The following is a 109,129-nucleotide window of genomic DNA, read 5'->3' as shown; positions in this document are numbered from 1 at the left end:
CTGATCCACCTCAGATTTGTAAAATGTTTTTCTGTTTATCAAGTGTCATAAAATCTGTCTTTATGATTCGTTATGAGCCATGTTCAAGCCACGAATGTAGTTTTTTTTGTATCAAATATGTAATAAACGTGATATTAAACCCAGCATTATGCATTATTATGTATTTCATCAAGGAATAGTCATATAATAAAAAAAATATTTAAAGTGTGCAGTGTCTCTTTAAAATAAATAATGTGACATCTATCTTGATGATTATCGATATCGACTGATCATTTTGGACCATATTGTCCCGCACTTCCCCAACATTAAGCATGACTGTGTAATCCTGTTTTATTTCAACAGGAAACGGCTTAACACTGATGCTCACACACTTCCTGAGTGTGAGCGTCTCACTTCCTGAGAGTAAACCCAGTGAACGACACCACTCTACAAACACATACAGTGTTTGTAGAGTGGTGTCGTTCACTGGGTTTACTCTCAGCACTTTTAATGACACTATGGGGACATTGATGTTAGACCTAAAGTCAGAGCGACTAGGAGAGAACACACAGAATCTAACTGAAGTCTGGTGGGGACTTTCATTTTAATCATTCTACAGTTTATTAGTTGCCATTGGGTCATTCTGTGTCAAATCATTACACTTAAGTTTCGCACCCTTACAGATATTAATGAAAATTGTCATCCTGTTTTGACGAGAAACCAATGAAACCTAAATTTTACATTTCTCTGTGTTGTTAACAGCAGGCAAATTCAAAATACTATTGAACTACATTGGTGATGGCTCCCATGCCACTGGAGAGTGTGTTCAAAGAAATACAACATCTTATGAGTCATGATATATTTGAGCTAAATGTTAATTCAATTTATTGCAAAAACTATGTTTGAAGGTTGAGGTGGTTTGTTAGCCCATATCTCACTGAGACAAGCAACCCATTGTTCCATGTGTTTTTTTATGTAACCAAATCAGAGACTGTGACAGTGTGGTCCAGAAGTGTGAGGATTTGACACAAAATGGCTCCACTGGCATCTAAGAAATGGTGTGCATCTATTTCCACCACAGTAGAATCATCATCAGCTATTTATGTTTTCCTTTTCCCTACTTACATCAATTGAATATTACTTGACAACTCATTTATATCAACTGTCTCCTCAGCACAATACATCCACAGATTTATTTGACAGTAACTGGGGCAGACTCAAGCACACACACACCCACAGACCGACAGTGCATTTAATCAAAGTTAAAAACTCAGAGTTTATTTCCGTTGAGGCTCTGCAGCAGCACTGGAGACAGTCAGACACGGGTTTTGCAGGCCTTCCTGTGTGAGTTCACACCTCAAAGATCCAAGTAACCACTATCTCTAAGACACATGCACAATTTATAGTCAATGAGCATCTCTCTATAATCTGGCTCAGTTTTCTTGGACATTTGCTGCAGAATAAAGAAGCTCAATTTATCACTGTGGAATGAGTGGACAGGGAAAAACATGGTGAGGAACGTCATTGCAGTCGTTCACCACCTGAGGGCTCACAATCACAACATATCCAATGGGCAGAATCCGACACGCATGGGATGTAGATTTTTTTATGTTGAGAAAATACATTATATTATAGTAAAGAGCATATAAACATAATGTGTCTTCCATGCGTGCTTTTCTGTACATGCAAACATATATGCATGAATGTGTGTTTCCCATTACCAACGGGAAACTGCACTGCACTGCTTTGGCACATTCCTCACAGATTAACCATAACAAATGTCTCTCATTGAATCGAATGTGTTGCCTATCGTTTCTAATTAGTTTTGAGCACAGTGATTTCTGATTTCACTGCCAAACACATCTCTGCAGATTGAACACCACTCCCTCATATCCTGTGATACAGTTCCTCTTGTTGACTCAAAGCCTCTACTGTGTCAGGGTCTGGATTTAGTCATGTTTCAAAAAGAATGTGAAGGGGATCATATAATGAAAAAATGATGAGACTCGTCTAACAAACACAGTGCAGCATTAAGAGAGCGTGCATACATATAAAAACATTTATTTCAAATGCACTCATTATGACAAACCCCTTCAGATGTACTATCTTGTTTCCGGGGGGGTCCTAACATCTACCACAATCAATATATTCCTAAATAGAAATACAGTTATCAAAACAGCAACAGAAAAGGATAACATTAATCAATGATTACAGTCAAAAAGTATGATCTCATAAACAGTTGAGTGTGAGTGGATCACCACATACAACCAGGTATAATTGTCAGGCATTATCATAAGATATACTGCATATATTTATGTACATGAAGACATATACATACAGCTTCATTGATCTTCCATCTCTAAATGAGAGGACATGGCATGCTTCAACATATCAAGTGAGGAAATGGACCTAATATAAGCAAAGAGCCTCATTTGATCATTTGAAAGGAACACAATGCTGTTGTGAATAAGAAGGATAATTGAAGTGACTACATTTGAATATCAGTTACAACCAGTGACATTTAGAGATGGACAACTAAGTGCATTATACATTGCACAGTGATGAGTGGGAAGAGGACATCCCAGTATAAATCTGCCAATTTACCCTTTTATTAAATAAAAAAATAATCACTAGTAATAAAAAAATAACCAGTTCATCGTGAGACGAAATCACTTTTCATATAAGGTGGAAGAACACTGACGTTTCCCTCGACACGGTGGTTATATAACTGTTTCGCTGCACGAGACGTTCTTGATACGATCCCCAGATGCCGCCAAATCACATCATGTCCACACCACACAGTGGCCGACATGATTCAGTATGATATCACACAGTTCACTCATGAGGAAGTCAACGACACGTCTCTTGTTACGTTGATTATATCTGAAACTAAAACTATTGGGTCTTTATCAATATGAGATCATTAGTGTAGGTGGTGTTTTTTTTTTTCATTTTCAGAGGGATTAAATGTATTCGAGGTTATCGTGTTTAATATATTGTGGCAAATCTGGTATGTGACACCGGCTGACATTTTAATTATTGATGTTAAATATACGGCAGCCATCTTCACATCTGCTCCTGTCCTCAGCTCAAACACATGCTCAGCTGCACTGAGGTTTCTGACTGACTTTTAACATTTTGACCAATGAGCTATAGCATGTAAACACCAGAAGTAATCATTACAGAGCTAATAAGGCCACACATAATGTCAGGTAAACCCATTCAAAGGCCTGTCAGCTGAGTGTGAGACTAACGTACACATTTGGGGATTAAGATGTCAAATAAATCAAATTAACCTTTGAAGAATTAACCTGTGCGGTCTTACAACACCGAGCAGAAGCAAACACACGTGTAAAGGTGAATCATCTTGTTTTACCTGCTCATCTTCATTTCCGGTTGCATCGATGCTGCATTTACAACACACGTAAATACGTAATTTAGCGCATTACAACGCTTTGGTGTGCCAAAATTGCATCTGCATCACCCTTATATTTTATGTTATTGTTTCAATACGCTTACAAACATGCAACATAGGTGTAATAGCTGTTTTTGTGTCCAAGAACGACATGTATCCTGGATGATGGGAGTGGATTAGGTGAGCGTGAAGCTCGTGTTTCCCGCCGCCAGTGAACGCAGCACGGAGCACACAGCTAGCACCACGAGCTAGCAGCTGCCCGTGAGGAGCGGGGAGGGCGGAGCTGCGGGAGCCGCGTTCAGCCATGTTAGTTTTCTGTGCCGTCCACAAACGATGAGACAGAGGAGCCATGGCCTTGTCATTGAGCGGAGACGATGAGGAATATGATTCAGAGTCCGAGCAGGTCAGAGCTCCTACATTTCATACCGTCACCCCTCTGCGCTGCCTGTCCTGTGTTCGCGATGTGCCGTGTGGCTGAAAGCTCCGTGTGGGAGCTGAATGGCGTGTTTTCTCCTTCCCTGGCTTCAGGTTATCGTGCGGTTCTCAGCCCGCTGCCCCTTCCTGTGTTGTGGTCGCGTGGAGGGAAGGAGGAGAACGCTGTTTTATAAACGTTAGCCCGGTTCCAGAGAGGAGCCGCTGGCTGGACATTTAACACAGATAACACGGGGTTAGATGGAGCTAGGCATCAGAGCTGATAGCGCTCAAAACACGCCGCGTCCTCTCCTCCTCCCCGGGCACCATCTGTCATGCTTCACCGCTACTGACCCATTTCTGTTGTGACCACCTCTGAGCACACTGAGCACCTCCATGCCCTGAACTTCACAGACTCCTGTCCGTGCCCGGAGCCTCACTGACCTCCTGCTAGCTGCACGGCTAACACACCTACATGCTAGCTAAAGCTGTGATTTGCTCCCGTCCTTCCACGTCTCTTCCTGGGGAAAGCATTTTTTTGGCGATCAGTGTCCTCACACTTGTTAAAGTTGCCCCACCACTCTGTGTCTTTAAGAAGGCTTTAGGCTACATGTTGTGGGAGCAGGGGCCGAGGAGGGGGATGGGGAGCTGGAACAATGAAGTGGCTCTACTTTCTGTTGGGTTCCCGAACTGGGTCCCAGTGACCCCGGCAAAAAGTCTGATTTGGTTTAGTTTCAACAGTTTCTGGTCCACATGTTTTTCACGTTTTTTTGTCCACATGTTGCTGTTGATTCTGTCCAGAGGTCCCACTCCTATAGGACTAACTTATATAAAATCAGATCCATCTGTATTGGGGTCCACGGCATGTTTAGTTTCGAAAATACCTTTTATGGGATATTGCAAAAGCCTCCACTGGTCACTTGGCCTGTACTATTCAGGAGAAACATGAGAAGTGTTGACATGAGAGCCAGCTCCTTGTGCTTACACAATGTTTATACCCACACCACCCATTAACGGTTCCTCATCACAGACACAGGGTTGTTTTGACCTCTTCCGTTGTGACACATTGTTGGAGAGACACTTTTTTTAAAATTTGTGTCAAGGACCCCACTGTACATGAGCAGCAGATGATGTGAGCCTTGTGACTCCCCCCCCCACCACCACCACCACTGAAATCCACGCTGAAGCCTGGGTCAGAAGACTGTGCTCAGAATATAGGCCATGTTTTTGTTCTCAGGCCTCAGAAACCAATCCCAAATTCCTGACATAGTACTGCAGAGAGTTACAGTAAAGACGGGTCAGGTGATAGTTGCTTTGGGGATCATGCTCTGCACAGTGGGCCGGGCTGGTTCCATTTGTTTGTAGCCTCATTTACTATCAGCTCCTCATAAAGTAGCCAGGTTGAGGTCAGAGATTGTTCAGGGAGTGGAAGGAGCATGCACTTAGTTCATCAGACACTGTGTTCAGAAGCGCTGCAAACCTGATCTCCGGTTTTTCTGTTAAGAAAGCAGTTGTAAGACAACGGGGAAATCATGAGGCAGCTGGACTTAAAAAGCAGTTTCTGAAGTTGACAGTCACAGAAGCAGCAGCAGCAGCAGTTCTTTCTGTGATGTCACCCGTGTCACTTCCATATTTCCATGGTAGTCAGATGGTTTTATGGAAATCTGCCTTTGTGTTTTGATTAAATGCTAAATCAGCATCAGCCGGCCAAGACCAGCATATTGTTTTTGAGAAAAATATTCAGTTGTAAACAAACTCCACAATCTAAAGTTATAGTTTTCCTTTAACCTCTCTTTCCAAAACCCTCCCGAGGTGCTAAGAAGAACAGTTTGTTGGGTAAACATGAAAGAACATGTTCTGACTAAATCAGGGAAACATTAATGACCTGCTGAGAAGGCAGTTTTTTCCCCCCACATAACATTTAAGAGCAGGTTCTCATCTCTTTGCAGGACATATCATCATTAGGCTTGATGGAATGTCTTGTTCTCTCTTCCCAGTGTTTTACCTGTTCAACCTGCCGGTAGCTCTCTAGCATTGCTATGCACAAATTCAATCAACATGCTCTTGAAGGGTATTTTTAATACTCATGTATCATACATTTGAACAGTGATAGTTGCTCATATAGCCACTTAATGAGTAGTGTGTGGGTTGTGTGTAGATACTACGAGTAGTTTATATTAATAGATGACACTTTCTTGCACTCATCTATTCAAACAGTTGCCACCAGCAAGGCAAATGTGTTGCCAAGGTAACCTCTCCTGCTAGAACAAGAACCCATGTAATGGTCTATGATTTGTCTTGTTTTCAATGTGCTGCACAATCCTACCATGGCAACAGGAAAGAGACTAAAAATAAATGTGAGAAAATCACAAATTTGAATTTGGGGTCATTGATTCAAAAAGCTAAATGCTGTGTGTGTATGTGTGCATGTGTGTGTGTGGGGGTGTTGCTGCGTCTTCTCCCTTGCACATTTTTAAGAGTTTAATCATCATGTTACCTTCTCTTTCATTTACTCCCATGAGTCACACATACAGTACATGGGCGTGATTCTCACAAATGTCAGAGCTCAGGAAGCGGCAGCCGAGGGGCAGGTTTACATCGGATAAATTCCTCCATCGTTTCATTCTTTGCTGTTTTAGATGCTAATATTTACAGCTTAACTAATTTGTTAATCGATTACCTGATCAACTAAAAATTATTTTCCAATCATATTTATTTTTATTTTGATAATTAATTAGAACTTGTTTGTTATAGGTAACAATTTTTTGTTATTTGCTGATTTATATCTTTATAAACTGAGAATTTCTGTCTTTGAATGAATGTGTTAATTGAGAATGTAATAATATTAATCAAAAATCTAAATGATTGTTTGAGCCTGACAGATATTTCCACCTTAATCTTTGTTGGACTGGCTAATATGACCCAAAACAATTTCTGCTTCAGTAGCTCAATATATATAAGCTGACTTAGCATGTTGCATTATCTTGCTCAAAGATCCTTGTCACAATGGATGAGACAGCACAAATTTGTGTTCCCCCCCCCGAGAGGAAGTCTCTGAACTTTCTCATCTTAATCTCACTTTCAGTCTCTCTATTTGTCTTCCAGCAGCGGGCAGCCAACCGGCCAAAGCCCAAGATGGGGACGACGTCAGCCGTTAAGCTGCCGTCCAACCGCAGCTCGTCCGGCGCCAGACGCAGGAGGACGCGCTGCCGAAAGTGCGAGGCATGTCTGCGGACCGAGTGTGGAGAGTGTCACTTCTGCAAAGACATGAAGAAGTTCGGAGGGCCGGGGCGCATGAAGCAGTCCTGCATTATGAGACAATGCATTGCGGTGAGTCAGTAGTAGGAGAATGGTAGATATTAATATTAATATTTATAGTGTTTAAGCATTCACCTGATTTTTCCATAAAAAGGTCTGAGGACAGTTTCAGGAATTGTAAACACGCTCCCGGTGTAAATATAAAGTAATTCGCTGCATAACAATTTTAATAATAATACAATTTAGATAATTACACACTAGTGAAATCATCACAAGGATTATTTTATATTCCATATCTGCCAATAGATCCCTTTCACCTAAAGCCTACAAACTGAACCTTTTTTAATGTATTTATTCCTATTATTTTTGTCTGTTCTTAATTCATGCAGCCCGTCCTGCCTCACACGGCGGTGTGTGTAGTGTGTAAAGAGGCCGGCAAGGAGGACACACTGGAGGAAGAGGAGGACAAGTTCAACTTTATGTTGATGGAGTGCTCCATCTGCAACGAGATCGTCCACCCTAACTGCCTCAAGGTATGGAGGGTCAGGCTGGGAACAATGGAAAAGCTCCACCTCAGTCAAGTCATTCACATAGCGACTCATCTGTTATAAAGCAGTGGGCCAGTATTGCCAGGTCATAGAAACGTAATGTGAGTGACTCAGAGGATAGGACTGTAGTCACTGAAGGTAAATGGAAATAGTTTGGTTTACACAACTCTGAACACTCATCAGTTGTATGTGACTCAGTGGTTTTTATGGTTCAGGTATGACAATATCATGTTTGAGGACTTTGAGAACATTCACGTAATGAGATAAGTTGAGCTCATTACCTTTTTAAAAGGGCGTGTGAATGTATCTCTTTACTAAAACATTGCTTGAGATAAAGGCAAAACAAAATGTAAAGCAGCACACACCCTGTTTATAGCTGTTATATAAAAAACACAACAGGTTGTTGCTAGTATCGGCTTGGTCAAACCAGTTTTTCAAACATGAACTGTCTAGTTGTTTTGCAGCAACAACTTAGATATTATATAATTCAGACACTACAGCCGTCTAGATTTCCATATTCAAGACCCTAAAGTAGGAGTCTACTTCCCTTTTCTATTGAATGCGTGAAGCAGGAGTCTGTGTTTTGACTAAGGCTGAGGTTAAACTAAGCTGACCTGCCTAACAGGCACCACATCACAGTGTTCGCTTTCACTTCCCTCCAACAGTTTGTGTTAAACTGTACACAGGAATCCTTTTTAAAACTCGTTGTTCTTGTTGAAAATCTGGCTTGTTTCCTTGTTGATTTGTCAGGTGAGCGACGCGTCGGGGGTGGTGAACGATGAACTCCCCAACTGCTGGGAATGTCCCAAATGCAACCACGCTGGGAAAAGTGGAAAAGTGAGTGCAAAATGTGTATGAGTCAGAGTGTTAATATTAAGTAACAGTGTGTTCAGGAAGTATTTTCAGTCACAAGACAATTACTTATACAGATTGGATTTGGTAATTCATACAGTTTAAAAGAGTTGTTTTGTTATTCTGAGTATGTGTGTTTTTAGTTTGCCACTTCCTGTTTATACTTTTCTAGTTTGTGAAAGTATTTCACATGTGACTGTGTTTGACACGGAAGCAGGAAACCACTTTTGGTTTCAGCGATTACTGTATTAAACCTCAGAATTGTAGCACAGCTTATCTTGTCGCCCTAGGCTAAAGGTATAAAGTTGTCTCGCAATTTTGTCCCCTTTGGTATTGAAGCAAAAAAGGGGCCCAGGCTTCAAGTACGCCTCCAACCTCCCCGGCTCTCTGCTGAGGGAACAGAAGCCTGTGAAGGAGGAGGGAGACGTGTCCTCTGGAGCCAAGAGGAGAACAGACAGAGAGGAGACGCCCAGGTACAGACCCGAGGAGTCTCTACACCGACAGCCGCCACTACTCTCTCCCAGCAGCCTGCCCAGGCCCAGGCCTGAGGACAAACTGAGGAAGAAGAGGAAGCTGTTTGATGATGATGATGAGGACGATCTCAGTGTGAGGAAAAAGGTTTGCATTATTCACAGCGTGACTGATTTATATTTTTCTGTCTTTTTTTGTAAACACAGTAAATGTGTTTGTGGGTAATTCCACTTGTACCAAAGTAATCATGCTATTTTTGTTCAACAGGAAAAGTCAGATGACCCTTATTTTTCCAAACTTCTGCACCATATCAAAACAGAAGAGGAGGACGAAGACGCATATGAGGAAGAAGACGAAGAAGGAAGGGACCCTCAATTCCGGATTGGTGTAGAGAGGAAACGGCGATTAGGAGAAGCTGAAGAAGAAGGGGCTGACAGGGACTCAAAGAATGAACTTTTGAATCCCTGCATTAAAACGCCTGTTGGAGACAGTGACCAGTCTCACAGCAGCTCTCCGCAGGCAGGCCCCAGCAGTGAGGGTGGAAGTGAGACCCAGGAAAAAGGTCCGCGTCCTAAAGCTCGCCGCAAGCGGCGTTTGCCTAACAGGGAGCTGAGCCGAGAACTGAGCAAAGCACTGAATCAGGAAATCCAGAAGACGGAGGACTGCCTGGCGAACGAGAACCGCCAACCCCTGAAGGTGGAGCCAGAGACGGAAAACGAGGAGCCCAAGAGGTTGTTCCGCAACGGTAATGAACTTGGGGATCAGAGGCCACACCTCAAGACCAAAGAGATGAACGGGACCCCGTGGGAGCTGCGGCACTTCTACCCGAGTCAGATCACTCCACTAGGTTTCAACCGGAGCACGCCGACCAACCGCCCGGTGCCGCCACGCTCCCCACCCAAGTGTGTCCAAATGGAGCGGCACGTCATTCGCCCCCCTCCGATCAGTCCGCCTCCCGACAGACTGCCTCTTAAAGACAGTAAAATGCACATCATACAGCGTGAGATCTGGATGAAGATCTTTCGCTACCTCACACACCAGGAGCTGTGTGTCTGCATGAGAGTCTGCAAGACATGGAACAGATGGTAAATTCATATTAACATTTTTATACTCTACATTTCAAAGAAGATTTCAGAAAGAAAAAAATTGCTGCACAGAATGCAATAATGTTTTACTTTTGTTAAGCATGAGGGAGCAATGGTAGCTTATTGATTTGGGTTCTGTGCTTTGAGAGAGTAACACAAAGACCTAACATGCAACACAAACCTGTGTGTCTGATGTTTAGGTGTTGTGATAAGAGACTGTGGACAAAGATCGATCTGAACCGCTGCACCTCCATCACTCCACTCATGCTGAGTGGGGTTATCCGCCGACAGCCAGTTTACCTGGACCTCAGCTGGACAAATATTTCCAAGAAACAATTAAGCTGGCTGATCAATCGATTGCCAGGTACACAACTTTGAGTGATTCCTGATCTATTAACAAGAAAAAAATTATCTTGTTTGTTTCACTTGTTTTGTATCTGTACTTCAAAGCGCTGCTGTGTCTTTCAGGTCTGCGAGTGTTAAAGTTGTCTGGGTGCTCTTGGGCTGCTGTGTCTGCGCTCTGCACCTCCAGCTGCCCTCTGCTGCGCACCCTGGATGTCCAGTGGGTGGAGGGACTTAAAGATGCACAGATGAGGGACCTCCTCTCACCCCCCACAGACAACAGACCAGGTAAACTCAGAGGGCCAACAAAGCACAAGTGCAACTTTACTGTATGAGTGCACCACATTCCCTGTTTTGTGACTTATTTTAATAGAATTGTTCAACAATGCAACTTTAAATTAGCCACTCCTTTGATAATGTAATGGTTAGAATCCTTATATAGCAATAAAATAGTTTATGAGAGAGTGGCTCGACTTAATCGTAGTGGTTTACTTTGGTCTCCAAAGACTTTAAAAAGGACGTTTACTGCAGAACATATTGTGAGGGACTTCTTGCACATATCCTTGTAGTTTATCCTGAACCTGTTGACCAAAACTGATGTGTGATATTTTTCTGTGACTGACTGACAGGTCAACTGGATAACCGCTGCAAGTTGCGGAATGTTGAGACCCTGCGGCTGGCGGGGCTGGACATCACAGACACATCTTTACGTCTCGTCAGTCGGCAGATGCCTTTGCTGTCCAGGCTGGACCTGAGTTACTGCAACCACATCAACGACCAGTCAGTCAACCTACTGACAGCAGCAGGGACCACGACCAGAGACTCTCTAACAGAAATCAACCTGTCTGGTGAGAAACGGGAGCTTAGGAATACACAGGCACGATTACAGGAGCTGCTGGGTTGTAAATAACATACAGATCTGACACAGTATGAAGCCAGAAGCTTTTGCTGGGCGGTTTTTTAGGGAATCCAGATTTATCTTGTTCTGCTTTTCCCAGTGTTCAGTTTGTGGGAGGTACATCCCCAGTAAACACCGAGTCAGCAACAGATTATGAAACCACTGACCTGTGTTAAGGCTTTTACTTTGGAGCAAATAGGTAACTTAATCCTCAACTTAAAAGGTATATAGAATTAATCAAATGAACCCATCTTTTATCTCATATTTACATCTGGACTATTTCTACCATGACATGTAAACTATCTTCCAAAAGACATGTAAAAGAATGCTGTTCCAGAGATTGTACTTCAATTGCAGCCTAAGGTTACAAATTAATAGTTTACTACCTGGGATACTAACTAACTAACTAACTACCTTTGGCAGGAGCAACAGAAAACAGGCTGTGCCCTCGCTGTTGAACACAGTGTTCGTGTGGCAACTGCAGAGGGAGTGTTGTTGTATGAAAGAAATTGAAAGTAGAGAAGGTAAATCACAGCTGATTTTAACCCCATAATAACCTGAATGCTGTGAGGTGCACTTCATTGCTCAAAGCATTTACATTCTGACACTCCTAGAATCAAAAAAACACCAATTAATTGAGCTTACACCAGAAAAAAGAGTGAATATTTGAAAGGCACTCATTAGAGTGTGTACCACTGTCAACGCCCAACCGTCCCCTTCAATTTAATTAAGCTGCAACAAATTGCAAACACTTATTGGTTTCACGCCACTAAAAATCCTGGATCTGCCCCAAAAATTTAACGGGTTCTGTCTTGGTCTGTGTCCCATCATTTCACAGAATTTTGTGGAAAATCACAGTGTAGTTTTGTCTTAATCCTGCTGACAAACAAATCAACAGATGGGGTTGAAAACATAACCTAGTTGCTGGACATTTTGAAATAATAAATCACTTGTGTCTCACATTGGTGTTTTTTAGGCTCAAAACTTTAATTTTTTTAAATGCTGACACATTTCAAATTAGGAGGCATCAAAGATTATTTATTTAAATAATGTACATTCTCTTTGAGATGTTGTACCTTTCTCCTCAAGAAAAAGACGAGAATAACTTGCACATCCCTTTTTAAGTATGAGGCTTGTGACTGACTCTTGTTTTCTTCGTTTTCTTTTCAGTTTGTAACCGCGTCACAGACCATTCCCTTAACTTTTTCAAGCGGTGTGGAAGCATCTGTCAGATAGACCTTCGCTTTTGCAAGCAGGTGACCAAGATGGCCTGCGAAAGGTTCATGGCAGAGATGTCTGTGAGCGTGCCGTTCAGACTGAAAGAGGAGAAACTGCTGCAGAAGACAAGCTAGTTCCCAACGGAAAAACAATGATCAAAAAACTGTCTTTGCACTTAATGGAACAATTTTGTTTTCTGGACCGATCCCTATGATAAGTCTCTGGCTCAGTTTGACGGTCAACTAAAAGAGACACATTTGTGGACAGAGACCTGAGATGGACTCATTAGAAGGTGATATACATTCACTGGATGGACAAACGGCATGCATGTATTTGTGTTCAGATTGTACTTTTTATAAAGACGTTGCTTGTAATTGACGGTTGGGTTGTTTATTTTTAATCTTAAAATATTTGGAAACCCAGTATTTTTATACGAGCATCATTTCATGAGTTTACAGTGTCTCAGGAGCTAAATATCACAGAGAGACTGTGAGACGTGAACTGAAACATGTCCCCTTCCTCCGTTTGCCTTCAAACGACGGTGTCTCCTTTGTGCCAAAATCTGTATTTGACATCAGTGTAATTTATCAGAATCAGAGAGAAAAAACATGTACAGTAATAAATATCTGACTAAATTGTCATTAAAAAACATCCCAAATATTTAGAATGTATATCAAGAATAAGAGAACAAACTTCATTTTCCTGTTACACCCTCATGTCTTCAGTTTCCTAAATACTTCTATGAACTGTTAAGTGTTGGTGTTGGATGGGTTTTTCATCAACATTTCAACATTAATTTATTGTTTCTTTTTTTTTATTACAGTTTGTATTTATTCATTAATTTAGTCGTTTGACACAGAGGTCTCACTGAGCGGGGTCAAATAATGCTTGCAAATAATTTATGGGGTTGGGGGTGGGTGGGTTTGAGTCTGTTGCAGCACACACTTGGTGGGTTTAACACCCAGAATTTGACAGTCACAGTAAACAAGTGACTCACCTCACACTGACTTTCAGTAATGCGGTCAACCCCACATATCTGGTTCTCTATATAAGTATCTAAATAAGACCATTGCAAATAACTCATTTGCAAACATTTTAAAGGTGAAATAAACCTCCATACAGTAGGTGTTTTGTGTATTTTGGGTGTCGTGCTGTAATCTTATCACCTCAAGTGAATGTGATGTTTATATTTGTAAATCCAAAAACTGAAGTGCTAAAAATGCATTAAAAGTATCTCATTTGTATCAACATTGAGTCTCCAGTTTGATATTTATATATTCTGATGAAATTTAGAGATGTCTGTGAACTTCTGATGCATGTTTAGCAATGGTTCCCTAATTTTTTGACTTATCACCTCCGCCAAGGGGGTTGTATTACCAAGAAACTCGGTGGAAGGATGTGGTGTGGGTGAGGTAAGAACCCCTAAGAATGTTTTATATCAGTCAATGTATTAATCAGGGAGCAGTTTACTGTATTTTTTAACATTGCAAGTAATGGCATTCAACATTTTTGTTGATTTCTCAGAATAATCCAGGGATCTTGATGAAAAAAAATCTGTAAAGTTTAGGGTATATTTGTGAGTGTGTGAAATGTGTAGATTTAAATCAAAATCAGGATCTAGTGAATTTAAACGTGGTTACATAAGGGGACTATTAAGGCCTTGGAGGAGGTAATAACTATTGATTGCCAGTTTAATTTAAAATGTAAAATGCACCACACAGTTAATGTGAGGTTTTTTAATAGTTTTGTCTCAAACCTCAAATGACATGGTTTAAATGTCACAAGCTAAAACCAGAAAATGTGGGTGGGGGGTTCCCCCTTAAAAACAAATTCCTCTGTTGCCCAAAAATATTTTGTTTGATGTCAATTATCACACGATCCAAGGTAATGCAGGGACACTGTATGTTATGCATGAATACAAAAACGGAATTTTTATTTAAATCTTTAATTACCAAAATAAAAAGTTTGACATTCCCAAATACAAAGACAAACCTTGCACACATATACCCTCACTAAACTAAAAGTGCAACCTGCTCCTCTTCATGATTGTAGGGGGACATCTTTACTGTAATAGCAGCAACGTTGAATTTGTGTGGGTACAGTAGAGAGACGGATACGGCTAAAATGAGCAGGGGAATGTAAAACCAGGAAATAGAGCTCTGCAGCTGGAGAAGATGGTGGAATATAACATAACCAGCGTCGAAGGGGTTTGGGTTCTTGTCATGCTCTGGTTCAAGAGGGACAGAGAGTTCAAGCAAACCTATGCAGATTAAACATAACTCTGTAATAATAAACTAACCCAATCCCACAATCTCCGATTACTCAATTTGAAATCAAATGGAAAAAAATATAGATATATATACACATCTCATATGAGTCAATATATGCAAATGTACATTAGCATTATTTCTATATACTTTCTATACCACAGGTGTCCGTTAACTCGCGCTATATCTTTGAATAGTTAGTTCAATATATTACTCCTACATGAGAGAGAATCAACTGAAAAGCATTAAGACACTTCATTCCACTCCCGACAAAACACGGCGACAAAAAGAACATTCAGTTTCACATCCACAGTTCAGCTGGAAAACGGTAAACGATGAAGGGATGAGTTAGCACCGGTTGTTGTGTCCTGTCTCCATGTAAGTGCAGAGACAGGACAGAGGTGACGGCAGAGGAGGTTAACTACTGTATTGCTGTAATGTATGTAGTGTAATGTAATGTAATGTAATGTAATGTAGTGTAATGTAGTTTGCATGATCATTTCAACATGTCATGCATCACAATAACATATTTTTAAAAGCAAATCAGTGAAGATAATAAAAGAAATGTAATGTCAAGTTCATCATAAGTCTTCATCATCAGCAGTCATCGGAATCCTCACCTGCTCATTTGTGGGCTGGGAAAGAGTTTAACTTGAAAAGCAAACACAAGCTCAATGATTTCTACTTCTCTTTTCACACTGACTTGAATAAAAACACGCGCTACCTCAGCCTCTGCTCCTGGTTTGCAGTTTGTGAGCAGTGGTGCATCAACACACACACAGAGAGTGAACAAAGTGCTTTCTGTTCAAACAACCAACAGTCACACACTGGCCCACACAGTCGACGAGGGAAAAGACAATGGGTGAGCGTTGGGTGTGACCCATTATTTGGCAACTAACTCTCCTGTGCTCAGGTTCAGTGTGTGTCTGTCCTCAGTGTTACTAAGATATGTATTCCCTTGCAGCAGTTGTAAAAGAGAAGTGCTCTAAAGAACACTCAGAGTTGAGGGCCAGCTACAGTTCATAGGCTGATCTGAGGGTGATGAGTTGTGTTAAAACGAGGCTGCATGTTGCCGAGTGCCTCACATTCTTTGTGTTGAAAAATTGTAAGAAAAGCAAAACTGACACTTAGGAATGAGCACAGATTATAGATATGTTTACTTGAGGAATGAGTCACAAGAGGGTATGAGCCTAACGCTCTGCCCACTGGTGAAAGCAAGAGTCAAATTCTTAATAAAAAACACATTTCTCTTAATGTGCAAATAATGTCAATACAAACATGAGACATCCACAAAAATGAGTCTTTTGGGGATTCAAAGGTTGTGAGCTGCATGGCTGAGTTAAGGTACAGTCTCAGTCGGAGCTGCAACTCTGAAGCACGTGCTGCGGCGCTGCAGTGCATTAGGACTTGAAGACGTGCACGGGCCCTCACAACGTACTGCCTGCAGATCGGGCACTCGCTCATCCTCTTGCCGCACTTGGTGCAGGTGACCATGTGACCGCACTCCAGAAGAACACAGTCGATTGATGCGTCCATGCAGATCCTGCAGAGGTTGTCGTCCTGGGTCGTCAGTGGACCCTTCACGCCGTCTACAAGGGACAGAGAGCGGTCACAGCAAATGTTGAGAAACTGCTTTGAACACAGTGAAGAATAACCGTGACATTTCATGCACTGTGGAGGCAAATCCACTCATTTTATCCAGCGTGCCTTATCTTGGGCAGGTCACGCTCACAATCACCTGAAAAATGTCAACGTCTGCTGTGGTTATGTGTCAAGATGTTTCTATGACAACCACACAGCCTTTATCGCTGGAGACGTGCTGGTAAGAGAGTGAATGTACACGGCTAACATACTGCAGCTCTCAGTATAATTAGCTCCACACGTTGAACACGTGACCTTATGAGAGCGACCCCATGGTGGATCAATGTTCCCTGGAGCATGGCTTAGCTAAAACGTTTAAATTAAAGTTCTTAGTGGGATAAGTGAAAATTCATTTTCAATAAAATCAGCCTTCACAGGAAATGCCATTCCACAGGGAGGGAGGGGCACATGTAGGGATTTAAAAAGAAAGGTGGGGGGGGGGAAGCGAATGAGAACAGGTTCACAACGAGCACAGATGTGATGCAGATGTGACACTGCTCACACAATGGAGAGGCGGACCACGAGATGGTTAAGTGTGACCATGGCAACGGTGGCAAGGAATCCATAAGCCTTACCTCCGATGGCACCGTTGCAGATGGGAGGGGGGAAGGCCACCACTTTAATGTGGGAGGAGTAAAGCAAGCGAGAGACATTTCATCATCATTCTGGGCGAATAAACTCATTGAAATGATTCTGCTTGTGTCTTCGTGTGTTCAGTGTAGGTAAGTCAAATTATTCTTTTTTTTTTTATTATTATTATTAACTAGGGGCGTAACAGAACACAAAAATCACAGTTTGGTATGTACCTCAGTGTTTTGAGGTCACTGTTCGGTATGTTTTTGGTAGAGCGAAAACCAGTGTTCTCACTAAAGAGTGGGGCCACTTATAGGCTGCTATACAAACACCTATGCCATTTGTTATTAGAGTGTGTATACGCTACCCGGTTGAGCTGGGTTCAGAGAAAATGTTTGAAATGATAGTAAGGTTTTGAACTTTCGTTACAAATACATGTACCGTTACACCCCTACCTAATACCTACAGGATATAATATCATCAGAAGTAAGGTAATAGGTTTCTGAGGTTAAAAATCTAGGACATTTCAAACAGATGGGTGACAGCTTACCTGTGGTTACAGTACTGCTGTCTTTTTCCACTGCAAGGGACACAAATCAGTCAATCACCAGGTGCACAGGAAGTACATGGTAGGGGTAAATATTTATATCAATCTGTTTTCTACTTGGCTTCATACATACTATAATAGATAATGCCATGCTTTTTCATAGCTATCAACTAATACATAAGAAATCAGTGTCAACTCTATACACAGTATTTATTCACGGTTCATAGTACCCACATGATTTCCTGTTCTTCTCCGTCTCTCTGTACAGTCTGCTGACGCGCTCCACCAGCTCCCACTTCTCACAGCACCCTGAATAGTTGACAAAGTTCCTGGCCAGGATCTCCTTCAGCTGCCTGACGGACAGGCCCTCTATGTCCCTCAAGCTGGAAATGTCCGAGAGCGACGCTCTGGCCCGACGCCGCGTCTGAGGACTCACCTAAAGCACCAGAAAACCAATAATACACTATTAAAAGATTCAGGATTTTAACCTGAACATTTTAGATTGTTTATTCTATTAATGCTTTTATGTAAAAAAAAAAAAACACCTTTTAATTTAAGTTTGAAAATTTGAAAAAGTATTTTGAGTTCCGCAATCTGCAGACACTGCAGTTTTTGCTGCAGGGGAGAAAGTGGTTACAGATCCAGCCAAAAGGTTCTTAGCCTTAGCATCTCATTCTCAGCCCTTACATTGGTTTTCTTGCACATTAACATTCAGCAACAGAAATGAAATGTGTCTGTCCCATATAAATGATTTCAAAATCATCAATAAAAATATGATCACCTCAGGGGTGTGTTCACTGGGATCCACGTTGAGGAGAGACACAGACGTTGCGTCACCTATATCCTGCGACACAACAACAGCAACAACAACCATTAGAATGTACTACATACAAGGAGCAAGCCAGTTAGCTAAGGATTAGGATTAGACACTCTTCAGCCATTGATACCTGAGGAGGAACAATGCCTCCTCCCTTCCATTCATAGAAAAGCTTACTGCTCCCTAAGCAGGCCAAGTACAAGTATTTATAGTGGATCCTGGCTGCTTGGAGACGAGCTCCCCTTTCATTGCCAGTTGCAGAACTTCTTGTTCTCTCTTTTACCTTTTGCCTCTCTGCTTTCTAGCATCCAACTCAGTTTCCAATTAGTTGGTTAACGAAACGTAATTGTCTATAGTGAAGTTAAGTGCTTCCTTATTATTCATTTATAGCAGCTCAACAAACAGTGCATTATGCCATCAATTCAAGGACTCTTAAGATCTGCAGAATTAACCTAATGAACTGTGGACTCTTGTTAATGTAACTGTTATGCCTACAGGCCAAACAAATCTTAACTTTCTCAGCAGAAAATTACAAATATTTGGTCGATTTGTGGTGTAGGTTATGAGTTGGTCCTGACCTGATTGGTATCAGAGCTATCACTCCTGCTGAGCGGTTCCTCCTGAGAGGTGACAAAAGCGGACAGCTCAGAGGCAGATTGTGTGGTAGAAGGGGTATACAGGGAACGTGAGTGCAAGCTGCCCGTGTCAGGGTCCTCCTCCTCCTCAATGCCTTGATGACAGAGCACCAAGTCCACCAAGTCATCCTTTTCCCTGCAGGTATCGATGGGGATGTTGCGGAGCAGCAAGTACTGCCGCAGGTCTTTTACTCGTAGACGCATGAGCCGAGGGCGCTGAAAGGCTGTGGCTTTCAGCAAATGGCATGTGGCACAAATGCGCAGATTCTCCTGAAGCACGGAGCACAGCGAGCAGAAGCTCCTCTTGCAGTCGCAGCAAATATACTAGGAAAAAAACAGAGAGAGGAACCAAGATGATGTAAATGAGGAGATTTTTGAATTTTCTACGACGCATTACGGCCAAAAATCCCTGTCATCATCAGGATACATCAAACATTAACAAATGTATCTGCCCTTCATTTGTATATGTTTTTTATTTTATTTTCACTAACCTGTGACATTATAGAATAAATAAGAAAACAGTCTTGTTGATTGACTGGAATATCTATGCCAGTAGACCTTTCCTGCATTTTTGAGTCACTCACATCTGCTCTACCTCTCCAGGCACAGAAACAGGAGGCAGCTCATTTCTTTTACGTGACAAACATCAAATAGTAATAAATGCAAGACATGGGATTAGACTGGCACGATGATGGAGTGCAGCATAAGGTTCAGACAGAATGAGACCTCTGAGCCACTGGATCATCAGTGAAGATGATATTACAGAACCAGTATGTTGTCCATCTGTCTCTAGAATGGCACAGTGATTACAACAACAACGTGTCGCCTCTGGGTGTGAATTAAAATAACAGCTAAATTAATTTTAGCTCCACAGAGCCTCAGTTTCAACTGAACTGCTTTACAATTTAAAATATTCAGGGATATATTCAAAAAGAGAGTGATTTATCACAGACTAACTTCAGCCCTAGTTTTAGGTCCACTGGCCAGGCAGCATTACAAATGTAGACATGCATAAAAACATGCACTTAATCTACTCTGCAAAAATTTGATTGCTCAGTTTCCAACAGCCAAAACACAGTAAGTAATTCATACTCCTAAGTATTTATTTAATATCTTCATCTGCTTCCACACATGCAGCTTTTTCAATCTCATTAAGTCAGCAGATCAATTCATTTCTACTGGCACAGATCATCCAAGCACCTACCTTCCTCCTGAAGACCGAGAAGGCCTGGCCACAGGCCTTGCATACAGGATTGGGACTCCCTGAGCTGGTGGGCGGGTATGTGGAGTATCCCGCACTGGGTGCAAATCTGAAGGGTCCAGCACCGGCCCCGAACCCCGGCTGCTGGCCTCGGACGGCCCCTGTACCCATGACTTCATTCAGCAGACCACAGCATGAAGCCCACAAGGACGAGGCCCCTGCCTGACAAGTCACAGAACACCTTGACTTGAGTATTTGCTATGTTCACATGAATCTTGGTGATGCTTTAGATACTGAAAGGACACGGACAACAACATGTTAACAAATGGTGACCACAGAAACAAGCCCAGCTCTTTGAATAGAAACACCATAAGAGTGTTCATTATAGATGAGGTGACAGACACTAGCAGTTTAACAAACAGAAACTAGGTGCAGGCAGGAGGACGAGGCTTCTCCAGCTGCCACAACACTACCACACTAAGCGCGATGCATCGTTAGAGTGTGTATCGAAACTGTCGAACGTTTACGTTGCAAAACAGCATAAAATAACAACTGAGCAAAATCTTCAAGAATAAAAATTCAACTAAATTCATGCTTAACATCAGTGTCAGGTGGAAGCTGGCTGACAGCTGTCAGAGGGGCTGTTTTGACCATTAGCAGACGGCAGCTCCCGACACAGCGACGAGATGCTTGGCGATGCATAGCTAACGTTAGCTGCTAGCTACATGCTAAGCAGAGCTCAAAGAGGAGCGGAGGTTACGTAAAGAGGACAGACGCACCTTCATTGCAGCTCCGGCGTGTCTGTGGCTGTGGAGGAACCGACTGGCGGGTTAAACATCGCAGATGGGAGCGTCACTTCTTTATCTGAACTGACTGGACGAGTCTCGGTTTCACGGTGAGAACTGAGATCAGAGTCCGAGCTCAGCGACTGGCTTCTTCTTCTACTGCTCCCTGATGCTGACAGAGTCTGGACGCTGCTGTGCTGCGCTGTGTTGCTGCCTCCCAGAGGTCACATGAAGAACTGAGGTAATGGCTATTAAATATTTGAATCATTTGAATCAATAATAACATTTAAAAAAACATTTTGCTGTCAGTATTAGCACAATGAGATCAGATTATCTCATTGTCATTATCTCATAAAAATAAATAAATAAATAAATAAGTGACTTTACATATAATAAATGCGTAAATAAATGTAGAAATATACGAAAGCCTATATCACCACCAAACGGTTTTGTTATGTATTTATTATGAATGTATGTATTATTTTGGCATTTACTCATTTAAATATTATCAAGTTATTTATTTGTTTCTTTATTATTTTTTAATTATGGCATTGAATTAAGATAAGATATTCATTTAGTTGTCCCACTATAGCCGAATTTATCGCGTTACAGCAGCCGAAAGGATAGTAAAAGTGATAAATAAGTAGAAATTAAAAAAATATAAAATATATAGAGTTTGACAGAATTGCACAGTTAGATGAAGTTAAACACAGTATATCAACATTAAATCTATTTCTTGTTTGTACCGCTGGTTGTTAAGAATGTGGTTATCAAACAAAAAAAAAAGTGATACAATGTACAGTCAATAAGTTATTAACATTATAACGCACTTCCGGTACGATTTTCTCCCTCTCTGCGAGCGCGCCAACAACAACAACCGTCTCCACGTGATGACGTTGACTGACGCGTCATCACGGTGTTTTGACTTTCAGCGCGTTTCTTGTCCAGGTAGTTTGAAGATGGAGACCGACCCCAGTGTCAGCTCCATGATCCTGTTTGAGGACGAGTCGGTGGATGTCCGCTACGTGAACGGATCCCAGTTACAGGTGTCCCCGTGCGGCGGTGAGTTCCTGCTGGTGAAAGCCTCCGACCCCTCCCTGCATCCTCTGCAGCCCAGAGAGAGGGTCCGCCAGAGGACGAGGTTCACCATCAGCTCCTACAAGGTACATGTCAGGACCAGGCTATTCTCTGCATTACAACAGCTGACCTCCGTGTATTCAACGTGCTGCCGTCACTTTGCAGGAGTTGATGACAGCTGCTCTGGCGTTTAGGAATAAATATGCAAGTCGACCATACCTGCCACAGGAACTCGTCCCTGCTGAACACAAGACGGTACCATACACCACTTCCTATCCCACTGTTGGTCCCTCAAATCGCTGCTGTCTGAATCATGTTGCCATCTGAATGTTCTACCCGCAGTCTTTCAGTATTGACTCGGATGTGATGTGGCCTGAGTTCTCCTCCTGTGAAGCTGAGCTCGGGCCTGGAGGTGAAACCATCATCCGGTCTGAGGAGGGACGAGCTACGCTGATGCTGTCGCCCTCAGGAGAAGAATTCTCCATCGAGTTCCAGTGCAGACTCAGCCAGTTTCAGAATCATCAGCAGAGTGCGGAGAGTTTCAGCAGGGAAGCGGATCGCAGGGCGAGCCGGCAGCAGCATGTAAGAGATCTGATCTGTCAGACCACTAAAGACCAAAGAGGTTGATCTGAGAAGAGGAAGCAGAGGGGATGAGTCAGTCAGATCAGTTGTTCTCTGATTGTCAGCCCTTCTCAGACAAAGGTCATGCTTCTTAAACACATTCTCCTGCTTACGTCTCATCTTTGATGAACTATTTCCTTTCTCGTCTCTTCTCTTCCCAGCCAGGGACGATGTACCAATCCACCACAGTGGTCCAGCATCACTCGTGCTTTGCTTATGCCCCCATGTGGCGCTACCCTCTCTCCTTAGCTCTCCACCACTGGACGACGCGTGTCTCCCAACCTAAAGAAGTCGCAGCGGTTGGATCCGGTTATTCTGCCCAAGCAGACAGGAAAATAAACATGTCTGACATATCTAGTGAAGAGAGAAGGTCTTGTCTACCTCAGGCACTGGGTCTCACATGTCTGTCCCCTCACAGACACAGGTTTGCTGATTAAGATGCATGTTGTGCATTATTTATTGATGCTCAGTGACTGATTTGGGCTTCTGGCCTCATGTATTTAAGGTGGAAGAGTAAAGATGAGGACCTTCCAGCAGAGCTGATGAAAGTGATGTGGTGTCAAGGAGTCACCTACAGGTAGATGTGCAGGATTTCATGATCCTTAGAGAGCTATATTAATTTGTTTATCTCTGAAAGAGCACCACCACTCCAAATGTAACATAACAAAAAGCATATGCCTTTGCAGTATGGTCTCTGGAATGACATTGCAGCTGTGATCAGAAATGCTTCATCTCTTACTGCTTTTAAATCCCTTCTTTAAATAAATATATTTTGTATTTATTTATTTACTTATTTATTTATTATAATTCTTTATTTCATTGTTTTCCTCTTGTGAAGTACTTTGTTGTATAATACAAACAATTATGAACTATTATGAATTAGATGCTATAATAATGAAATATTATAATTATAAGACAGTAGTTTACTTTGAACAAAAGAAGCATTGAAATGAGTGTATGTGATAGGAGATATGCAAAATATGTTTTTCATTCAGCTTTACTTGATTTTGTAAAGGCAACAACAAGCGGTGCATTTTATCACACTTAGGTGTTTAAAGTGTTATTTTTGTTCTACCTTAACTTTTCTCATTTACGAATCCCGTGTATAGCTACACAGTGACTGTGTGTGCACCTGTCTCTTGTGCAGGATACTGAGTGGAGCTGTCGCAGTCATGGAGGTTTCTCCAGGAGATGGATCAGTGGTCCGTTCTAACGGTGTCCTCAACACTTATTTTACCCATCACCGCCCTGAGCTCCAGTCAGGGCGGGTAAGTCTTTCATCATGCAGCTTTCATACAGTCTGATCCACTGTATTAAAAATGGCCCGTTGTTGATATGGAAGCTAAACACAAAGCCAATAGAGTTTCTTTAATTTTTCCATAAATGCACAAGGAAAACTTATTTGTTTGTGTCTATTTCGCAGGTGAAAGAGATATCATACCATCTGAATAACCTTCCACCAGATGTAGTTGGACAGGCCTACTCCATATGCTCTATTGTGAATCGTGCAAGCAGGTGAGGAACCGTATATAAAGGTCAGATCAATGTCATCGCTTTATTTTATTTAAGTCTCCGACCATCACGTCATTGTTTTAAAGGATCCTCACCTGCTATGACCAGGCCAAACAATCGCTGACGCTCCCTGCAACACTCAGCTGCTTGCAAGGGACCATAGAGGTAGTTGTTCATATCTACAGTATTTCCACAGTATTCCAGCTTCTAAAATATATTTAATATGGTATTTTGTTTGCAGGGCAGACATTTTTCTAAACCTGCAGTGCTTGAAGGAAATCTTGCACCTGTGGAGCATCAAATGATTGTTACAGAGAGACAAGAAAACCTGTGAGTTTTATTTTTCTGGTCGCTCGTTTGGTATTTGTTGGATTGTGAGTTGGATACTTTGTTATGTGTCTAATGTGATCTGTTCCATGTCCTTCAGGTCAGATATTGTAGCTGCAGAAGTGGAGAAGATACAACGGTTCAACTGTATCCTTCAGCACTCAGACGACGGCACAAAGAGCGATTCACACAATAGCAATTTATTTTGTTGCTGTGAGATTTTACATATTACCCATGTTTATGTTGGCAATACCTTTGTTATGCACTTTAACACCCTGTGTTCAGTTCTTCTGGAGAATAGCCACCTGCAAAGAGGTGAGAAAGCATGTGTGGAGCAGAAATGTCCTTCTGCAGAGGAGGGGACTCATGAACCAGTGAGTGAGAGCTCCATTGCTGAAGCTCTTCAGAGGACATCCAAGGCCATACAGGAGATTGATGCTCTCGTGTCTGCAACAACACTGACTTGACGGAGTGAGGGAAAAGTAGCAGAAACCCCTGCGTCTGGGCTTCACTGGGAAGATGTAACGCAGTTTAACCGTTATGTACCAACACTTGCATAAAATCACTAATAACATAAAAAATGACATATGCATCTCTGTTTTTTTTTTCATGGTTTTGATAAGTTGGACCAATAAAATGTTGTTGCCACAGATGTAATGCTCATTGAATACCAAGCCAGTCCCAGCTGACATTCGGGGGGAGGTGGGGGGTCCACTCTGAAAAGGTCACCAGCGTATCACAGGGTCAACATACAGAGACAAACAACCATTCGTTCTCATATTCAATGTAGAGTCTCCAAATGAGGTTTTCTATTCCAGATGTGATAAAAGTTTAATGTGTTAATGGTCTTTATAGCTTTTTTAGACATGGGACATTAAACATTTTTTATAATATCCATCTGTCTAATCTTGATTTACATTTAGAATTTTGCTCCAAATGTTCAGAGTTTCCCTGAACTCAGCATCTTTTGAAATAAGAAATTCAAAATACTTGACTGTAGTATAATGTGGGTACCATATGCTGCCACAAGATGGCAGTCATGAATAGCTCATTAAAGAAATTGCATTTTCTCAAGTTCGGATGAAAACAAGATGCTTTTAAAAAATATATGTGTAATTACATTAGCTTTAAGTCAAATTTTTTAAAGTCAAAGCTGTATTATCTATTTGGTTTGTTATGACACTCAATGGCTCACTGTCCTGCGTCTACTCACAAGAGTGATGGTGGAATTGGGCAGCCTTGTGTTATACCCCTGTTCATTTAAAACCTAAAGGAACACTTGACAAAGAGTGAGCTGTTAGTGTCATGATAAAAGCATCTGATCACATTCCTTAAATTCTCTGCAGAACCAGTTCAGATGACATGGGGCCTCGTGGGCGAGATCTGTCATCTTTGTGGCAGTTACTGTTCCTGAGGACTGGTGACGTCATGGGTGACGTCCGTGCTCTGGCATTGAAAATGATTATATATCCACGCTCTTCTTTAAATACATAAATTAGGATTTACACATTTGTATCTATCTATCTATCTATATATCTATATATCTATGTCTGTCTTTACATAGTGAGTGAATTGTGAGTTGATTATAAACTCCAACAGAGAGTGCTACTGCAACCAATCATGTTTGTGTCCCAAAGTTGTATCATGGTTAGTTGCTTCACAGCAAGAAGGTTGTTGGTCTTTCTGTGTTCTATCAGATACAAATAAAAACATTGCTCACTTCAGACTAAACATTGTGTTGCAGCTGTTGCATGGATGTTGGCAGTTGAACAAAAAGTATCTCATTATGTTGCTGAGGGGAAAGTGCAGATTTTTTTTAGTCACCTGTCAGAATGTTTGGTAAACACTTGAAAATGAAAATGTTGTGATGTCACATGAGGATATTGTTTTTGTATGAGTGTGTTAATAGTTTTTTATACGGTCTATGGTTAATCTCTCGGTTTAAATCTTTCTGTTAAATCTGCAAAATCCAATAAAAAGTGGTGAGTGGACAAATGTTGTTGTTGGAAGATAATTTGGTTGGAGAAAAATTCACCTGATCAAACTAGTAAATTGATCGAGCAATACCTTGTTCATGGTTTGTTCATTGTTGATGCATATATTTACTTTTTAAATTAAGTTGGGTTTTCGTTCAACAATAAATTCATGAATGTGTGTAGTGAAGTTTATTTCAAGCTCCATTATTGTATATTACATTTTATATTTTGACAGTAACAAATTGGATAAAGACGCTATTTTCTTTGTGCAATTGATTTTATTATTAGAATTATTTCACATTCATGAGAAGAAATTGACGAACTCTAAACCAATATTCAACATTTTTTATCAAGAACTCGGCCCTGCAATGGACTGGCGACTTGTCCAGGGTGCACCCCACCTCTCGTCCATTGTCCGCTGGTATTAGGTTCATCACCCCATCACCCTCAAAAGGCTAAGCTGGATAGAGGGATGGAGGGAGGGATGGATGGATGGTGGAATGGACAGAGGATGGATGGAGGGATGGAGGGAGGGATGGATATCAAGAACTACATCAACATAGTATCAAGTAAAGAGGACTTAAGAATAAGGAGGCACTTAAAACCAACTATGTGATTGGCGAATACTTACGGACAGATGATGTATGATTCAGATAGTTCAGATTTTTACTGACTTTTGTTTATATTTTACTTTATCTTATTTGATCTCATTTTATTTGTTTACCTCTTGTCATTGTCATGATTTCTCCAGTAGGGTTGGAGATGTACCCCGGGCACAGACAGTTTTTTGTGTGTACATCTTGTGCTTGTATAAACTATAAAGTTATCAATCAATCATCTCCCCATCGACCATCCTGCAGTCGCCGGGTCAGATGCCGATAAGATCAGATGGTGATGGAGGACGATCCAGCTGATCTCAGATCAGATGGTGATGGAGGAGGAACCAGCTGATCTCAGATCAGATGGCGATGGAGGAGGATCCAGCTGATCTCAGGTCTGCTGCGGTGACGCGAAGTCCCCGAACTCTCCCCCGTTGTTCGTCTATTTTCTCGCGAGAAGCCGCGAAGTTTCCGGTGTTGTGTATGTTCCTGGAAACATGGCGGCCAGCTTCCGCGGCCGTCCTATCCGGAGTCTTCGGATGCGAGGTAAGCGTGAAAAGCTCGATTGAGCGGCATGTGTGATGTCGGCATATTGCGAAAGTAGATGTTCCCGGGCATGTGATGAGCCGGGCGGGATCCCTGACCATGTGGCCGCTGTGTGTTTCTGACAGGTCGGAATGACAGCGGGGAGGAGAACGTACCGCTGGATCTGACCAGAGGTAAGCATCATCACCCTGAGAGCGATTATTGTTCAAGATGGATGAGGCGCGTTTCTGCGAACTGTGGCGCCGGGGAGGGAAAACCTTGTCCCTCGGGGCTCATGTCCCGTCAGTGATGCTATTCACTCCCCACTCTCGGTTTACTTTTGCCAGCTATACCATAATAACAGGCGGCTGCGAGCTAACTAACTAGCAGGGTTAGCATTAGCTAGCTGCCACAGCTAAGCAGCCATGGCGACGGTGTGTTGTTTTGGTTCGTGCAAGTGGACAAAACGGGCTCGTGTCAGGCCGAACAGGCACAAGTGCTGCAGAAATGCTGAGGGCAGAGCTAGCTGCAGGATCGAGTGTGTTTCTGGGCTGTTCGCTGAGCAGCTGGAGAGACAACACAGGCTGCGGCAGGGTGTTTTTTTCTGATACATCTGCTCAGTTATTCTCCTGCAGCAGCAGCAGCAGCAGCACTGTGCACCACCCCTCAATCCCTGTGTCAGCGACCCACACTGGCGTTACTACTACACTGCAAACCAGCGTTAATCAGCATCTGGAATGTCAGATGAATAAACAGTCACAGTGTCTCAGTCTAATCGACATGGGGGACCTCGATGTTTAATTCCAGGTCAGGGTAAGTAGATCATGAAATTGTGGGGTTTTGTGCAATCCTAATACTAAAGTGTGTCTGCACCGAAGACTTTCAAGGTCATCAAACTTGAAATTTCCGATGTTAAGACCATGACACATGTTTTTTTGTCCTATCTATCCCAAAGGACGACTATTGCACATGCAGACCATTGCTGCATTAGTCTCTGGAGCTCCGGCTATGTCTGATAACAGTTAGGCAATATTATATTCTACCACAAGTTTTGCAGACAATGCTCATCAGTGTTTGTTTGATTCCATCAAATCTATCACAGATGTAGTGTTTGTTTTTCATATGGACAAAATAAGAAGTGCACAAAATAACATTTGTATATTTTGTACTAATTTAGGTATAAATTCAGCTTTTTTTTACGTGTATTTTAATGTGTCTGCTGTATCTGAATCTGCCTCAGCACTTGGCTAACATTGTTACTCAGGAGAAAATATTGTATACAATTTGTTAAGCTGGTGTATTGTTGGTTTCTGCAGCATTTATGTTTTTGCTTAAATATAGCATCTGGAGTTTCTCTCCTTTTGTTTTTACACAGTTGCTGAAAGGAACTGAAAATGAAAAAAAAAACACACTTCCCTGCTCAAGTCTTGCTTTCACAGTCTGGACCTTGTTTTGACTGTACACACTCATTTAGTTTGACCAGCTAAACCAACTTCCTTCCTGCAACATATCAAATACAGTTCATTGTCTGTTATTGTGGCAATATGGAGTAATATAACATTTGTCTTAGTTACATTGTGTTTCCTTTTTGTTCTCCTGCAGAGCCATCAGAAAACTTCCGTGAAATCCTCCAAAATGTGGCCAAATCACATGGAGTCAGTAACATGCGAAAACTGGGCCACCTGAACAACTTCATAAAGGTAACTGTCACATTATGATGTTTTTACCCCAGGGTTTTATTTATTACCTTAGACAGTGCTGACAACACGGATAATTATTGAAGCTGCACTTACAAACATCAAACCTTTCAAGACGTGTGACTCACTCTTTGTAAAGATTGACTTCCCATCCGCTGTCATGTCCCCACTGACCTCTCCTTGATCTTCTCCTCTTGGGTGTTGCTGCCAGTAGGCCTTGCCGTGTCTTGTCATTGTGATGCTGACAGTGACTGTAAAAGGAGCTCTAGGGATGGTGAAGCACTCCTGACTTAATGTGCATCAAGAGCTGCACCCTGACTTTGAAACTTGAGATGTTTAATGTCTGGTTATTATTTTTATGAACCTGGCTGAGACACTGTCAAACTTTATTATATTTTCTATTGTTGATGGTAAAAGTGAAGGTCTTCCAGTATAAACGAATGTCGTGCTTCTAAATCTCTTATAGGTCAATGGGACCAACTAAATTGAGTTAAACTGAAACACAAAACAAGTGATCGTGGATCGCTAAGAGATTTGTTGGGGCTTTGTGTGTCCCACTTATCAGTAGTTGGTGGCCAGGATGCACAGATTTATTGTTTGCAAAAAAAGAAGAAGGAATAAGAGATTTAGTTGATTTTCTATTCGTTTAGCGTTTTGCTGCAGATAAAGGTTCAGATGGAATGGTGTTTTTCGATTTGAGTCTTTTTCTTTGTGTGGACAAGGCCTCAGTGATGTACTAGTGACCTCTGCAGGGTGTTTTTCTGCTTTTCATCTAACACATATTAGAATAGTCTTGAGCCCTCTTGTAATTGTGTACAGGAATAACATTGTGTACAAAATTACTTGCAACGCTGAAAGCTAAGTTTGAGAGAAAATGTTGTTTTCGTTCACCGCCTTGTTGTTGAGAAAATGTCCAATTCACCAACCTTGGGCACCAGATGTGTAAACGTTTGCTGATTTGCGCTGAGCCGCCCGCTGTCGTAAACCACCTCTGACTTTGTGTCATGGACATGTTTTGTCCAACTGTTGGTGGCCGTGCAGCCAGTTTGTGCTGGCCTTCAGAAACCTGTGCAGCTGGCAGTGCATTCGACTGGAGGCTAAGTGTGAGGCTGAGTTGTGCGTCTGTAATCCGTGCACCTAACTCCCTTGTTTACAACTGACAGGAGGGTAATAGTCATGACGTGTGTGTATACGTCTGTTCGAGCACCATGCCCCTGATTCCTTATATGGGTTCCAGGACAGCGAGGGTGACCTAATTCCCCCCCCCCCCCCCCCCCCCCCCCCCCCCCCCCCGAGAGTGTCCCCTCGCCCCATCTCCTCTCCCCCCCTCCTCCTGCCTACTTGGACTCTGACATCACAGCTGGTTTAAAACAACCCCTTACTCCCCTATGCCCCTGTTCACCCATCCTGTTCCATTTCTCCCCTTGCTCTGTGGTTTGTAATGAAGGAGAGAAAAGAGGATTACTTTCAGCTTCAAGGCACGATTCACACATAATGACCCGTTTGGTTTACTCATCGGCTCCTCTGCTGATGCTGCGTCACTATAGGTATATGTAACCTGGACTACTGTGACCACTGCCTGGGTGCCTCATGGTGCTCAAAAGGTGGCGGCTCCTCCCATTGCTAAGGGTGGGGGCGATTCAATGATTTTCATAAGCCCGTGGTATGATTTCTTTTTTATGAGGATCCCTTACTCATTGCTTTGTGTGTATGATGACCTTTCTAAACTGTGCTTTTGTTAGCATTGGCCTCCCAGATAATAGTTTTTCAATATGAACTGCTCTATTTATTATGTTCATTATGGACATAGTATTTTGTGTACATATAATTTGAATGTTTTATACACCAGCAGTGTTTTGGCCCTGGTTAATTATTGAGGAACTGTGGTGAAGGAGCTGGAGTCGGCCTGGTAGGGTACACAAAACAGAACCAAATAGTCGGGTTGACAGCAGAAGTATACAAAGTAGTTTTCAGACGTGAACGCAGGTGACTTTTTTTGGTCTGGACTTTCTCCGGAGTTTGCCTTTCACACATGAGCAACGCAGCAGGAGGTTCTTCGCTCAGACGCGTTCACAACAGCACAGAATTCTCCGGAGTGTTCGTGTGAGGGATGGCGCAGCTTGCACAGGCAGGATGAAATTGACTAATTCCGCTGTGGAGATCACATGTTTTTGTTTACAACACATCGTCACCAGCGTCGACCCTCATCACCAAAATATCTCTTGACATCTTTGTCTGTGTCCTCTACGTGTATGTTGCGTATGCTTTTTTAAATCCTGAGATATTTGTATCTGTCGCGCCCACAGAGGTTTTACTAAGGGGCTTACTAGAAAGTCTAGAGCCTCTCGCATTGAGATCAGTGCATGTCTGAATGCAGCTCAAAATAATCATTCAACCTGTATCTTACTTTCTGTTCTCACCCTCTATTTTTATTCATCAAACATATACAAGCGCATGTACTCATAAACAACAAATGCTGGTGACAAAAGCCTGCGCCAACTACACGACCTGTGAATGTGTTGTCCCAATGCTTCTGTGATTGTAACTACCACCAGTGAAACCATAAGATTATCCATTCACAATTGTGTGCGTTTGGTTTTTCTTTGACTCAAACATTGTTTAGCGGTGAGTGTCTCAGGTGAAGGATTGAGACCCTGAACTATCATCTGAATATCATGATGTTCCATAGTGCCACATTAATGCCTGTGCTAGGATTGCTTTTATCCATAAAGTCATGTTAATGCAGTCCGTTTATAGACCCAAAAAATGATGTCTTGTTCTGTCTCTGTGTTACAGCTGCTATGCAGCATTGGTTACCGTGAGGAAAACTTTGGGTTTACACACGAAGAAATCATTGTTTGGTAAGTTTGTCAGTGACAGTTTATCAGTAGTTGTATGTTTTTTCAACATGTGCTCTTTTTCCAGGTCATTAGCTTGTTATTTATGCAGCCAAGTAAAACCCTTAGTTAGCAAGGCCCGGTGATTAATATACATTTGAGCCTTTTTAATTTGAAAAGGCATCTTAAATCCATCATGCATTTGAAATATTTCAGGAAATAAATCAAGTTTGTAAAGTATCATAATTCTGTTGCCATGTCCATTTTCAAATTTTCTTGATTTTTCACCCATAGTCTGCGACTAGCCCTACTGAATGAGGCCAAGGAAGTGCGTGCAGCAGGGTTGCGGGCGCTCCGCTACCTCATTAGAGACACCGCCGTGCTGCAGAAGGTCCTCAGACTACAGGTGGACTATTTAATAGCCAGGTGAGATTCTGCTTTGACCAGTCAAATGGAAACAACTGGGCACATCTCATGTTGTGGGTTCATAACACATATTTTTGAAATTTGCATGGTCCTTTTGAAGTGCTATGCTTGAGTCGTACTTATATGGTTGACAGGTTTATTTTTCTCTCACTAGCTGGCTGTGGTGAAATGAGAAGGACATGATTAATGGTGCCTCTGTGTTCTTGTTTCAGATGCATTGACATCCAGCAGAGCAATGAGGGCGAGAGAACTCAGGCTCTGAGACTCGTCCGCAAGGTAAGATATATAGAACACAGCATGATTATTTTTTATTTCCATTCCTCTGCAGCCATTCATTTGTATATTCAGCGTCACTCACTAGGAGTTAGCCCTCTGCGCTCAACATCAGCTTCAGTGCCAGCACACAGTGCCACCAGAAAGATCCTTGGGTTAGCAGCAGTGTCAGAGTGTGGACACTTTGTACGAGTCTGCAGGCGAAGTTATTTATAGCTCTTTCTGTAGTTTACTGTAAACCTTCCTCACACACACACACATAGAGTCAGGCTCTGGTTTCAGTAGAGGAATTCTTTGCCATACAGGTAGTAATATTACCCCTGTGTTCATTACATATAGCCTGGCCTCTAATTGAATCTATTTCCCCATCACTTCATACGTTGATACTTCATAAAAACATTGCAGTAATTTTATGCCTCTATTTGTCCAGCCTTGTAGATGACTCATGTTTCTCTCCTCTCCCTCTTCCTGTAGATTATCACTGTCAATGCAATGTTGTTCCCCACGTCTATCACAAACTCTCTAATTGCTATCGGCACGGATGGACTCCAGGAGAGAGACCGCATGGTCCGCGCGGCCATCGCCATCGTATGTGAGCTTGGTGAGTGCCTGGCCTCAGAAAGTCGCTCTGTTCATGGACAGAAATAAACCTTGTGAAATACCTCATTTGTGAGAAAGAAGAAAACAAAGCGTCTAATATTTCTTTGTTGCTGACTAATTCCACGCGCAGCCCTGAAGAACCCAGAGGTGGTGGCCAAACGAGGTGGCCTCAGCACCATCCTGAAGAGTGTGATCGATTGTCAGTTGAGTCGCATCAACGAAGCACTGATCACCACCATTCTCCATCTTCTCAACCACCCGCGTACCCGCCAGTACGTACGGGTGGACGTCGAGCTGGAGGTATGCACTGATATGAATTCAGAGTACGCTGCTGTTCATAAATGAGCCAGTGTGCTGCAGGATTAACAGCTTCAGGTTGTACGTCTCTTTCCCATGGAGCTTAGAGTAATCAATTACAAGGTTTCTCTAAAGCCTCATTGTCTGTAAACGGGCACCTGGGACAGAAGCGTCTCCTCATTGCAGTCATTATAGCCACCGGGATGTCATATGAGATCTATAGCTAGGTCATTATTACTGCAAGATGTTTGGTGGGTTAATTACACTTAATAGGTCTGTTATGTTTTGTACTCATCCATCTTTTGTGTATGTGTGTCTGTCCTCCAGCAAATCCTCGCCCCTTTCACAGATTTTCACTACCGGCACAACGCAGACACGGCTGAAGGGCAACTCAAGTGAGTGTGTGTGTTGCAGTGGGTATGAAGAGTGTTACTGTTACATCAGAGACAATACAGATAGTGTTTCCCTCTGTTTAGAGTTTGCTGTGTTCCTACATTGGTAACACCATGCGTCGAGAAAGTTGAGGGCGTGTATAGTGTTTTTATGATATGACCCTTGTTATCAGGGCTTCTTGACTCCACAGTGACATGCCCCCAGGATGTGAAGCAACCATCCTTTAAGTCACTCTGGAAGATTTGCCTTTGCATAAAAAGATCTTTTATCGATTCTTTTTTTTCTCCACGTCTTTCAAGTTTTACATTGAGGGTACAGTTCGAACCTTGGTGAAAGGTTTTTCAGTGCTCTGTGCAAAGAGAGATCATAATGATGTTGTACGGTGGAACATGGTGCCTTGTTTATTAATGTGCGTGTTTTCATGTTCTCAGGGAGGACAGAGAGGCCCGTTTCTTGTCGAGTAGGATGGCCATAGTGGCAGCCTTTCGCTCCTGGTCTGGTAAGGGCTAAGACATAGTTACGTGAATTGTTTTATATGACATGTGTTTTCATTTTAAGGGTATCACGAGTTACATGTGTCTCTTTCTGTCACTCAGGGATTATCAACCTATGCAAGGCTGGAAATTCTGGTATCCAGTCTTTAATTGGCTTACTTTGCATACCAAATATGGAAGTTAGGGTGAGTATTGACACAGCTACATTCCAAATATTTACAGAAAATGTCTGAACGAACAAGGAAGTTAGCAGTTTTAAATGTTGATAGCGCTTGTGTTCCTTCCCTAGCAACCAACACCTCACTGACGTGCAAATCCCCTGTCTGTAGAATGTATGCCCATTAGGCCTTCGTTTTACTGTAGCTGTAGTAAGATGAAGAACCAAAGCAGCTCTCATTAGTTTTGGTTCCAGTCAGGGTATTGACAGAGTTATCTGAGTCATATATCTTATCTGATTAAGATATGTCAGATAAGATATATGACTAAAGCTGAGTCAGTAGCTTCCATAAAATTTTTATTGAACCTAATTTCCTCTAAGTCTTTATGGGTCCTCGTGCTTCAATTTCCGTCACAGGGTTTGCGCTTTTATATTTTTTTATTTTTGAAAGTGTTTTATTTGTGAAAGACTTATTAACAACATTTATGTATCTGATTGCTTCATTTGTCCCGCAGAAAGGCTTGTTGGAGGTGTTATATGAGATATTCAGGCTCCCTGTGCCCATTGTAACTCAAGACTTTACAGAAGGTCTTCTAAGTGTTGGTGAGGAAAATAATTTTTTGTAACTTGAGAATTCATTTTTATATCCACAGTGTCTTGGTATGTTCTAATTTGGTTGTTTTGCAGCCACATAGCCAAACTGTAATTTGTTTGGCTATGTGACCCTGTATAGTCATGGCAAAAAGCTTTCTAGTTTTAGACCCCTAATAGTTACGTTCACATTATACTTTAAGTTAATCTCTGCTCTTATTTACTTCAGACCCTGCCAGGTTCCAGGACACCTGGAGACTGTCTGATGGGTTTGTTGCTGCTGAGGCCAAAGTCGTCCTGCCCCATCGGGCCCGCTCCAGGTGAGAGAGAAGAACATGGAGTCAACCCTGGGTTGTGTGTCCACACGTCCTGTAAACCTATGTCCCTTCCGTTCTCGTGTACCTGATATCTCAGGAACCTCTTGAATTTCTTCATATTTAGCAGAAACGTTCACTTAGATTTATGGACGTCCTGATAAGATTTTCATGGTCATGGACACAAAACACATTTTTGGCCATAATTCAAGAATTAATCTGCTAATAAATTTCATAGAATAAAATGAAGAAGTGATGACATTTTATATCCCCCAAAAAAATCAAAGCTCAACATCATGTTCTGCCAACACATTTTTCTGCTCATTAGATCGAGACCATATTTCCTGTAACTAAATTTTAGTTTCTTCTTTGCTTCATCAGGCCTGATCTGATGGACAACTACCTAGGATTTGTTCTGTCTGCCTTCATCTCCAGTGGGCTGTTAGAGGTGAGTTAAGGAGAATCATAAACCATGGTTTCTCTGATTGGATTGTGTTACGATTTTACACCGCATGTTTGATTTACCGTTCTACACAGCAGCATTGTAGTGTGCATGTTTCTTTTGGAGCCGTAACCGTCATTCTTTCCCTATCTTTGGCTCTGCAGGGTATTGTTGAAGTTGTGACCAGTAGCGATGACCAGCTCGCTATCAGAGCTACCATCCTGTTGGGAGAACTTCTACACATGGTAATTAAGAAAGTGGGGAAATAACACACGGCATAATTAGGAAAACTGTAATAGAACATTATTTTTCCCACTGCGTTCTCACAAACTGCAAAAGTCCTAAATGTTTCCGCTTCTGTGTCACTGCAAAATACACAGAGATATGTTTCATTTGAACAGCTGCCCGCTACGACTGAGTTTCTGTGATTCTAATTCAAAATGCATCTCGGCTTTTTCTTCCACCCGCTTCTCTCATGTTTAGGCAAACACCATCCTTCCTCATTCCCACAGTCACCACCTGCACTGCCTTCCCACCCTTATCAACATGGCAGCCTCCTTTGACATCCCCCAGGAGAAACGACTGTGAGGACACACTGTCACACCCACACGTCTGCTTTTCCTCACACAAAAAAAAAAGATTTTCAGTGCAAGCACATTTTCTCACTATTCTAACTGTGAATTCAATACACTTCCACAAATCAATTATAAATAACATAATCCCAAATACTAGGGAAGCTGAATTAAATCACTATTATTAATTGTGTATTTTCCAGTCGAGCGAGTGCAGCTGTCAACAATCTGAAGCGTTTCCATGAGAAGAAGAAGAAAGGTTTGAAACCACACAGTCTGTACCTGGACCACATCATTCGCAAGTCGGTGTCGTCAAATAGCCGCAGAGAGTCCCACTCGCGTGTCCACAGGGATATCTACGTTATTAAGGTAAAAACAAACACACTTCTCACATTCTACATTTAATATTTAGCCGTCCTCTGTGTAACATCAACATATATAGTTTGTTTAAAGGAGTATTTTTTTGTATATATGCTTATTTGCCATCCTACTCTTAGCAGATATCAATTTCATCTCTTTGTGTTCACTACAAACATTTGGGTTGTGTTTAGTTTAGCTTCGCACAAACACTGAAGAAGGGTAAACGGGTACATTCGTTTTCTTCACAAATGAAAAAGAAACTAGGTTGTGTCTCACTTTGTATAATGTCATACTCACACTTGCAATTTTGAGTGCTGAAGTTTCTTTTTACAGAAAAGTACGACAACATATATACTTTGCACAATATGTCCCAGGATGATACTTTCAAAGCAGTCAAAAAGTAAAACCCTCAATGGTCCCCATCCGAGTTATGTTGTAGAAGGGGAGGGACAACAAATGTATTTTCAGATTTGCTGCCAAGGAAGGAAAACACGGTGTCAATTTTAAACTCCATGTCACGTGGCAAAGGGGCCACTTGCAAGAAAGTATAACATTCATTTTTAAGTCAAGTCGTCAAAGCAGCTGGTATTTTGGCGGCAGTGATGGTCGTGTGTTGTAATCATCATTTTCGGTGAATGGACAACAACTGTGTTTTGATTTGGGGACAACACTAGCCTGTCAGAATTCACACACTGAGCCGGTGTCTGATTTGAGACAGCATTGGTTTCACCTGCAAAATGGTTGAATTTCCAAGTTGTAATATATATTTTGTAATCCAAGAATGACCTGGATGATGTTTGGGGGTAAAATTGTGTAAAATTTGTCAGCAAATTGCTTCAATTTGTAAATTAAAATAAATGCTACCACTTTAATCCTTTCCATTTTTTTAATGAGGTACAGCAGATTTTAAGTTATTATGAAACGTCTTTAACAAATTTAGGTTTCTTTATTGAATAAATTAATTTGTTTTTCACAAGGCAAAGAATTGCAATATAATTAGTAAAACCAATTCAACCGGTATATGTTCCTATTTATCATAATTGTAAAATCAATGTTTCAGGACACAGAAGAAGCACTTATGATGAACCTGAGAGACAGTCACATTCTCAACCACAAGCACAACCTGGAGTGGAACTGGCTGCTTATCGCCACCATCCTGAAGGTCAGGCTGTTCTCATGAAGCACCACAGACTCAATTGTGAACTTTTTTTTTCCTGTCTTATATTAAAATGTTTGTTTTACTCTCCCAGTGGCCAAATGTAAACCTCAGGAACAACAAAGATGAACACATGCACAAGTGAGACCCCTTCATATCCTCAAATACCCCATTGCAACATGGTCAATATTTTGACGTGCTTATTTGACAAATTGTATTCAATTTTTTTGACGTGATGCAGGTTTGTGCGGAGGCTGCTTTACTTTTATAAGCCCAGTAGCAAATTGTATGCAGGACTGGCACTGGATCACGTGAAGGCCAGACAACTCACTGTGGTTGGTTGTCAGTTTATTGAGTTCCTCATGGACTCAGATGAGGTGAGAGAAATGTGCACAAAGTCACAAAGCTTATATTCCTGTTTTACCTTTGGTCATTTTCTAATTTGCCACTTCTCTCTGTCCTCTCTTCTCCCCTCTTCTTCGTCTTGTCACCAGGATGGCCAGGGTTACCTGGAGGAGCTGGTGAAGGACATGGTGTCGTGGCTCTCCTCGTCCTCAGGAATGAAGCCTGAGCGCTGTCTGCAGAGTAACGGCCTGCTCACCACACTCAGCCAACACTATTTCCTCTTCCTGGGGACGCTCTCTGCACACCCACAGGGAGTCAAACTGCTGGAGAAGTGTGGCCTGTTTCAGTGGTGAGTAAACAGAAAAACCTGTTCCAGGCCCAGAGAGTTCAAATAATCTCAAACACATTTGTTCTTTTTATGAACCAACCACAACGACACATTAGATTGAGGTCCTGCTAACAACTTGTCCGATTTGTGCTTGCAGCCTGCTGAATCTCTGCTCTGTGAAGAACCAGGACGCTGTGCTCAAACTTGCTGTAACCACACTGGACTACAGCAGAGACGGTCTGGCTAGAGTGATCCTCTCCAAGATCCTCACTGCTGCTACTGATGTGAGACAGCCACAGGAACACGACTCACCCAAACATAAAAATACCTTCTGAAACGTGCAATTTCCTTGTACTCATCTGTGTCCAAATAACTGAAGTTAGTTGGAGCTACGTTTTGCAACTGCAGATTATGCAGAAAAAATAAAGATTGAATTACTTTATTGTCATTTTGTAAGTGCTACAAAATTGCAATTGAAAATTAGAATGGCACGAAGTAGAGCACATACCACCAAGGAAAAACAGACCTTAATATTTGACAAAAATGCCTTACTACTTAATGTGAAAGAATGTGGCAGAAGAAAGCTTCCCAATCAACAGGATCTAAGCTAAGTTTACTGGGTTCTTCCCTGGCCCACTCCATTGCCAAGTTTGATGCAAACCAGTTCAGAGTTTTTTATGCAATTCTGTTGACAAACAAACAAACCACCAGACAGACGCATAAAACATAATCTCCCTGGCGACAATAACAATGCCCCTTCCTCTTCCCACAATGCCTCTGGTCTCACCGAGCAGACGTGTAGGCTGTATGCCACCAAACACCTCCGTGTGCTGCTGCGTGCGGGCGTGGAGTTCTTCAGTAGCTGGGGCATGGAGCTACTGGTCACGCAGCTTCATGACCACAGCAAAGCCGTGTCCATGGAGGCCCTGGACATCCTGGACGAGGCGTGTGAGGACAAGGTGACGTGAATCACTCACTGACTACAGTCAAAACAGTAGCGCTGTTAACTCTGCTGTGCAGCTCACATGTGAGAGAGAGCGTTAGAAACTGAATGACTGTAAAGCAGAGCATTGAAGCAACACTGTGTAACGTTACTGAGCAACAGCGCCCTCTGGAGCTACTAGTGTTTAATCGGGTGGGCTCCATGTCTGAGTGATGAAGTGGTTTTCATGTAGAAAAGATCAAAGCGGCTCCACTCTCTCTATTCCAAGTCATTGATCCACCAAACTAACTTGTATAGTTGTGCTTTAAGTTAACACAGAAACAAAGATTTAACTCGAATAAGTATAATTGATATTGTAAGAGGCAGAGAAAATATAGATTTACATGGATTTGAGCTGTGGCTGTTTTTCTCCTCTGTTTACATGGTTCTGTAGTGTGTTTATGCTTCCTGCTGTCTGACTTGTTGTATTGTGCTGCTTCACAGGCCAACCTCCATGCGTTAATCCAGCTAAAACCAGCTCTGTCCCACCTGGGAGATAAAGGCCTCCTGCTGCTCCTCAGGTGAGTTTTATACAGCTTGTATCCCTCTCCCCCCCCCCAGTTCACATAAAATGCCGCTCACTTCCCACTGAGGTTTGGGTTAGGATGGAAGCGTTGGTCGTAGCTTCATCTAACCCTAAATTGATTTGTTTAATCATCCAACTGCTTTTACGTCTCCTCTTTAAATACCCTGTGTATCTTGTGTCTGTTTAGGTTCCTGTCCATTCCTAAAGGTTTCTCCTACCTCAATGAGAGGGGTTATGTGAGCAAACAGCTGGATAAGTGGCAGAAGGTATTAACAGCATATCCATTTAATAATCGTTTTTTAAATTCATGTGCTTCTAAATCATGATAAGACCACAAGCTACCAGAAGACTCTGTTTAACTCTGTGACCTACATGTCATATGGATTGCAGGAATACAACCTTAAGTACGTGGACCTGATAGAGGAGCAGCTCAACGAAGCACTAACAACGTACCGCAAACCTGTTGATGGAGACAACTACGTCAGACGCAGCAACCAAAGGTGAGAAGCTTGACTCTTAAATACTGTCGGTATAATCTGACAAACCACCGGGTGCTCTGCAAACTGTATTTTTCTAATTTTTCGGGTTGTCTCCAGGTTACAAAGACCAAATGTCTATCTTCCTGTGCACTTGTACGGACAGCTGGTCCATGATAAGACAGGCTGTCATCTTTTGGAGGCTCAGGTAACAACTTTTTATCGGTTCAGCATCACACTGCTTCCATTTTTCATTTTCAATTTCCTATATTAGTTTTTCTGGGGAGCAAGTGGTCTGTCCAGATCCAGCTTGTCTTTGTTCTTACCATCTGTCGTTTGCAGAGTGTGGTTCCTGACCTCAGCTACACAGTTCGCTCCCCGATGCTGGACACCTGGGAGGGCATTAAACAGCTGAAGGCTGCTCTGTGGGCACTGGTGAGGAACACATTCACTGTCAACGTAATATTGATAGTTACAAAGAGATGGCTCTGATGGTGTGTGTTGTTTTCCGTGCAGGGCAACATTGGCTCTTCAAACTGGGGTCTGAATCTCCTGCAGGAGGAGAATGTCATTCCTGACATCCTCGCATTGGCTCAGCACTGTGAGGTGCTCTCAGTACGAGGGTAAGCTGATCCTATTTTTGTTTTTTACCACTTTTCACTATAAAATACCCCGATTTTATTATTTAAAGTCAATCATTTTGAACAGACACTTTTAACAATTAGCAGGACGCTTGTGTTTTTTGCTGAATTATAAATGCAAATCATTTCACAGTTAACCGTAAAGATCTTTCCAACAAAACAAACCAAAGTGGTAAATACAGCACACCATCGTATTTTCACTAACAGTCCTCTCCTGTCCACAGCACCTGTGTTTATGTTCTGGGCGTCATATCCAAGACCCGGCAGGGCTGTGATGTGCTGAAGCAGTACGGCTGGGACGCGGTCAGACACAGTCGCAGGACGTTGTGGCCTGTCACTCCGGACGAGGTCGACACACACTTAACCTCTGAACTTTCCTCAGTGCCAAGCACGCTCAGTCTGAACTCTGAATCCACCAGCTCGCGCCACAATAGCGAGAGCGAGTCTCAGCCAAGTATGTAGGATTTTGAGAACATTTTGAGAGAAAGTCTTATTCATTTGGTACATAATGCTCCACCACCATAGTAATCTGGTATTTTTGATGGCAGTTACACCAGACATTAGCCTTTTTCTCCTCCCGCTGTGGTCTTGATCAACTCTTTGTGCTTTCAGACATGTACATACTGGAGGATGACAAGTGTGATGTTCTGGACCAGTCAGATGAGCCCTTCCATCTTCACCCCAAACCCATCAAGGACCGCAGCCCCTTCACAATCCTGGCCTCCACACGCTTTGTTCGCACCCGTTTCCTCAACTCCCTGTCCCTTCCCAGCAAGAAGCTGCGCTCCACCAGTGACCCCAAGACCCCGTCAGGCTCTCGCACCCCTACTGAACTCAAGACAGGCAGTATGAGGCGTAACAGGACAGTGACCGAACCCTCAGTGTACAGCCCAAACCAGGGGGATGTCTTCACCCCCGTGTTTAATGGCAGAGGAATGCCAAAGAGTCCCACAGTGAGTCTGGAGACGTCCTTCGTTGGTACCAGGGGCGGCTCTGAGGAGCACCTTGTGGATGGAAGGCTGGCAAGGGGAGGAGGCTCAGGCCTTGGACTAAGTGGTCTAGGAGGGCAAGGGGCTGTGGAGCACCCCAGCCGAGAGCGGGAGCAGAGCAGCCGAGAGCGTCTGGCAGGAGGGGATGGTGGCTCTTCCTCTAGTGGAGGCAACGTAGTAGGGGGCGGAGGAGGTGGCGGCGGAGGTACTCAGTTTAAAAGCCGCAGTCAGAGCTTTAACACGGACACCACAACCAGCGGCATCAGCTCCATGAGCTCCAGCCCCTCTAGGGAGACCGTTGGAAACCCTGAGCATCCCGAACCTGAACCAGACTCTTCTGACTGTGTGAGCCTCAACACAGTGGTGTCTGCCAAGACTGTCAAAACACTCTCCTCCCTCACACCCCAGGCTCAGACCAACCATATTTCAATGTCGAAGTCATCCACTGTCTCTCTGGTACCGCCCGGCTCCTCGCACACACTCCCTCGCCGAGCTCAATCTCTCAAGTCTCCTTCAGTCGCCACCATCAAGAGTCTGGCTGACTGTAGCTTCATGTACACCAGCCCAAGAGACGCGCTGGGTTACGCTACATTAAAGAGGCTGCAGCAGCAGAGGATACACCCATCTTTGTCTCACAGTGAAGCCTTGGCTTCGCCTGCCAAAGACGTACTGTTCACCGACACCATCACTATGAAGACGGGCAGCCTGGACTCCAGATTAACACCTCGCAGGTAACTCATAGTGACAGGGACTGAATGACAGAAAACTAACACTGCTGCAACATTCATTTTGTTTACATGAATATATTTTCTTCCTTTTATTTTTAACAATATGTTTGTTTTTGCAACATGAAATATGTGTTCTCATGTCCCAGTAGCAACTCAACTAGCCTCCTCCATTTAGCTTAAGCAGCGCTGTGCCTGAGGTAGAGTTTTGATTTGTGTCCGCCTTAGCAATGACAGATGTGATAATGTGTTTTTTGTGCACCTTCTGCTATGTCTGTCAGATTATCAGACAGAAGGCTCACCTGTCCAGAACCCAGCGTCTTAAATCCGTACCGCAGGCTGTCCAGAACAATCACACCGTGGTGGGTGGAGCGACCCAATGTCCTCCTGAGTAGACAAATAGCTTCTAGCACCGATCCAGACAATTATGTCCCCGTTGCTTTTAGTTTAGTTGCAACTACGTCTCCTTGGCTGCAGTTGTTTTACAGTTGATTTGACTCCCGTAGCCCTGTAGTGTGACTAAGCCCCGTGTAGATTGGTCAGTTGCTGGTTGTTCCTGCCTCTTGGAGCTGTGAGTCTTCTTAGAAGTAAACAGCGCACAGGTAGAGATACGTACCACAATATAGATTTAATAGTAAAGGTACCAGCTTTTCACTCCAACTGTATATTAAACTCTCTTCACATTCACTGTCAGCTATTTTACACATAAGTTGTTTTATTATAACATAAAAATATAGGTGATGGATCGTCAGTGTTCCAGTGTCTACATTGTTATTATATTATTGTGTCTTGAACATTATCTGTCCTGCCTTTGAGAGGCTTACAAGACCTCATTATTTAGAAAAAGAACAATAAAGAAAAAAAAAACTAGGAACCAGAGTGCAGCATCAATAACTAATAAATAAATCCTGAACCTTTTTCCAAGATTCAGCAATTCATACAAATTAGAAGCTTGAACCAATGAATGTTTGGTCAAACGATTAATCTATTGTCAATAGTGCCAATTAATTTTCTTTTGACTGCCGTGCAAAAAACATACATACTTTAATGTATATTGGTGTCATCCAGTCTTTGGATTAGGCAGTTATATAGATTGTAAGCCATACTGACACATTATTCTTTGACCCTTCATATGCATTGTAGTCTCTTACTGGATATGTTTCTTTTTGGACAAGCTATGGACAAGTGGTTATTGGGTACTTCAGTGTATTTTAAAGTTTTTCTATGCCTGAAGACTGTATCACACTTGGATGTCCTGTGCTGTGAGTTTATCTGTAGCTGCCGCCCTGATAACATGCTGGCATTAGAGCCTGTTGAGATCCCAACGTCCCTCTCACTGTCTGCTCACCGAGTCTGTCTCTGTGCTTTTATCCAACATTTTTTTCACTTACTCCCCATGTTCCTTTTCTGTCCCAGTCTCTCCCCCCGGATCCTCTCACGTACCTCTCCTCTTGCCCTCCCTAGGTTTCTGAAAGCGCTGAGCTTTGCCTCTCTGGATAAAGAGGAGCTGCTCAGTCCCATCAACCAAAGCACCTTGCACCGCTGCTCTTCAGTGCGCTCTATGGTCTCTGGCATCACCTATGGGTGCAACGATGACTACATTGGCCTCGCACTGCCCATGGACATCAATGATATGTTCCACATCAGGGACTTAGCTTACTTTCAGCAGAGGATCAGCCCACCGTCCGAAGAGCGAAAACGCTTCCTCTTTGGCGATGGAGATGGTAAATATAACTTCTTGTATAATCAAATGACAAAGATATATGATTTTGAATCAGACTGGTGGATTGTGTTTCTTTGTGCTCACCATGGTTCTTCCCTCTGCAGGTGACCGCCCGGCTATCCCACTACTAAAGCAGCAGTTCAGTATCTCTGAGCTGATAGTGTGTCGAGGTGACACCCAGAACCACACGGTGGGCTTAGACGAGACGGGACTGCAGGATCACTCCGAAGAGAACTGCCTGTACTGTGTGGGAGCCATTGTTCTCGGATACCCGACACAGCCACAGTTCAACAGCACACAGCCATGCACAGGTGAGGCCCCCCCCACACACACACACACACACACACACACACACACACACACACACACACACACACACACACACACACACACACACACACACACACACACACACACTCAGTCAGTCATGGACATACTTTAAAGTCAGTACAGAAAATAAAAAATGCTCTATTTTTTTTCTCTCTGACAGACTATGTTGACTTTCCGTCATGGGGAGGCAAGAGCGGCCATCGTCTGGAGGTGATGCCTCAGTCCAAGTTCTCTGGGGTGTCAGGCTGCAGCGATGCTGCTGTGTCACAAGGCTCCATCTGTAGCACGCCCACTCCTGCTGACGTTGTCCTCGGTAAGAATCACCACAACATGCAGGATATCATCTGAAATACCAAAACAACCCTTAAACTAAGTACTGTATTGTTACTTTATCATTTTAATAAACTGTATTACGTTGCATTTATCACCATATTAAATTCAGCCTCACTTTTACTACCACATGATTAAAATGTGTGAATGAAGTATGATCTGGAACGACTTGAACTTCTGAGTCAGATCCATCTTTCAGTCCCATTCTTTAATACTTTGTTTGTTTAACCTTTATTTGACTAGGAAAGCTTCTATTCTATTAGTCCAGGTTAAAGTAGACAATGAGAGACAACACCAAAAGACAGATGACCCAAAAATGAGCAAGTGTGACCCTGTGTGGCTAAAATACAACCAGAGCTTTGTATTTGATTGAAGTATTAAAGAAGTAGCTCAGAGCATCTGTTGCTGTCTGTTCTCGATGGTAAATTAAATACAAATATAATGTAGGAAAGGGAATAGAGAGGGTGTGGAAGCACAAAGCAGCCCAGATGGAATAAGGGAAATATTTTTAAAGCAGTGGCACAGCTTTACATTTATTGTATTTTTTATTTATTGGTGTGTATTGAGTATTTATTTATGTGTCTCTCAGGCGGAAAGGGGATATCAGAGGACGGCCCCGCCTCCCGTGTCTTGCTGAGGAAGGAGGTTCTCCGCCTCATCATCAACCTCAGCTCCTCTGTAGGAACCAAAGGCCACGAAACAGGACTACTGACGTAAAGCCCTTTTACTTACTTAAAATTTTTTAGATGCATGTTTATTTGCAGAACAAAAGAAGTCGTTTTTAAAGATGTGTTAAATCCCCTCTGTTTCTTTAGGATAAAGGAGAAGTTTCCGTATGCGTTTGACGACATCTGCCTGTACTCCGAGGTGTCTCACCTCTTGGCCCACTGCATGTTTCGCTTGACCTCAAGACGTTTCATACAGGAGCTCTTCCAGGATGTGCAATTCATGCCAGTGAGAAAATAAACCAACCCCCCATCCCATTCTGAATCTCTACGTGTATCCCATATATTCCAACATTTCTCCTCTTTTCCAGATGTACGAGGAAGCCGAGGCAATCCTGACGAAGCTACCAAAACCTGTCGAAGAGGACGATAACCCTCCTGCAGAATCCTGATCACACTTCCCTTTCGTGTTCCTTGCACAGCCCCGGTCCTGCCACCCTACAAACATGGAACGAATGCGAGATTGAGAGAAATTAAGTTATGGCTCCAAGGATGGGGAAACGTTTGGCGTGTTTCTGTTGCTCAAAACAGAGTTCCATAGCCAAGGACATCAAGGAAGTGGTCACCACTCACCTTTCTTCTAGCTAAATCAAGCTGGGAAACGGACATCAGTATCTGTAAACTAGGTTTAACCTGACATGCCTAATGCTGTCTCAGACTTTATTTTCTTCTTTTAACAGGAACAAGGGGGAGCAGTTTAACCAAATACTGTTTTCACATGGGTTGGCAATCTTGGGCAACATTCAATAATACATCAACATAATGCTTAAGGACAAGCTGGATCATTAAGACTCACATTGTGTTCAAAACAAAAGGAAAAAAAGAAAATGAAATAATTCTACCAACATTTTATCTCTTTCCAGAGGTGGTGTTTTTCTGTAATGAAATGAATAAGGCATGTTGTTGTGTCTAACCAGTGATTCCTCGGACCTGCGTTCTTTTCTCCTTAACGAAACAAAACACTACAGAGGAATCCTGTTGTTTTTAAAAACGTATCCGGAGCCTTCCTGGCTCATATCCCACCCTGACCTGTGATCTGTTCTAGCCAGGTATGCTCTTTTGCTTCTCTCACCTCATCGCTTCCTACAACCCTGTAGCCTCTCATCAGCACAGGCCGCTAATTCCTTTTCTATTTCTTGTATCTCAGACAATCAAACATCACTAGTATCATATTTTCTTAAGCTCTATATATGCCACCCTTACTCGGTACATGAGAATAGCATGTAATTTAATGCTAGTTTATGCCATCCTTTACGTCTGTAGGACCTTTAATGTATTTTCTTCAGCCATTGCATTATAAGTGAGCTTCTCAGGAGGCCGTTGGTCTTGTGCTCCGTCGTACAAGTTATCTGTAGAATGATTGATTACAGATTTAGTACCAAACTCTGCTCAGAGACGTTTGCAGAACCTGCATAAGCCCAGCAGCTCTACCCCGACTATGCCTTCTTACCTCTGTGCTTCACCTCCACTGCATGTGCAACAAGCATGGCAAAGTTGTAACGTCACCGTAACGCGTTTCTTGCTTAACTTTATAAATAGGTTGCCATCACATGCTGCCATCACATTGTAGGAATATAACGACCCCCTGAATCTGTTTCCACAACGCAATATCACTGTCTGTCATTGGCTAAGATGGGGGAGGGGGTGTGTGTGCTGACTAAATGATTTTTAAAAGGTTTCCAGGGAAACGGGGATCTCTGTTTCCATTGGCTTGTTTTTGCTATAATGCTGCTACAAAAATGGACTCGTAGAGAGATGATTCATAGATCAGCTGAGTGATGTCAGATCCGATCTATTTATTATATGTCTGTACCATAGAGTGAGCTCAACCAGAGAAGAAAAAAAGTTATTTATATTTTTTCCTCAAGACTGTATTATAATTTAAAAAGATTTTTTTTTTCTTTTTTTTTTTTGTTGCCTGAATCGTGGTTTCCCTTGTATAATGTGTACAGTATGTTTTGGGGGCATTGATGACCTAAAGAAACATACAATCCTATCAAAGGGATGCATTGTTAATAAAACTAAATTTGAAATACCCAACATGTTTGACATATTTCTTTTTTCTCATTCTTTCATTTGTAACTTTTCTCCTCTTCTTTGTTGGGGATGTCATGAGCCCCTTTTGTCTGGAACTGCAGAAATATTATGATTCAGCAGAAACATGTTTGGATTGGGTGAAGATGTTTAGAGGTTTTTAGAATGGAATTACTTCTGCAATAGGATCATTGACTCACAGTAAGAAGATTCTTTCAGAGTGGAGTTTGAATGTTCTCCCTGTTTCTCTGTGGGTTTTCTCCGAATACTCTGGCTTCATCCCACAGTCCAAACAAATGCAGATTGGGGTTAGGTTGATGGGAAACTCTTAATGAGAATGCCAGTCCTGTGATGACCTTGGCTCCAGCTCGGATACAGTAAAAAGCACAAAGCTCTGTCAGCTCATAGATTTAATCTTAGTATTTACTACTCACAATGTTCTGTGCTACATTTGTTCCATGCTCATCTATGGGACGCCTAAGGAAATTGTTTTATATTTCTCATTAAAACAAACCTGGTGCAACTAAGAAAAACGTTTTCAGCTTGAGAGCAAATTGCTCACATGTAGCTAGAAAATGAACTGTTTTTTGGGTGATCAGTTAAATTAGTGATAAGTGAAACCATTTAATTTCCACTTCCTGAGACTCACAATGATATGGAATTCTTTCTTTGATTAGTTTTTATTATTGCATTAGAAAAAGTAAAGTTTTGATCCCAAACTAGTTCTTTAATATTTGTATACTTAAAGGAAAAATGTGTATATTTCCTAATGTAATAAAATACAACATTTTAAAGAGTATTAAGAGTCCTCACAGACAATCTATGAGACGGGTATTTCCTATCTGTAATTTATAAGCAGTGATTATGGAAAACATGTTTTTAATAAGGATATTTACTTAACCAATAAAAATATTCAACATTTTCTCACTGATTGCACATTTTACAGCAATAGCAACATACTGCAATTGAATAAACTATCATATGAAATGCTGGGGTGTAAGTGAATCACTCGAAACAGTACTAATGTGTAGTCTTCAAATACAAAATAATTACTCAATAAAAAAATAAAAAATTACTCATTCAAGAACATTAGTCGACCTCCTGTCCTGTCGCACATTTCCACAACTGAAAAACAAATCCTGCCCAACTGCAGTGCCTGTAAAGAGAGACTCAGTTTCTCTTTCGATGAGACAGGAGGGTCCATGCTTATTGCAGCAGTCCGATCTTGCATTGCTCAGAAATATTGCACAACTGTATGTTGTTGACAGTCCCCTGGTCCATTTCTGATTGAGGTACATAGTTAAGTTAATGACTTATTTTACTATCTCTGTCCATTCCTGTGTCTATCCTTTTGCAGCTTGTTATGGAGGTATTTACTCATCAGGGCTGATAGAAACTGTTTTTGTTGCCAGCGCTCAGAAACGGTCACTTCTCTCCTCTTTTTCTATAATGGTTGAAGGTCCGCTTGCAGCTGTGACAGCATTTGAGTCTGGCTCCGGTTTTATCTCAATGTCTTCATAGCTCAGGTTATCATAGACATGTCTCATGTGGCTCCCCGTCTCCAGCTCCTGGCTGACCTTTGCTTTCTCCTGTTGCAGCTGCAGCAGCACTGCCTTGTTCACATCAGGACCTGAGAACAGAAAACAGACAGATTTTAGTCCTCGCTCCCAGTTTAATTGATTTTCTCAGGTGCATAGAAGAAAAGTGCTGAAAATAAAGTGCATACCAAAGTAGCTAAGCAGCACAGGGAGGAAGATGAGTCCATGAGCCAGCCCCAGAAGTGTGATGATCAGGTTTAACCGGAAGAAGAAGATCTGGATGAGCTGTGCTTTGGCAAACGCCAGCACAAGGATGCCCGGCAGGTTGGTCATAGCAACACCAGCAACTACCTTCAGGGTACAAAATATCCATGTTTAACTCAAACAGCAGCAGCTGACCATGGATGCTCATACAATTAACTGTGTGTGGCACTAAAAGTGAACCTTTATTAGCTCTGCCAAGGAGGTTATGCTTTCCCCCAGGTCTGATTGTTTGTTTATTAGTTAGTTTATTTATTAGCAAGATTACGCAAAAATCCCCAGAGCGATTGCCTCCAAACGTGGCGGAGGGATGATGCTTAGGCCTTGGAAGAACCCATCTCATGTGGAGATTAGGGGGCAGATTCAGTAATTTTTTTAATATGTTTTATGACAAATAAATCACTTCCGTTATCGGGCCGTTACCATTTTCTAACTATAAGAAATAATATTGTTTAGCCTTGGAAAAAGTATATCTGTGCTCTTCTAGTTTCCTTGACATTTGTGCTTTAAATTAGTGAGTGATTCTGCCTTATACTGTCGTTCACTTACCGCACTGCCCATATTGGCTGTAGCCTCCATTGCTCTTTCCACATGTGAGGGCTTGGTGCTGAGCGCAAAGGATCTTGTCATATGTGACACAAACTCCACAGAGATGCCCACCGCCTGCAACAACACGAAGAATGTATATGTAAATCTGTATGTACATTCAGAACTTAACTTCCTGGAAACAATGTTTCTGTTAATGTTTTCATGTCATAATTGTATTTTTATAAAAAGGAATTATCACTGAAAGGTTTGACTACAATTTTACACGTACAGTTTTAAAAAAAATAATAAAAGAAATCACAATGAAACTGTAATGGTGAGGATATAGATTCTAAATACATTTATATATGTACGCGCACAATGGAGGATTCAATATAAGCTCAAACTACAGATGACACTACAACTGTCTTCACAGGCTGAGCAGCACTCCTCATGACAAGTAGAATGAGCTTTGTAAAGTGGATGGAGTGCCCCTTTAAGCCCCAGCACAGACATGTTCTTACCGTGACCAGATTGATAAGGGCCACTGCGTTGTAGTCGATGCTCCACAGTGTCATGACGCCCACAGTGTCCACGACGATCATGATTATGGTGGCCAGGTTGAGCAGGCCGGAGCGCAGGTCCAGGCCCAGAAGCAGGCAGCACACCACGAAGGTCGGCAGCAGACACAGCGAGATGTTGAAGAGTCCCTCTGGCACGATAGTCAGGTACTGCTCGTAAAACACATTCGTTACCCTTGAAGACAGAGAGAAGCGAAACAATGGTCAGAAAATACAGACTGCTTGGATTTAAAGCTGTATAAAATAATGATAAGGAAGTGTCTGTCCACAGTGTTGTAGATAGAAGGTGTTATATAGGAGTTTGGGAACTGAAAGTACATACGTGTAGGGAAATACTTCAAAGTCAGGTGAGGTGCCATTGACTTTCCTCATGCCCATGGTGATATTGTAGGCCAGCTCTCTGGACTTCAGCAGCGCAGCAGTGAACTCCTGAGAGTTTGTTAAAGGTGTGTGGTAAGCCATGAACCGAGAGGCTGGGAACACAGCAGGAAAAGAAAAGGATCACTCATTATTTGGATTTCTATTTACAGCGTAACATCTTTGACTGCTTGGCGATGACTTACCTATAATTTCTCCGCTCGCATCTCTCACCACGGCCTTGTCGTAGGCCCCAAGACCACTATGAAAAGTTAAAAAAAATAAGCGGTGAGAATGTTGTTTCCATGTTGTGATGTTTTTGTGTACATGTGTGCAACTATGATACGCACCCTTTGGGGCACTGCAGGTCAGGCCTGTTACCCAGGAAGTCAGGGAGGAAACGGTTGAATTTTTCTACACTTGGCCTGAGGACGCCATTCAGAGGAATAGGCATACATCTACGCCTACAGCGGTTATCAGCTATGGAGACATGGGGGGAGAGTAAGAGTGGTAATAAAGTACAGGGAGAGTCATACAAGGAAATTCTCAGTAAAGATTGGCTGTTTTCTCAGCTGTGGTTCTCACTTTCAGTTGCAGGACAGAAGCTTCCAGTATTTTGACCGGTGGTGTACACACGACAACATTTTGATCCAGGGTTCAGCCAGTCAATGAAGTCATCCACCCAAGAGTTAGCAGGAATAGCCAAGTAGGATCTACACATCACATCGTCAAAAGACAGCAAAGGTCCATGATAAAGGATAAGACTATATATTATATTTTTGTTATAGCTACCAATGCCACGAATAGACCAAATATAACAATGTGTAAATCTGTTACAATACTGAGATGTAAATATTTAAATCAGGTCTCAGATATATAATTTAATTTGATGCTTTATATGTATAGTTTGAAATACACTTATCGCTATAAATTAGAAGAGATGACGCCTCTTGTCTGTATTATATTTGTGAAGCTACAGTCAGCAGCTAGTTAGCTTAGCATAAAGACTGGAAACTGGCAAAATACAACTGGAAGTTCCACATACTCATTAAGTACAGTGATTATAGGGAATACGTTGAGTGTTTGCTCTCTGCATGGCTGGACGTGTAAGAGGCAGCTTTTATCTGCTCAGTGGTGTTCATATAACTCAGTTTATCATTAACTGCTCTGATTGGATAGTATAGGAGAGACAGGGGTTATATCGATATCAGGTACAGGTCAGCCTTGAACCTTGGTTCAAGGATGTGTGGGTAAAAAATGATGATGATGATATAAAGGATAAAGGCACTCTTCATTAATTTGACCCAACTGATTGTTGCTGAGTTAGGAAGCAACCGTTTCTACAAGCCTGTTTCCTTGTGTTGAGGTTATGAAAAACTCACAGGTCAGGGTCATTGGTGGCGTACTGGATCTTCTGGGTTAGTGAGAATTCATCACAACCCGCGCTGGAGCAGACGCTATTCATGCCCTCCACAGTGGTGAAGTTGAAGCCCCTTTTTGTGACAAAGTAAACAGGAACTCCAACTTCAAAGTATTTGTACAAGAACTGGAAATAGTCCAACATATAAGAGCCCTGCACAAAAAACAGAATGTTTGTAAGGTTACATTAACACAAGACTGTGCGAGCATTCATTTTATGTTTATGTAAAAGTGTGTACGGACCTTTGGCATAGCCAGCTCCTGATCCAGACCAACTGTGACATTAAACATGAGGAATACAGATCCACAGAGCATGAAGATGAAAACCAACATCTGCAGAACACAAGAAAATATGAACCTTTTAACTTTCTTTTTTTTTAAAATATTTTAGTCACATCAGAGGCCACAGCTTGAGAATCTGTGAAATGTTCATGGCTGAAGTGTTAGCTTTACCACTAAGATCCTGCTGTAGCGGCTCAGTAGGACGGGGGCGTAGTATTTCCTCATTAAGGGCAGCAGAAAGCCCTCATTTGGCTTGTTGGGACGCTGCGTTGACACTGTGACACAGCAGAGCAGTTCACAGCGGTTGTTGTCTTGGCGCCGGGCATCCAGGGACAGCAGCGCCACAAAGGCCGTCATCTGCAGGATGAAGTCCATGAGCACAGCCAGAGCAGCGTACAGAGCGAAGGTCTTGACTGCTGGCATGGTGGAGAGGGCCCCTTGGGTATCCGAGACATGATCACAGGTTAACACATTGTATGGAAACACAGTATGATGTACTTCAGTGACACCTTTTCATATGTCACTGTTATCGGTTGTTCCTACCTAGAAAGAAGCAGATAGACTCAGACAGACTGCACAGGAGCATGCTGGGAGCGACGTTTCCAAGGACACGTCCAATCTGCTCCTCTCTTTTTTCTTCAGGTCTTCGTGCATCTCTCTGCAAGGATGCATGTATCACATTACTTGAAATTTGTATTTCTTAAAATCATCTATATCCAACACCTATGGTGCACGGTATGTACCTGGTACTCCAGAACAAAGATGAAGATGTTGTCAGCTCCTACAGCGAGCACCAGGAAGGGCACAACCTGCAGAATGACCAGCGAAGAGGGGATGCCGATCCAGGAGTAGAAGCCCATGGAAGTCAGGACAGAGCAGCCGACCACCAGGATCCCACCCAGACCCACCAGGAACTTGGAGTCCACCTTGAGGACAGAGCGATAAGAATCCAGATGTGCATTCAACTCTCTGAACCATGTGCTTCCCATATCTTTGCTATATCATGCTTTCTTTATTGTATAGCTTTGTGGCCAATAAACTATGTGCTCCACTGAGACGTTAAAGCACTTTACAGCTGACATAGCCACACTGCAGTTTCTCCTTATCACATGTATGATAAGTACTGTTTCATAAATGTTACTTTCTTGGTGGAGGGATATCGTATCCCAGGCACATGTTGCAGACGTCTGTTTTTAGTGTAAAACAAACAAAGTTGTGTAGCAACATCGTAACTGCAACATATTGCTGCACTGCTTATTTTAGTATGTTTTTTTTTTCTTTTTTTAAGACTGTGTTTATTATTTTTTACCATAATGTCAAAATGTAATGCATGGAAGAACATAATATACATACACCCCTTTATATATATATACATACATACACATATATACATATACATACCCACAGAAAAAAACATACATATCCAAACATCTGCATAAATAACACACACAGACACACACACGCACATATATAAAAACTTACATATATATACGTACATATACATACATAAACATGCATAAATACACACATACAAATTAAATTAACACTTGCTACGTAGCCCCTGACACAAAGTACAGCTGAGGATGCTAAAAAGGCCATTCGTTTTGCAGGTGTTGGATCACAAATAAAATATTGAATATACTCAAATTTAAATATAATGAGAAGAAAATGTTCAACCTGCGGTGGGGCTAAAGTTATGAGCAGAGAAAAATGAAAGCCATTATGATTCATTATCTGTTGACCATGAAAGTCTGTATAAAGATTTCTGATAATGAATCCAGTAGTTGTTGAGATATTAGGCCCAAATTGGTATATTGACCATTTGAGTACATTGAAAATGTAATGCGGACAGTACTATCTGTGAAGTCTTACCAGTATGCGTTTCCATGAAGTGTACTCTCCCAGAGCAACAGAAATGTAAAGAAAGATGACAGCATAGCTAATCATAAAGATGGGGATGTCCTCTGACGTGGTCCGATTTATCTCGTCCTCCAGGGACCTCTATGGAAAGAGAAGAGGGTTTCAGGTGGGGAGTGATACCAGAGATAACTCAAAGATTAGGAGCTTAAGAGTTAAGATAGTGAGGTGAAAAAGAGGTAAGGATTCCATCCAACCCTTGGACAAGCTGTAACAGCAGGTCTTTATCAGCATGGCACTGATTATTGCTTTTTTTTGCATTTTTGATTCTACTAAATATGAGATGACGAAATAGGTGGAGGGATTTCAAGAAGTCACAAGCAACAAAGGTCCCTGGTCAGGCTAAGGTTACATGGTCATGGTTTTAAACACTGCTCAGATCTGGAATTAAAGGTTCAGTGTGTAGAATTTAGATCCCTTTCACCTAAATCTTACACACTGGACCTTTAACATCCGTCCTGAGTGATCCGATCTGAAGTGGGAGACACATCCAGGATGCATTTGAATCCCAGGTGTAAACAGACAAACTGTCCACTTGAGATCTTATATCTCAGGACAGATGCAAAAAACAGTTCTGAACAGGGTTTAGGTCACTTGGGAAAATGACCATTCTTGATAATGTGAAATATGCATGATGTGATTTGTGAGTTTACCGTACCTCTGCCATGTATGCAAAGGTGAAGTTGTTGGCAGGGTTTTTCTGGTACTTTTGGACAATTTTAAGAAACTCTGTTTCCCACTGCATGGCCACTTTAAACTTGGTGTTGGTGCGAGCGTAGTTGTTGAGGGAGAAGGTCAGGATTAAAGCCTCGGCATTGGTGAAGTCGTCATCTGGGGAAAAGCGAGACGATTAGCATTGAAGGAGCGAGTTGGAAGTGCAGTCTAGTGAGTTTGTGTGTAAAGGATAATGCTGAAAGTCACTAACTCGTATAGCCTCCCACTGCTAGAAAGGAGAAGACTGGAGCGCCGTAGTCAGCCATGCAGCTCATCCCCAAATCAGTGATGTCTTTGAAGGACAGGGGAGAGCTTGAGAAGAGACAGGGGGGGGGAAAGGAAAGTTGCGTTTGAGTCACTGTGAAGCTGCAAATCAGTCGCCAATGTTTTCAAGTTTGGGTTGAAATCGTATTTGCTGAATCCTTACTTGAGGCAGTAGATCAAGTGGTCTCTCCAGTCCACCTCTTTGGTCACCCCCAGCTCTGTCATGTTCACCTTAGCGTTAATGTTGTCCAGGCTGTTCTGGAAGTACTGTGGCAAACTGTTGGTTGCACAGTCCGTCAGGGAGACGTTGTTTGGGTTCAGAGGCGCGAAACACACATCCTTCAGACTCGCTGTGCGGTTCAGATCCTCTGACCAGAACTCAATGTTCTGAAAAACAAGAGGCATCATGGCGTCAAAATAATATGATGAGGTTTTCCAAACACGGCTGGAGGAGGTTATGTTTTCACCTCTGTCTGACAAACAATCTGATCTGGATCAGGCACTGACACAGAACATTGTGAGATAATGCGTTTTTCAACTATTTCCCTTTTTGCCCCAAGGTATTATTCATGGATGTTGATTTAAATCATCTAGAGCACATTTAGGAAACTGATATCTATGTGTTTGTCAAATTTGGTGCAGCTTGATTAAATTCAAGGGGAATGTTGGGCCTTGGCAGAGGTATGCACTCTACTGAGTGACATTCTTGTTTCATACCTGTATTTGTGTCTGGAGCTCCAGCAGCTGGATGATGAGATCCTTAGATATGATCCCACTAAAGTTCTGTGGTCCAAACAGCAAGGAATCATAAATGTAGCCCTTTCTGTTTGGCGCTGTCAAGATCAGCTGGTTGGTCCTGAAGAAGGGGTCAAAGTATGTGTCGTGGAACTTTTTCTCCTGGCGGGCCCGGCTGTCGGGAGCGGACCACAGCTCCACTGGGTCAGTGGTGAGCTCGATGGATTTGAGGCCGGCAGCGAAAACAGCCACGACCGCAGCCGACAGCAGGAGCACCTTGAATGAAGTTTCAATATTAGCAACAGAGTCAAATCTTTTTCATCAGGCTGACATTTGTTTGGTTGGAAGCCACTGTGACTACAAACTGTTGTGATGGTTTGTGGAAAAGTTTGACGGTCATGTGAAAATGTGCTTTCTGTCCATTTTTAGCTCCGCCAATGAGGTTATGTGTTTGTTTGTCTGTTAGTTAGCAGGATAACCCAAAAACCACTGGACAAATGACCATGAAACTTGGTGAAAGCATGTGGCATGGGTCGGGAAAACACATTTTTGTAAGAATTTGTATCAGGGAGCAAATCCAGGAATTTTATTTTGAAATTTCCGTAGCATTGCAAGATAGGACATTTCAGAGAGTAATTCATGGATCTTGATGAAAAAAATCTGACATATTTAGGGGACTGATATTCACAAGTGTGTGTAATTTAGAGCGGTTTCATAAGGGGACTGTTTTGCTTTGGCAGAGGTACACACAGTGACTTTTACCTCAGTGATCTGTACCTGCCGTCATGTGCTTGAAAAGACTTACTGTGAGAGGATAAGTGGCCATGAGGATTCCCCAGTGCCGAAACCATGAGCTCAGGAAAGCTTGAGCTGCCAGGCTGTTCCTGTCAGCGCACGTCACCTCCGACGGGTCAATGAGTCGCTGAGTCACCTCATTACTGTTCTGGTCTTTGCCGTTCGCCTTCCTCTTTCCTTTCTTTTCATCGTCTCTCTTCTTAGACATCACCCAGTAAGAGACAAAGAGGTACAATAGGAAGGCAAATATCAGGAGACAGAGCAAGATGATGGAGATCACAAGGAAGCCGTCTGTCCCCAAGAGTCTGAAGGGACCCGGGGGCAGCGGTGGAGGAGGTATACTCGGGCACGACTCTTGGCAGTCTAGGCAGGAGCAGACTTGGCCTCCTGAAGGTGTGGTCTCGTTACACTTCAGTGCACGTCCGTTGTAGGGAATCACACCCTCTGGTAGTCCCTCAGTGTATCCCTCCTTTATCAGCCTGAAGTTGATGTCCAGTGGAGCCAGGCCGTTGCTGGAGTCTCCCTGGAAGTCATACCAGCGCTGAGCGGTACACAGCTTGGCGCCGTATCGTCCACACATGGTGCTGATGGCGAAACCCCCTGTGGCAGGTATCCTGACATTTTTGCAGGACTGGAATGACCCGTCTGCAAAGGTGTCGCTGAGGAACGCCTGGTAACCCACCACGACCTCCCTCGTCACGTTTGAATCATCAGTGAGGTTCATGACCTTTGTGATTTTCACTGTCTGGCTCTGGTTGGGGCTGCAGGTGTTGATGCAGTGCAGGTGGGCAAAGTTCTCAGCGCAGGAGGGACAACGGTTCAGCACGGCCTTGGACAGGGCCAGGCTCTTATCAAGGGATGTCAACTGTTGAGTTGAGCAGCAGGCGTAAGTGTTCTTCTTGCCACGGTCCAAGATGGGACACACCTAGGGTCATAACAAGTGCTATTTTAACACAAGACAGAACAACACATTTTGTGGGGATGGTCTGACACTACAATACTTTATTCATTCCTATGTTCTTCAAACTGTTATTGGCACATACACACCTTTTTGAGTTGAGTGTAGTGACTTCCTGTGACAAGTCGGGCTCTGCTGTAGTTTAGACAGGGGACAATAGCAGGAATAAGGGGCTTATCTATCAGTGGGTTAGTTCCACACTCCTCATAGAAAGCACAGTAGCCAGGCTCATGCTGGGCCTCGGACAGAACCTGTGTGGAGGACAGGTTTCACATATACTTTAGTTAACTGGAAAAAAGAAGGGAAATCTTAAATGCAGTTTCTACTCAAAACTTCAATATTGATGTCATTTAGGCCTGTATTTTAGATCTTTGGCCCTACCTTGCATTTATCTGCATCATTTAGATCAATTCACAGGTAAAAATGGATGATTTAAAAAGCTGCAGTAAAGGTTTATGAAGTTCACCAGTAGTGTTATTTCTAAAGACATGTATCCTAATGACTTTAGAGCTGCACTGTGTCCTGCTTTGTCAGCTACTTAATGTCGGCTGGCAAGATAACAGAATTGGCAAAATGGAAAAGTTGTTCAAGGTTGATTACAATATCCAGAACTTATTACAAATAACTGAACAACAAAATAAATGATAAGTCAGTAAAAGTGTTAAATATTGATGTTTCACAAGTTTACGAACTTTAGCCCATAGTTACAATTAATGTCTAAAATGGACAATTATATTACAGGCTTTGTCTGCCCATAGATATTTATGTAAAATAGTATGTGCTTTATGTAAAACTTTTATGTAAAAGCACCATGGTTGGCAATTGTTCAAATGCACTCAACTGCATAAATAAAACTTAAACTTTAAACACACACACACACTTCTATTGTGTGTATCCTGACCACATATGGTCAGTGTGGTGAATCGAGGACATAGTTGAAAAGAGTTGTGGAGCTGCTGTAAACACCTGACGTCAGCGGGTGCTATTTGAATTGTGCCCAGTTTCACTCAGTTTCAGCTCTTTACCTGTTTGATTCCCTCCTCCTCTCTGTGCTCATATATAAACTATTTAAATCTGGTCACTGACATGTTTAAGAGTGTGGCTTCAGAAATTAAAGTTGACATCACTTCAAATATAATTTGAACTATTTCAGTTGAACTTTTAGTTTATGGAAGATTTAAAATGCCTTAATAAACACAGTTTAAAGAGATCAAGAGAACGGCAGCACACACTGTAATATACAATATATTTCCACTGGTTGTTTTTTTAATTCGGCATTTACCATCTTCAATAACAGTGAACTCAGACGGCACTTTATCTTTGTTGCCTGTGTGAAAACTTCACTAACTTTGGATGCTTAAGTGTAAGAAAGCAGTGAAACACTGTTTTTGCTTTGACATTTATGGTCCTTTACTCTCAAAATAAAAATAAATAATGTAATGACGTCTTTTGTGATTACAAATATTTTTATCAAGAATTTTTTCTTAAATGTGCAATTGATTAAATCTATAAAGAATTTAAATTACAAAAGAAATCACATATATTCTTTTACTTTTACCTTAACCTAGTATCTATATTACGGTGCACCTTATGAAACTCAATTATCAGGTATCGACTGACTAACAGAGAAAAATTACCAGATCAACTTACCATACAAGTCAGAAAAACAACCAGGCTCGTTACGTGGACCATGATTCCTGTCAGGGTCCTCGGGTACAGTAAAGAGGAGTGTATATTAATCAGTGTTGGTCTGTTGGATGATACATTAGACAAAGTAAGACCGAAGTGCTCTGTGGTGTCCTCTCTCTCCTATCACCTGTGTTAGGGTTGGGGACAAGCCCTATGTCACCACTCCTGTGACGTCTCAGCTTTCTTATCTGGTCTGATGAGGCGGCTGCCCAATCACAGCAATGGATGATCAATATCACTGTCGATAATTAACATGGGAGGGATTTTGATAGGGTTGCTGGGGAGAGCCAAAGCATAAGGAAGAAACTACGGGAGAATCCAAAACACCAACCACACCCGGTTCTTGACATAGGAGTGTCTCACCTTCAGCTGAAAAATGTATCAGATTGTCGCCATTACTGTTTCTGTAAATCTGTTTCTATTAAAAGGCATTGGTTTCTCCAAATCAGTTGCATATATGGTTTTTTTTTATTGTTGTTTTGCAGTTTATACCGCAAACAGGCAAAGTACAGTACACCCCACCACAGTAAGCCTGAACATGACCTTTAGACCATAATCTAAGTGAAACTGATGGGTGCAGTCCATCTGATCTCCGGTGTCCCTGAAACCTTTCTTTCTGATATTTTGTTTTTTATTCAAACGTCATCCATCAAATCCATTAAAAGACTGATGATAGTCGCAGGTTGTCATGGTGCCACAACACCATGACCAATCACTTCCTACCCCATTTATGTTTTATAGTGAATTATCTTATCGCATGTCAAGGACAGAGTCGAGATAAAGCTCACAACGAAGGCTCCACGGTCGTACCATGTTATTGTCAGAGCATCAGAGATATCAGGGCGAAGGTTTTTTATGATAAATAGAGATGGTAAAATAAGACAATGAGCCAGATATCGTATGTTGTTGTTCTTTGCTCTTGATAAGTCAGAATTTTGTAACTTGGCCAAAACCACAAAAGACTATGAGACTCTGCAGTGCACGCCACTCAGATTAAAAGATAAAATCATGTGGTTTATCACCACCAATATTTATCTATTTTTTCCCCCATCAATTTACTGACAGCTACCCTAACAGTGCATGTGCAGCACTGAAATCATGATATGAGACTTTTTCTATACTTTTGTTCAGTAAATGAAAGGAAGAATTACAGTTTTACTATTTTTATTACTGGACACACTTAATATTTCAACTGCACTATATTCATTTGTATAGACATTTTGTAAATACATGGTAGAATCAGACCAGTTGCAGCATTACATGAATAATAACAATAATAATAATAACAATAATAATAATAATCATCATTATTATAATTATGTATTTATGTCATAATTTTTGTATTTGTACTCATTGGACAGAAATGTGATAAATCAAATGTACATTCAACTGCTTATCAGTGTCTCTTGTCAAAGTGCATAAGGGATGAATTTGGGTGTAATCTTTTCTGTGGTAAATTGCAAAGGAAACAAGTTGTAATATTGTATATATTATGCTAATTTATCCAAAGATTTCCTGGCAGGGAAAAAAAAATCTTTACCTATACTGGTTTAAATTACAAATGCTGAAATTACTATCTTACGAGTTCAAATGTATTTAGTTTTACATGAATATTATTTATTTATGAGTGCAAGCTTTTAAATATTATTCAATTGTACTTATAGAAATATGCACGTTAAATCTATCAAATCATCACGTTCGACAGCCTTAGATTCACGATTAATAGAAAAAAGTCACACCTTTCACAGACAGAGCTGTGGAAAAATATCTTGCCGTCTGTCCTCCAAGGTACAGAGTGTTTAAAAAGGATCTGTGTAAACTGTTACCGAAGTCAACTCCAGATAGCTCCCACTTTCCCCCCTTTATGACGTTGACAGCCATTATTTATTGTGCTGGCTGGATGGTGGAGCAAGCTGGTTATCTTGACTTTTTGGACTCCGGGTGAAGGGTAGTTTCCTTGGAAGATCTTAGCTATCAGCTGAAAACTGGCTCAGAGGATAAAAACCCTCTTTGTGATGGAGATACCGGGATCCTCAAATCTCTGCCATGATCATCGCACTCTCAGATAACAGTGAGGGGAACAAATTACCTGAGAACAGATAGCTTGACATTCAAGGGCCTTAATATTATGGCACCATCATACCTTAAAGAGCTCATAGTACCATATCACCCCACTACAGCACTGCGCTCCCAGAATTCAGGCTTACTTGTCGTCCCTAAAGTCTCTAAAAGCCGAGTAGGAGTCGGAGCTTTCAGCTATCAAGCTCCTCTCCTGTGGAATCATCTCCCACTTTCAGTTCGGGAGGCAGACACCCTCTGTACATTTAAGAGAAGGCTTAAAACCTTCCTTTACGATAAAGCTTATAGTTAGAGCCGGTCCAGGCTTGTCTTGGACCTGCTCTTAGTTAAGCTGATATAGGTCTAGAATGTCGGGGGACACATAACACATGGAGCTTCTCTTCCCAGCTTCTCCTTCCTCTTCTCCCTCCTTATCACATCAAAGAAATTAATGTCTCATTAATCGCCAATCAGAGATCGTGATCGTAATGGCGGATCCTGTATCGTGTTGCCATCGACCACGATCGAGGTGGCAGCTGATGGTGGATCCTGATGGCGGCAGTGGATCATGATTGTGGACTATGGTGGCATCCGATCATGATGGTGGATCCTGATCATGGTGGCTGCTGACCATCGAATATGATTGCAACAAGACTGCTTGTTATACAATATTTCTACTCAGATACTCTGCCAATACTGACAATAATCCATCAATTCATTTACCTTCCATTATGCTACAAACGGTTTATTCTACCCAAAGCTGTAAATACCCTTATCTTTCTGATGTTCTCCATTACACGTGGCATCTATTGCACTTCTGTCCATCCTGGGAGAGGGATCCCTCACGTAGATGCCCACTAACCTCTCCGCTGTGTGTGCGCCTCAGGACGGTCATGTTCTCCGACCTGAGCGCCCAGAAGGAGGGCTCCTCTCTGCTCTGCCGCCCTGCCTCCGAGGACCAGGGGCCGGTGTTCGAGCGGACCTCTCTGGTCTTCACTCCCTGCTCCGAGCGCTTCATAGTCGGGGAGAGAAGCTTCAGTCGCCAGTATGCTCACATCTACGCAGCTCGACTCATGCAGATGCGGCCCCTGCTGTCAGAGAGAGCCCAGCAGAAATGGGGTAAGCCCTGCACATTTTCTTGCATACATCTCGGTGGTTGTTGAGGGTTAAGGGCAGATGATGTCACACCTTGTTAAGCCCTATGAGACAAATTGTGATTTCAACACATTCCTGCCTTTATTATATATATATATCTGTATCGAGGTTTATACATAAATTACATATAGATTTTGTGATTCATGTCAATGTTATTTAAATCAAAATTAAAAACCCACCTTTTTAGTCTGGCTTTCATCTAGTGTTTTATAATTTCATAAGGGTTTATTATGTATATTTGTACCATTGTTATTATTTTATTTTACTAAAATGTATGTATATTACAAATATTTGATTATCTTATTCTGCTTTTATTGTTGTGTTTTCTAGTATGGATTGCTTTGGTATGAATTAGTCTCTAAATCTGAATGTTTTTAATTCATATTTAATAATATGATTTACTATGTTATGTAAAGCACTCTGAATTGCATTTGATTTGTTTGAAAGGTGCTACATAAATAAAGTTTGATGGATCGATGGTTGAAAAACTGCTGATCGTCCTGCACAATAACACAAAGTAACCCAGCTCTTTTCACCGCACTAGCCTGGCACATGCATGTTTCAGCTGTTTACCCATTATGCAAGACTAAATGTTTCAGCCTGCTTCCATCAACTTAGCCCTTGTTATCAAACCAGTTTCTTTGCATGGTTTTTATTTGGGTTTCATCATAGCAGGTTACTAGATGAGGGGAGTTCCATCGTGAAACTCAAACATGTGAACCTGATTCATGTGAAGATTCGCTGACATTACAGATTATTACTGAAATCTGGACACGGCGTCATATTCACAGAGCTGCACATGAAACTCTGGCTTTTATCTATATGATTATTTATCATTTGACACAACAGATTTTTTTTCTGGCTGAGAACCTGTTCATTAAACCAGAAACAAAGAAGAAAAAAGACTGTCTGAATCAGATCACTTTTATATTACCTCATCCCCCTTAGCTAGTTATAATCAATCTTGACATTTTTAGGACACTGTGTTGATATATGCAGTGGTTGTTGTCACTGTGCAGGTATGCAGGTACGAGGACCCTCTGTGTTACTGTACATTGTGTGGGCATGAGCTTTATTCTCATTCATCGACCCTCTGTGCTTTCCTGGTGAATGAGTCACTAAAAGACTGTCTCGTTTGGCAGGTGGTGGATTAGAGCTGTTCTCTTCCGGTTAATAATATAACGTATAAAACAAACCTGTAGCCTGCTAGGATTGCTGAGTGGATGAGATATCACTGTATGGCCAACTGACCCTTTCCACTGAAGAGTCACAACAGCTAATAAAGCATTAGTTTATGCACATGAATTATAAACTCAATATTAGTCAATGCATAATTGTTAACTTATAAGACTGACTAGTTAACTTTATTATTAGCAGCTATGTTGAAAAGCCAAGTATGAACTACAACTTAATACGAGATGTTTGTTTAGTTTATTCTTCGCTTTCATTCACTTTGCACCATGTGGAGTCTGTGAAGCAGGTTTCAGGTCAATACCAGGGAGGTGATCCATACTCTGATCACTGCCAGAAACGCAAATGGGAGCAATGATTACACACTGAATGAAGGGTCATGTTGACATAGTATGTGCCTCACGGAGATAAAAATGTCTTGGTGTAGTCAGTGTAGTGACTAAGAGTGAGCTTGTTAAGGTGGTAAAATATACGGCCCATCGCTGCTTTGAAAGACAAAGATCTATAAAGGTCAATTCTGAATAAATCAAAAATCTTAGGGAATCATGGTTTTATTCCAGAAAAGTCAACATATCCAGGACAAAAACATTTCCTATCCCTATGAAAAATACAACATTTTGGGGGAAAAGTAAAACATGTGGCTCATTTGGACAGTTTCGATATTTTAGTACTAAAAAATAATTCAAAAGTACACATAAAACATAAAAAAGGGGGAAAAAAATACATGCAACAGTTTTCAAAGTTCTTTTAAGGTTCACTACCCGAACTTTAAAATAGAGTGAGTATGAAAATGGAAAAGAAAAATAGAATTCAAAATCTGCGTTGCTTATTAGGTCCAAAGTCTCCAGGCCCAGGGAGGCCTCTGGGGAAGCCGCCCTGACCTCCTCCGGGCATGTTGTTGTTTCCTTGCCCCTGCATCAATGGAGCATTCTCAGCAGGCATGCCAGGAGTACCTGCAGGACCAGAACTACCACCCAGAGAGTTTCTGTTCATCCCATGGCCGGCCATGTGCATCCTCATGTCTTGCTCCCTATTTTCTGGGAAGTTGCCTCTGAAGCCCTCCTGCTGCCTCTTCATCATCTCCTCGTTGCGCATCCTCATCTCCTCCTCTCTCCTCCGGTGTTCCTCCTCCTGCCGCAGCTCGGCCTGTTTCCTCTTCTGCACCTCCTGACTGTGGAGCTCCTCCATCCTCCGCAGCTCCTCCTGGCGCCTCAGCAGGTCCTGCCTCATCAGCATCACCTGATGCTCATGTCTGGCCGCCTCCATCTCGGCCTCCAGCTTCTCCTGAGCCTCTTTCATGTTGCGGTCCACCATCTCATACTGCTGCTTCTCCATCTCCATCAGGGCCTTCCAGCGCATGGCATACTCGAACTCGAAGGAGCCCGGCTGGGCAAATCGGGGAGGCTGCTCACGCTCTTTGTGATACTGCTGGTTTTTGTTGATAATCTTCTCTGATAGTCCCTCCTCTTCATCAAGCTGCTCCATGGGTTCCACTGTGATGGGGCGAGGGAAGGCTGTGAGAACATAGGCACCATCGCTGCACTTATCCAGAGCTTTTCTTGCAGCTGGCTTTGAGGTGTACTCCACAATCCCCTTCCCCGTGGGCCTCCCTCGGTCATCCACTATGACCACAGCCCTCTCTATCTGACCAAACACAGCGAAGGCCTCCTCCAGCAGCTCGTTGGACACAAACTCTGGCAGATTCTTAACAGACAGAGCAGCCCCGTGTGTCGCAAACCTCACCCGTATGGGTCTGCCTCTGAACTGGGTATCGTCCAGCTCGGCTCGGGCGATCTCTGCGATGATCCTGGTCTCCAGCCGGATGAAGCCGAAGCCTCTGTCCTTGTTGACGAAGATCTCGCTGGCCTTGCCGTACTTGTTGAAGAGCTTCTCGATGTCCTCCTCGGTGACCCCGGTCGGGAGGTTGCCCACAAACAGCCTGCTGCGCTGGGTGAAGGTCTTCTCCCCCGGCTTCCTGAAGCTCTGCATGTCCAGGGTGAAGGCCTCATTGGGGCTGGAATGATCGCTGGGATCCGGCTGCTGGCCATTGGTGTTCGTCCCCCCGGGTTTCCTCTGCTCTCCCGGGCGGTTGGGGCCGTGGTTGTGCTGAGGGCCTTTGTTTCCCTGCATCTTCTAACAGAATTTAAACCCGAGTGGAAGAAATGCTCGAGGAAAAGCACGCAGACTCTCGGTGGACGGTGGCGCACAAAGAGCTGCGAAAATGGCGAGCCTGCGTGCTGCCGCGACGCTATTGTGACATCATCTCAGCGCGCCCCGTGTGAATCAAAAGTCGTGACCTCACGTCTGTGCGACGGAGCGAGAAAATCTAAAAAGCTTCACTGCTCTCTTCTTAAAGTTGTGTATTATATTTTATATATAATTTTAATCCAGCTCGTCTTCGTTAAAGTTTGTGCCACGTTAGGTTTTTGTATCACAAGCGGAGTTACGTACTGAAAAAGAAAAGCGTGTTTTGTTCTCGCGAGAGTTCGAGTGCATCTTGAAAAAAACCGGCGATGTTGAGCGGATGATTTCGCGGGAAGTGACACTTTCGCTCCCGGGGAAGGAATACAATATAAACACAAATACAGTATAACCGCACAGCTGAATTCACACGGACAACAGCGGCAGGTGGACTTTCCTTCTTCCAAGGTGAGATCGTTAAATCTGTTTCATTGGTGGTGTCCTTAAAAAACAGTGGACAATGTTTTGAAGGAGCTCATGCGGCTGTCACCCAGGCTGTTAAATCCCTTTTATAAATAAACATGGTAGTCCTGAAGTGTGCGTGTACCGGTGAAAGGTAGATGCCCACTAACCTCTCCGCTGTGTGTGCGCCTCAGGACGGTCATGTTCTCCGACCTGAGCGCCCAGAAGGAGGGCTCCTCTCTGCTCTGCCGCCCTGCCTCCGAGGACCAGGGGCCGGTGTTCGAGCGGACCTCTCTGGTCTTCACTCCCTGCTCCGAGCGCTTCATAGTCGGGGAGAGAAGCTTCAGTCGCCAGTATGCTCACATCTACGCAGCTCGACTCATGCAGATGCGGCCCCTGCTGTCAGAGAGAGCCCAGCAGAAATGGGGTAAGCCCTGCACATTTTCTTGCATACATCTCGGTGGTTGTTGTGCTATCATATCCATGTATCTTCTCATCTTGTTCGTCTTTTTTCCAGGATCCGATGTGCTCATCAGAAATCTGTGTGATCTTCAGATGGGGGAACAGTGTTGCATTGTGGGCACCGTGTTCAAGCGCATGGAGTTGCAGCCATCTATCCTTAAAGAGATCAGTGAGGAGGTAGGCAGATGTGCTAAATTCACCATCAATGAAATGACCTCTGTCGTGCACCATCTCAGTGTTTTCCTTTTCGTTTGCAGCACAACCTGCTGCCCCAACCTGCACGAGCCAAATACATCAGTGAAACAGATGAGTTGATATTGGAAGACGAGCTCCAGAGAATTAAGCTCGAGGGCAAAATCGACAGAGACAAGTGTGTCACAGGTCAGCGTCTTGTGTCCAGGACGTCACATGATGACAAGATCTGGGACATATCTCTTGTATGCCATCGTGTTTTCTGTTCTCTCTCTTAGGTAGCATTATTGCTATATATGGAGCTGAGAAGAATGATGGGAAGTTCACAGTTGAGGACTTTTGCACAGCTGATCTCCCTTTGCAGACAGCAAGGCCTGTACTCAGCTCAGACAGGTGAATAAACAAACACACACACACACACAAGTCAAATCCCAGTGTTATGTGAAAATCCATTCTATTGGTCTTGTCTGTTTTCAGGTTTGTGCTCCTGGCCTCAGGGCTTGGTCTTGGCAGTATTCATGCCGACAGTATGCTGGGGCTTCAGCTGCTGGTTGACATGGTAACTGGTCAGCTCGGTGACCAGGGGGAGCAGAGCGGGGCAGCAACCATTTCCAGGGTCCTACTGGCTGGAAACCTCCTGAGCCAAAGCACCCAGGACAAGGATGCATCAACGAGGGTGACTCGAAGTTATTTATCCTCGACATACATTTGTTTGCATCTGTAGTGTTACTGTATTTTATCGTCCATCTGTTTTTCAGGCCAAATACCTCACCAAGAAGACTCAGGCTAGCAGTGTGGACGCCATTCGTCTGCTGGATGAGCTGCTGCTTCAGCTCGTAGTGAGTCTACATCTTCTCTGTCTGGCTGTGTTCAGTTAAGCTCAGAGGACAAAACATTTCTGACACCTACTATGGTTGTGCAGAGATGATCATTTTACCATTAATGTATCATTAGTAGAATTAATAGAAAATTTCCGTTGCCCCACTTTCGTGTCACGTTTGCATCTCCCACATACAACTAACACGTGAGACAATGTCAAAGGGGCATACACACCACTCTCTGGTGTTAGTTTGTTTATCAGTTACAAACAAAGAGGAGGAAATCATACGCAGACTGATGGAACGGTTCTTAGTCTTCTTGCTTTTCATTTTTAATGGTTATGTATAAAATGTTCAGCCCTAATACCAAGAACATTAAAAAGCGCAAACTATCAGTTTTTGGCAGAAATGTTGACTTTATTAGTAAAGTGATAGTACCATGAAGGTAATATTATGGGCTCTAATGTTGTGTGCCACTGCCTCGTGCTGTCCTAGGCCTCTGTTCCAGTGGATGTAATGCCGGGCCAATATGACCCCACCAACTACACCCTCCCACAGCAGCCTCTCCACCGCTGCATGTTCCCCCTGTCTTCAGTGTACCCCACGCTACAGCTGGCATCCAATCCATACCAGGCCAAAATTGATGGAATTAGGTGAGTTCTACTGAACAAATGCACTTTTGTCCATCTTGCATTTAAAGTTTTATTTAAAATTTGTGTGACATATGTTTAGGAGCCTGTTCATGTTTCTTTCCACTTAGGTTCCTGGGCACATCGGGACAGAATGTCTCTGACATTCAGAGGTACAGCAGCATGGACAGTCACTTGGAAATACTGGAGGAAACGCTACGATTCAGACACCTGGCCCCTACGGCACCTGATACTCTTGGTAAGTCAGAGAAGTGGATGCAGAATAAAACACACTAACATTCTGTCCAATATGTTATTAAATCCTTCACACTGTTTTCTGTACGTTTTGTCTTAGGTTGTTTCCCATTTTACCAAAAAGACCCTTTCATCTTGGAAGACTGTCCCCATGTTTACTTCAGTGGCAACGCCCCAAGCTATGGATCCAAGCTCATCAAAGGTCAGTGTTTGACCTGTTCATCTATACTTTAAAACATGTTGGATGATCAACATGGTCTGTATTTACACTCCAAATGGACTGAATATTTACATTACTATCAGTCATGTTCCATTTGAATTGTTTCCCTGTCTTATGTTGATGTGTCGGTACATCTCCAGGTGCTGATGGCCAGGAAGTCCTTTTGGTTACTGTCCCAGAGTTCAGCAGCACCCAAACTGCGTGCCTGGTCAATCTACGCACTCTGGAATGTGAGCCAGTCAGCTTCTCTGCCTTCTCCGCGGATGACGATGAGGAAAGTGAGATGAACATCAGTCACTGAGGAGGGTCCATATCCACACACAGTACAGCAAACTGAGACTGAGATCTTAAGACACTATTTGCAAACAGGCAGACTCAGTTTTCTTGACTAGAGGCTAATCAATTCCACATGTGGCCAATAGTGACAACCAGTGCTTAACTGGTGCTGTCCAGTATCATAAAGGTGAATGAATTCCTATTGAAATGGTCTTATGAGGTTGCTTTTAATGTTTCCTTTTGAGGAGATTTTTTTTCATTAGTTTGTAAAAGGCAAACAGAACACAAGCAATAAGGAGAACACAAGCATTTTGTATAAACAAGCCTTTATTTGAAAAATAACTCTTCTAACCATCTGTATCTGAAGACACATGATAGAAGACCCTTCCCCTGCTCCCCTCCCTCTTTACCTTTTAGCAAGTGTTCATAATGTAAAAAATATTCCTGCCATGGAGGAAGATACTGTAAATAACTCAGCTCTGGTGAAATTAAAACAATGTCATGAATTTGTTTAATGTGCATCCACAATAAACCTTTCTTTATTAAAAAAACAACTGAATAATGAGTCAGGAAAAATGCAGTTTGAACTGTTAACGGTGAATGTCTGTGAAGAGCCATTGTTTCAAGTGTTAAGTAATAGATACGCTATCTTTATACAATTAATAGAGTTAATATTCTCTACATTCCCATTGCTCTGTTGATTCTTCATCAACCTGCTTGGAGAACAACATGGCAGTGAGAACTACAAGTGGGAAACAGTTGTTTATAGAAACAGGCAGTGTGTGTTTGGTTTAATAGTCATCAATTTTGTACTCGTAGTTATAATCCAGGATGGAGTCTGTGAACCCGCCGGGCGTTGAGGATTGTCCCTCCATTGTGTTCCACGATTCGTACCAGGATGTGGTGGTCTCTGGCGTTGTGGGAACTGTGGTTGTTGTTGTTGGGGGTAACGTTGTTGCCGCTGTTGTCGTCGATCTTAGTCTCAATAGCCTCTGTTGTCGAAGGCGACGGATACGAGCTATTTTGAGCCTCCTTCGCCGCTCAGCCGAATTCCCAGTGTTGCTATCGACCGCACGATGGTTGTTATTAGTAACTGGAGTATAATGTGATCTGCTGTTGCTGTAGCTGAGTCGAATTGGCTTGTTGCCATGGAGGGCCATGATCTGCAGTGAAATAAAGAAATTACTTCATCAAGTACATGGTTGATATGTACTGAGGGGTTGGTCGGATCAGGGTGGATATGTCTTACCTGTTTAATGCGGTCCCAGTTGGACTTGGCCAGGTTGAAGCTGCATGCGGTTGCTCCTGACTGGTAACCCACCACGCAGAGTTTGGTCACAGAGGAGAAGCCCTCAGCTCGAGCTGTCACACGGTACTCCCCTGGGTTCAGCAGCCTCCAGTAGTCTCCAGTTGAAGCTACAATATCATAGACAGGACACAACATTTAGTTTTTAGCACAGAGGGTCTGTATTCTGACTCGGGAAGGGGAATAGAGAGGAAGTTTTTCACCAGACCTGTAGTGACATCATGGTTTATCCCCTCTACAGACACAGTGGCGTTTGCAACGGGGTTCCCCTGCTGGTCCTTCACAATGCCCCTGATGCCACGATGCACCTAGATAGAGGAGGGGGGAAATGAGCCATGCCAGTAGTAGAGATGAAATGGTGTGAACATTATGATCATAGTGACAAATTATTGCAGTATTGTTAAAATGTGCTGAAAGTTTTTGAAAAAGCATCGACACACAAACGGAAGTAATGTCACCAAGTTTTATATTAAAATATTGTGTTTGTTATCAGTAAGAATAATAATATAGCACCAAGACCATATCAAATGTGCAGCATTAACATTGAAGAACGAAGGCAATAAAGAAGCTGTTTGTTTTTGAAAGAAAACTATACGTAATGCAGGTTTGAATGAAACCATAAATAAATAGATCAAATGTGCATAAAAAAGCGATGCAACCATTATGAACAAAATATGTACATCTTAGAACAATACAACCATGTGTAAACAAATCCAATCTCAGATGTTGATTACATAAAATAACAACACAAACCAAGCACAGTGGAGGAGAGAAGGTTGACAAATTGTTGCAAACATTGACCCCAAATGTCTGAGGGCCAGGACAAAATATCAGTTTCTTAAACCCATGCAATTTAGTGACTGTGGATGCCAGCAGTTGTTACCTATGGCCAGAGCTTTAACAGCTCATGCTATTACAGCATCAACCAAATCACCACAGTGATCACGGTAATTCAAGATTGAAGTGCTACAATTAACCATCATGAATTTGACCACGGTACACTGTGAAAACCGGTAACAAATTCATCCGTAGCCACTAGAAATTAAAGGGCTTGGTTGGTAAATTCAACTGGTCAGGTTGTCGTATTTGGCCGTTCACATTAGCCAGATATAACCAGGCTTATTATAGGATGGAATACATTTTACAAAGTGTTGCTCAAAGCAAACATGAAAAGATGTTTAATAGCATGTTCTCTTAAGTACATACTAGATGTAAGCAGTCTGTATTTGTGTGTGTGACTGACCTGCTCCATGAAGATGAGCATGGCTTCTCTGTTCTTATCCCACTCATACGTTAAGTCACTCTGATGGGGGAACTTATCACAGCCCAGGAATATGGACAACTCAAAACAGTTGGTGTGGAGGTAGCTGAAGTCATTCATACCTGGAGAGATGCACAAGCACAAGCATTAACCTCACAGCTCGCAATGCACACATTGTCCACGAGGGTGTGCTGTAACCACATGCAGACAGTTATAATAAACCCAGAGGCCTCTACTCACTGCCTGTGATTGGCTTCCATTTGGCCCGGTTGACAATGCCATGCCCACCTCCAGCATTGTCTCCCTGGCAGGAGCCGTGGTAGGTGTGCGTCATGGTCAGGTGTGTGGAGGCGTAGGAGACAGCCAGCCACCTGAAGAGGGACTCGTCTGCAATCACCCGGGCCTCTTCCTCAGGCTCGGAGTACTGGTAGCCAGCGCTTCTTCCTCTGTCATCTTCCTCTTCCTCTCTGTGTTCGAAACCTTGGTTGTTGTCGTGGTTGTTGTCGTAGCCGTGGTCGTACCCACGGTTGTCATACCCATGGTCGTTACCTTGATCGTATCCCCGGTCGTTACCTTGATCGTATCCACGGTCGTTACCTTGATCGTATCCATGGTTGTTACCTTGATCGTATCCACGGTCGTTACCTTGATCGTAACCACGGTCGTATCCATGCTCGTACCCACGGTCATCATACCCACGGTCTTGACCATGGTCATACCCATGACCCCTCTGTTCCTCCTCTGGCTCTGCATATCCCCTACTTCTCCAGTCTTCCTCTGGCTCTTCTTGGTAACCCCTTCCCCAATCTGTCACATCAAAAGCTTCCTCCTCATACCTGTAAGAAATTATTCTAGTTGAATAATGTAACTTGATTGTAACTTCAGCAGGGAAAATGGTCGTTTTTGAAATAAACGTGTGTAAAACAGGAAAACAAGAAGGGAGTAGGTCTTACTGTCTCTTCTTGCGGCTGTGGGGTTTCTGGCTCTGGGCAGGCTTGTTGAGACGTAAGCTGTCATAAGGATAGGCCACAATTCTCTCCCCGCCCTGGAAGTTTGCACCCAACACAAATGGATGGCTTTTCATCCAGGAGATTATGGCCCTGGTTTCCACTGCAATCTGGAACAACAAACAGGAAGATCAGGATCAGGAGTGGAAGGAAACCCCAGCGCAGTATACTTACAACTGGTGACGAGTCGCCTTAGCTGAAGGTTTTAATCCTCAGCATTTATGATTAGTGAGTTGGGATACCCTCGTCCTTACCGAGGTGTTGGTCTCGAAGCCTTCTGGTATGGGCACATGATGGTTGGGGGTGAGTTTTGGCACCATTCCCTTATCTTCAGCATCCCACAGGATTCCGTTCAGGTCAGGGAAGTTCTGGAAGATGTCAAAGCCATCCTCAGTGAAGTGTCCGGTGGTCACGCCACTCAGCTCCGATCCCTGCGAATCCAGAAATTGTATGAAGGAATCATTTCTTTGGTGGGATTTTTGGTTTGCTGCTAAATTGCAAACTTGAATTTTTTCCACCGACCGCTTCGAAAGCTTCTTTCTGTCCATCAGGGTTGAGCGAGGGCACCAGGTGGATGCGTATTCCCTCCACCAGCCGCTGGACTCTGGGGTTTCTGTCTTTGTACTCTTTGCACAGATACTGCATGAGAAGAAGAAGCATCTCGCGACCTGTCGCCTCGTTTCCATGGAGACCTGCCGTGAAGCGAAATTCCGGCTCACCTGCGCAGACAGACACACAAGATTGTAGCTGTTTGTCTGTTAACCATAATCTTCACACATCCACCTGGTGTTTATTAGGATTAACTGGAATCATGGCTGGTGCCAAGACACAACACTACAGTTTTAATTTCCACCAATAATAATTTTAGTGTTAGAGAGTCTGAAAGAAAACAGCTGGTTGTGCATGTTCTGCTTGGAAAAAACACATGTTTTTGAGGGTTTTATTTTGGTATTGCTCATGCATGATAAAAATAGATTGTGATAATAATCAACAAATCTAATAAAAGGGCCTGTTTCATGGTCCTGTAAACACATTCCCACCTATTTCGTGCTCTGTGGGGTTGCTAGAGATGACGATGGCCATGATTTCCAGTCCCTTGGAGCTGCGGCCCAGGCTGTAGATGTTGGTGATGTTGGGACACTCTTCATTCACTGACTTCATAAGCTGTGGGATGATAGTAAACTTAGTGCGCAAGTACTGTCATTGTTATCATGTTAATAATGAAAGAGCTGATGATTGAAATTGTATTAGCGTATAACGGCTGTGTGGCCCTCTGGTGGTTGAAATACCTAATTGTGAAGGAATGGGCCTTTTGCAGTGGTTTTAATATGAGTTATTATTTAAGTGGATTAAAGAAGATCTCCGGGATCAGTGTTCAATTGTTCCTGGGAATTTATTTTGTTTTAGTCTAAGGATTTCCTGTGGAATTTAATCAGCTGGTGGACATTAAGGGGCCGTGCAGGGATACTCACTGCAACCATTTCTGAGTAGCTGTGATGTTTGAACTTCAAGTAATCCACCGGAGTCACTTCATTTTGCCTGATCTGTGCATCAGCTGGATCTGTGAGGCAGAGGGGAACAAAATACATTATTAATTGTGTGTGTTTTATTGTGTGCATGCATGTATTGGTGGGTTTACGAAGCTCACCAAGCTGTGGGCAGCCCAGGACCTCCAGCCTCATACACAGAGAGCCGTTCCAGCTCTGAGGGATGATCCGGATGTAGCGGGCCACCACAGGCTCTGCCAGCTGGTTCATCACTGGAGTGTCCTTATCGCTATTTGCAAAGAACAGCTGGAACGAGAATGTGCAGACCGGAGGAAAGCAAGTCAGGGAGGGATAGATTACACACGGTGCACAGGGAAGTGAGAAGATTTCCAGTTAACTCACCCAGTCAGCGTATCCATCATGAATGGTGGTCCATTCTCTGCTGTCATTGCTGAACGCTAAGAAGTATGATGTCACATAGTCACTCCTGCAACAAGACAACATGCAGCAACATGATGAATTCAGGAATGGGTGATAAAGTGTGTGCAGTGTGTGTACGTGTGTGCAATGTGTGTGTGTGTGTGTGTGTCTCACTCATTCCGGGAGTCTCGTCCCTGAGTGATGACTCCAGTGAACTCTGTGTCCTTGCGAGCATCGATCTCAAACCAGTGGATTCTGTCCTCTGAGTTTGCACACCACGCTCCACCTCTGATGTTGTCTTCATCATCAGAGCCCTAAGAACCACAGAGGCCAAGACATGCTGGTTACTTTGACTAACACAAACTCCATTTCTATTTTTGAGCAAATTCATACTCTGCGCACAGGAAAGCTTGGAGTTAAAACCAAAAAACAGCAGTGATAAGCAGTAGTGCTAAAATGGATTTTTGGGGCAGATACAGATATTAGGGAGTAAAACATTTCCGATACCAGTACCAGCCAATATTTATATTAAACAAAAGTGTCAATGATTCCTAAGATGTTGTTATCAAACTCTTATGCCAAAGAAAAGAAATTGAGGCTTGATATTTTACAGTTTAATTATTAACGTTATTATGAAAGTATACTAGATAAGAGAAAACGCAAATACAACCAAATATATGGAACTTTTTATTACATAAAACATAAATGCGCATCTCTCTGTCTATTTTTGTCTGTAAAATAAAAGTTTTCATATCTGCAAGCTAAAACTGATACGTCTATTAAAGGCTCATATCAGCCGATATTATCGGTCATCCGATATATCTGTGGGTCTCTAAAAGGCAGAGCAAGACTTATTAACTAAGCTGCTAAAATGATTATTATATACTATAAAGATCGCTGAGCATAAGTTACCAAAGCAGCTTCTGGAAGTGACTCAGTAATTATATATATATGTGGTTGGTAGCTGGTGTTTATATCAATGTCTTGCAGTATGACAGTTGAAATGTGTATATATATATATTTATATATATATATATATATATATACAGTATATACTGTACATGTTAAGTCCTGCCCTGATCGTCTACCTGCATGTTGAGTCGTGCTCTCGAAGGTCCAAAACTATACTCAGACATAGAGGAGGCTAAAAGCTGGTCTGGCTCGATCCTGTGGGACTCCAGCCCCAGTGGAGGACACTCTGCCACGTACACACACACACAACAGAGAGATAAAACAACATGTTATTTGCATTAGCAAAGCTTATGTAATGTAGATTTAGTTTTTATGTCATTTAGATTTAAGCAGACGTTTGACTCACTCTTAGGCTCTTTGTAGACACGTGGTCTGTTCCTGGCCCGCTCCTCGGCCTCCTTCAGCTTCTGTGCTCTCTCTGGTAGAGGTCAGAAGAAAAAAACTGTCTTAATGCAAAATGCACCGACTTGGCGGAATATTTCCGCTCTCTGACCAGAAATGATCCAGGAACTCATACTGTTTTTCACTACATTTGCCAACAATCTGCAAAAGCTGAGGGGCAGTAAAAAGAAAAGAAAAGAAAATCCCAGATGTTGTGATTTCCCTCCCAGTCTCTGAGTGTGCTCTGATCAAACTCAGATCATCCTGACGCAGAGAGTTTACTATTGAAGAGAAATCCCATTTATCAACATCAGTATTCATATTCTGACAGTGAACTTCAGTGCTGGGAGTACGGCTGCCAGAAGGCTTACCGACAGCAGGAGTGTAAAACATGTTGTAAGTCACTGATTGTACACACATGCACAAGCAGGAAATATAAGTATAAACACACAGCTATGTGCTGATTCATAGCCAGAATTTGTGTAGTTGCTTGTCATATTGATTTTTTATTTTTGCATAATGATGATTTTTTTTCCAAAAAAGAGTAAAGTAATTATTTTAAAATGGCCTCTCGTCCACTTGAGAGTCTGAAACATGAACTCTCTGTGGCCAATAACAGTGATATTGTACAAATGTTAAAATTGTACATATCTTTTTCTAGGGTTTTTACATATTTATATACTTTCATTTTTGTAAATTTACTACAAATACTACATCATATTCCTTGTATGTGTAATCCACTTGGCAGTAAACCCTGATTCTGATTGTGAACATGATACCTGGCAGTCGGTCCCTTAAGCCCCTTGGCCGAGAAAAAAGTAAACAGCGTAAAACAAAATGTCCTAAACCTGTCACAGTAACGTATTATTGTGCAATGTGCAGCTGTCCTGTTCCTGTTTATACAATTTGAATCCCTCTCTGCCGCTCACACTCAGTCACTTACCAGTTTATGTGAGATAAGTCGGTGAGGGTTCAGAGCTTCAGTCCTGAGGGGGAACATTGGGATTCAGCCTCAGAAACGTCTAAGCTTTTGCTCCAAGTGAGTTAAAGATGCTTTTCACCTTGAACCCATATGTCAGTGAAGCATGCACACAGCATGTGCCCTACTGACACGGTACTGACACTCTTGTATATCATCGGCTCCAGGCTCGACCTCTCAACTACCAGTTAACAACTCTGCACACAGCCGACACAAAAAAGAGCTAAATGTGATGTGAACACAACACTACAACATCTCCCGTCTCTTTCTTTATCACTCCCTCTAATCCCCTCCATGCGGATCATTGTCAGCTCACCTCGCCCTCTCCCCCTCTTTGCTCACAAGAGATTTCTCAACTTCATACAGACTTAATCTCCGATTTTGCTTTGGAAGAATGAGCGTTTGTTCCCGTCACGCAACTCAAGGTAAGCAACAAAAGGCTCGCTGTTGATACTTGCGTGGTGGAAATAACATCTGCACTCTCTTCCCAACAGAAATGTGATCCAAGGGAGTGATCACCTTTGAGCTGTCCTCTTCTTTGGCTGCTGAGGTCAGAGGTCACGTTCTTTGCTTTTGCAACGACATCATCGCATGTCGTCGGACGCGTTAGGTGGAAAGTAAAGAAAAGATCCACATCTGGGTTCTCTTACCTCTCTCTTCCCTCGCTCTCTCCTTCTTTGCTTTCTCTCTCTCCTTCTCCACCCATTTATCGTCTGTCTCGTCTTCTTTTCTCCCTGAAGAAGGAAAATTAGAAAACCACAGATAGTTTTATAGTGATATCTATAAACACAGCGACCCCATGCACAGCAGTGTATAAGCATTTCTGTCTGGGTTTTTTAAGCCATTACGAGCCACAAACAGTAAATCTGGAAGGTTGTTGACCCGGATGCTGTTTATTCCTTTTCCTTGCTGTTTGCTTTGTTGACAGAAGCCTCAATGGAGCCTAAACAGTAGATCTAATGATTTAATTTAAAACATTTGTGTATGACTATGTGTATGTGAATGTGTTTGTGCATACTCATTCCATATTCGTCGTATTCATCATACCACGTCCCCTCATAGGGAAGAGTGGCTGTGGGCTCCTCTGTGCAAAAGAAAAAAAAAAGAAGACAATTAATTCACTCAGGCACCACTACATCAAAAGTGAGAATTTAAGAGATTAACTGGTTTAATCTGCACAGTTTTACAGGTTAGTACAGCCCTGGTTTACTCCACCACATGAAATGTAAAGTGTTTGGATGCCTCTGCAACGCCTACCATGATTAAGTTGTTAAATCTTTAATTTACATTTACAAGAATCATAACACAGTTGTAATATGATGACAGGGTTTTATTTTAGTCCACAACAAGACTATGGAACGTTTTGTTTACTTTGTGGAACAAAGCTAACCCACACACTCCTCTCTGTAAAGTAGGTTAGTTCACAGACTCACTATAATGTTATGCCCATGTGCTGAATCACTCATGAGTTCTCATCTGCTCTTGGCCTTAAGGCACAGAGAGAACGGACATTTCCGCTGCATCTCAACATTAGATACAAATTTACTTCCCTAATTGGGAAGTTGACATATGGATTGATGGATATTAACTGGATTTCTTGAGTCAAAGCAGTTACCTGTTAGAGTTTCCACTACGATTTCAGGGCTGACCTCTTTACCGTCAGGGAATGGAAGATTGTCTGGCACCTCAACTGCGAGAGTGGAGTGGAAAGAAAAGAGAAGGTCAAACACAGTCTGAGGAACAGGGGAATGTAAAGAAAAGAGCCTGTGATGGGCCAGTGTTGATGAATCAGTGGAAATGCTGGAAGAGCAGAGGTTCAGTTCAGTATGCTGGAAACACAGAGTAATGAGAACATGTCCAGTCTGGTGCAGACGCGTGTCACAGAGCCACACAACGCACAGTTTCCAGCATCTGATCCTGCGGAAAAATGAAACGTCAACTGCTGACCTCAGGTGGTGGACGGCTGGAAGAGATAGCTGCAGTCAAAAAAGTTTTCAGCATGAAGTTTGCATTAAGTAAACCACGTTAGTCACCAGGTTTTAGTTATTTGGCCTTATTTAAAAAGGTTGTGGTCGTTAGAGGGCTGTATTTGTTAGATTTCAGCCAGTGGACGTCAATGAATTACATCCTCTGTAGCCATAGACACATGTAACCCTCAATAAAACTGTGTTATTCTTACATGGTTTTGTGCCTTGTCATTTAAATTCAGTTTCACAGGATTACTCAACCTCTAAACACTCCATCACAGAATTTTCTTTTCATCGTGAAAACACCAATTTGTTCTCCAGAGAACAAATTGTTCAGCTAGCATACAACCCCCCCCCCCCCCCACCCCACCCCATAATAATTTTTGATCTGTGACTCATCACAAAGTTGTCTTGTGTTGTTCAGCTGTGGAGCCATTGTAGAACCTGCTGTATACAATGTGTGTTGAAATCATGTCCAGCTGATGATTCACTAATCTGATCAGATCAAGTTGTTGGAGTTAGGTCCATACCCACTACCCAGCATGCACTGTGTATGGGTTCAAATGCTCTAGAACGTTTCTACTAATGTGACTCATTAACTGGAAACGAAATTTAACAACCTTGCAGTAAAAACCAGAAGCTGTTGGCTCAACTTAATTTCTCAGGCATGACTACTTTAGACTTTTAAGTTCCCGGACAAACATTTATTAGTTACCTCAACTAGAAAAGTTAAGTTTAATTGTACAAACAGCACAAAAAAGTGTTGATTACCAACTTGATTACAAAAATAACTTCAATTTGTCTTACCAATAGAGTATTTTTTTAAGTTGGCACCTACTGTCTTTTTTCGGTGAGTATACCTTGTTAAACTGAGCTGACACAACTTGACGCTTAAGTTGAGTACATTCGGGATGCCTTATGTTTTTTGTTTTCTCAGCTTACGCACGTAAATCATTTTTCATTGTGGCTACAATGACTCCCAGTGATTTCCCCACAGTTTCCTCTTATGCCTTGTAAACTGTCACCCCACAAACATCCTCGATCAAAACAAAGCAGGAAGAAACAAAGATTCAGACTTACATGTGGCATCCCAGTAATCATTGTCATCTGTCCCAGCCTTCCCATCAACCTCAGGGGCAGGGGGTGTTGGATCCACCTCTTTCCAGTTGGTATCATAGGTATCAGTCACAGGATTGTATGGTTCTTTCTCATCTGGTGTCCAATAGTCATCGTAGACGTCAGGCGTTTGAGTGGACAGCTCTTTCCCGTCAGGTTTCCAGTAGTCATCATAGATATCGGGAGTTGGGGTGGACGGATCTTTCGCCTCTGGTTTGTAGTAATCATCGTAGGCGTCGGGCGCTGGCGTGGACAGATCTTTCTCCTCTGGTTTCCAGTAGTCATCGTAGCCGTCTATCACAGGGGCGGTAGGGTCTCCCTCGTCCGGCTTCCAGTCGTCATACGGAAGGTCTGTGGTGGGAATCTCTGGCTGCGTTGTCTCAGCCTCCCAGTAGTCATCTTCCGGTTTCCAGTAATCATTGTCTGACAGAAAAACAGATGGAAAGACTGATGGCTGCAGACAGGTTCAAATGTCTGAGCAAAGATATTTTGGAGGATTCACAACTTTATACTTATCTTCTCTTTTATTTTTACTCAATTGGGTTTTAAATGGGAAGTGACTGAAATGTGGAAACCTTAAAACAACCATGTAGGAAGGGAAGTTTAAGTAAAGGGGAAAGTTGTTTATTCTTTATTTTTCCTGAGAAGAGGGTATTTGGCAGAGCAGCAACGGTTCATTTTTTACATCTCATATTACAATTTATTTTACTACCTCATTTCAACTTTAGTTCAGACTGAGAGACTGGTGTGTAATGCTAGTTGAACCTAATGCTTCCTCCAGCCACTAGCCTCAAGCTGAGATGAGGAGTGGGCTGCAGAGGTCTGGTGAACTAACATTTTATAGGACTCCACACCTCCAAATGTTTTTTTTTTTCATTTTCAAACTTGTACTCTTCGTACCCAGCCAACGCTGACTCAAGTGAAATCACTTGAAGCAATTAATCAGACTTGAAACAGCTCCCCCTGGAACCACAAAAGGCTTTTTATACAACTATGACAGTAGCTCTCACTGAGACCCGTAAACAAACTCTGACGTGCTACTTGGGTGGAGTCCCCCTTTAAATTCTTCATGCTTTGCCTTTTTTTCTTACTATTAATGGTGGAAATAGTTGCACCAACTCAGCTCTATACTTTGAGATAATAAGGGGAGAGTTTTATGTCATGGCCTGTGTCCAGATAGATTCATAATTATGCCATGAAGGGTCTTGAAAATCTGCAAACTGATCTGTAAAATTGAATCCCCCTCCCCAACCCCAAGTGGTGGTGCCACTCACCAGTATCAGGATAGGAGTAGTCTGTGTACGGCTCCGGCTCCGGCTCCGTCGGGATGGCTGGTGGCAGCAGACGACACAACACAGGGTCAGTGGCATTCATTTCAAGTCAAAGTCACTGAAGTAGGTCAAAACTGTGTCCTCACCTGTTGTGGTCGGTGGTAGAGTTGTGGTCGGTGGTAGAGTTGTGGTCGTCTTCTTGTCCTTCTTCTTTCCCTTCTTGTCAGTTTTGGGCTTTCTGGTGGCGTTGGGGTCCTTCGGCTCTTTTTTCTTCTTCTTGTCCTTCTTCTTCTTTTTGCCTTCCTCGGGTGCTCGCCTCACTCTGCCCGCAACATCTGGACAGATGTGGAAATCAAAGGGAGGAGATACGTTTTAATTTATGTTTCTTTTGTAACTGTAAGTACATACAGTACCATTCATGATCGGAATAACATTTTATTCATAAATCAATATTAAATTTTTCCAAATTCTCCCACACAAATCCCCTGTCATCAGTGGTGGGAGATAAAATGCATTTACTCCATTACTGCACTAAAAAACATGTTTTGTGTATCTGCACTACTTATTTTTAGGTATCACTTTTACTCCATATCAGCAAGTATCTGTTGGTCTATTTTCTACTCCACTACATCTTTACAATGCTTTGCGTTACACCAAGAGGCCGGCGACGAGACTCAGACATTAATAAATGTGATAATACAAAATTTTCAGGAGCATCATCTGCAGCTTCCTTTTATTAATAGTCTGTACATTTGTTGAATCAAACAACATATACAGTAGGTGGATAATGATGTAGTAGACTGTTCCATTAGGGAATAGGCTACAAATAGTTCTACTTTCAATTCTAAGAGTACCTCCACCACTGCCTGTCATCATTTAATAAAGACCAACAAGCAGGTCACAATGTGCAAATAACAATTAGACCCCAAATCATTAATCAATGAAAGTAGATTCACATCACAAGTAAAACTCAGAGGTTTGTATTTTTGTGTGTATCATAAAGGATCAATGTGTTTGAGAATTAATCAACAATTTCTCTCCTGCAATGTCAAAACACAGCAGGAGGAAAATCCAGACACATTTCAGTGGTTGCTTGAGGTCCATCAGAATTTCCCCCTGAGGTCGTCTGAAGTCCTGAGTGGCTTTCATGGAAAACACTTCTCTCTCTCTTTCCATTAGTTCTGCTCCATTCACCACAATCCACTTTTTAATGACCTAAAACCCAACCAGATACTCTAAATACATCACTCTCACCTCAGCAACATCTTACCATGAAAGGCCTCAGTTGGACTTAGTCAAGAGCTGCTTTGGAGTGGTATCTATTACATATGAAGTTACGTTAGAGTTCAGGCTTATCTTTAAAGTGTATTAGTCATAAAAACCCTACTCTTGCAGCTTCGGAGTCAGCATTAATCATACAGGGAGGCGGTGGAAAAGGCCAGTGTCATAAAAATCTGTGTGCAAGATGCTCCACTCAGTGTCTTCCTGTCTGGTATGAAAAAGCCCAGAAAAAGAGAAAACCCTTTGCTCCAGTCCTCCCTGCTGTGGAGACGCAGTAGTGGACACGTGTGTGTGCTTGGACTTTCTCATGCCTGAGCTGTCACCGACCAAACGTGTGTGTTTGTGTCTGTGTTTGCTCTTCCATGCTGTGTCATAACGCAGACCATTCCCCAACAGCTTTGATGTCTCATCTGTGTAACATAGCAGCAGGGCCGGTACTAGCCATATGGGTACCCTGGGCAGGACAAGGGTTTGGTGCACCCCCACCCCCCTAGCTTCCAACTTGCAGTGGTTGTAGATTTGCTCAAATACAGTACTTAAGTACAAATCCACATTACTAGTACTCTACTTGGATATTTATATTTGATTCAATTTCATTCTTGTACTGCACAAAATCTGAGATCTAAATATTTTCACCCACTACATTTGTCTGACAGCTTTAACCCTTAGGAGAACTCTGCTATTTTGGTAGTTTTTGAATATATTTATCTTCAGCACATCATTGCCTATATGACCAGATAATGAATTCTTTACTTTGATGTAGTATATCAACATATTGAACCAAAAGGGAACAATATAGATCAGATGAATATAATATCATATCATGTAATATGATATTATATGATATATTAATGTAAAAATCTAAAAAGCTTTTAAATTACAACACTTTTATATATATATATATATATATATATATATATAACAGAGCTTTGTTTTTTCCTCATCCTCTCCCTCAGATTAATCTGGTGTCCCTGTATATATATCTGTTAATAAAGTAGTTCAAACCGTTTCCACTATGCTGCTACACATTGTATTAATCAAATAAAGATGTCCTGTATAATAAGTCACCAGTTAGAGGGACCAAAGAAACATTTCAATAGTAGGCTACTTTTACTTAAATAGGATTTTTCATGTAGGACGTTTACTTGTAATGGAGAATTTTTACATTGCTGATACTTTTACTTGAGTAAAGTATCTGATTAATTAAAAGTCAACTCTGAAAATTTGTGTTTTTAGAGTTAAAATGATGATTTTCTCCACTGACCTGTCTGTGCAGCCTCCTCTGTGTCTCTTCTGGCCTTGCTGCGGCTTCCTAGTGGGCTGGGGTCCTCTGCAAGTCCCTGCTCTTTTTCTGGATCATCCAGGGACTCATTTGGCAGGTGATCCCCTGCCTGCCGGCCCCCTTCAGCCTGCCGGAGAGAAACTATCCCCCCAGCACTCTCCCCTCCTCTGGGTATCAACAGGCAGCACAGGGCCAGCAGAGCCACTGACACCACCACAGTCTGGCTTTTCATATCTGCTGCTCTTCCAACTGCACAGTCCTTTGGTTTGGAGTTTTAAAACTTTTGTCTGTCAGCCGTCCAATGCTGAAACCACTGATTCTATGCTCCACGAGATGATATATTTCACCCTCTCTTCCTCTCTGTCCTTTCCATTTGATCCACGCTCCTGCAGGGGAATCTCTGCTGCTCCACACGTCCCCACAACCACAGTGTCAACCAGTCACAGAATGGGCTAGACAGAGATGGCGTGGGAGGGGGGTAGGGACAGGCAGGGAGGGAAGGGAGGTGGGTTATAGAGGGAGACAGAGAGCAAGAGAGCGATACAGAGCAAAGCAGCAATTCAGTCCAATGAATGGACTGGGCTCCTAATTGCCCTGCAGCGACGGTCAGCTGGAATAATAAGTGTAAGGCCAGAGGATCCCCTTCACCTGGCTGACGAGTCAGAACAGGTGCAAGGCTCAGACAGGAGATGGAGGAGGAGGAGGGTGAGTGATGAGGGAGGGCAGGTGAGGCCTCAGACTACAGGGTGTACACCTCCTGTATTAGAGAGAGAAGAGCCAGCTCCTTTTCGTCTGCAGCTCCCGTTGAATTCCTCGGTGGAGAGCGTTCGCCCTGCAGACTCACCAACGAGCAGAGCAGCAGGAGAGAGGAGTGACTCCCCTGGACACAGAATTCCACAAGAGGAGGAGGGGAGAGGGGCTGAAGGGGCTGAAACAATTTTCCTGTCCTGTGTGTGTGTGTGTGTTAACAAAACCAAATGCCACTAATCATCAGAGAGAGAGAGGTATTCAAAAGAAAATGAAAACAAGGAAGGAGTGGAGCATGAATTCCATTTTCAGTCCAGAGCTTGTTTTGGTTGGGAATGAATCTTTGGTGTCTGTCTCGTCTTTGTGCAGCTTTGTTGTTTTACTTTCTTTACAAAAAGCTAAGGCAGGGTAGGGGGCCATGGGGAAACACACACACACACACAAAGGAAATTGTTTGAGCAGATGACAGAATTATAATCTTTTAAGATATGGTGTTTTCTTTGCCATCCCCCATCTTCCTCTTAAGAGGAGGGCCTGTCATCAGTTTATTTAACCACAAGTTAAGTCATGGCAAACTTCTAGCTCTCCCTCGTAATCCAGAGCAGTTTATTCTCAGGGAGAAATATGATCATGCAAATCCAGGTGAAGATATCAGGCAGAAATTACAACATTGAAAGTGAAATCTCCAAATTCTCAACAAAATCGGGTAGATTCTAAAAAGTAACGAAGAAGAAAATGAACCTGGGCCACAAAAAGAGAGCGAAATGGCCAAAAACATTATTGTCGTCGTCATTTCATGGAGGACGGTTTATTATCCAGTGAGGCCTGATGAATGAAGCATTGTACTGAAGCCTGACTAACTCTGCCCAGTCACAAGAGTAATTTCCTCTGAATGGGTTTTAAAGACACACACACGCACAGTGGCAAGAACACCCAAGTATGTGTAAAAAAAAAGCACACCTGGTAAAATGATTCACACGCTCAGACTGTGAGGACAGTAAAACAGAATTCCAGTAGACGGAAAACAGACTGCGGAGGATTTGATTTAGGGAAAAAGTGTATTGCAGCGTGCAGTTATATCTGTGAGGGACGTGACCACGGCGGTGAAGAATGCAGCAGATAAGTCCGACTACAGTAAGGTCAAGCAGAGGCCTATTTCAGCAGCGGACACAAGCAGGGGAACGAGCTCTGAGACGCTTTTTCTTTTTTAATCCAAACCATTTCACAACACAGTGGGCGTCTGTACAGGCCGTACTCTCTCTCCCACTCGACAGCCACAAAATGATAACAAACATTTATTATCTAGTGATGGAGGAAATAATGATTCAAAGCTGTTCTATGCACAGTTTTTGTACTTTTCTTGAGTACTCCCATTTTGTGCTATATATACACGTCTCCATATTCTTATAAGCAGATGTACGTTCTTGGATCACAGTTGCCACTTTTATTTTACAGATATAATTACTTATTATAATAAGAGTGAGAGTCTTTAAGTAAGAGACCTGAGTCAGTTGCACAGCAGTAGTTAACGTTTGCTAACATTAGCCACAAGAACCATTGGTCTAAAGGTGCTGAGCTGAGAAACTGTTTGTTTAATGACCATAGACTGTATATAAAGATGGCCGACGTGACGGCTCCTCAAAAGTGAAGCCAAAGCCACTGCCTCCTCCATGTTAAAGAACGGGACACAGACCAAACGAAAACATCAAAGTACACGTGAAATACATTTTTCTCAAAGAGGGTGTGTGCCATTTATAGATCTTGTCCCACTGATGTATGTTCAAGTGCTTGTTCTGGTAAGTTTGGTTTGAATTCGTTGGATGTGATTGACAGCTGAGACTGACTCACGATTGGTCGAGTGCATGCATCGGCAGGATCTCGATACTGCAGCTCCGTCCCCGGTGTGCAACCTCTGTCTCCAAATGTACAAGATGCCATTGCTCGTATCTGAGATCATTTGGCTTCATTTCTGAATAGTGGAACGAAGAGGTGAAATGAAGAAAGGTGCAGTACCACACTCCAAAGACCCAAGTCTTACATTGAAAAGTACGAGTATGTGATAATTATGCCCCTTGTAATATGGCCCTGTGCGCCATATTATTAAATCAAATTACTTGATTGATGATGCATGATCAAGCTATGTATTTTATATAGTGATAATCCATCATAATGCATAATATTTTATAAACTCTCCGCCGCCTTACCACCGCCACACCACCAGCTAATAGTAGCAGAATATGTTACTGCAGTCCACTTACTTTGTTTGTCATTATTTATCATTTTGACGCTGACAGTGGCCTTTCCGTTGTTACTTTGACTTCTAATACATGTTTGCTAATAATACCTTCATAAGTAGATAAGTGCTTCCTTAAGGACACGTGGCTAAAACTCCCGTCCTCCCCTGTCACTCACATAATTACTATTCAGACAGTAAATCACATCAGAGCGAGGACTTGTTCTTCCAAGACGATTCTGCATATTTTGGCCGTCAGCAAAACCAGAAGAGAGACACCACGGATGATGGATGACAGAGAGAAGAGGGTCAGTGACCCTGAGTACGACAGGCCTCAACACACACAGTTTAACTGCAACACAGACGAACACATATCACGGACAATTTATGGACTTGGGTTGTAATGAACCTGACATCACTTTTTTATTCCTATCTGTATATTCCTATTGGTCAGCAAAAGCAGCCAGCATCATTAAGTTGAGTCTGAGAGCGCAGCCTTGAGCTGAGCGTCAGCATCTACTGAGCAGGCAACAATGACATCAGAGAGAGAGAGAGGGGAAGAGAGTTGGGGGAGGGAAGGCGGGAGTAAGAGGGAGAGAAAAATGCTGTAATCCAGCAGGCTCACTAGGTACAAATGGAGACAGATTTATAAAAGCTCCATCTTGCTGGTTCCTCTTCATTCTCTCTGAGCACCCAGATGCTACAACAGTCCAGTATGGATATCTGATGCCTGACTCCCTTCTGAGTTTTACATTAACCCTCTGAAGGGCTCCTGAGTGACCTCTTTGAGCTCTGCGCCGCACGTGCACGATGAAAAAACCCTGATGCAAGAACGGACTGTACTACAGACAATAAGCAGATATGAAAAACTGCTTTTGGAACAGTGATTTCATCTCAGATCGGTGATAAAAAGTTAGCTGAAATATTTTTTCCATCCTGTGTGTGCAGTGATTCAGCAGGTCCACCACAGCCCAGTCATCTGGCTCTGTGGGACTGGAGCCACGGGTCTGATTAATCGCAGATGTAGAAACATGCAGCATCAAGATTCCTTTGGAGGCGTCCCAAGGTTATTTGACACACAACCAAAAATCCCCTTTCGTCAGATCAAATACCTCTACTTGGTTCTGGGAAGGGTTTGTACAATAACTTTGTTTCTGTGACATTTCAGTGATTTGTTTTTCCCGATGAAAGATGAGGCACAGGCTGAGAACAGTTTAAACAGTGTGTGCACAGCCTGCCAGTATTCTTGCTTCATCCTGGAGACGCTGCACGACAGGAACTCGTGAGGTTCACTTCTAGCTAAACAACCAAAGCAAGATTGAATAAGGATTAGGTTTAGATTTCATGGGAGTTAGCTGACGCTGCACAGAGAGCAGAGGTAGGGAAGCGTGCTGTGATATGTAAATCAAACTTGAGCTTTTGCTGAATAGACAAGAGTTGACAGATTATTCATTTAGTATTTTGCATTACAACAATACATAAACTCTGTGTGAATTAAGCACCTGTACAATATGTTTGCTCACAGCCCTGATCATCTGAGTTGGGATCTTTATGTGCACAAAGTGTGCACTCTAGTGGCTAAAGTAGAGAGAAGCTGGATCTCACTACAAACAATCCAGATGAAAAGCATCAGAGGGGCAATGCATATACCCTGTGTGCACTTTAAGGACCCCAATCAAACCATTTATTAATTCATATTGTAATAATGCCATTTCATAATGACATCATCAAGATGTCATTTATATAATATGATGACTAATGATTGGTTAATCTAAATGAGCTGTAGATTGTGTCTCTTCTTAGTTGCAATTTTTCTGGCTATATAGTAATGTCAAGATTTCACTCATAAATAATTTTTCAATCTATACAAGTTTATGGTCGGGTGTATATTCCTATAGGATGCAGCAATAACTCCAGTCAACTTCATTGCAACTTCTTTACAAAGTCACTTATATCATATGATGGTGAATAATTTTGTAATCAATATAAGCATCAGATACACACTTACAGACACACACACACACAGTGATTCTGACATGTAGGAGTGCTGACAAATGTTGATGTACAGCACAATACTACTCAACACTACATTTCACAGAAGGAAGGTGCTGACTCTTTTAAAAATGCTCCTTGCAAAAAAGTAAATCAATTGTTGACCAAAATAATATGAATCTACAAAACTAAAATGGATTAATAGGTTTGGATTGTTGGTTGAGAAAACCCTGACGTGTGAAAAAAATAGCAATTAAATATTAAAGAAAACAGTTTGCTCTCTTTAATAATTAATTTCACTTTATGACAGATGTTCATACCCTTATATGTATTTTTTGTTTGTAAAAAGTCAAGTACATAGATTTTTTTGTATACTAATTGGGAAAAAGTACCAAATGAAAAAACGTATATGTATACAATAACAATGTAGAATGCATAGTGAACTTTATATGGAGTTAAGCACAAGCCAGTACAATCGTTTAGATTCAACAGAAAGTCAAGGAGGATTCAGTGATTTCACACAGAACTATATCGTTTTTTAACAGCATTTATTTAGCTTTCTCCATACAATACATTTAATGTACAACAGCACATACTGTATTCTGAAATAACTCTCAGTATAAAATAGGGCTTCTACAATCAAGGTACAGTCATAAAATGCTCTGAGGGACATGACGACAACGGCAACAGTAAAACACCTTCATATAAAGCACAGGATATTGAGATAAGTGATTGTATTTGCCGAGTTGCTGCTGTAGGAAGCAGAACTTCAGACCACACCTCTCAGAGCATCCGACATCCTGCAAGAACCCGTTTATATATATATATTCTTTTTTTGTTTGATTTTTTCTTTCTCTTGGTTCTGGTTTCACAACTGAGGAGATTCCAAATGATGATCAATGCATAATAATATGAGTAATTCCGACTGCTGAAAATAAAGTTTTTGGTAACATGAGGATAAATCAGGCCTTGTTTTGGATACTGAATATATACCAAGGTCGAAGCATACACAGTATTATGACTGCTAATCAAGCCTATTTATATATTGAAGTATGTTTGTGACTGTAGCTGTAAAGACAGATTGCTCATCAGTGTTTTCCTGACACCCAACACTTAAAAACAGCAAAAGTATACTTTACTATCACTGAAGCCACAAGAGAACTCAGCTTATTTCAACATGGCAAACATCAGCCAATTATAGGTCGTTTTTAAAAAGGATTTCATATCTGCATGTGTGCATCAGAGCATGTGTGGGCCTATATAGTGTCTATAAATGTGTCTCTAAATAGAATACACGTAACATTGACCAGCTTTTGCGTTAGTTTGTTATCATGTAGTGCTTCAGGTGCTGAATATACATTATATAAAATATCCAATTGGTATGAGCGAAGGCCTGCGTACGAGGGAACGTAAAAAGAGAAGTGTCGGACTGGGCGGCCAAACAAACGTCAGGAGAGAGAAAGGAGAGATTTGTCTCAAGTCTTGAGGTAAGCAATGTGTTTTAGTATAATGCCCTACAGACAATCATACAGTTACAATCATTAATTCTCTATATACAAACTTCCTGATTTACATACACTGTACTGCTCCTCAGTTTAAAATTTAATAAAACTAAACGCAAGATCATATCTGTGGTGCAACTTTTTAGAGCGAGGAGGGAAATCCGTTCCATGAGGCGGGTGATGATAACGAACATTATGGCTATTGAAGATGGCCCGTTCTCTCTTGCATACGTCACACATACTATCAAAGATCTACAACAGTGCAAATTTTCCTGATCAATCAAAACACTTGCAAACAATTGGCAAAAGTACATCAGCTCGTTTTTCGAAGTTAAATGTCGGAGATGGCAAAGAACGATTATCGGAGTAGATGTTGACATTGAAAATTTACATGCCTGTGTTTCCTTTAATGTATATATCCATTAGGCCTGCATGTTTTAAGGGGTCACAACAACTCTGTTAACTGCGTTACATGAATGGAGGAAGTCTACTGTGGCACGATGGCTCAAATGAAAGAAAAAAAGAAAAAAAAAAGGACAGACGAGCATTCTACCCCGCACGGCTCCGCTGGATGTAGGCACCGTTTTTTTTTACCGTCACCTTCTTAGAAGACAAGGTCAGGCCTATCCCACATCTCTGCAGAACATACACTGTGCCACCTAAACAAGTGTCTACTGGAGGAGGCTTGATGAACGAATGAAATGAATGTGCTATAGTAGTAACAGTTTGCGCACTCACTGACACTACAGACTGTAACTGAGACATGACATCAACAAGCTTTTTACGAAGAGGAGGAGGCTATAGTATGCTACAGTACTAGTGCTACCTGAACATGCTACAGATTGAGACTACGATGATGGGAGGAGGTTTCACGTCAGCACACAGCAGTGACCAGCTTTGCAGAGGAGCTCGACCCATTCTCGGCCACAGAGCCACTGAGACCAGCTGTGTCCATCTGTTTTTTTTTTTTAAAGCAAACCAGTTAAAGTGTTAACAATTTTTCTTCAGCAATGCTATGTACCATTTTTTCAAAAATGAAAAAAGTACCGTCTTTGCAGCTGGATGGATCAAGTACTTAGTAAAGCTGGCTTATTGTGTGCAGCGGAAAGCACCCCATTTGTAGTCAGTTCCTGTCATACAACACACACACACACTTGCACACAAACCCTGAAGTTAGGAACGATTTCTATCGTCACACAGCACTATCGTTTTGATTATCATTGAGTAAGAGCTGGGATTGCATACTGTACCATACATCTCCTTGGAGAGGCACCCTTCATCAATATCAGCTCATCCATCTGACACCACACACACACACACACACGCACGCACACGCACACTCATACACACAAATAAACTTTTATTAAACTGGTCAAAAAAATTACAATCACATGCTTTGTAACGGAATGTAGAGAAAGCTCATACCAGACCTTTGACTTCAGCTGGGACCAAGCCAAGCACACTGACTCTGTTATGAAGTGTCTCCTTGGCTTCAACCAAGATTTTAGTCAGAAGACTTTCAGATGTCCTGCTGGAATTTAACAGTGTTAAAAATCCTTCACACGGACACTCAGCCATCAGTTTCATAACAAAAATCTGAAGTAGAACTGTATAATGGTGACATTACGACAGCTGTCCCTTCAGAAAGGACAAGAATAGTTATTTTCTTAAATTATTTAAAATATATTCCCCCATATTAAGTGGGAGCTCTGGACCTAGTCTATCACGCCTCTAGCAACAGACACAATGAGCACACCAACAACTGGCTATACCACCACACATCTGGACTGAGCATTCTTTCTTGTACATCTTTCATATAATGTTTATCTCATTCACACTGGTAGAGAATGCAAAGTGATTAGACCTTCAAAGCAAGCTGCATTCAACGCCTACTGTGTACGATTTTTTGAGAACAGCGTAAACCTGCAGTTTCTGTTACCTGCACAAAAGCTTCTGCAACCTCTCAGGGTTAGCTACCTGCCGCTCCCCGACTCATGCTGAGAGAAACCTTGCTTGTGTTCGCTCTATCGAAGGGCTTGAACCTGATATATATCTTTATCTTAGTTTAGTTAACAGGGCACGCAACAAAACGCCAAACAACACTGCTCTCTGTTGTATTACGGGCCGTTAGCATGCTCATGTGATGGAGCGGTAACTTGGAGTAGGACAGACAGCCAAGCCTTTCAAAAAGGCCACTTGTTGCCTTGTCCCAGCCTCTGTACTGCCAACATAACCTGACTGAGAGATCCTTGTTTTGGACTTCTAGGCAGGTTGAGTTTCACCACGAGAATTTGGCTAAAATCCACAGAAAAGTGCAAATATTCACTTTCTTGTTGTTTTTGTGACACATTGTGTTTCTGACCTTTTTAAGCTCTTTATATTCAACTGTTCTCTGTTTAAAAAAAATAAATTAATAAAAAAACAAATATAACTCTGAAAGACCCCCCCCCCCCCAAAGCATAATCTGATCAAAGTGCAACACCCCAGCAGCAAGGGAAAGAGTGGAAGTGTTTGAAAAAGGTTCAGAAAGCAGGGCCTAGATCAGGGTCTGGTGGGGTTCTCTTAGCTCTCTGAGTAAGCCACTCGCAATTACACTAATAGATATACCCACACGCAGGATTGCTCACACACACGCACATTCACACAAAGTCAAGCTTAGATGAGTCTGGCCTCTCCCTCCATGTCTGGTGGTAGATCACACACTCCTGTGAAGTGCATGTCCCTTCCCTTGCTTCCCGCCGCGGCTCTGGCCCCTCGTTCCCCCAGGCTGGGAGAAGGCTGTTGGGCCTGAGGGTCTGACGACGTCCCGCGGGGGATTCCAACTGCCTGCCTCTCTTTCAGGAAGACCTCTAGTCGGCGTAGCATCTGCTTGGGATTCTTTTTGGCAAACAGCTCCACTTCTAAAGGGTTAGAAAACACAGAAACTGTGGGACTCATGCCGGGATGACAATCTGTGTTTAGCTGCGTTTCTCAGAGTTCAATGCATATCAATGTGACTCATGCTTTAAAGAAGGGATTGGAAATAGAAGCATTTATTGGAAAATATAAATCTCCATTCCCTTTCTTGAGTTAGAAGATGGCTACTGGGCCAGGCTAGTAGTTTTACAGTTTTCCCTCTTTGTGACAAGCTAACCAGCTGCTGTCTACAACTTCATATGTAAGTTCATAGCCTGATTACAGATACAGTTGGTAAAGACAATGGCCCCCTTTTAACATTGTGTGACTCACAATAGACTTCCCACAGTTTGGTTATAGATTTATGTGTGCTTACTCATAGTTGAAACAATCTGCCATTTCCTCTACCTTTTAGTACAAAGCCAGAGTCAGCAATGGTCTTCTGTTGGGTCTTCCACAGTTGGTACAGGTGCAGGTACGTGGCAACGTAGAACTCATTCAGTACACCAACTACTTGCTGACGTCGATTGCACTCCCTGTTTTAACCAAACACAGAGCAGAGCATTTGGTGTGAAGAGATTCAGGTTGAAACTACACGGTAAACCAGACACACACTTCAGAAGATGTGGTAAAACAACAGCTGGGGAGCGGTGACTCACTTGGACAAGGCCTCCTCTCTGAGTACTTGTAGAGCAATGCGGGTCATGTTGATTGACATCACACTAAATGGAAAGTTCTGAAGTAGAAGAAATACACAAGGGAACTTAGGTCCACAGAGACTACATACAAAGGTCACAGGAGAAAGTCATTTCTGGTTTTGGCTCTAGTTCCCTCTGCAGGGAGAACAAAGGTCAGGGTCAGCAACACAGCAGCATGCCTCATGAGTGAGAGGACTTTATTAGTGAAATCTTATACCGGAATCAGTTGCCCAAAGTTAAACTAATTTTCATTTAATACAACACATTCAAGCATACACACAATGGCAGACTCTGGCATGAACGAACTGCCTTACAGGAGTGTCTTTATGATCTTGTGATACCTGTGTAGGGTGCTGTGATAACTTGTAGATGTCTCGAGCCAGAGGCAGAGTCTCTGGGTCCATCACAAAGTAAAGAGTGTGCATCAGTCCCAGGAAACCGGTGCCACGTAGGTCAGTGGCCGGGTCTGTACCTGCGAATACAGGAACACCAAGACAGATGATACAACAACAATTTGTTTTAGTTTTTCCTTGTTTGATGTTGTGAACTGTAAGTAATCCTGCATACAGATCCTTTGCTAATAACAATTACTACCTATGACATACCATTTAACATGAGCACCCACAGACCTGATGTGCTGTATTTATAGTGAAGGAGGGTACAAAGTCTCACCCTGAAAGCCAATGTTTTCCCAGTGTGCCCCATAGCGAGGACAGTCCAGCCTGCTGCCAATCAGCCTCTTATAAATGCTCTGCAGGACACGCATATGGACTGTTTGGCTGTTGTCCACATGGCCTAGAGAAACGAACACATAAATGTGCAAAAGCAAAATCAGTGGTTTGGTCAAGAAACTTGTGAGTTTGACATGTGGCAGGACTACTACAGGCCCTGCGAACACACACTCACATTGTGCGATGGCAAAGACCAGATCTCTCTCCTCCAGGAGTTCCCGGTGCAGTCGTGGAGGTCCAAAGAGGAAGTGAGTGATAGCAGCCAGACCTGTCCTGCGAATGGTTGGCTGGATGTTCTTCTACAGATGGAGCAGACAGCAAAAATACATGACCGCTTTAAAATTACAGTTCACTAGTTAGCTATCAGGGCAATTCTTAAGCAAATCCACAACTAATTCAATCGATTTTTGAATGTACAGTTTATTGATCTATCTGAGGGTGTCTCCTGCTGTTAGAAGCTACAACTGATAAAGGACAATTCTCTCTCTCACCCACTCACTTCATTCATCACACTAAAACGAACCCAAGTCTTTATTTGAGTAAAATTTGGTTCTGATTTGCTTTGAATTTGTTATGCAAACTCCACTTCCTCCACCTGTTTCAACTTTCCATCCCCAGGAAGCTTTTACACCACAAAGTTGTTTCACAGATAAAAATAATGGAAATGTCCACCATCACATTCTCCGATATCATTTGAGACTTGACATTATTTTACAAACAGTTATCATCTTTTAATTTAAGGTATGAAGCATTTCTTACAAGCAAGTCCCCAAGGTCTGTTGTCTGGAAGTACTGCAAGGCTTCATTGAAGGAGATGAGCGGGGTTGGGTTTGAGTCCTCAGTGAGAGCTGAGGGAATATTACATTGGGTTATTCTTTCAGATCATCAGATCACAGACAAAACAAAACCAACAAGGTCATCTGTTCATTTCGATGCCTACAGGGGAAACAGCGAGAGGCATCTGACCTGGCTGAACGTTCTCCAGAGCCTCCCACTCCTCTCTGGCCTTTTCCAACTCCACATTTTCCTCTGTTGAGAGAATCACGAAGGTGAGAAAACGAATTCAATCTATAGTTTCACATGTCGTCTACACACACACACACACTCATTTCACCAGCTACAACACTGAAAGAGGATGAGCATCTACTTAGATATTGAGCTATAGAACAATGGCTGACACCCAGTTCATTCTCAGACATAAATCCTTCCTCTCCAAGACCTTCATAATTCAGGCAACCAGTGAGACTCTATTCTTCCTCTGAGCAGACAACCTTCGCTCCTGAGGGAGGTTTTAGTTGCCACAGCCGCCTGGTATCTAGGATACACTCACAAATTCCTGTGGGAAGAGGATGCGAGACTAAAGAGAGGCTGTGTGAGAGTATGTGTGTTACCTGTGGGATTCGGCTGGTCCCCTCCAGCCGCCAGGGTCTGCAGTAGACCATTCTGCTTCAGTGCTGAAATCTGGACAATAATCACAAAATGAGTCACCTTACATGAGGAGGGTCGTGTTGGTTTAAGTGAAAGACTAAGAATGAAATGAAAATTACCGGCAGGGATCTGAGTGGTGCGCTGCCGTTCGTGTGGTCTTTGACATTATGACCAATAATCAGTCCATTCATGACCTGTCAAGTCAAAAAGGTAAGTTAAGGTAAATGAAAAAGAAAAATAATTGATAGATGGAACAATGGATCAATGAGGTGATTTTAGCTGTACTCACAGGCTTATGATTGGAGTGTCCATTGGTGATCTCCTCTAATGGTTTACATTCACAGGACAAACCATTCAGACCCTAGCAGCCACAGAGAGCAGATGCATCAGACATGTACACAATGTAAAAATAGTTCAGCTTGTACTCCTTTTAAAAACAGGCAATCCATCATGACTGCAGTGCACCACATCGTACGCTTCTTTTTAAACTATGGAATTTCATTCATTAAAGCAGAGTACAGATAGACAGGTGAAAATTAAACCTGATTAAGTGAGTGGAGAAACATAATACATTCAGATGCTTCTATACTGGTGCACTGCATGGTAGTAGGGAAATTCTGATCTGATAAGCTAATTCAGATTTTGCAACAATATGGAAAAAGACTTCAAAAGACTCTGAAAGAAGATGTATTGTTGGCAGGAGTTTCAGTCACAAAGATGCTCAACTGGCCAATGTTTCAGTAGGAGCACTGACTTAATTGACATCTGCATTTAGATCTATGGGACACAGACAGTCAGTAAATAGGTTCGGAAATTGTGGTTGACACTGCTCACATTTGATGACTGTGATGCTCGTGCATTTGAGAGACATGTAAGGAAAAGCAGATGAGCATCTCTTCCTCGGGTGAATGTCAATGCAGGAAGTGATCAGATCAGCAGGAACAGTCCGTCGACGGTTATACAGAGAGAGATCTTATGGTAGAGCTGCAGTGCAAAAACCTCTCATTACAAAGACGATCACACATGAGCGCTCAGTGGTGCAAAAACCAGAGGCACTGGTCTACAGAGATGTGGAGAAAGGCGATATGGTCAGATGAGTCATCCTTCTCCATGATCTCCACAAGTGGGTGCGTGCTTGTGTGGCTTACACTAAGAGCAGGGTTTCGGCAGGTTTCACTAAGATAAAATGAAAGAGGTTTTAAGACGATAAGGAATGAACTTTAAGACCAATGTCAGGTACAACAAACACAAAGGAATATTTAGAGTTCTAGAATTACTTCCATTTCACCATAACTGAAGATAAGTTGAAGTAGTCAGGTAGAGACTACCCCTTGAAACAACATGTTATCTAACAAACTACAGGCAAAGACAGAAGGTCTCCATCTTCTTTTCCACAGCTAAGCCCAGTGTATTGAGATATATTCGGTTTCACGTTGTTTGTAGTTTTATTACAAGGTGCTAATATTTCCATCACTGAGAAAGAATTAAATCCCAGAAACATAAAAAACTTTGCAGGCAAAACATTTCTCGGGAAAAAAAGCTAATTTTACAGCATGATGGAGGTAGCATTAAATGAGCGTTAACATAATTAAGACTAACCTCAATGTATTTAAGACCTAGTGTTTAATATTTAAGATTTAAGACATATTTAAGGCCTTGAATTATTGAGTTTTAGACTTTTGAAGACCCTGCAAGAAGCTCTACAGGCCTGAATGCCTGGCCCATAAACTGAGGGGATCCAGCGGTTCTGTTAAGCTGTGGGGGACATTTTACTGTCATGGATTGAGTTCACTTGTCCCCTTAGAGGGAAGCATAACAGCAAAATACAATGCTGTTGAGTGGGCACCTTTATCCATTGATGAAACATTGCTATCTTGGTGGGATTGGTCTCTTCCATAGGGCACGAGAGGCCACTGCATGGTTTGATGAGTATAAAAATGATGCAAATAATGTGCTATGGCCTTTGCAGTCACCAGATCTAAACCCAATTGAACAGCTAAGGGAGACTTTGGACCAACATGTCAGACAGATCTCTCCACCACCACCTAAACACCAATTGATGGAGGAGTAGTGTTCAGAGATTTGCACCAAGGTGTAGTATAAAGCTGTTCTGGTGGCACATGTTGACCCAACACCTCACTAAGACACTTAATGTTGGTTCCTCCTTTAATTTGTCACCTGTCTGTACTACTAGGTACCAACTGTTTACAAAAAGAGCAATACACAAGGCTAGAGGCCAGAGAGCAAGAGGTAATGTTATGGCTAGGAAGCCAAGCTGTGGATAAGGGAAATGCCCTGTCAGCTGCTGCCATGGAAACATGCCAAACAAGCCTGACCAGAGATTACAGCTAAAGTGGAGGGGGAACTGTTGACCTAAAGCCTTAACTTAAACACATGTGATAGAACCTTAAACAGAGGTGAAGGGCAGGAACATTTATCCCTGAGGGTAAGTGGTCAGAGAGTGCTTACTTCCATTTTGTTACATTGCTGTGGAATGAGATTTAATGGTTAAAAAGGTAAAATAATGTTACCTCAGTATGTGATGTGACATCAATGTCTTCTTCCATTGCATACGAGTGTGTTGGCTGGCGGGCGTGTTCCTGATTGTAGCCTCTACAGACTTCTGAAGTCATGGACTGAGATGTGCTGAGGAGCTGATGCAAGGACCACCATGGTTTCTGTAGTGCACCCTTGCAGTGACTGCAAGTATCTAAGCTTTTCTAGTTTTCTACTCATACACACAGAGAACTCAACGTCCACAGTCATCAGTATGATCTCACAAAACTGTCAGTGGCAACAGAAATCCACGTTGTGCACATCATCTTCTGTGTGATAGCGGTGATTGTGTGTTGTTGATGGGAGCCTGGTTTGATTAGCTACTCCAAATTGTAACCTTGAATGAGAGGGATGTGCAGGTATCCGTCTACAAGAGCTGATGGGAGGAAATGGATATCCATCAATACACAAGTTTCCGCCTTCCTCTTCCCCACAGATCTGCTTGGCTGGTGGGTTCACTCCTCAGCCCTATCAGAGGTGCACAGAGGCTGGATGATGACATTGCTTTTCAGGGCTGGGCTCTCCCTGTCCTAGACTCTTCATTACTTTGGCACTCAAGATAAATCCAGTATGCACTGAGAGCTACTAGTGCAGGTGCAGATTAGGTTTCTTGCACCGAAGCTGTGTTATGTCTTCAGCCTCATATGAAATGGCAGCACATGTGCAAAGTAAGAGCTGCAGGTGTCCAGTAAGACGTGGGTCATGGATAGAGTTCTTGTATGGCCGGAGTCCTGAGAAGGGGCTGTCATATGTTCTCAATATCTGAAAACTAGAACAAAAAACGTATTAACTACACAAAATTAATAAACATCATATCAAATAGTACCTACATGGTACATGGTGGTGCAAGGAGCAAAATATGGGTTCAATAATAATAATAATAATAATATGAAATAACAATCAAGCTGTAGAAATGTATCACATACGTTGACTTTGCACAGTAAGTTAATGCGACTAAGTTTTATAACGATGGCCCAGTTCAGATCAATCAAGTTTCCCAGTCATGCCAGTGAGCCAGCAGAGCACTAATGTTTAATGTTATGTTGCACCTGTGATTTTCCTTTACAATGAGACAAAATGTCTCCTTTAACTAAGGTTTATTAGCTGAATCACCTCAAAATGTTGACCCTTGTAATAATGTTTTAGTGTTATTTTTGGGCAGAGCAACCTAAATGTAGTAATTTTATACGCACAATTACTCAAGTAATGTGCTTGTATTACAATATGAGGTACTTGTGTCAACAATTGCAAGAATCTGATTGTCTGGCCTCTTAAATCTGTATTGTCTATATTATGTATATGTCTACAGCTGCTTTTATCTGGATAGAACACTCATAACTTGTACTCACACTTAACTTTATGTCCCTGATAGTAGTAAAGGGATGTATTTGTGAAATTTTAATACTGATACTTATAACCAAATAATCACATTTGTGGCCAAAAAAGTGTTTTGAAACTAGCTGATTATAGACGATACAGTTGTTTAACAATGTGTATGTTTGGTAGCTTATGTCCAATGTGGTTTTTTTTGTAATTAACATGATTTACAGAGAGAAAAATCAAGCAATAATCTCTTTGCAATTATCCTTGGGTCTGAATTATTTTACCTAATGTGATTTAAACCAAAGTGGCAATACAACACAAATGTTTTCCAACTTTCATGTGGACGGACACTTCCTGGCAGAAGATCGCTTTTTTGGCACAAAACTGATTTTATGCTGCATTATACTTCTAATAAACTACAATGCAGTTTGTTATCAAATTGATTTACCAATGAAGACATAACTTATGGAGTCTGATGCATTGTTATAGAATAAAGTAGCCAACAGAAGGAAATATTTCAAAAATGAGCTCCAACAATGATGATGATGATTACACATAAATAATAATAATTCAATAATACAGCAGTGCTAGACTCAGAGGGTTAGTTTTTCCTGCACTGAACATTTTTATTTTTCATTGCCTTGGTACTTTCATTAAAGTGACATCTTCAATGCATGGATTGTACTTGTAAAATAGCAGTTTTCTAGATCTGATATTTCTACTTTTACTCTTGTAAAATACTTAACATACTTGCACTCGCGTCACAGTGAAGTACTGCAGAGTACATGCACAGCGTGGAGACAAAAGACAGATAACACAAGGTGAAAGTCTTTGTTTAGAGCGATGACAGCGGTCTCCTGTCACACATCGCTGCTTTGACAGCTTCAGCCTCACATCAGCTAGCTAACATGATCTGAGGCAGCTAACATGCTAGCAGCCCCGCAGGCACAAAGACGCCGCTTCGCTCCGGCATCGACCCGAGGATGCAACACCCGCATCTAGCGCGCACGGGACGGCCTAGATACACCTGCAGCCAGCGAGGAGGAGAATGGCACGGATACCATTCAGCGCCAAGTAGTTGGGACCTGGTTAGCCTGAGAATAGCCAGCTGTCAGGCTAACTAACGGGCTAACCGAGTAGCTTCTACTGAAGTGTAACGGGGATGGAGTCAGGTCCCTAAACGCAGCACACGGATAAATCTGCGTCCGCGCGAACCGTGAATTAAATACAACACTGAACGTGATGTGCGGCCGCCTGTTGTGTGACTGAAGCGTTTTTATGAAGCGTTTTTAAAAGTACCTGAGTTTCTGATTGTTTCTCCCTCCAATCTCAGCTTCCCTTCCCCCGTCCAGTGGCCACGGTATTTGCAAGTGCATCCTGGGACTTGTGGTTTCCTGTCGGACTGTAGCTTCATTACGTCATTTCTCTCTCTCTCTCTCTCTCTCTCTCTGACATTTTCTTTTTTGACTGCACCCATTCACAAAGCTTTGACATTGTTTAATGCTCCCTGGTAGGAAGGACAACACATTTATATAAATCAATAAATCCATACAATTTGCGATGAAAAAAAGGGTATTTCTTTTTCTTTACTTATTTCTACATTTATTTTTGTATTTATTTCTGTAATTCTATGCTTATTCATTTATTTATTTATATATGTATGTCTGTGTTTCTACAATTATTTTTTTCTGTATTTCTACATTTATTTATTTATACATTTCCCCATCAAGTGCAATAATCATCATTTGAATTAAAACAATGCCTACATTTATCGCTGACAGAAAACCGAAGCTGGTGTTAGGAGTTGAATTTCAGTCAGAAAACGCACAGATGGATATTTGACACAAAAAAAAAAAGATTTAATCAAGTCAGTCGTCGGTGCCAGGGATTCAATATGACTGCCAGATAGCTTGTTTTGTCTTCCTGCTCATATTACATAACTTATCAGCTCTGGATAATTTTCCCTTTCCTACACCCCAGAATTTCTCTGCTTGTCTCATTATACAATAATGGAACAAGATCTGCGAGTGGCTTCAACCCTTCTCCCATCTGCTTATGTTCAGATTTTGAAGGATTTCGAGCAGATGTCAGTTATTACCCTCTGGAACATTCTCTCAAGGAACGTTTGTTTTTGCATTACACAAGCCGGCCCTCTGAACTGTTCTGCTGAACTTTGTGTTATAACCATGCTGGATCAACCAAACTATAGGTATTTGGGCCTATAGTCTCCAAAAAGGTCTAAGAGGAATAAGAGAAGAGCCACTAGTTGACAGGTTGCAGTCAGCCATAACTTCCTATTACAGCTCAGACATCTCCTTAAGGCCTTAACGGTATATGACCGTTACTTCATTCTGCAGTCGAGTTGGTGAACATCCAGCAGCCAGAGAGTGACACCTCAGCTCGGCCCCTGTAGTCTGCTCTGCATCCACGATGTGCATAAGAGGCTGTTTCAGATTTTTAGATGGATCAAAACAACACAAAAATCGGACAAAATGTTGCACAACTGGCAATAATTTCCTCTTTGGGATGAGATGTGCTGTTACTTGATCTCAGGGAATGTGCTGCTGGCTCACAGCGCAACTCCTTGCTGCTGAGCCCCTCACACATGTGAATGGCCAAACACCTGCTCGATCTGGCAGACTGTCAGCCTGAGAACGCATCAAGCAACAGCAAGACATGCGTATGGATTGTGTTTTCACTCTTTTCAAATGTACATATAAAAGGCATGCTCGCTGAAATATTTGATGAGCTTTTATTGAAGTTCTCAGGCATCAGGACGTAACAGAGTAATCATTCTCCAAAATCCCCTCTTCAACAGCATTATACAAACATAACAATATAAATATCAATGACATTTGAGTTTTTTTTATTCACATGGCAGCCACTGTGATGTACTAGCAATAAATAAAAGACTGAAATGAAAAGTTTCACTGCAGAGAGAGGGACAATAACTGGGATGTCATCAGAGAGAAACACTGTGCCGCTTGTGTTTTACTCTTCACACTGGCTCTGTGTGTCCGCCAAGGTGCAGCAGAGTGATGTGGACGAGTGTGTCAAAAACAATCAAGGTAAGATTGGTGTCATTTTCTATTCATCAGGGCAAGAAAACCATACATTCTTCAATCGAAAATGAGCATTTCTGCTCAGGATTATCCAAAGATCTCAGATGAGAATCACCTTCATCTCATCTCCTCAGTGCTCTCTGAATTCTTTTATTATTTTGTTCAGCAGCTATCAGCAGATTCATGTGGTTTTTAATGAGCAGGGGTTGCTTTTTCTCCCCCTGTTGAGTGCACTGTGCCAAAGCTCAAGAGGCATCTTGTGTCAGCAGGCATGAGCCATCTCCATAGAAACATTATTAGCCATCCTTTGCCTGAGGTGGTTGGCAAAGTCCACCTGCGTCTGAGAGAGCACTTTGTTTATGATTGTCTTTGGGATCCAGCCCTGTGTGCGACAAAGACAAAACCAGTGTTAGATGGATAACATGATGTTAAGGTGTTATTTTTTACACAGTTTTCACTTGTAGTAAAGGTTTTTGCAAATTACAGTGGAAAAGAAAATTCAGTCATATACCTTTAGGTCTAGACTCAGTAACCAGGTGAACTTGGTCTTATTCGGGTCTTCAGCACACGGCTTCATAACTATACAGGTAGGCCCATTCTCCGCCCTGAAAAGTCATAATAATTGTACATCATTTGAATCAGCCTCCATTCATCCACTGTGCACAAATAGCCAGGTTCCTTGGCATCCATCCATCAATTCTTAAAGGGACAAGAGAGCTCGCAACAAGTACAAGACTCTCCCCTGGACTCACCGGACTACCCCCCTCTGCTCGGGCATTTTTGGATGATGAGTGGACATCCCAGCCAGGAAGCAGGCGGAGCCTCTGCGTTTCACACAGCGGACGCTGACAAAGTCCCTTGGTCCCACAACGTTGCCGGGCGTCTCCCCAGACATCTCATGAGTCACCATGGTGTCCTTGCCGATCTTTTGGAGGATCTGCGTGATCCCATAGTGAAATGATATCAGTGGTCTTAAATTGATATTTTCATACTTTTGAATATCTCTTTTTCTGATGTGTTGAACACCCTATTCATTTCCCTGACGTCTGGTACTGCAACTCTTTTACCTTGACTTGTTTGACATTAGGGTTCCACTCCCCCATTTTCTCAATGTTCCCCACCAGCTCCTCATAAAGGTTGTCAGGATGTTGCTCCAGCATCACCTCCAGCTTGAACACCTTCCCGATGTCAGGCAACACCTTACTCAGGACTTTGTCTCCGTTTGCCTGCAGAGGGGTTTCAACACATACTGGAAGTGTCTTGTTTCAAATGTCACATTCGGACAAAACTTCAGTGAGCTGTTATTCTACTACATCGGTGCCATCTCAATACTCACAGCAACAGTTTCAGTGGTCCAGCCGTCCTGCTCGCCGAGGATGTTGATGGCCTTCTGCAGGGCATTCTCACCCTGCTTCACATAAGACATCTCCTCCTCGCTGTATCCATTCTCCTCTTTAATCCGAGAACCTGAAAACAATTTGGTAAGTCAAGGAATCAGGAATCTGTTAATGTTCCACAATTATTTGAATGGATGTCGAGGATGTATTACATGTCCTATCAAGTCTAATTTCATTTCCGAACTCACTGAGCAGGGAGCTTCGTCTGCGAACATTGTTGATCCAGTTAGTGGGGCCTGGACCTGCCAGTCTGCTCAGCTCATGGTGAAAGGCCACCAAGGCATTCTTCCTCAAACCTGAGACAGACAGACACGAAGCTTTCAGTTTCTAAAATATTGAATCCATTGATTACACACGCAGTAAATCAAAAGAGAGTGATTCTCTCACTCACCCGTCATGTTTCTCATATGCCGGTAAGAGATGCCAGCACACAGTTTGAAGGTTGCAGGCAGCATTTTCTTTTACAGGAATTTGAGCAGCTTTAAGAAAACTAAAAAACTTTGCAATAAAGTGGATCACAAAGGTTTAGAATCTGGCTGATCGTTAGATCGGTTCTTGATAGAAGTTGACAAACAGTTGAAAGTGCTCTGAAGAGAGGGATTGGATTTGTGTCTGTAAGCCCCTGAGAGTGTCTGTATATATATGAACGCTGCTCACAAGGCCGCCGCGCTATCAGCACGTAGATAAACACGCGCTGTTCCAACGCCCATGTCACCAAGGTTGCCTGTTGGACACGACCAGCATTTCTCAGACGCTCACAATCACTGTGTCAGATAACCTCAAGTGCCCAGGCCCACTGCTCGCACACACACACACACACACACACACACACACGCACGCACGCACACACGCACGCACGCACGCACGCACGCACGCATGCACGAACTCACTTCTTCAGTGATGAGAGAGGTCAGTAGGAAAGACCCTGAGTGACTCATCCATCCCTTCATGGTTCATTACAGCCTAAACACTCACTGTGGAATTTAAGGGCAAAAAAGTTCATTCAGTTTGGCTTCAATTCGCCTGATATCTTGGTTTCAGCTATGTAAATCTCTAGTGTCATTATCACAGAGTGGAAAGGACCAGCCTATCTTTAACATCTCAAAACCCCCCCCCCCCAAAAAAACCAACTAATAGCTTTCTTTATTTAAATAAACCTTGATACCACCTTGATACTTCTTTCCCTTAATTTGTTTAAAAGAATGATTCTGACATACGTAAAAAGTCAGCTAATAGATACATTATTTAAGTTCGGAGTCTCTAAGTTCAGGTCAAATACAGTGGAATTTCATGAATTTTACATCTGTGATTGGTGCTGATTTTACTTTTATTATTACTGTTTTGTTATCGTTTGTCCATAAAAGGCCTCACAGGAAGACTGATTGACCCCAAATATAGGTCACATTATCATGTGCATATAATATGTGACATGTATTTGCTCCTGCATGGCAAATATAACATATATAACATGACATATGTCCTTATTTGCGGTATAGCAAGGGTTTATTGTCATCACATCTGAATATGATGGGTTACTGCTTCACTTCTTCTTTACAAAGTAGCTTTTATAAGAGAAAGAGAAGAAAAGAGAAAATAAGATTTAGTTGAATTTTGGAAAGTTATTTTGCAAAATTATAATTATTGCTACACATAGTGTACAGCAGTGTGGTCTTTGGGACCCTAAATGAGGAAGTAAGAAGAGGTTAAGCCAATTTTACAGAAACACAAGGGTTTAGAGTGAATTTAGAAACTACTGTACTCTGAGTAACAGAAATCAGGAGCAAAACCTAACCAGTAATTACATGACTATGTAGGATTTTGCTGAAGTTCCAAATGAAAGCCACTTTCCCTTTTGAGGCCTGAACCTGTAATTTTTCAGCTATGGTGACCCAACTTAAATATCAATGTTATTCTTTTTGATGTAACATATTGTGACAACTGGTATGTTTACTAATGTGCAAAACGACAGAAAACAGCACTGAAACAACCATGTACAGTATGTTTAGTCAAAATGAGGGTTATCATGGTTTGGAAAAGGCATTTAGTTTTTCCATGGTGGTTAGACTCAATCAAAAACATCACATTTCATAAGGTTGACATCCGGACGACAGCTTCATGATTCTGCTTCTCTGTGTGTCGTGAGACTGAATCGCCCTCTGGAATCCAAACGGCTTGCTTACTTGTCAAATGATGCACCATGATCCATGAAACAACATGTTTTGTCAGACTGGTTCAAGTGTTTTGACAACCTTACTCCACCTAAACAAGATACAAACTATCTAAGAGCAATATTGCCTCATCGAGCTGCACATCAACAAACCCTCAGCGTCAACAGTGCACATGACCACATAGAAAGCGGAATGGACGCAGAGAGAACAGGAACAGATTAATGAGGCGCAAAGAAACACTGAAGTCACCTTCACCTGCAACCTCGCGTCCTTCTGACGAGATGACAGGAATTATCCATCAGTCCCTCTGGCCTTCTGCAACGTGACTTCTCTCATTTAGTATGGGAACACACAGGCCTGGTGCCATCTGACCCATTAATCAGCCACATCTCTTCTACTGTAAAGCTCATCTTTCTGAGAAAAAGAATCAGGAGTCAAAGTGGGTCATACGTTTCTAATATCTCTCTATTTGACAGGAACAGCATTGTATTTTAATGAACCTCAGTCCTGTGGATCCTGGTGAGGGTCTAACCTGAGGAAGGTTATGTCTATGTTTATGTTCAGGCAACGTTATCATGACATAATGATGATGTGTATTAGTCTTGCCCACCTAAGAGGCTTTTTACCAGCTGTGGCACCGTGGCTGGTATTCTTTTTATCATGTGTGTGTGCAGGTCAAGACATGGTCCTGGAGACACCCACTGTCGCAGTAATACCACAGAGACAGACTTGAGTACTTCAGTAAGGTACACTCACAAAACTGTACAGGTGTATAGTTGAGATCAAAATGAGGGAATGCTTTGAAGATGGTTGTGGTCTATCCCATGAATCCTGAGTTCTCACAAGATGGACTCTAGTTGGATATGATGATGACACAGACACAGTAACTGTTTCTGTTTTCTCTTCTTATACAGTACCTCACATGCATTGCATTTAAATACACATGACTGGCACTCGTTTGCATTGTGCAAAAGAGGGGGGGCCTCATTCAATACAAATTCCTTGATGGATGAAGTAATGAAAATAGGAATTTCTTTGACTATGTGTTCAGTTAGTACCTCCACCAAGAAGGTTATATCAGGGATTTCCCACTGTCTTTAACTGGGAGCTCGGGCATTTTGGGCCATTTTCACCCATTTCCCAGAGAATAATTCGTGGAACTTGATGAAAAAGTGTGTGTGAGTGTGTGTAATATGGTGCAGCCTGATTGAATGTAAGACTGTTGGGCCTTGGCGTAGCTATGCGCTCTTCTGAGTGCCGTTCTTGTTTAGTAACAGTGATACATTTACCAGTGAGTCTGAGTCAGTCAAATCAATGGAGTATCTTAGTGCTTTTGGTATAAAACCCACTCTTTGTGCTTCATCAGACTTTCATTTTCTTTTCCTGCTAA

The 109,129-nt window shown here is 42.3% G+C and overlaps 10 protein-coding genes across 21 annotated transcripts; 4 read left to right on the top strand and 6 right to left on the bottom strand.

The window, feature by feature from the left end:
- Positions 1 to 3,643: 3,643 nt before the first annotated feature.
- Positions 3,644 to 13,727, top strand: kdm2ba (lysine (K)-specific demethylase 2Ba). 3 transcript variants are annotated; one of them, XM_034596820.1, is made up of 10 exons: positions 3,644 to 3,797; positions 6,911 to 7,135; positions 7,453 to 7,596; positions 8,362 to 8,448; positions 8,803 to 9,081; positions 9,202 to 10,019; positions 10,220 to 10,383; positions 10,488 to 10,649; positions 10,991 to 11,209; positions 12,430 to 13,727. In XM_034596820.1, exons 1-10 carry the CDS (start codon positions 3,744 to 3,746, stop codon positions 12,609 to 12,611), a joined length of 2,334 nt encoding a protein of 777 aa, XP_034452711.1. In that variant the 5' UTR covers positions 3,644 to 3,743; the 3' UTR covers positions 12,612 to 13,727. The 3 variants fall into 3 exon arrangements, with proteins under 3 accessions (XP_034452711.1, XP_034452708.1, XP_034452709.1); XM_034596817.1 differs by having other exon boundaries at positions 8,794 to 9,081; XM_034596818.1 differs by having other exon boundaries at positions 3,646 to 3,797; positions 6,914 to 7,135; positions 8,794 to 9,081.
- A 2,149-nt stretch (positions 13,728 to 15,876) lies between these two features.
- rnf34a (ring finger protein 34a) lies at positions 15,877 to 21,085 on the bottom strand. The gene is given in 9 exon segments (XM_034596823.1): positions 15,877 to 16,165; positions 16,167 to 16,333; positions 16,961 to 17,002; positions 17,509 to 17,538; positions 17,740 to 17,941; positions 18,287 to 18,349; positions 18,901 to 19,281; positions 20,162 to 20,380; positions 20,938 to 21,085. Coding segments are annotated over 9 exon segments (1,131 nt in total). The 5' UTR covers positions 20,944 to 21,085; the 3' UTR covers positions 15,877 to 16,144.
- Positions 21,049 to 25,062, top strand: c9h5orf34 (chromosome 9 C5orf34 homolog). 2 transcript variants are annotated; one of them, XM_034596822.1, is made up of 12 exons: positions 21,049 to 21,184; positions 21,892 to 22,106; positions 22,186 to 22,275; positions 22,363 to 22,602; positions 22,803 to 23,065; positions 23,147 to 23,218; positions 23,789 to 23,909; positions 24,065 to 24,156; positions 24,240 to 24,318; positions 24,395 to 24,483; positions 24,581 to 24,627; positions 24,766 to 25,062. In XM_034596822.1, the coding sequence occupies exons 2-12, from the start codon at positions 21,903 to 21,905 to the stop codon at positions 24,945 to 24,947; spliced, it is 1,479 nt and encodes a 492-aa protein (XP_034452713.1). In that variant the 5' UTR covers positions 21,049 to 21,184; positions 21,892 to 21,902; the 3' UTR covers positions 24,948 to 25,062. The 2 variants fall into 2 exon arrangements, with proteins under 2 accessions (XP_034452713.1, XP_034452712.1); XM_034596821.1 differs by lacking the exon at positions 21,049 to 21,184 and having other exon boundaries at positions 21,829 to 22,106.
- A 2,435-nt stretch (positions 25,063 to 27,497) lies between these two features.
- Positions 27,498 to 48,349, top strand: LOC117768458 (rapamycin-insensitive companion of mTOR-like). 3 transcript variants are annotated; one of them, XM_034596815.1, is made up of 38 exons: positions 27,498 to 27,601; positions 27,727 to 27,774; positions 29,183 to 29,280; positions 32,074 to 32,138; positions 32,409 to 32,540; positions 32,753 to 32,816; positions 33,288 to 33,414; positions 33,544 to 33,713; positions 34,038 to 34,105; positions 34,535 to 34,602; positions 34,700 to 34,782; positions 35,270 to 35,357; positions 35,575 to 35,665; positions 36,041 to 36,107; positions 36,266 to 36,346; positions 36,585 to 36,685; positions 36,877 to 37,042; positions 38,094 to 38,195; positions 38,284 to 38,330; positions 38,431 to 38,566; positions 38,684 to 38,883; positions 39,020 to 39,146; positions 39,657 to 39,821; positions 40,289 to 40,365; positions 40,558 to 40,636; positions 40,761 to 40,870; positions 40,967 to 41,054; positions 41,189 to 41,281; positions 41,363 to 41,469; positions 41,712 to 41,941; positions 42,100 to 43,207; positions 43,483 to 43,563; positions 44,618 to 44,925; positions 45,029 to 45,235; positions 45,415 to 45,567; positions 46,174 to 46,297; positions 46,400 to 46,538; positions 46,621 to 48,349. In XM_034596815.1, the coding sequence occupies exons 1-38, from the start codon at positions 27,553 to 27,555 to the stop codon at positions 46,699 to 46,701; spliced, it is 5,328 nt and encodes a 1,775-aa protein (XP_034452706.1). In that variant the 5' UTR covers positions 27,498 to 27,552; the 3' UTR covers positions 46,702 to 48,349. The 3 variants fall into 3 exon arrangements, with proteins under 3 accessions (XP_034452706.1, XP_034452704.1, XP_034452705.1); XM_034596813.1 differs by lacking the exon at positions 43,483 to 43,563; XM_034596814.1 differs by lacking the exon at positions 43,483 to 43,563 and having other exon boundaries at positions 27,538 to 27,601; positions 44,666 to 44,925; positions 46,621 to 47,114.
- An 855-nt stretch (positions 48,350 to 49,204) lies between these two features.
- npc1l1 (NPC1-like 1) lies at positions 49,205 to 60,521 on the bottom strand. Its single transcript, XM_034596816.1, has 21 exons — positions 60,340 to 60,521; positions 58,779 to 58,940; positions 57,742 to 58,656; positions 56,919 to 57,212; positions 56,365 to 56,588; positions 56,149 to 56,249; positions 55,882 to 56,054; positions 55,179 to 55,307; positions 54,050 to 54,232; positions 53,850 to 53,964; positions 53,478 to 53,743; positions 53,268 to 53,357; positions 52,988 to 53,178; positions 52,191 to 52,318; positions 51,956 to 52,085; positions 51,812 to 51,867; positions 51,571 to 51,721; positions 51,192 to 51,423; positions 50,692 to 50,805; positions 50,070 to 50,232; positions 49,205 to 49,973 (listed from the first exon to the last, which is right to left on the bottom strand). The coding sequence occupies exons 1-21, from the start codon at positions 60,379 to 60,381 to the stop codon at positions 49,759 to 49,761; spliced, it is 4,074 nt and encodes a 1,357-aa protein (XP_034452707.1). The 5' UTR covers positions 60,382 to 60,521; the 3' UTR covers positions 49,205 to 49,758.
- A 4,796-nt stretch (positions 60,522 to 65,317) lies between these two features.
- Positions 65,318 to 67,265, bottom strand: nono (non-POU domain containing, octamer-binding). Its single transcript, XM_034595158.1, has one exon. The coding sequence runs from the start codon at positions 66,910 to 66,912 to the stop codon at positions 65,593 to 65,595; it is 1,320 nt and encodes a 439-aa protein (XP_034451049.1). The 5' UTR covers positions 66,913 to 67,265; the 3' UTR covers positions 65,318 to 65,592.
- On the top strand, positions 67,017 to 70,831 carry pold2 (polymerase (DNA directed), delta 2, regulatory subunit). The gene is made up of 11 exons (XM_034595157.1): positions 67,017 to 67,431; positions 67,620 to 67,852; positions 67,943 to 68,064; positions 68,145 to 68,268; positions 68,358 to 68,472; positions 68,557 to 68,755; positions 68,838 to 68,918; positions 69,393 to 69,550; positions 69,658 to 69,785; positions 69,882 to 69,983; positions 70,142 to 70,831. Exons 2-11 carry the CDS (start codon positions 67,627 to 67,629, stop codon positions 70,300 to 70,302), a joined length of 1,416 nt encoding a protein of 471 aa, XP_034451048.1. The 5' UTR covers positions 67,017 to 67,431; positions 67,620 to 67,626; the 3' UTR covers positions 70,303 to 70,831.
- On the bottom strand, positions 70,658 to 85,870 carry si:ch1073-459j12.1 (inactive carboxypeptidase-like protein X2). Of its 5 annotated transcripts, none has more exons than XM_034595154.1 (23): positions 84,990 to 85,870; positions 82,591 to 82,779; positions 82,448 to 82,504; positions 81,138 to 81,596; positions 79,706 to 79,780; positions 79,109 to 79,174; positions 78,741 to 78,824; positions 77,077 to 77,148; positions 76,847 to 76,956; positions 75,933 to 76,072; positions 75,741 to 75,825; positions 75,500 to 75,644; positions 75,324 to 75,412; positions 74,892 to 75,015; positions 74,374 to 74,570; positions 74,106 to 74,282; positions 73,798 to 73,961; positions 73,442 to 73,680; positions 73,085 to 73,393; positions 72,827 to 72,966; positions 71,792 to 71,891; positions 71,527 to 71,693; positions 70,658 to 71,440 (listed from the first exon to the last, which is right to left on the bottom strand). In XM_034595154.1, exons 1-23 carry the CDS (start codon positions 85,237 to 85,239, stop codon positions 71,069 to 71,071), a joined length of 3,810 nt encoding a protein of 1,269 aa, XP_034451045.1. In that variant the 5' UTR covers positions 85,240 to 85,870; the 3' UTR covers positions 70,658 to 71,068. The 5 variants fall into 5 exon arrangements, with proteins under 5 accessions (XP_034451045.1, XP_034451047.1, XP_034451046.1 ...); XM_034595156.1 differs by having other exon boundaries at positions 73,466 to 73,680; XM_034595155.1 differs by having other exon boundaries at positions 73,085 to 73,441; positions 73,490 to 73,680.
- A 4,644-nt stretch (positions 85,871 to 90,514) lies between these two features.
- Positions 90,515 to 102,513, bottom strand: elmod3 (ELMO/CED-12 domain containing 3). Of its 3 annotated transcripts, XR_004614980.1 has the most exons (14): positions 102,412 to 102,501; positions 99,765 to 100,551; positions 97,523 to 97,594; positions 97,353 to 97,427; positions 97,197 to 97,266; positions 96,772 to 96,834; positions 96,565 to 96,653; positions 95,981 to 96,104; positions 95,747 to 95,869; positions 95,416 to 95,546; positions 95,036 to 95,112; positions 94,785 to 94,912; positions 92,787 to 94,381; positions 90,515 to 92,634 (listed from the first exon to the last, which is right to left on the bottom strand). XR_004614980.1 is itself a non-coding variant. In XM_034595923.1 (13 exons), the coding sequence occupies exons 2-13, from the start codon at positions 99,864 to 99,866 to the stop codon at positions 94,137 to 94,139; spliced, it is 1,299 nt and encodes a 432-aa protein (XP_034451814.1). In that variant the 5' UTR covers positions 99,867 to 100,558; positions 102,412 to 102,513; the 3' UTR covers positions 90,515 to 94,136. The 3 variants fall into 3 exon arrangements, 2 of the variants coding, with proteins under 2 accessions (XP_034451814.1, XP_034451813.1); XM_034595923.1 differs by having other exon boundaries at positions 90,515 to 94,381; positions 99,765 to 100,558; positions 102,412 to 102,513; XM_034595922.1 differs by having other exon boundaries at positions 90,515 to 94,381.
- A 1,350-nt stretch (positions 102,514 to 103,863) lies between these two features.
- On the bottom strand, positions 103,864 to 106,148 carry star (steroidogenic acute regulatory protein). Its single transcript, XM_034595925.1, has 7 exons — positions 105,963 to 106,148; positions 105,760 to 105,867; positions 105,511 to 105,641; positions 105,242 to 105,400; positions 104,927 to 105,111; positions 104,686 to 104,779; positions 103,864 to 104,556 (listed from the first exon to the last, which is right to left on the bottom strand). The coding sequence occupies exons 1-7, from the start codon at positions 106,024 to 106,026 to the stop codon at positions 104,437 to 104,439; spliced, it is 861 nt and encodes a 286-aa protein (XP_034451816.1). The 5' UTR covers positions 106,027 to 106,148; the 3' UTR covers positions 103,864 to 104,436.
- Positions 106,149 to 109,129: the final 2,981 nt, after the last annotated feature.

The sequence above is a fragment of the Hippoglossus hippoglossus genome, chromosome 9 (assembly GCF_009819705.1).
Source record: "Hippoglossus hippoglossus isolate fHipHip1 chromosome 9, fHipHip1.pri, whole genome shotgun sequence".
NCBI classification, from domain to species: Eukaryota; Metazoa; Chordata; class Actinopteri; order Pleuronectiformes; family Pleuronectidae; genus Hippoglossus; species Hippoglossus hippoglossus.
The sequence above is the reverse complement of the archived record's forward strand: the minus strand, read 5'-3'. Positions and strand labels throughout refer to the sequence as shown.

What these genes read in the sequence shown, in the direction of transcription:
- kdm2ba (XM_034596817.1), top strand. Translation starts at nt 3,744, where the DNA reads ATGGCCTTGTCATTGAGCGGAGACGATGAGGAATATGATTCAGAGTCC. An exon ending in ATGATTCAGAGTCCGAGCAG is followed by an intron (nt 3,798 to 6,910) that starts GTCAGAGCTCCT and finishes TTTGTCTTCCAG; the next exon opens with CAGCGGGCAGCCAACCGGCC. An exon ending in ATCTCAGTGTGAGGAAAAAG is followed by an intron (nt 9,082 to 9,201) that starts GTTTGCATTATT and finishes TTTGTTCAACAG; the next exon opens with GAAAAGTCAGATGACCCTTA.
- c9h5orf34 (XM_034596821.1), top strand. Translation starts at nt 21,834, where the DNA reads ATGACGTTGACTGACGCGTCATCACGGTGTTTTGACTTTCAGCGCGTT. An exon ending in CTGAGCTCCAGTCAGGGCGG is followed by an intron (nt 23,910 to 24,064) that starts GTAAGTCTTTCA and finishes TCTATTTCGCAG; the next exon opens with GTGAAAGAGATATCATACCA. An exon ending in ACAGAGAGACAAGAAAACCT is followed by an intron (nt 24,484 to 24,580) that starts GTGAGTTTTATT and finishes CATGTCCTTCAG; the next exon opens with GTCAGATATTGTAGCTGCAG.
- LOC117768458 (XM_034596815.1), top strand. Translation starts at nt 27,553, where the DNA reads ATGGCGGCCAGCTTCCGCGGCCGTCCTATCCGGAGTCTTCGGATGCGA. An exon ending in CCGGAGTCTTCGGATGCGAG is followed by an intron (nt 27,602 to 27,726) that starts GTAAGCGTGAAA and finishes TGTTTCTGACAG; the next exon opens with GTCGGAATGACAGCGGGGAG. An exon ending in GTCAGACGCAGCAACCAAAG is followed by an intron (nt 40,871 to 40,966) that starts GTGAGAAGCTTG and finishes GGTTGTCTCCAG; the next exon opens with GTTACAAAGACCAAATGTCT.
- npc1l1 (XM_034596816.1), bottom strand. Translation starts at nt 60,381, where the DNA reads ATGGTCCACGTAACGAGCCTGGTTGTTTTTCTGACTTGTATG. An exon ending in AGCTCCAGACACAAATACAG is followed by an intron (nt 56,589 to 56,918) that starts GTATGAAACAAG and finishes CTTGTTTTTCAG; the next exon opens with AACATTGAGTTCTGGTCAGA. An exon ending in TGTGCTGCTTAGCTACTTTG is followed by an intron (nt 49,974 to 50,069) that starts GTATGCACTTTA and finishes TTCTGTTCTCAG; the next exon opens with GTCCTGATGTGAACAAGGCA.
- nono (XM_034595158.1), bottom strand. Translation starts at nt 66,912, where the DNA reads ATGCAGGGAAACAAAGGCCCTCAGCACAACCACGGCCCCAACCGCCCG.
- pold2 (XM_034595157.1), top strand. Translation starts at nt 67,627, where the DNA reads ATGTTCTCCGACCTGAGCGCCCAGAAGGAGGGCTCCTCTCTGCTCTGC. An exon ending in CAGAGACAAGTGTGTCACAG is followed by an intron (nt 68,269 to 68,357) that starts GTCAGCGTCTTG and finishes TCTCTCTCTTAG; the next exon opens with GTAGCATTATTGCTATATAT. An exon ending in TGGATCCAAGCTCATCAAAG is followed by an intron (nt 69,984 to 70,141) that starts GTCAGTGTTTGA and finishes GTACATCTCCAG; the next exon opens with GTGCTGATGGCCAGGAAGTC.
- si:ch1073-459j12.1 (XM_034595152.1), bottom strand. Translation starts at nt 85,239, where the DNA reads ATGAAAAGCCAGACTGTGGTGGTGTCAGTGGCTCTGCTGGCCCTGTGC. An exon ending in CGTAGTGGAAACTCTAACAG is followed by an intron (nt 79,175 to 79,705) that starts GTAACTGCTTTG and finishes TCTTTTGCACAG; the next exon opens with AGGAGCCCACAGCCACTCTT. An exon ending in GCTTCGAGACCAACACCTCG is followed by an intron (nt 73,962 to 74,105) that starts GTAAGGACGAGG and finishes TTGTTGTTCCAG; the next exon opens with ATTGCAGTGGAAACCAGGGC.
- elmod3 (XM_034595923.1), bottom strand. Translation starts at nt 99,866, where the DNA reads ATGACTTCAGAAGTCTGTAGAGGCTACAATCAGGAACACGCCCGCCAG. An exon ending in TCTGGAGAACGTTCAGCCAG is followed by an intron (nt 96,654 to 96,771) that starts GTCAGATGCCTC and finishes ATATTCCCTCAG; the next exon opens with CTCTCACTGAGGACTCAAAC. An exon ending in AGAGAGGAGGCCTTGTCCAA is followed by an intron (nt 94,913 to 95,035) that starts GTGAGTCACCGC and finishes TGGTTAAAACAG; the next exon opens with GGAGTGCAATCGACGTCAGC.
- star (XM_034595925.1), bottom strand. Translation starts at nt 106,026, where the DNA reads ATGCTGCCTGCAACCTTCAAACTGTGTGCTGGCATCTCTTACCGGCAT. An exon ending in CAGACGAAGCTCCCTGCTCA is followed by an intron (nt 105,642 to 105,759) that starts GTGAGTTCGGAA and finishes AATTGTTTTCAG; the next exon opens with GTTCTCGGATTAAAGAGGAG. An exon ending in CTAATGTCAAACAAGTCAAG is followed by an intron (nt 105,112 to 105,241) that starts GTAAAAGAGTTG and finishes GGGATCACGCAG; the next exon opens with ATCCTCCAAAAGATCGGCAA.